Here is a 144,179-nt window from a genome sequence, read left to right on the forward strand (position 1 = left end):
CAGAAAAGAAGGGTTTAAACAGAGAACAGAAACGAGTTAGAAGAATGCTAGTGGAAAATTTACACTGTAACAAAATTAAATTCAACATTATTTACAATTATTACCATTAGATGCAAGTTAGCAATCTAAAACAAACAATATCTAATGATAAACGTACACATCTCATGTATGTTAACAAGTATTATGCTCTTGTAACACTCTGAACCATCGTTGTATGAATCACCACTTAACATTCAATTTCTATCATCAAGGTGATTGAACCAATCGCACAGCATCAGCATTGACCATCATTTAATTGCGCTAAACCTAAGCCCAATCTTCTGATATCACTTACCAAGAATTCTGGCAGCAAACGAACACAAATACCACAATTGGATTCATCATTAAAGCGTTGAGTTTAACTAGATACCCAACACCCAACCATCAAGGAAACCCGATACTTGGGACTAAAAACAATTCTCATCGACTGTATAGAGCTTAAGTAAAATACAACCCAATATTTATATAAATAGTATCTTACCACCAATACTAAACAAGTTTTAACCAATATGAATGAATGAAAATGAATATATTTATTATTTTTTTGCATTACGTTTATCTACATATGTACAAATATACATAGACACAAACACTTTTTATTTACAATCATCTGATTCTGGGTAATAAACTATTTCCAATTATACAGGGAAATACAGTGGGCCAGTAAATCAGAGAGTCTTATAATGGGGGATTTTAATTTCCCAGATATTGACTGGAATTTGTGGGTTGGTCACTCACACACTAGCAAGGCTTTTGTGGATTTATTGGATGATTGTTTTCTACATCAGCATGTTCGTGAGGCAACAAGAGGGAGCAATACTCTTGATCTGATTATCAGTAGTGATTCTTCATGCATTAAGAATCTGCAAATAAATGAACCACTAGGTGGCAGTGATCATAGTATGTTGAAGTGGAATTTACTCAAGGAGGTAACTACCATCAGAGGTAAAGGGAAGGGTTTTTGTTTTCGTAAAGGCGACTATGATGGTCTGAGACAGTATTTAAATTCTATACAGTGGGACCAACTGATGATGTTACCAACAGCAAACTCAAAATGGGAAGCATTCAAGGAACTAATCTTGGAGGCTACCAAGCTTTACATACCAACTAAGAAATATTGTTCAAGGTTTAGGCCTAAATGGTTGTCAGATGAACTAATGAGACATGTGGCAGAGAAGAAAAATGCATGGGATACATACAAATTAATGGGTGACATGGAAGCCTATGATAGATATAAGTTGGTCTGTAACCAAGTCACAAAGGAGATTAGGCAGGCAAAGGCAGACTACGAAAAATCCTTGGCAAAGGATGCAAAGAAAACAGAGAAAAGAGTTCTTTACCTATTTAAACTCAAGAAGGAAAGGAATGAATCAGATTGGTCCACTGGATATTGATGGTTCAACAGTTGAGGATCCTGCTCAGGTGGCTAACAATCTAAACCAGTATTTTGCATCTACATTCACGCATGAGGAGTTATTCTGGAAGGAGAATGATGTAGGTAAAGTAAACATTGGCAGTGAGCTGGATGATTTTGTAATAACTGAGAGGAAAGTGGAGGAGAGATTGTTGAGGATAAACATAAAAAAGGCACCTGGGGTGGATGGGATCTATCCAGTTATATTAAAGGAGGCAGCAAAGGAAGTAAGCAAACCCCTAGCCATAATTATGAGAGCTTCTTTGGACTCAGGGGAGGTACCCATAGACTGGAGATGTGCAAATGTAACCCCAATTCACAAAGGAGGATCAAAGGCTGACACAAGTAATTATAGACCTGTTAGTTTAACTTCTGTTCCAGGTAAATTAATGGAGGCACTGGTTAAAGAAGCACTGCAGGATCATCTAGACAAGAATTCAGTTATAGCTCAGACGCAGCATGGTTTTGTTAAGGGTAGGTCTTGCCTGACCAATTTGATTGGATACTATGATGTAGTCACAAAAGAACTGGATGCAGGGAATAACTTTGATATTATATATTTGGATCTTAGAAAGGCTTTTGATACTGTTGCACGAATTGGAGCAGTGTGGCATTGGAGGCAAATTGCTGCTATGGATAAGGGGATGGTTGAGTGGCAGAAGACAGAGAGTGGTAATCAATGGACACTGCTCAACGTGGACTAATGTTATTAGTGGAGTTCCTCAGGGTTCAGTGTTGGGTCCGTTGTTGTTTTCGGTGTTTATGAATGATATTGATGATGGGATATCAAGTTTAATGTCCAAGTTTGCAGATGATACAAAGGTCGGCAGGGTTGTTAAGGACACCACTGACGCTATGCTGCTGCAACAGGATCTGGAAAGGTTGAGCAGATGGGCTGAGAGGTGGCAAATGAAGTTTAACATTGACAAATGTAAAGTACTACATATGGGAAACAGTAACCCCAGAGCAACGTATCAACACTGCGGTACTACATTGACAGTGGTGGAGAATGAAAAGGACCTGGGGTAATTGTGCAGGCAGATATGAAGTTCTCTGAGCAGTGCAGACGAGCTGCAAGAGTAGCTCATGGTGTCTTGTCAATGGTATACAGGAATTTTTCTAGCAGGGATAAGGAGGTGATTATTCCCCTGTATAAGGCAATGGTTAGGCCACATCTTGAGTACTGTATACAGGTCTGGAGGCCTCATTTCAAGAAGGATGTAGAGCTGCTGGAACGGGTACAGAGAAGGGCAACAAGATTAGTGAATGGAACAAAGGGTTGCTCTTACGAAGAAAGGCTTAAGTTGTGCAAATTACAGAGTCTGGAGACTAGGCACCGGCGAGGTGATCTGATAGAGGTGTATAAGGCTTTGAATGGTTTGAGCATGCTCAATGCCAATGGGATTCTTCATCTTGCTCAGAATAATCAGCTCAGAGGGCATAAATTCAAATTGAGGAAGGACGGATGTCGGATAGATATGCGGAAATTTGCCTTTGGCCAGCGGGTGGTTGGTTGGTGGAACAGACTTCCATCACTTGTTGTTGAAGTTGATAGCCTAAACAAATTTAAGGCTCAACTGGACAGGTATTTCGAGCGAACGGAGGGGTAAAATGGGAGTGGTGTGTGTTTTTTTTTTTTTTTTTTTGGCTGATTCTGAATAAGCTTGCTTTCTTGCATCATATGCCTCTACTAATGCTAATGCTAATAAAGCTTCACTTACAAACTATGAAAAGCAATATGTATGAATATTGCTTTTCATAGGGTAAATATTTATAACATCTTTTTTGGGCGGCGTCTAGGCGTTAGCCAAATTCCACCTTTAAAAACTGTGCTGAAAAAAACATATGTCTATCTACAGGCCTTTTTGTTGCCCCGAAAGGAGGTTAAAAGCGACACCTGGTCATCTGTTGTCTGGTGCCCATACTTAGGCACACATATCCTGGCCAGGTACTACTATCTAGTGCTTTCTGCACAAGCAGGTTGTCCATTGGAGGGAGTGCAATGCCAATGGACAAAATTTCTAAGGCTGCCCAACTGTAGGGAAAAAAAAACAATTACATATATTGACTAAGCTTAAGCCACAAAATAAATCAAAATCTTACGCAACCTGAAGATCTAAACATAAATCTTAAGACCGCTATCACCACTCCTCACAAGAGGTGAAGAATAAGCATTGCAATTTACATATATACAATTAACAACTAAGCAACTTGAATTAGTTAAATATTAATATGGCCCCAAAAATATTGGGTCTTATTTTCGGTGTCACATATATACAATCACCTATTTACTATACTGAAGAAGGTGAGACTTCTCTTAAAAATATTGTCTGAGAATGTCTGAAATTTCGAAAAGTTTTTGGTATCCTGGATCGAAATACATAGATTGTCCTCCCTTATTGGTTGGATAGCATTAGCATCAGTAGAGGCATATGATGCAAGAAAACAAGATTATGTAGCATCAGCCAAAAAAAAAAACTTCCCATTTCACCTCTCTATTCTTTCCAAATGCCTGTCCAGCTCAGCCTTAAATGTATTTAAGCTATGAACTTCCACAACAAAAGATGGAAGTCTGTTCCACCAATCAACTACCCGCTGGCTAAAGGGAAATTTCCGCACGTCTATTCTACAACTGTCTTTCCTCAATTTGAATCTGTGCCCCCTCAGGTTCTTAATCTGAGCAAGAGGAAGAATCCCATCAGCATTCAGCTTGCTCAACCCATTCAAGGCCTTATACACCTCAATCAGATCACCTCGCAGGTCCCTACTCTCTCCAGGCGCTGCAATTTGCAGAACTTAAGCCTTTCTTCGTAAGAGCACACCTTTGTTCCCCTCACCAATTTTGTTGCCCTTCTTTGTACTCGTTCTAGCAACTCTACATCCTTCCTAAAATAAGGCCTCGACACCTGTACACAGTACTCTTGGTTTCCCAAGCTGTAGGGTGCTTTAACTGTTATACTTCTTTGTGAGAGATAGTCCTTGATGCAATAGTAGATGTCTTGTGGTTCCTAATCTTGGCAGTTGCAAGAGTCAATTCTTTTAGAGTGAAGGGGGGGGGGGGTTCGGCCTGTCGAATTGAGTATGCTTCATTTTAGTGGCAAAGCTGAACTTGAAGCTGGGTGACTGAGGTGACCATCTGCTTGAAAATAGAGTCGATGATATTATTTATTATGCTTTGCCAAGTTGTTGTCATTGTGCCATCCGGTAATGTAGTTGTTGAGATTACTTCACCCATGCGGAGTTTGTTGCCCGTCGTGAAAACGAGATCCTCACAAGATTTCATACTCTCTGATAAGCATTACCATACTTTCTTTACAAATAATGCTTGCAGTATAGCTTTATGACTGGTAAAAAGTCATAAAAGTGTAAAGCTAGACGTAGCCCTGTGCTCGTATCAGACTTAAATTTCTTCTATTTATCTGTTCGTCTTTTTTATTTATTTCAATCAGTCTGATTCTCTTCGGAAGATAAATATGGAAACAAGAATGAGTTTAGGTCACGTGATCCATAAGTGCCACTTTCTATGACTGATGACCACTGCAAACAGTACAGTTGATAGGTTTGCTGCTCTTTCAAACCGTTGGGAAGGTCTGGATCTCTTCTTCAACCCCGGAATAAGTTTATAAATAGGTCCCGATGGAATGAAAGGAACTTTTGATTTTTTTTTTATTATTATTATTTCATAAGGAATGGAATCAAATTAATCATCTTCAGATGTCTCTAAGTTTCCCTCTAAAAATTCCGGAGAAAAACTTTCTAAAACCCTTTTACTTTTGTAAGTTTTTCATCCCAAAAACTGACACCGCGACCACAGGATTGTACGTAATTTACGCACAACATACTGGCGCTCGTGATCTTAGTTATCTCTGCACAAATTTTAAACAACCCAAACGCACTGCTGAAATTTTCCCTGCTTACCGAATTAATTTCTAGTTAACTTTTAAGTTTTATCTTCGTTAGCTTGATTTTTGTGTAGTTTCAGAAAACGCTTTTGCAGATACTTCAATAATGAAAAAACTGTGTATCAAAACGTTCTTTTTCGTTGCATACTTGAATTTTAGCATATGATTCCGACTTGTAATGCACTCCTCTCACCACATCAAATTGATCTCAAAATTGTATGACCAGCTATGGATAGTCCATATTACTTTTATGTAGGGAGATGTGGACGTTAGTGGGCAAGTAGGTGTTCTGTCAGTAACTACGGTTGTTCAATGACTTGTGCCTATTTAAAATTATAAAATCAAAGAATTCGGAAGAAAGCTTAACACCAGCACTCAGAGATGACCGGGTACTTCGGCTTCCCCATCAAGAAAATCGTATTTATTTGAGAAAACACAATTTGTTTCATATCATATTTGCTACATTTTAGAACGGATAATAAGAAAGAGAGCAGAAGTTGTATTACTTAATCATCCCCACAAATACAGGAAACAAAATACTTCAATTTCGTGGTGTACATCATTTCAGCTATGAGGGAGAAGTTAAATGAACTATGCGGACTAGAAAGTATAAAAGTAATTCCTAAAAAGACATTGCGCAACGTTTGTCATTTGTCTATTTTTATCCTCTTTTTAATATTCACCAGTAACCCACGTCAGCTTCATCGTTGCAAAGTTGTGTAAGTGGGAGAAACTGGAAAAAATACGCAAAGAGCATTAGCATCTGTCTTCGTAACAGTTTCTCTCCCACTCACCCCTAGACAAGCTATTTGTTGAAACAAGGGACGAGAATATCTCAAACTTTCTTGAAGGTCTGCTAGTTTTACTTTGACAACACCCTCTTTCTGTTGTTTTTGTTTAGATAACTTATTGCCATGGTAAACAAACGGAAGGCAAAAAAACACTAAAACAGTAGCCACCACATGCAAGGGGATTACTGGTTAAACGAGATAAATGAGGTACTGTTGGAAGCTGGAAAGTAGAACGCCTGTAGTCGGAGAAAGGCCGTTAATATGACTGGTTCGCTTTGCTAGTAGAGACATTTGTTCCACTTGTCATAACATACACGAGAGTTGAAGTCAATGAATCACTGGTGCAGTATGAGAATGTCGTCGTGGGTGTATTTCGTCTAACTTCGGCAAACAAAATGACATCAGGGAATTAAGGACGATATTCCGGATTGAAGACTTGTTGTTGGGTTTTAGGAGCATCAGCAAATAAGGCCATATTGTTTCTTTTATATTGTCTGTAAATTGCATGAGTTCTGAGGTCGATTTTTTGTTTTCTGGACGACGAAAATTCGGGAGAAAAACGATACTGCCCTCGTCTGAGAACGACTAACTCAATTATGAACGAAGCTCATAAAAATTCCTGACATCATCGACGGGACTTGAACTCAGGTCTTTTTCACTTGGTGCGGGGAGAACGGCGATCCTACCAACTGTGCTACCCACGAGGGAATTGAAGACCTCCATAGCTCATATACTCCAATGATTAATATCGCGAAACAATTATTAATCTGTTCGGTAAATCCCATTAGATGGGATCTTGAATTAAAAATTTAAATAAATAAATTGATACTTTTTCACCATGTGTTTGTCGTAAGTTTAGTTTATTGAATGTTAGTAGGAAAAGGTTATAACCTTTTGAATATCTGGAGTAAACAACTGCTTAAACTTATTGGTATTATTATTATTTATTCGTGTTTGAATAGTGTGCGATTCGTGTACCTTGAAGCTATTTAAAAGCAGCACAAAGATACAGGATTTTCCTTTTTTAAAAGCATAGTATATTAGGGAGAGAAAGGAAAAAATAGACAATAAAATGCTCACATAATTTTTATGATAATGTCATAATTTATTTTGATGTGGCGAGCCTGTTGTAATCAGCATAGGTACGAGAGTTAGTTTGTAGATTCAGTTGCCGGATGAAGATTCCACAAGGCACCTGTAGCAAATGGAAGGCTTCTCCTATAGATTTATTTAATTGGCTCGACATATTTTCACTGATATGGGTTGGAGACTTCCAGGATATGGTTTGAGTTAGTATTGTTCTCAGTTGTTTGTTGAAAGATATCAGTTAAATAGGCCTTCATAAGGCATCATTTGTCATAATCAATTTGAAATTGGTTTAGGATTTCAATTGTATCTGACGGAAACATCCTGCTTTGACTTTTCTAAGAAGTCAGATTGAAACGTAGTGGCCCTATTTGTAGAACGCAGGGATGTCTCTGACTGTATTGTATATCTCTCTGATAATAGTTTCTATGGCAGCGTGAGTAAGTTTCCTCTAATGCAATACGTTAAACTCCAGAATAGTCATACACTACGTTTCTGGAACCCCTTTTAGGGTTCTATCAGCAGACTTGGATAAAAACATAATTAGTTCTTCGATCTTGCTCAAGAATAATTATTTTCTAGATTTAAAATACGAATCGAAGCAGACTGCTTCAGATTCATGGTATAATTGGCTGCCAGAGTCAAAAAGAGTAATTGCTTTGATGATAGCAGCAGTAAGGAAATTACAGTCCTCGTGGATCAAGTTCATAAATATAATAGTTATTATTATTATTATATTATGGTTACCAGTAATTGATCACATAAATTCGTATTTGTGTTTCTAAATTGCGTGTGTTCTCTGGTCGCTTTGCCTGTTTTTCTGGACGAAAACAAAACCCCAGTTTTTGGGGGAGGGGACCTTGCTATCTACGCCTCAGACTCACTAACTTAGCCACAGAATGAAAAAAGCTAATTAAAGTTCCTCGCGTCATCCGAACCCGAGCCTCGTTCCACCCGAACGGTGACGATACCACTGTGCTAAATGTGCAGACCATAAATAGCATATTCCATTACTCCTGCTGTATTCTATCACAAATATGGTTGTTTCAGTAAGAAAAGAACATGTTTCTTTCCAAAAGTAAAAAAAATTCGCCAAAAGTATGCATCCATGATAAAGGCGAAATGCATATATGAAAACCAGAAACCTCTCTGAAATGTATACAGAACAAACGACGTCTTCGGATGCGTGTCCTCGGGAACAAAATGGATAGCATTTTTCTTCTGAAGAAGACTTCCAGGTAACATATCGAATTGCAGGCTGAATAAACATTTACAGTTGAAGGCGTTCATTTACTTTTTCTAAATATAATGGAATGCATACGGCATTCCGTTTTGACATCGTAACCATTACTCTCCAGTCGAATTATCTCCAACAAATAGATTATTTCCTATAATGAATGCGATGTACCAGCAGAGAAGCACTCATCTAATAAGACCATCAATAATCCCTGTTGCAGTTAGACGCAGTAACTAGGGAGAAGGGACTTGTTTTTTCTCGTGATATGAGAACACGGTGACTCAGTAAGATGGCTTCTCTCCGTAATTCTCCGTCCAATTAATTTATCTCAAAATCAACAATATTCCGCTTGCAATGGATCTCTGTCTAGGGAGATTATCTTCCATTCTGGACCTGTTTGCCAGGAACGTAAAGGAAAGCATTTTCCGTATGTTTTACTGCCTGCCTCTTCATTCCTTTCTCGCTAATGAATAGCTAGGATATAAAAGGAAAAAATAACTAAGATTAAAAGACAATGTCTTCGGGATGCCGCTTTCATGTCGATACGATCCCGCTACACTGCTTATTCTGTCTCGATGGAAATCCATTCTCTTGTTCATTATCAACTTGTTATCCTCTCTGGAACAATAAGCAGACCCCTTTAATCCAGACCGCATGTGCTACTTACAAGTATGAAAATAAGAAAAGGAATTTCCTTGGCCGGCCGGCAAGTGACGTATAAGAAAATCTTCATTTATTGAAGTAAACGAAAGATACAATAAAACTCTGGTGAGAAAAAATGTGTAATAATAAGTCATGATTAACAGTTTATATACCGTTCTATCCCAGTAAAGCGCTTTGGCCGCTTATACACTTCCTCACCAAAAGTATGGGACATCAAGTGAAAGACGAAAACCATTTTACAGATCAGATTTTAGCATGGTGTAGAGCTCCCCTTCCGACAGTAATATTAAAAACCAAAGGAAATTTTGCATATAGAAAATATCCCTCCCCATCTACTCGGTTCCACCCAAAAAAAACAATCGGCCGAACACCACAACGAAAAGGAGACCGAAACAACTATCATCACTATACTTCGCAGCTGGGATGGTGCGGTCCTTTTCAAGACATTCTAGGGATGGCATCGCACTGGAATTCTTTCATATGATAAACACAGCATTCAGTGAGAGTCGTTGTTGCAGGGAACCATTTTCTCCTCTTCGAGAGGTGAGTTCCTCTGAACATGCCACCATTGCACCCGTCACAAGATGATAACTCGGTACTGCAATCTCTCTTGATGAACCGCCCTGCTCACTCACTGACAGTTGCTTCTGTGTTTCGAGCCTTCTCAGGTCAGGCAATTTAAGGTGTGATTTTTCTGGATAACACTGAAAACTGTAAAGATATCTCTTGTTGTCAAGCTATGTGGTCCTTCCTCCTCTCAGATCATCTGTACACATTCAAATTAGCTGAGGTCATTTCCACTTGGTATGTGAATTGCAGATGGGACCGTTTCTTTCTGTATCTTAATTTATATTTCTATGCTACGACAGTTAGCGCCATAGTATTTTTTATATAACCGATAAATTCCTGAAATATACTGTGTTAGTATTCCAATACTTTTGGTAACACAGTGCATTTGTCGTATCTGCTGACAACAGGTTAAACTTCGGTGAAACGTGAAGCATACTTAGTATCTGCTTCGTTCGTTTTAAATAGAAATATATGAATGTGAATCAAAGTAAAACGAAATCTATTTGTTTACAGATACAGACACATTACTTCTCGAATTAACACCGGTACTTATTTAGGAAACCATCCATTATTTTTATAATTTGGTTGTAAAAATCTTTTGGTTGCTGCATGCACTGGTATAGAACAGTCTCCTTCTTGTCCGTCTTGTATGCACTATCTGCCACATCACATTTCGAGCTCCGAAAAATACAAACATCAAAGCACCAAGCACGGATTATACAAATACAGATCGAAACTTCCCAATGGAATTGCTGAAAGACTGATATGATGCTCTTATTAACCCATAAAGAAATCTCAACTTCCATAAAACATTTTGGTCTGCTTTTTTATGGCATGTTGCGCATCACCACTTAAGGTGTGCTGGGTGTCGAACGAACGTGAATGTTTGTTTCATCTTCACGATGCACAGTAAATGAATCTTGAGTCAAGGGACCGCGTGAATATAGTGTTCCTGTAGCAGTCCAAAGCTTCAATTTCTTTTTTCGACAGAGATGGCAACAAATGTCTAATTGACAACCATTATGAGGTTTAAGAATACATTTTATTGAGTTGTAGAATGCGCCTCGTGCTGTAGATTCAATCGAAATTGCTGTTGTTTCTTCTAGATATTTGGATATCCGCTAGCAAAGATCTTCCTGCACTGAAATCAAGCCTATCCTGGATCATGGAAGATTTCTCCAGTAGAGCACGTTATGTTTCAAGAAACTGGATCACTCTGTGATGAGCTACACTGAATTCTGAAGCTCATTGTGAACACGCATCATAACACAACCTTCCTCATAACTGTAACCAATAATACTCCCCACCGCACTACACATGGCTGCTCGTAATTTATGGAAGATGCTTAGGAACAACCATCTGAATTTCAGAGATTTCTTAAAAATTCCTGAAATTCCAAGAACCAAAAATTTCGGGTTTTTTTTGGATTGACCTCATATTTAACTGCAAAAAATGAAATTGGAACGTTTTAAAAGGATTGAACTTCAGACTTTCCTAATTATTTAAAATAACAGCTGTTCATCACTTCTATAACCTAAACATTTTAGATAATTTCACAACTCATAATTATGGGAATAACTGGAATAATAATTGTTATAATTGGAAATGTTTTAGGCACATCAGCGACTTGGACCATATTACATAGTACATAATGTCTGTAAATTTTGTATGTATTTCTGTGACCGATTTTCATAATTGCTGGACTAAAAACTCGAGTTTCCAAGTCCATAAAAAGTTTGGTAAGATTCGAATCAGGACAGTGCTGCTAGCGAGGGCAACATGGGATAAGAAACAAGGAAACCTATAAAGAGAATGATAATGTATCTCCAACAGTTTGGTGTTTTCTCATAACGTGACAGAGTTAGTCGATATAAGGCGAAGTGAGCATGATTTTTCGCCCGGAAACTCGGGTTTTTCATCCAGAAAATAAGAAATCAACCACAGAACACATGCAATTTACAGGTACAGTATATTATATATGGCGCAATATGGCCTAAGTTGCTGAATCGCCTAAAAGCCTACATCAACCAACTAAACAACCAACAATTGACTTTTCACTCTTGATAGAATCCTTCCGACCACCATAACGATAGAGCGGATTCAATGCACACCATTCACTTGGTAAAAGTCTTAAAATCTATTTCCGTTACAGCCAGGAAGAACTGTCGATAAATGCTCGATATTGGAGTTAGTCGGCCTGAGGCGCAACCCTGCCTAGAATACATGCGATGTAGATGCAATATACTGAAGCCTCATGACTTTATTTGCCTCGCGATTACCTCGCACCATTCATTCCAACCTAGGATCTTCTGGGAATAATTGGTGTCCCCTTTTACCGCCACATGACACGAACGACTGGTATAACTACGTACTGGTCTACCTTGCTAACTGTAAAATGAGTAATGATGTTTGTATAATATAAACTTAAGGCACACACTGTCACATCAACGTACCTGACAAGAAAACGAATAAATGACGGACACGAGAAGTGCTGCACGTGCTGGGACATAATATTCCCATCACTCCGGGAATACATTTTGTTTTAACTGCTTCAATTTCCTGTACATTTATGTGTTCGTTGATGTCCGTATTACACGTTTATTCTCCACTTCCTAAGGCTAAACAAATGTGTAAACCTTTTGATAATTTCTATTAGTAGGTGATCCGCATTTTTCCTACCTTTTATCGTTGTGTTTTAATTCTGAAGTTGTCAGATGGGACTTGATTAGATGTCTAAATCAAAATGGGTGAAACGAGCTGTTACTAAAAGAGCAAAGCAAATCCGTGATATTTTAATAATGCGTGGCTGTGAAAACAAAATAAGCTATTGGATTAATAAACATGAGTGGTTCAAGATTTAAGCGAACTTCACTTTCTATAAAAAAAAACGTACAGCAGATGGGCCAATTTGTCACTGTGCCATTTCTAAGTTATTGTAGAAATGACACAGTGAAAAATTGCAACTTTTGTTTGTTGTTGGCTTCTTTTGACAATATTCCTGTATATGGCTTATCTTAAATCACCACGCATCAGGACGCCATCACAATGACTATTGAGAAAGTTAGAGCTGTTTAAACCAAGCATTGCCAGCTGGTTAATCTCGGCTCAATGGCATGCAGCTAGGTTAGAAAACTCCGGCGAGTTCAATGGTATTCACTCTTAGGCGTACAGTAAATATGGCATCTTTTAACTGTAGGTGTGGCTCAAATGACAAAAAGGTTGGGAACTGCTAGTTTAAACTATGTGGACCAGCAATGATTATCCACATAGTTTAAACTTCGATTAATTTGTCACTCTCTGCAAATTTCAGCTGGATTCGGTTCTTGTTTCAACAAATACTCGCTACATAGTTTTTTTTCAACACAGGAGACATTTCCTGACGCCATCTTGGATTTACCCACACTTCAATGTTCTACATCTGTACCCCTGTAAACGCTTCACTAGCAATGTCACAACTACTCCAACGCGAAGTCTGGAATTATGTACTTAACAACATTAACAAAAGAAATCAAAAGGATTTGTATCACGGGTCTAATATTTTATATTTTACATTTTAATGTTAGTCCAAGATATTATTTTTATATCTTTATCCTTCTTTTAACTCTCTCTCTCTTCATCTGTCTATTTATAGCCTCGTCTTCCATTCCCTTTCTATCGATCTTGGTGAAGATGTTAAGGATTCAGCAATACAGATTCTGAGCAGCTGTGAGTTCATGCCTTGTTGGTGGTGGAATGGTCCTGTTGATCAGTTTATCCCAGCGCATTCAGCCATTAAATAGAGACTGCCCATTCTCCCTCCTTCTCTATCGAAGACTGAAGAAACAGTGCTTCCTTAAAAAGCACTATCCTATGCGCATATGGAATTGCGTACCATTTATTTAACCATCTGTCTACGTCCTCTCTTTCTCTGTCTGTCTATCCGGTGTAATTATTTGTTGTCTGCCTCGCATTATTTTTTTTCTGTCTCCCGTTAACAGATAATGTTCCCTCCAATGATCAGCAGAAGGAACTCTTTTCGAAGTAGGAGGAGACAGTAGAGGAGTTCTTTGTTCTAATACTAGATGCAATAATAGGAGTTGTTAGTTGTGGCTAGGAGCGTTCCTGTTCGCTCACGGTCTCACAATGTGCTTATTGTCAGCAAGGTAACAGTTTTCTCTTATCTTTTCCGTTCTTCTTGGGTTGATTCTTTCTCTCTTTCATCGCTGAACGCCCTAGGAACTAACGACATTTTATTTTACTGAAGGAAGCCAAGCGATCGTGCTGCTGGAATAAAAGAATCCAGTTTTACGTAAACAATTGTGTTAAGCTGTCAGAAAACGAGAATTTTTGTTAACGTTCTACAGACACGTTGAAATAAAACATTTCTTGTTTAGTAAAATATAATTTGTAGTAATTAAAATGACAATCTTGATAATCAACATTAAACTGCTCAAACCCCACTGGTGTAAAGTAAACTTCTGTTTCGGGATTAAACTGGACTCAGTACTGATTGAATCAGTGAAAATCAGTACTGAGTCCAATATAGAATAACTGTAACAGGAAATTTAATTATTATTAGATTTCTTAGTGCAGTTATTCTTCTGGTTTTGTGCAAATATTTGAGAATCTGATTAAATGAAAAGACATTTATAAAGAAGCGGTCATTTGACTGGAAATGGATTAAATGATTTATTTTAAATCCAAAATTTACTTTTCTTTCGCATAATTCAATATGATTGGGGTTCAAGCCCGTGACTGCTGAATAAAATGGTGTTTGTTCTGTTTTCTTTGTCTTGTGAAGACCGTGTGGTCGTCCCGGAGTATAAACAGAAACTTTAATTTATTTATCTTGAAACCTAAACTTACAAAAGTTGGCACATGAATGACTAATGTTGGGTGTTTAATGGTTTTGATAAATGATAAATGTATTATTATTAAATAATAATAAATGATCTGCACTGTTTATCACTGAAACTGCCTCTCCTAGAAGAATGGACGGACTTACCTTAAAATTTCCGTGCATAACTGTGACGTACATGGACGTAAACGATTGGCATGTCAAGCTGATCGAAAGTTACTGTCCTAATGTAAACATTTGAAGGTGTTATAAAAACATGTATAGATGCTATCAGGCAGGCAAACAATACGATGAGCAAATGACGGCCTAAACATGTGCATTGCCTTTAACATTCGTAATATTGCGTAATGTACAGCTAACGGACTTTGAAAGAGGACGGATAATTGAATTTTCAGAAGCTAAACGATCAACACATCTAATCGGCGTTCGGGTCGTGATGCCCGAATGGTTGGATGCTATTGACAACGATGAGCATAAATAGGTCGGACAAGTCTGGAGGATCGACGGATCGATCTATCAACAAGAAACAGGAATAGATCCACCACAATCCACCTGATTTCCAACATTGTAATGCCAACCCTGTCTGCGCCTGTGTCAGGGAGCACGATTAGCAGACTATTACTAGAAGTGGAGCTCCACTCGCATTGTCGGTTGCCTCGTATGCCACTGAAGTCATTCCATCATTATCAAGTGGTCCAACGAAAGAATGGTATCGTCGTCTTTAGAGACGAATCACATCTCTGTTTGGGATCTAGTAAGGGCCGCCTGTGTGCCTCTGTAGAAACCCTGGAGACAGTGGTAATCCAATCTGCATCAGGCAGCGACATTCCGAGCCAACTCCCACATTCGCAGTAGGGGAACCATCAGTTGCAATGGCCGTTCACTTCAGCTCGTTACTTAGGGCACGCTGACGGCAAGACATTACGTTGAAATCATTCTAAGATCAGTGCTTCTACTGCCCTTTCTATACTCTCCCTCCCAAAGATTATTTTTCATAAAAGTGCCAGTCCATATATGGCTGTCATATCCATATATATATATATATATATATAGTTATATTAGTGATAAAAGGAAAGCAAGAAATAAAGCAAAGCAAGAAAGTTAAAAGACAATAACTAATATTTATGGGTTAATGCAGTTGCAAGCAATCATGCAATACACCCACAATGTCTACAGAATATCATTAGAAAAAGTAAATCAATCCAATAATAAGAATACCATCAAGGACTTAAGAAAACGCAAAAAAAAAAAAAAAAAAAAAAAAAAAATTATTATTATTATTATCGCTTTTTACCGACAATCTAGATGACTTCAACTGGGGCCAACCACCCAGAATGAAGGCAAAAAACGACAAGAAGTTCTCTGTTTCTGTGATGATCAATATATGCTAAGTAATTTAAATCTAACCAAATATAAACCAGTATAGGCCGGATGTAAATCGAATATAAATAAATCGAAAGAAGATAATAAAAGTTAAAAAAATTTAGAAATGTTAGAATCAAAGGTAAGAAATATAAGTAAAATATAAATGTAAGCATATATTAATCATCGTTGACCCGACAGAGAACGTAATTTAAGGATTAAAACAAGATTAAATATATAATACATACTACATTTGACCGTATCTAGGACATAATGTAATAGTCGTCAAAATAATATGTGGTGCCCCCTATGTGATGGATACGGTAAAAATAAATAATTAAATTAAATTAACGCAAAGAGAAACATGCAGATAGTAAGAAGAAAAACTAAAGGAGTAGGAAAAATAGAACCTGAACTCCATAAAGGCAAAAAATAGTGGTATAGATAAGAAATAGTTTCTCCTACGTCCTCGGATTGCCTTAATAATTTCGGAGAAATAAAAATAAAGAGTGTAGGACAGCTTAAAGGCATTACAAGATATAAGTTGTGGCTCGGGTATGCCCGGGATCGCAAACCCGTTCCTATAGTAGGACCCTGAGCTGAATTTGCATGTTATCTCAGCGTGAATTTAAGTAAATTAAATGAATTTAACTATATGTGTTAAAAAAAAAAAAAAAAAAAAAAAATGATACACTGTAATTTGCAAGCCGGTGGGTACAAGTTTTCTACGCCGTAAGACACCAAGAATGCAAAGTGTATCCTATTTACATATATACATGGCACTAAATATAACGATTTTATTGAAAATTATATTGAAACGATAGGTTCAGAAAACAAATTTTTGAAATTAATTATGCTAATTGCTTTCCTGAAGTGATATTTCAGGTAAGCGATAGGGAAATTATTATTGATCAACCTGCCGTACAAGCAAGAAATAAAGCAAATTATTATTTTTTTTTTTTTTTCTTCTTACTACCTGCATGTTTCTCTTTGCGTTAATTTAATTTAATTATTTATTTTTACCGTATCCATCACATAGGGGGCACCACATATTATTTTGACGACTATTACATTATGTCCTAGATACGGTCAAATGTAGTATGTATTATATATTTAATCTTGTTTTAATCCTTAAATTACGTTCTCTGTCGGGTCAACGATGATTAATATATGCTTACATTTATATTTTACTTATATTTCTTACCTTTGATTCTAATATTTCAAAATTTTTCTTAATTAATTATCTTCATTCGATTTATTTATATTCGATTTATGTTCGGCCTATACTGGTTTATATTTGGTTTAGATTTAAATTACTTAGCATATATTGATCATCACAGAAACAGAGAACTTCTTGTCGTTTTTTGCCTTCATTCTGGGTGGTTGGCCCCAGTTGAAGTCATCTAGATTGTCGGTAAAAAGCGATAATAATAATAATATTTTTTTTTTTTTTTTTGCGTTTTCTTAAGTCCTTGATGGTATTCTTATTATTGGATTGATTTACTTTTTCTAATGATATTCTATATATATATATATATATATATATATATATATATATATATTATTACAAAGCTGTTTGAAAAGTAAGGTAACAGATGTTTTTGTGAAAGAGATACATTTACAGATCAAAAATTTAAGGCACAATTAGTAGACCACTTTTCTGATATAGTCATCCATGATATTCGGGCACTTTTTTCCCAATGTGATACGAGTGCAGCCTCTGCAATAAAGTCCAAGAACATTTCTATTTTCACATTTCAACACATCATTTGGTTTCATCGACTTCACCAAATCGGTTCCCTGCCAGATGTCTTTTCAGTCTCCAAACATGATGAAAGTCAGAAGGGGCAAGGCAGAACTGTGTGATGGGTGGGCAAGCATTGCCTCCGCAGCACTGTAACCGTAGAGACAACAGCTTCAAAGGATAAGTGTCGCAATGTTTGAGTTGACTGCACAAAAACAGGTTGTTTATAGCACATGAATGTTAGACTGTATACAACTCGGCTGGACCATACCAAAGGAGCTATATGTATTCTTTCAAATAGAAAAATCGGACTACAGCGCTCACTAGTCACTAGTGTGAACGAAGACATGCACCATCCAGAAACAAGAAGATAAGAAACATTACTTTTCAGAGAGGCGCATGTTAATAAATACGCTTATTATTCCAAAGAATCATCCCATGCTCCAATGGCGAGAAGATGCGCTTCTGGTAAGTAAAGTAAAAGGTACATCCTGAAAGGGAGGAATTAAAATGAAAACGGTAGATCAGATAAATAAATGTGAGAATGGATGATACGGAACATTAATAATTTTAAATATTTCTCTTATATCAGGATTTGTCAGACGTTATATAAACCTACAATCATCATCATCATGGCTCCATTAGGCAATACGATTTAACACAAAATTTAACAAATTTTGCCCATAATTTGCCCACTCAAAATATGGTTAAACATTAAAATTTTATTTAACGAAATTAAAACGTCACAATAAAACTGTATTTTACGTGATAATAAAACGGCAAAGGATACAAAAACTAAAACACTATAAATGTACTGAGATAGACACGCACGACTAGCCAGATCTTTCAGGAACCAGTAATTTTATATAAAATCTGTTTCAGCTAAACGGATCTATCAAAGTTCCTACTAATTGGATATGTAAGCATCCAATTATGGCTAACTTAAATAATGAAGCATTTCTAGCTTTTACCTAAACTCCCCCACCCCCGGGCTATATAATCTCTGAGGCAGTGGAGACCCCATAAGTAGGCAGGAAGTGAACCTCATCCAAATACTGCACTTACGCTGATGGCTTCATTTTTTATACAAACAGGAAACCGCGCATAGTGAAAAGTTTTCCAACTCGACACCTCAGGTGCTATAAGAAAGAATGCAAAATTTTGTCATTCCAGTAGTTAATAAGTACGGCTGTTAGGATCCCAACATATAAACATGCAGATGAAGCAAAACGGGGATGTGTACTTTCTGCCTGCGTAACATTCTTGATCTGCTTAAACACCAGAGCTTTAAAACATTTCCATAAAGGTTCTAGTTGTCCTAATCAAGTCTCTGATGAGGGGGCGAGAATTAGAAATAATAATTTACAGGAGTTCTCCACAATTTGGCCCTTTTCCAAGCTGAACGAAAAGTGTTTTAAAGCGTAGTGCAAGACGTTTCATCACTGCCTGTGATGAGCAGAAAAAATTTAGCTGCTTGCATCTCGCAGTCATCTTCTGGATTTAATAATCCGAATTTATTCTAATACCCCTAAGAGAATGAGGCGCTGACAGAAACAGAATTACAGAGAAAGTAATAAGAGATATCGTTAAGATCATATAAATTCTTAAACGAAATCCATTCTGTATAATAATTCACATTAGACATAAAACTATCACCTAAATAGATATTGAAAAATGTTTCAAAACAGAGAACAAAAAAAGCTTTCTTATTATGGCCAGCCAAGACCGATATTATATCGAGGACTTAGTGTCAGACAACGTTAACTACAAAATTGCATTTTTGTTTTGAAACAACTTTAGTTTTACTTTTAATAAATAACAAATGCATATCGTGTCATAAAAATGTATTTCCCTAGTGGTTTACAAGTTAGCTTTGGCTGTAAGTACATTTTCGGTAAACCAAGAAAATGTCAAATGACTTTTTCTTAGTTAATTACGAACACATCAACTACAAAATTATTTTGTAGTTAACGTTGTCTGACAGTAAACCCTCGATATTCCATGGATATTAAGTCCCTAAATTCTGGTCGATTTTCTTATTTTACTGAATGAAAAGCCCAAATTTCAGGGGAAAATCCTTTCATTCTATGTCTGAGATCGACTACCTTTTATCTCAGCCAAGTGCAAAAGAGTCCATAAAAGTTCCTTGAGCCATTAAGGATTCAAACCAGGGGCTTTTCCACCGGGTGTGGAGCAGACGATGATTATAATCACTGTGCTACTGCGCAGACTCAAAGGAAGGAAGAGATTTGTTTCTAATCCGCTTACTTTTAATTCTCATGGGTACGCTACTTATTTGATTACTTATACCGTGTCCATTATTTTAGGTTTAGCTGCAGGATGGGTGACCTTTATTGGCATTTGCCAGGTTTCTCGTGAGAAGCTTTCTGCTAAAGCAGTCTTACAATCTGATGTCGATATCTGTCGACACTGTTCCGATGGCAAAATATCATTAGGTTAACAAGCATGGAACAGTTAGTCCACTTCAACTCTAATTCATCCAAAAGATTCTAAATTAAGGTCGCCATGATGATGGTGAGTGGTCAGATGATAAGAGTGATTGGACATCAATATCACGTAGGAAGTTAAATATACAGCCAAGCTAAGAAAAACGATTTATAAAATTTTAAATTTATTTTCGGTACTGATTCCACAAGAATAACAAAACAGCAGTAAATTTTGAATGTGTGTTTGAATTGATGTGAGTGAAAATAAATAAATGGCAGGCATTTATCACTATTTGTAATCATACCTTGTACAATCCGGACTACTGGACTATTAATGATTTTGTATGAACAGCGTACTTTAAAACTGATCAGGAACTAGATTAATAGTTTATTGCCTAAAATAAGGAAATTAGTTAACTTCCGGGATTTGCTTCTCCATTACAATGAACCCATGCACAAAGCTTGTGTTGCACAGGCTAAAATTCATGAAAAGTAAATTTGAAGTTAAACGCCCCTTGCAGTTCAGATATGACTTCTAGTTATTATCATTTATTAAAAACCTCAAGTCTCATCTTTGTGGAGCTCATTATAAAGATGATAAAGAGCTAAAAGCAACTGTGATGGCCTAGTTTGATGCCCACTTGAAGATCTTTTTTTTTTTTGAGTATTAAAAAAAACTCTTCGCAGATTAAATAGAATAGTATTGAATGCACTGAAAATAAAAAAAGAAAACAAAATTTTGTATCCACGTCCTTCATACTCGGTTCTCAGAACTTTTTGATCTCTCCTTGTATATGTTTAGTGCAATCAGCAGTAATATGTAATTACACCCGTGACTGATTCATAAGAACAGTAAATTATAGGGGATTAATATATGGAAACATATTATTATAAAGAATAGATATTTTAAAATAAATATTTAAAGTTAATTACAAAAAATAATAATAATAAAAATACATTAATCAGGAAAACAGGTTTTTCTTTCTCAGCAGCAGAATGGGGATCTACTTGGTACACCACCATGCTCGCTTGGCATCAACTGGATTGCTCAATCATTGCAGTTCCATTCGTCAATAAACTTCCTGTAATCAGCATCGAGCTTCTGTTTTTGGTGCATCATTTCCACTAGCAGGAACCTGTCCGCTTTTCTGAGTCCCCATGCCACAGACTGTAAAGTAGGGAGGGCTCTTAAAGAATGGGGGGATTCTCAATTGGTGCAGTTGCCAAAAACTGGGCATAGTTCCTTCGCCTACTGACACTTTTATTGCTAAGAGAAGTGGATGGTAAAGATTCGACTTGAAACTTTGCTGAAGTTCAGCATTTCCGTTATTTGTGAAGTGCGTGTGAAGGAAGGTTATATTTGTACAGAACTAATAAACTGTTAAGGAAGAAAGCCTCAATGTATTAAAAATTCAAACTATGACATTGTTAGTAAAGATACATTATCACTACCTAGTTGAATTTTAAGGTAAACCGAAGATTATACGTTAGGCATCAATTCTTATAACATCTCATTTGGTGAAATCTTTCACAACCAGTTGAATTCCACTTATACTTCGAGTAAGTAACACTTCCCCATTAGAGAAGTCTGCTGTTACTTGTTCTCCTTGAGTGCCATCGTCATTTCAAGTGAGGAAGTGTTACTTATTCGAAGTATAAGAGGAAGGCAGCTAATCGTGAAGGATTTCACAATATGAGATGTTATAGCAATGATGCCTGCCTAACGAACAAGCTTCAGTTTGTCTTAAAAATTCCAGAATGTAGTAATGATGCCATTGTACTAAACAAAGTCAAAATTTGCATAGGATCCATCGAAGTAGCCAGTTAAATATCAGATGTAATGGTTTTCAGCGTTGTTTTTGCTGCGGAAGCCCTGATTTTAGCTCGGAAGGTAATGACAAGCTGAACAAACCCATTAATATACTGTAGTGTGTTATGATATTCGGTGACATGTAAAAGGTGTAAGTGACAGGCCGCCTGCACCTATAGACCTTGTTGTGCACGTTGTGCAAAATTGTTGTGCAAAAATGACCCCAAGATCTCGGTGCTTGGCGACTGGTGGGATGACAGTTCATGGAATTCCATATTCAGCTGGGTTGAACATGATTTTATGGAGAATATAATTAATGCAGATTTTGCTGGATTTATTTTTAGGGAAAACTGCGAGAGGTAGGTTGTCAGATTCTGTACGCTGCTGATGATGGACACAGATGCGGTATTTGGGCTGTCAGTCTCGTGGATCTAATAGAGGGGTTTTTAGATCGTCAGTATAGCTAATGAAATCTGTTTGCTGGCATAAGAATGGATTTATTACGGCAGTAAAAAGGACCTCCGATAGAATCCCACCCCAACAGTACACCACCTTTAAATGTCCGTGTGAACGATTTTTTTTCATAGTCAAATGGAGAACCCTTATCGTTATATTATACGTATTACAATAACTTGATTATTATTACATGATTCGTTGGTAAAATAATTATTAACTTCCAATTACTGATATTTGGGTTGCGCCAATTTCGAGTAACCCTGTATTCCCTGAGTAGAAAATAAGATATAACTTATTGTGCTCTAACCTAACTGTAATGTTATTATCTAAACAAATTGATTACTGGAATTTCTAAACTGGGCTTTAAGAAATCAGAGAAATAAATCTTGTGAATATCCAAAAATTTAAAATAAGCGTGTATTAAGACATGCTTTGATGATAATTAATTAAATTTTGGCTAATTTTTATTTTAAGTTGAAATTAAGTTGAAATTATCTTTAAATTTAAATTCTTGACTTGGAAGTATATATTTGTTTTCATTCCATTTTGTATTATGTTACTTCTTTGGTTTCATGGTAGAATTAAATAATATTTTTATGGTATTTTTTCTATGTTTACAGTGGGACGATATTAACAGCTGTTGGAAGATTTTTAATATTAATAGCTGTGCTTAACAAGCTGTTTTATTGAAATACGTTGTACCAATCTGTTTAAATGCTAATAAAGTGCACAGCATTGTATTTTGTCAGTTTTAGCGTGGGGTAAGGATATTATTCACAATGAATTCATTCCTTGATGAAACAGTTAGTTCCTTATTATTACTAGAAACCAAAACTCGCCACGCAGGTATCAGTTTGAGAGAGAGAAAATCTTTATTGCGATATTTGATTGTAACTGGTTACAAGGTTAACTATTGCAACTTCCCCTTCACGGCCAGAAAGCCAGGAGTTTACAAATAAGAGGTGTTACAAAAACATTAAATACTATAAGACATTAAAGAAACAAAAACAAGATGACATTAAATTATACAGGGATAAAATAAAATTAAAAAATACATATAGAATTTACAGTAGTGACTGTTGTCCTCACAGTTCATGGGAGAGAGCAGCAAGAGCACTGCCAGGCTCATTTCCCGTTATGCTCACTAATTATTTCACAGGGGTCTCCAACCGGGGCAGTTTCACTTCCGTAGATGAGTTGCAATGCTTTGTCAAGAGATGGTGGCGCTACGTCCCCTGTGGTCGCAATTCCCTGTATTAGTTAAAGGGATTGGCAGATGCAGCTGACATTTCGCCATCTATGGAGTGTGTTGGGCCTAGTATCCCACGTCTATATCGTCAGTTGACGGCAAATTTCTTAAGGTCGGCGTCGATGTCCTGGATTCGTCAGAGCATCTGGTATGGTAAGAAACGATCTGATATGTGGCGGGATGCATGAAAAGGGCAAATAGTTGGGGTGGCTCTGAGCTGGGCAGGTGGATTCCTCCAGCCACAGAGATCCCAGAATGAAGGAGATGTGATCAGACCGATCAACGTCTTTACTGTGATTATCAGTCTTTTTCGTCAATGAGAAAGGGCAACCTGGGGATTTCCAGGGCCTGGGCCATTTCAGTTGTATGAACATGGAGTGGTAACCTGTGCTTGTCGGTTACCCATTTGAGGAGCCAATATTCCGCTGCCCAGATGGGTTTCCTGATCATGGGGCTGCTAACGCCCAGATTTCAGCTGCATAAATTAGTGGGGAGTATATAATGGTCCTGACATATTTTGTTACTGCAACTCTGTCTGAGACGTAATGCAGGTGTTGTTTCGCTCTCCATTTCAGGTGCGCCGCACGACTGATGAGTTTGTCAATGTGCTTGTTGAATGTGAGTTTTGTGTCATAGACAACCCCCAAATCTCAATGATAAGGAACAGTCGGGATGGAAACTCCACTGACGTTGGGCGAGATGATTGTTGTTTCTTTCTTCAGGGAGTAGAGCATGCACTTAGATTTCGCTGGGTTAATTTTAAGGCCAAATTGTTTAAGGTAGACCACTACTACGAAGAGGACACTGTTAATTTCCTCTGTGATCCTAGAGGGGTGTGTGTTTGCTTGGATGGTGGTCAATATTTTTAAATCATCCGTAGACAATACATCTGGTCTCTGGCTTATGAAAGGGGATATAATGGCAGTAAAGAGGAGACCAGAGAGGACTCACCCCTGTGGTACTCCTGTAGATATAGGTTTTTTTTTAATGATGGAGTATGATAGTATGGTTGAGAAGGAGTGATGAGAGGAAGTGCAATGCAACCCCGCCTATAGATTAGTGGTCTTCAAGCAGTTGTAGGAGGGCAGGTACCTGAACAGCATCAAAAGCTGCTTCGATGTCGAGGGTTTCCTCACTGAAAAATCTTTTCCAACACCTCATGAAATCCTTTGACTTTTTCTAATATATGCTCAATTAATTGTTCATTGTTTTGATGCGTATTTTCATTCGTTGAAGTTATAATTCCGTGACACGAGTCCATCCGTCTCTCCCATCTCCCACACAGCTGTTTGGGAAAATGCTTACGACTGGCCGCGGTTTCTTTGCCTGCTTAGCAGGTTGGATTTCTAGTTATTATTAAAACCAGTTTATTAATCAAATTCTCTATACAGCTCTTCACTAGTAAGGTGAATACATTATAGACTCCAAGGCTTTGGAAAACCAAATGAGACAACAAACGTATATAGTAAATAACATAGTACCTCAAGCATTTGCATAATAAGCAGTAATTTGCAAATAAAACGCAACAGCTACTAATTGAGGGCAAATTTAAATACCAATTTATAAACAGTATTTATTAATTAAAACTCGGATACAGCTATGGTTAGTAGGGTGAATATATTTGTACACGTATTTTACGTTTACAGAGCATTTAAATATCGAGCAGCTTCATAGATAGGCGAGGACATTTTGCGAAAAATCTACCCACTTCATCGCTCCATCAATACGTAACCTTTTAAATAAGGAGCACACCAAGATCACAGCTGAAACTTCCTCCGAAATTTTTCCAGTCTTGAATTTTTTGCCATTGTTTTTACCGTGATAAATCAACATTTCCACAAAATATCAGTTCACGATTAGTCAGTCATTTCCTCAATCCCGTCATTCGACATACAAGCTAAACATTTGCTCGATATTCGGTTGTTTATTCAATTTGACATCTTAGCCATAAAAATCTGAAATAAAATTAAATAAATCCAAATAACATTCTGGAAGAAGAAGAAGACCGAAGCAACACAGCTCCCAGTCATATAAAGATGCGTATAATCCAAAGTCTAAATACGGTAAGAGTTTTAAACCCGGTCATCAGTTCGAACCCGGAAATCAGTTCGAAATTATTACCAAGATTATGCATTCCACATACAACTTAAATCCGTTTATTCATCGCCCAATGAATCTCCGAAGGCCCCGAAGCCTGTGCTGCGTGGGGGCCTTCATTTCGCTTCTTAAAACCTTCCTGGTGCTCCACCTCACGGGACAACAGACCCGCAAGTAATTTCAAAAGCTCCTTATACACCTAAATGGCCTACCTACCCCGGCATAGTAGAAAGTTAACTTCATTTAGAAGGTCGTGCGGAGAGCTTTTACTTTAAACCACTCAGAGTCCGCTTGCACGTTCCTGTAAGCAGCACTTCTTCTCGCAGCCACTAATAAAAATGTGCTCGCTTGGTTTTATAAGTCCACACTTTCCGGCGTCAGAAGCAAGGAGTATTTGCTCGTCCGAGACATAAAAGCTTCTTTTAATCCTCTGTGTATCTACCTGCGCGATGAAACAGAATGTCAGCTTACTGCGTCACTTCACACGAAGGTCCCCGTGAATTGAGCGTCGCTTCATTAAGTAGTCAGACAACCGTATGGACATAAAAGGTAGCTGAGAATATAAGAAAGTAAAGAGACAAGGAGAGATAGAAGGGGACGTAATGGTATGGTTCGCTTGGTCTGTTTTCTTTCCCCCTTCTTTTTTAAACTTGGATATAAACCCCCCCCCCTTCTGTAGATGGCGTATACATAGGTAACAGACTGAATTAGAAGGTCTAGGGGTTTATCTTTGGCGTCCTGTATAAAAATAACGGATGAAAACATCCGTTTGTTCGAATTAAATCTTGCAAAATAAACCGATTTTCTTTTCCCAAAATAGAAAAAGAAAAAAGACTAACGAAATCATCGTGATTTTGACCGAAATAGAAGAAGAAATAAAGGAAGTGAACCGAACAACAGCAAAAAAAAAATCAAAAATTAAAACGACAGAAGTATTAAAACAAAGAAATGGCAAAAAAAGATATTATATATTTAAATATACAATTGAGAAATCAATAAAAACTGAGCGAATATTACAAAACGATGATTTATTGACATTAGACGTACCCTAAATAAAAATAAAATATGGGGATCATGAAATAAGAATGATATTAATGAAAGATATGAAAAATTAAACGAAAATATTTATATTTTGAGTAAACTGGCAAAATTCCAATTGGAGACTTTCAAAGTTTTTATTGTTAAGAATTTGTTGCAACACAACCTAATGTCAAAACAAAGATCGGTAATTTGCGTGGATATATTGACAACGTCATACGATGTTACTCTTCTTTCTACTCACCAAGACACTTTCAAAATGATTATTGACTTGACAGGACAGATGACTGAAGCAAAGTGACGCTTGGTGCACGCTCACGAGGTTAAACCATATTTACTGCAGGACGTTTCACCTTCTTCGATACTTAACGCTAATGGAAATGACAGAAATGGATACATCCCTCCGAACAGAGACTAAGAGAGGACAGAGAAAGTTAGTTGAGTTACCAGTAAGAGGATTCATAAAGCCTTAAATGCCATTATGGACTTTGATTTAAATGAGTTTGCTTCTCAGTTTAAATGCTTCCATATTACTCACTACGCTAGCGTGACATTTATCAACTGCAAAAAAAAAATCAAAAGAAATGATCGTGATATTAAAAAAAGGTTATACATATTCGATGTACTGTAATGCAATAACCAAGTGACATGATTGTGGTCCTCACTCCATTACTACCTTCAGCTGAATATCAGAACGGACGATTCTACACTACACTGCAGAAATATTAAAGAACACTGTTAATATTGAGTTAGTCCACTTTGAACAGCAATGACAGCAGCACGCTTGCTTAGCATCAATTCTACAAATTCTGCACGGGTATCTCTGGTAATGTCTGATCCTGAAGCCACTTTTCGTTTTTGATCCCAAAGGTTTTCGATTCTATTAACATTTGTTCCTCTCATATAGTCACTGAGGCTTGTCACAGAAGTCTTTTCAAGTATTACACGTAGGTCCTGAAAATCTAAGATGCTGACGGAACTGCGACTTTACTTAAAAAGTACAAGTCAATGTTGAAGAAAAATCGCGAGATACGATTAAATTTGAAAGTATCAGAAATCCTGCCCAGAAACGATAAGAGGAAGTATATGATGAGAGACTTAATCAATTCGTCCCTGTAGAGATTGTGCAAGGCTCTTCGGGTAGAATTTTTCTCAGCGTGGTCTGTGCTTGTTGACAGGAGAAACTGCTTCTAGAGGGATGGGATACACTTCAAAAGAAAGGGTGCAAGAATATTTGCTGATGCTCATTAGGTGGGTCGGAAAACTGCTAGCTTGGAGGGAGTCACAAAATAATAGATTAACAATAGCCACGGGAAGCGCTGGAAGTGATTCTTCCACTGCTTCCATTGGAATGAGCTACAGCCCGGAAAGAAAGTTGCTGGGGATTTCAGGAGTTGATGAAAGTCATGAAACAAGTAAATACATGGGCTGTGTTAGGATAACTAAGAATAAGAATAGGTGCATGTATACTTGCATTTACACCAATATTAGAAGTATAGTAAATAAATCTGATGAATTTGAGGTACTGGTCAAGACATCAAAGGCGCATATTGTTAGGATATCAGAGACGTGGTGTCAAGCACATACAATGCAGGATTGGAATTTGGGGAGTACAATGTGTACAGAAAGGATAGACAGATATTGACTGTCCCGAATATTGACTGGAACTTGTGGGTTGGTCTCACTAGCAAGGCTTTTGTGGATTTATTGGGTGATTGTTTTCTACAGCAGCATGTTAGAAAGGCAACCAGAGGGAGTAACACACTTGATCTGATAATCAGCAGTGTTTATTCATGCATTAAGAATTTACTGATAAAGGAACCACTAGGTAGCAGTGATCAAAGTGTTCTGATGTGGGATTTACTTAAATATGTAACTACCATCAGGGGTAAAGGGAAGGGTTTTTGCTTTCGTAAAGGCGACTACAGCGGTCTCAGAGATTTTTTAAATTCTATACAGTTGGACCAACGGATGATGTTACCAACAGCAAATTTTAAATGGAAAGCATTCAAGGAAGTAATTTTGGAAGTTACAAGTCTTTTTGTTTTGTTCCAACAAAGAAATATTGCTCTAGGTTTAGGTCCAAATAATGTCAGATGAACTAATGAGACTCGTGGCAGAGAAGAACAATGCATGGGATGCAAATAAATCGTCAGGCGACACAGAAGCCTATGGTAGATACAACCTAGTCTGTAATCAAGTCACAAAGGAGGTTAGGCAAGTGAAGGCAGATTATGAGACATCTTTGGCAAAGGATGCAAAGAAACACAGCAATGACTTCTTTATGTATATAAACTCTAAGAGGAAGCGGGTGAATCAGATTGGTCCACTTGATATCAATGGTTTGACTGTAGATGATCATTCTCAGATAGCTGCCGAACTAAATAAGTATTTTGCATCTACATTCACACATGATGAGTTATTCAAGGAAGAGAAAGCCAGATGTTTATCAAACTTTAACAGGGATTTAAATGATTTTGTAATAACTGAGAGTAAAGTGGAGAAGGATTTTTTTAAGTTACACATAAGAAAGGCACCTGAGGTGGAGGGGATCTATCCAGTTATATTAAAGGAGGCGGCAAAGGAAGTAAGCAAACCTTTATCCATGATTATGAGAGCATCCTTGGATTCATAGGAGGTCCCCATGGACTGAAGATGTGCAAATGTATCTCCAATTCACAAAGGGGATCAAAGGGTGACACGAATAATCACAGACCTGTTAGTTTGACTTCTGTTCTAGGGAAGATAATGGAGTCACTCGTTGAAGATGCATTGCAGGATCATCTAGACAAGACGGCAGTAATAATTCAGACACAGCATGGGTTTGTTAAGAGGAAGTCTTGTTGGACCAATTTGATTGGATACTATGACGTGGTCACAAAGGAACTAGATGCAAAAAATAATTTTGATGTTATATACTTGGTTTTCAGAAAAGCTTTTAATACTGTTGCACATGGAAGAATACTCTACAAATTGGAGCAGTATTGCATTAAGGGAAAGTTGCGACAATGGATAAAAGGATGGTTGAGTGGGAGAAAACAGAGAGTGGAAATCGATGGACGCTGCTCTTCGTGGACTAATGTTATTAGTGAGGTCGCACAGTGTTCGGTGTTGGGCCGATTGTTGTTTTGTATATTTATCAATGATATAGATCAGATAATATCAAAGTTTGGAGATGATACAAAGGTTGGCAGTGTTGGTATTAAAAAATAATAACGGTATTCTGCTGCAACAGGATCTGGAAAAGTTGGGCAGACGGGCTAAGAAGTGGCAACTGACGTTTAACATTGACAAATGCAAAGTACTGCATATGGGTAGCAGTAACCTCAGAGAAAGGAACGAACTGGGTGGTGTTACCCTCAGGATAGTGGAGAATGAAAGAGACCTGGTGGTAATTGTGCCATCAGTTATGAAGTTTTCTAGACAGTGCAGACAGGCTGCCAGAGTAGGTTAAGGGGTCTTATCAATGATATACAGGAATTTTTCTAGCAGGGACAAGAAGGTGATTATCCCTTTGTATAAGGAAATGACCAGGCCACACCTTGAGTACTAAATACAGGTCTGGAGGCCTCATTTTAGGAAGGATGTAGAGCTGTTGGAACGAGTACAGAGAAAGGCAACAAGACTGGTGAGGGGAACAATGGGTTGCTCTTACGAAGAAAGGCTTAAATTCTGCAAATTATAGCATCTGGAGACTAGACACCTGCAAGGTGATCTGATTGAGGTGTATAATGCCTTGAATGGATTGAGCAGGCTCAATGCTAATGGGATTCTTCCTCTTGCTCAGGTTACAAACCTGAGTGGACATAAACTGAAATTGAGGAAAGATGGTTGTCGAATAGATGTGCAGAAATTTGCCTTTAGCCAGCGGGTAACAAAATTCCTGTAACAAACAAACTTGCTGTAACAAACTTCCATCTGTCGTTGTGGAAGTTGATAGCTTAAATAAATTCAAGGAAGAAGTGGACAAATTTGGGGCGAATGGATGGGTGAAATGAGAAGGGGTTTTTTTTTGGCTGATGCTATATAAACTTGCTTTCTTGCATCATATGCCTCCACTGATGCTAATGCTGATTGATATTCAGATCCATTTGTGAAACAAATGCACCTGGCAAAGTCTGGTCGTCCGTGTGTTGGTTGGACTGTTAGTAGCACTAGGAGCGTGAGTGCAGTAGCACACGCTCTTTAAGTGGACTGGGGTTCAAGCCCGTGACTGCTAAATACGATTAATATTTGTATTAATTGATTTATTGTAAACTCCACTGACCTGGTGGTCGTTCCGGAGTATAAACAAGAACATATTCAAGGTCAGAAAAACTGCGCCTAGACCCTGGCAAGTAGAACAGTGGATGTAATCGCCGCCTTCAAACACCGAATGGAAAAGACATGAGTTCGAATTCTGGCAATGAAACGAAGAATTTTTATAAACCTTTTTCATATGGTGACTGGATTAATCGGCTCAGGCGACCGTGGTATGGTTTTTGTCTCCTGGAAACTCTGGTTTTCTTCCAACAAACCAATAAACTGACCGGAGAATATACACAATAAACTCACGCCTCATAGCCTTAGTTTCTTTGATACTTAACACACGCACAAAACTAACCTAACTGCTAGTGACCTCTGGTGACCTCCCAAGCGCGAACCAAATTAAGCAGGGGTTAAGGTGAAGCGTCCACATAAGACAGAGGAATGCGCCGTTCTGTGTCACCAGGCAATACTACGTAGTAGATGACTGTCATCAATAAGCAAACTGGTAATCAATAATATCACTTAACTTACTGGAGACTTGAAGTGGTAAAACCCTTGTTTAATAATCCGGCAATCTCCACCGCTTCCGCAGTATGAGTGATATCATTTGAGGTTATGATGAGTATCAGCGATATTCGGTATTCTCTGACCGTTCGCTGTTTGTGATGGTAGATGGCTGCCTATAGTCTAACCCTCCCCTCAACTAATGTTGCGTTCCCAAGGTTTAATTTTTTATCACAATTTTTTCCTCTTGTTTGTTAACGGCCTTCTTCTATTGACTGGAAATCCTATCCATAGTTTTGCTGACGATAGCATACTACACTCTATCTTCTGGTTTGAGAGACCTATCTTGTACAAATAACTTCAAATTTACGAATATTCACCACAAATTCCTTAAATGCTGCTCTCCAGGTAATTTTCCGAATGGCGCGAAGAAAACTTGTTAACTTCAGTCCTTGTAAAACTCAGTCCTGTCTTATTTCTCACAAAAAAGAGACTGCTCCTATGTTCATCTTTGATGCCAGTGAGATTTTTAGACAGGTAATATCTCTTACGGATTACCCCGACTTCTAATCGCTCTTGGAACACGCATATCACAGCTATTCCTCTGCATTCAAAAAGCCATACCTATTGGCTCTGTACAAATGGATTTTTTTCTCAAAAAGACTATCATATCAGCCCAAGAACTAACTTGTATACCTGTATGCATTACGTCCATAATTTGCGTGTGTTCTCTGGTCAGTGTGCCTGTTTAGCTGGACAATTATTTCATGATGACAAGTATCAAGAACTTGGCCTGCTTTGCCAGAAATATCCTAGAATCGAAAAAATGTCACTATAGCCTAGAGGAATTAGCAGAAACACACGCCGGCTTTTTGATTCCATGGAGTCCAGCAATATTCTTCTAACCTACCTTGTAACCTCTTCTGACCTAATGCAGCCATCCCGTGGCATAAACAGAATAATTTATAGGTTCATTGGGAAATCCATTATCAGTACATTCGACAATCTAGTAAAAAAGGTATGTAAAAGTAATGTCTGAACTCTAGGTAGGGCGAGCTCTTCTCTTTGTGATTACATTTCGAAGTCTGCATTAATATTTGCTTTGCCAGTGTACTAGATGACTCCGAACTTCTAGGAGGTTCTGAGCCATCAGATACACAATTTACTGCTCTTCAGAATTAAAGTGATCTTTAACATTGATGAGATATTGAATTTTTTTTAGATTTTGCTCGTAAAGTTTAGTATTTCATTTCGACTTCGTTTGTTTTTCATTTCTATGCGATGTTTGCGTTGGGTGATTGGAAAACTTACCAGTTGATATTTTTCTTGATAAAATATAAATGTACTCAGTTGCTGCAAACCACAATAATCAAGTTTCACCTAAAATGCCATACATATACGTTCCACATTTCTTTTCGTACAAAAGGGACCCATTTCGCTTTCGTATGAATACTTAATATACAGGTAAATTGAAATGTCATAGATAAGGAAATTAATTCGCTATCTGTGTTATAAATTATTAATAAACAAGAGATCAGCTGCAGGAAAGAATGTGCACGTCTGTAATACCCTGCTTTCAATATTCAAAGCTACTTGTTCATATTGGAAACATTACTGTCTACTAATATTTCGATAGTTATCTCTGAGAAATTATTAGGGATGGTTTCCTCGCGATGTTTATCAGATTCCAATCAGACATCTAAAGCATACAAGTCTAGTATGGTTTTCATATTTCAAGCATGCGCAGACTTGATATTTCTATGTTTCCGTGTTTGTGATCACATCAATAATTGCCAACGATCACAACTTCGCCTAATACTGTAGTTACTTCCACCAGTCCTTTCAGGGATAGCACTGATGACATCGCACTTGTAAGATAAGAAAAATATTAAGAGGAAAAAATTAATTCTTCTGCACTGAAGGCTTCGTATTTTCTCTAGAAACTATGATTTATGTCTGAGTACTTTATTCCCTTCTCTACCATATTTCAGAATCCGTCAAAACTCTCATAATCTCGGAACTAAGAGAACAAGAGATTTAGTTACGAAGGCATTGAAAGTTCACGAACAAAGTGGCCCCGCGTATCCCTCTGGAATATCTTCAGACAACAAAGTCAAGCGCATTTTTGCAGACCCAGTCGCGGAACTACCGTTTTCCCATATCTCATCGGCAGTCCACCAGGGGTATCAATCTTAGTGAGGACCATTTAGTGGTGACAAGTGTCTGACTTGCTTATACATCATAAAGATCTGGGTGTGTAAAACGCCTTGCGCTGTATTCGATCAATGCCTTTATATACGAACAGTGTTTTCGACTTAGAATCTCCCTTCTTTCCATTTTTTATGAGTTCGTTATATTCATTCCCTCCTTAACTTCTTGTAGCTGCAATCTCTATCGCTTGTCCGACATCTTCCACAATCGTCGGTGGATGTATCTTCCGTGTTTTTTTTTTTTTTATCTTCTTGAAATGGTTCTGTTTTCCCCCGAATTCTGTAAGCCTTGCATAATCTTGTAACGTACGTGTTTGGAGCAGCTGTACAGAAGAAACAAGATTTTTGTGCAGTAGCTAGATGTTTTCAATTGGGATTATTTATTTGAACGTAGCAGAATGCCTATGAACATTTTTTTCATAGCTGACAGGTATAACAGCAGAGCCGGTTTCACGATATCTGCAAATGTCGTGTTATTTTGTTTTAATAATGAGATGAACGATTAGAAGACCTGTGGTGGAACAAACTCTTATGTTTATTTCTTGGGTTGACAGACATTCAAGGATATCAACTCAAGGATATTTATGAGCTTTTTGCACCGAGTTAGTCGGTCTTTATAGTGTTGTATCGTGTTTACGTCAAGAAACTGAGGTTTTTCATCCAGTAAAACAGGCAAATTGATCACAGACAATTTATAAATAATAAATCTACGCCTTATAGTCCTTGGCGCTAATTCTACACAACAAAAAACAAGCGAATGCGCTATACGGATCCACTGTGTTAATAAATAATAATAAATTTGTCAAAGTAACTAAAATTTCCACCAATGTTCATTCAGATTGGTGGAAATTGGAGAAATGGTTGGAGAAAAATATATGACATGCACGTCATACACAAATAATAACTCAAAAGACTCGCTACCATTCCATTAAACAAAGTTTGTTCTATAAAATAATTACAAGAATGGCCTAGATGCGTTGTACCTACTCATAACATTTGTTAGGTGAATATGTTGGTACAATCTCCCTTCGAAAGAAGCATGCAGAAGGTCATTACGTTGGAAATCGCCATCATGGTCCCACAGAACGCATGTACTACCTTGAAGCATGGTTGTTGTCATCCTAATAATTTCTTCATAAATATTTGATGTTCAACCGATGTATATTTCATCAGGTGCTGCAAAACACATTAATCATTAGAACGCACTAAAATCAATCTTGCTCTGCATGAACTTCCAATGTTGTGCATGCGCCTGTTTAGAGTGATGCACGCACCTTCACGTTGGTGGCAGCTGTGATGCAACAAATAGGAAAAAGCTGTGATTAATGGCGCATCATAAAAAAGACACCTTCTTTTTTGCTCTTTGAATTCCCCTTTTCTCTGACGCTTGAACATATTTTGAAACTCAGGAATATTACCATTAGCATGCAACATGTCATCCGTGAGTCATCTATAATTTTATGACTGTTCCCTGCTACTCTCCCTCTCTTTCTCTGCGTTTTTTTTTATTATTATTATTTTTTTCCTAAACGAAACTAACGGACCAACTCGGCTACGATAAATTATCCTAAGGAACATTATGAAGACGCAGTCTCCTACTTAAAATGCGGGAAAAATGGATATTATTTTTAGAAGTAAATATATTTCCTTTCGTTTCCTGCAGGAAGCCATGATAGATAGAGGATGTTAAGAATTGTCGAACCCAAAACGTGGTATTAATGACAAAAAAACACAAATATATAAACCATCTGTTTTTCGTTTCCTTTTACCTTTTGCTGAAGGCTTCTTGTGTTATTCTCACAGAGCCTTTACAAAAGTCATTTGTATTTGTTCTACATTCAGGATGGAATTCGATTCATTTTTCCAAAGTGATTTATTTATTCAAAATAAAAAAAAATAATAATAATTTTGAGGTTAAATCTTTTTATCGTCGTTGCGGAACAACAATTTAATAAGAAATATAAAAGTTATCTAGTTAAGTAGTTAAATAAAAAATATTCTGTAGCAGGTACACAATGTGTCCTGTCGCTAGCATATTTAACGTGTTTTTCATTTAAGAGTCATTGGCAGGCGTTAAAAACGTTTTAATTTTCAGATATTAATAAAATTCATGGACAATAATATAGCAAATATAACAATGTTTTTATTTTATTAATAATAATTACATATCGGTTACTGAAAGTACTGGTCTGTGATGACTAAAGTAGGATGCATAATTTTTACATTGAAGAGATTTTAGTTCACGACTAAATACACCATCTATAGTTGTTCCATTACGTGCAGTATTTATCGAAAGATCCGATGACATGTCCAAGTTGAAGAAGGTTTTCATAAATGTGCAGAACTCTTTTCCAGCCTCAGAGTTTAATTGTAAAGAAAAAAATTACATTCAATCTGAAAACACCACGTGACTTTAAACCAGATGCGTTTTCGAATTAACACATTTCCCAGTTTCCCGATGTTTTTTTTGTATCTTAAAACCTTAATATTTCTGTTTCTAAATTCCTTAGCTTTCCAAAGATATGCAATTTTCAGAAGTTCGAAAGTTTTTCCTCTAGTGTAGAACTAAGATGAAGCTCCCTGCAAAATTTCATTAAATTAGGTGCAGTAGAAGATAAATTATCGCTGCCATCATGCAAGTATGATTGCAACAATACAAGTTACAATAATTCACCTCTGGCGGAAGCTAAAGATGACGTCACTTCCGAAACGCTTTTCGCATGACGGTTTTACGTTACAAAATTTTGGAATAACGCCAGTAACAACATTTTTAACATCAATAGTTAAAATTAAAAATAACAAATAGTTAACGTAATAAAAATTTAATAGTTCGATTAATATTTTAAAAAAGATTTTTTCTCATATTTTGCTGAATGTTATCCTGGATTACTGTTATCTTTGAAAATGTTAAAAATAAATGAAATGTTATGATTCGCAAAAGTTTCTTTAGATTATGGAAAATTCTGTGATAATTCTTATCTTATCTTATACAACTTAACGACGATTTTTATCTTATCCAACTTATCAACAATTTTTATCTCATCTTATCTAACTTATTAACAAATCTTATCTTAATTCTTACTTTATCAAAGTTATTAACAATCCCTTTCTTATCGTAAAAGGGGTACGTCTTATCGATAAAATAAAATAAGGATTTCTTATCGAAATCCTTATTTTATTTTATCTTATCCTAATCCTTATTTTATCTTATCTTACCTTAATCCTTACCTTATCTAACTTAAGAATCCAACAACAATTCTTATCTTATCCAAGTACCAGTCCGCCCCTATGGTCAGTTGGATCTCTCTAACAGAATGAGGGCGTCGCAAGCAAGACAAGCGATTCTTCTACTGCACCACTGAATGTGTTTAAGCAGTAGAAGCGTATGAGTTTCAAAAAATTGCTTTGTTGATTACAATCAGCTAAAGAAATGGCTTTGTTTCATCTCCTACGATATGCTACCCTATAAGACTAACGTTTGCATCTCTCAATTTGAAGCCACTGACCACAAAGGACAGCCAGTCAATGACTTTCGGCGCCTGTTACACTTGCACTCGGAATGGTTGAGTTTCAGTACAGGCATGATGTTTGTGATGCAGGCTGCATTTCATCCCAGAAAAGTTCCTACCAGACTCTTATTGATGAGAGTAGATTTTCAACTGGTTTGCTCTATACAAACGATTCGCGCTGTACATTCTAATATAATCAGCGCAGTGAGAAATGCTTCACTTCTTTGTACGTAATAATGGTCAGCACGTACACTGCGTACAACAACAGTCATTTGCCTCTGCTCTCTTATCAAACTGCTCATGTCGATGCACATTGTAATAAAATCAAATCGCTTTCTTTGTTCGTTTCTTCGAAGCGTGTAAATTGTAGTTGAGACAGATGAAAGCAGGAATAATGTCCTCGACACACTCCCCTCAGTACAAAGGTTGATGGCTGCTTGTTCCGTAACTAATGTCTATCGCTGTTTGCAGCGGAGTAGTTATTATTTTAACTGTGTCATCCGCAATGTAGTTTTTATTTGTGACTCGGCCTCCTCTTTATTAATGGACTTTCTTCCGTAGCTTGAAACAGGAATTATTTTTAGTTCCTTATTGATGCCTTTATAGAGAACAACCGACCTTTGTTCTTGGCAAGTACAAATGTTGAAAAACGATTTTATGACTGCAATATTTTACTCGTTTCAAAGAAGCTTACTACGTTCGCTTCTGGGACCATAAATTTCCCCAACAATGGAATCAACTCGGATCGCCTTTTTTCTCTTTCTTTTTCTATTCTCCACTCTAATAAAACTAAAAAAGACAGATTTTCATAAACATTTCACTTTCGTGAGTTCGTTCCCTAGAAGGTGACAGAATAAAACGCTCTTCACCTTTTCTGAGTGTGGTGACAAAAAGGCTTAGGAGGGATTTAAGGTACAAGAACTTATCTCGTGATTTTGCCGTGAGAGAACTTCTTTTCATTCTCTTATATGATATGTACGGCAACAAGGGCTACTTCGCGAACTCGTTTGTAGTGGAATAATCTTAATTCAAATTAAAAACACCCTTACAGGCTCTTCAACCCACTTTTAATTAAAAAACAATTAAACAGAAACCAAACAGTTTCAGAAGACTACTTGAATGCAAAATAATTTTAAAAAAATGAACAACTCGTTGTCCTGCGATAGTAAAGCGCTGATATAAGGCCGATGTTAGTCAGGGTCAAAGTATTAATTTTCACCGATCTGTTTTTTATACGTGGCCAAGGTACACTAACCGGTCATAAAATTAGAAAGCTTTATTCAACATCTAGTAGAATATCTATTCTACTACCTTTTATTCAATATCTAGTAGGGTAACTACTGAATTGAGATTAAACATGTCGATTTACACTTTTTTTGCACAACTGGTGCAAAACAGTTTAAATTGAGACTCGCCAGACCACATGACCTTTTGCTCAAATTAGAGCCCGCACACATTGTGTCAGAGATTCCACTGTGTGAGTGAATGACTCTATATATGACTTAATTCCTTGGGGATATTTTTCCGCTACTTTATTGTGGTCGGTCGAGAACTGCGAAGTCAACTGCCCTTTCTAACATATTCCAGACATTCTCAAGTGGATTAAAACCTGGAGAATTTGGCCGCCAATGGTAAATGCTGTAAACCTCAGGAATGTTCCTCGAACCATTCAGATACCATTTCTGCACGGTGGATAGATAATTGTCATCTTGAAAGGATCCGTCACAATCCGGATAAAAATTAAACGTTCCAGGGTGAAGTTGGTCTAATACGACAGAAAGATATTCACTGGTGGTAACACGATCTTCTAACTGTATGAGCAGACTTAGTCCGTACCAACAGAACATATCCCATACCAGGATATCAACTCCAACCGCTTGAGTGGTGGATGCGACACAGTCTGGATACATAGCTCCATAAGACTCACTCAACACTTGCACCCTACCGTTGGTGAAAAAAAGTGTAACCCGAGATTTGTCAAATCACATGATATTTTCCACTGTTCCACAGTCTAGTCTTGGTGTAGTCGACACTTCTTCAGTCGAATCTTTCGAATTTTTACAGAAAGAAGTATCTTCCATATAGGACAGGACTACCAAATCCTAGATTCTTCAACTTCCGTAGAATAGTTCAGTTGTAAATGGGCGAAATGATTAAAAAACCTCGAAATGGAAAACTTTCTGTCCTGCGATTGTAAAGCGCTGATGTAAGGCCGATATCAGTCATGGTCTTCGTTTAAATGCTTTTGTCTAAATTGAATTTTTCAGTAATTTACTATACACTGGACCTCCTGTTCTGACACAATTCGGTTTAAATTCCTGCTGTCTCGTTCTTGGAGCGCCCACTTCTGTCGCATTTCTTCCTTTTAAAACTATATTCTCCTTTTGAGAAGGGTGCTTTCGACACACCCGTGATTTCCTTTGTTATGCCAATTGTAGTTCCTGCTAAACGTGCTCCAAAAATAACATCTGCCTTCTCCATGACCGTATTGACTAAGGAGTCCCACGAAACTGTAGTATTTATCCGATACAAGGAACTTGTTATCATACCGTGTAACAACTTATATTTGCATACTGTATGTTTAAATAGCTGTTAACGCCGATTGCACCTATAATCACTGACTAATTTTTTGGCTAGTGGTTCTACGTTCACGATATGTTGCGCACTTATTAATTAATCATCTTTGAGTACATTATCACTCAACGTAGCCAAAATTTCCTCGGTCGAATACGATGCTCTGGTCTTTCAATAAGAAAACACAAATTATATGCAATTGACCTTTGAATTTATTCAAACTGTCAACGTCAACTAGCTGCGAGGGCAACTCGATCCAACAATCAACAACTCGCTGGCTAAAAGAAAACTTCGTACAATCAAATGTAAACCTCAACCCTTGTAATTCGAACTTACGACCCTTAGTTTTGGAATTCCTTAGGACAGTGAGAATTCCACCTTCATTCATTTTACTAATCTCTCTCAGAGCCTTATAAACCTCAATCAGGTCATCTCTGGGTGCTTGGTTGCCAAGCGCTATAGCCACATAATCGGAGTCTTTCCCCATACGGTCGTCCTTCTGCCGATCTCACCATTCTAGTTGCCCGTCTCTGAACCCTTTCAAGAAGCTCGGTGTCTTTTTTCAGATGAGGTCTCCATACTTGAACACAGTATTCCAAAGAGCCAAAAACGTAGAGCCAAATTATGCAGTGACGTCACAGAAAGTATATCCCAAACAGCGTACTGTATAAATTAATTCAGCTGCCCATAACTCTATGAAATCCCTATTTTAAAATTTTGCATTAGTCCAAAAAAATGTTTTACCCACATCGAAAATTTCATCATCGTCAGAATTTGATTTGGAAATTTTTATTGTGGTATAATTTTGGATTTAATCGGGTGAATGTTTAACATTTTCATCGCTTGAATTTTCCACATCAAATAAACCATCTGCTTTCCTCCTTTATCTTTCTGTTTAACCTTTTAATTCTGGTCTTTAAGTGTCATGTGGCAATGAATTATTTAAAAATATTAACCGCATCCGATTCCCGAATCCTAAAATTACCAGATACGCAACCAGCATGGCGAGCAACCACGAGGACCCGATACCATGCAGGATTCTAGTATAGAGTACATTGATGTACAGAGTGAACAATGTTTCGATTAAAATGTAAAATGGAAATTATCTAAATAAAATAACTTCCCTGTTGCATTTTAGCCGAAACATAGTTTACTCTAACCATATGCAATACTATGTGCTCCCCAAAAAAACAAAGAATTAAAAAATACACGCGAAATGCTAATTTAAATGGTAAAATGCATTGGCATGAAAACTTTAAAGAAATTCTCCCTAGGGAATGGCCTCGTGGTTTGGTATAATCACATTTCTCCCCACACAGAGTGGAAATGACCTGAGTTCGAATCCCATCAATGACGCCAGGAATTTTTATGGGTCTTTTTTCACAATGTGGCTGACTTAGTCGATCTTAGACAAAGTTAGAATGGTTTTTCTCTCAGATACGTGGGTTTTTCTTCCAGAAAACAGTAAATCAACTACAGAACACGCAATTTACAGACATTATACACGGCTCAATATGGCCGAAGTTGTTAATGCGCCTAAAAACAACCCTAGGATATGTCCATATTCTGTTTTAATGTATGGTTACAGGTACTCTCATTGGATACAGTTTTCGAACCAAAATGCCAAGGATAATGATAAATAAATAACAACTGGTGGTGCTGCGAGCTCTCAAGCTTGCCATTCCGAAAAGATAGCGAGCCCTCTATAGTTAAGTAATACGCGCCTATTCCAGTGACATTCGGGGATCTCTAACGGTTTCATTCCATGCTTTAAACAATGAATAAAGCATTTGATAAAAATGCTCCTTCCATAAAGCCCTTGTAAGACCTAGAATTCTTCAAGTGAATAAATAAATACCACCGTGACTGATTGTTCCTTAATTGATAACGAATCTGTCAGTGTTATGACAAATTTCGAGAATGGAAAAGTTGACAGGCATCAATTCCGTTTCTTTAGCTTTTCGATGAAAAAATAGTGCCTTGAGAATGGGAGAAAGAAATATAGAGGCTGATACTCATATCAAATTCCAAAAATTAACTCGGCAAAAAAAAAGAGATTGAAGAATTGAAACGCAATTAAAGCAATCAGGAGAGTATAAATAAAGGAAGAGAAGTAGAAAATACAAAGAAATAAATAAATCGACTCGAAGGTCTTAAAGATAAACTGCAACAATCTATCACTGTAGGAAAAAAGCAATGAAAAGTTGTTGCAAACTAAAACTATAATTGTAATAACAAGCCACATCTGAATATGAAAAGGTTTCATATAAGAAAGTAAGGTTTGACTAGGCCCATCATGTGTCAGTATATAGTGTCGTAAATTGAGTAGGTTTGGTAGGCCTGTTTAAAGGGACGAAAAAGACGAATTTTCGGAAGTGAAAATCAAGGGACAGAAACAGAAGAGAAGTAAAAGAAAATAAAACTTCAGAAGTCGCTCTCAAAAAATGAGTCTTACGCACTCAAATTCTAAAATTTACACGCTGAACTCCTTTGCATTTTAAGGACCCCATGTTAAATCAAATATAAATCTTTCGAATGTTCCTCTGCATGATTCGGGTCGTCGTTTAACAGACTAACCAAAGACAAGGAACAGATGAGCAGCGTTGATTCTAAGTATTACAAAGTAGTTAAATCAGTTAGAAATTTAAAATGTTATACAGTAAATTTAAATATTTACAACGTTTAAAAAAATGTCATAAATTTTCCACCCGGTGTGGGGAGGACGGCGATTCTACCAACTGTGCTACCCACGAGGGCTCGCTGATGTCAACGTAGCTATTTTGCATCCCTATTTCGCTTAATCAGCGGGTAATTAAAAAAATCTCATTTAAATTGTAGGGTTCATTCCCAGACCACTTTTCTATAATGTTGATTTAAGGTTCAAAGACTTAAGGTCAACTACAGGTGGCAGCAACTTAAAAGCGTATAATTTATACATTATCAGATTAAAATTATCTGCATTATATGCCCTATATTTAACCATAAATTAAGCCTTTATAATTCGTAACTGAAGCATAGTTTTGAACAGTAAATTTTCATTTCTCCTTGTACGCTATTTTTTCTGTTCTGTGTATTTTATAAGCACAGAAAACTACACGAGTAGCTCAGTTCTGTTTGCTTACCATTATCACTTAAATTGAAAAGAAAGGCATATTCGGTGTTTCTGCACTTATCCCTTGACAAAGCTTTCGACAGATGGCCTCAGGTTAATCTGTCTGAATTAATAAACCATATTTTAATAGCTAAAGAGTAAACGTCGTCTCTTAAGCAGCCGAGGTATTCGATTTATTCCGCATAAACACCAAAATTCCACCTGGTGTTCAGCAAGCGGCAATAATTTGATTACAAAATTAGAACTTGCAAAGTAGGGCGTTGTTTAAAACAAAGGCCACATTAGCAAATTTATCAATATTTATGATGCCACGTTCCTATACAATGTAAACAGCGACATGGTAAGAGGTGATCGCTGCTCATTCTCATTTTCCTTGAGGCTGAACTGGAGCTGGGAGTTTGCAAATTGCATCGGGAATGAGATTACTTTCTTAACTGCAGTAACTAACTTAGCAAGACATCTTTTCACTTTTTTTTACTGTTGACTTGCGTTAAGGACTGTAGACAAGGCTACGATGAGAAGGTAAACTCCGAATAACGGCAACGCAATTGTTGATCTATAGCAGTTTCGAAGCAAGCGAAATTTAAATTTGACCTCCTGGAATTATCAGAGCACATTCCTGCGAAACCTGTTTTTTTTAAACAAATATCGGGTTAATGTCTCGCCCCGACACGCCTTCATTCCAATAGTGCGTTTAAAGATCGGAGAGGAGGCTACAAAGGTTATAACCCCACCGTGTCCACCATATATTCAACACCACCGATATTATCTGTGCACGTCAAGGAAACCGTGCCGCAGTTAGCAAAGGCTCTTTCGTTTCTCTTCAATGACTGGCATTGAATAATGAATAACGTAATGGAGGTACATTATTCATAGATGAATAATGTAACTCCACTAGAAATCTAATTATGGCATTGTTGATAGCTTCCCAAGAAACTGAAATCGTTTACTTAGACAGTAAAATTTGTCTCGCTAATTAGCAGCCTAGTTGTTATGGACTTGGATTACGATTAGCAGTGAAAATCTTACTTGCACTGGTCTGCTGAAGCAGTGATAAGAACTTATCACTGCTTCAGCAGATAAGCTCTGCTGCATTGAAAGAAAGTTTTTATGGGTATTCTTAACTTCATGAGCGAGATTGCAGCTTGCGACTCCTACCTTCAGAAAATTTCAAAGCCAGAATCATATGGTGCGACATCGGGGATGTAAGGTGACAATGATAACGAAAGTTCCCAGCTAAGGAACCCTTTACTAAGTCTGGAAAATATGACGGAGCTCCACCTTGTATGAAACCGATATGTTCAATATTACTCCTTAGCTACTAACTCAGGACACCATGGTCCATATTCAGAAAAGTTAAGAACGTATATTCAATCTGTTCGGACCATAGTCTTCGAATAAAACTTGGACACCTCTTTTGACCGTTATCTTCAGTGAGTGGAGTTATCTTCAAAATCTGTTTCAATTTTTATCGTCTTCCTTGATATTCTAATCTGTTAGTAATCTTGTTCTTTTGAAATTCGATTTGCTGATAGTCTCATAACGTGGTACATGCAGTACTGTTGTTTATTAAAATAGTTTCTTAAAATAACGCTTGTTCTCAGAAGGTAATGGATGTTTAGATTAATCTCGCACCGTTCAGGCAGCAAATGGACTTTAATAAGGGAATTACAGTAACATGATAGCCATGGTCAGGAAAAATTTGCAACGCTGCTGATAAATAACATGGTGGTGGCACACAACTAATAAAAATAAATATTCAATTATTGCAAATACAGCAAACTCATCACAGCACTACGCTAGGATTTACTCTACTAATTTATAGAAACATTAAAAACAATACAAATTCTTTCTTTCAAAATACAAAAGTACTTTCTCCCACTGATCAAGGAACGTTGGCTCAATTGTACACGTAAATCAGCCAAACTTCACTTAATTAAAATATTGCATGTATTCGAAAATTTGGTGAACAAAAAATTTATTCCCACATGCACCACCTTGCAAAATATCCTGCTGGCCCCCATGATTCACAATATCACAAAAACGATGCCTTGTTCGATTGTCGATAACTTGTCCGATTAGTGAATTTTCCGTAGTCTGAAGCGTTCAGCACTAAAACCGTTTTAGCATAAACATTTCGATATTAAATGGAAGTGATATATTGCAGCTAAAACCGTTTTAGCATTTTGATATTAAATGGAAGTGATATATTGCAATTGTTTTCATCGATATCTATAATTGGATGGCTTCGACCATGTGAAGCACAGTGAAATATTTGCTATTAAGTTCTCATTTTTCTAAACAGTTTTGAATTACTTAGTGGATTGTTGCTCTGTCTTATTGTAATTGTAACTTACTTTTTAAGGTGTGTTGAAACTCCAAAGGAGGTCACCTCCGACTTGGTAATTATTATCAATTTATTTCTCTGTTGAGGAGACACCCCCGCACAGCCATTGGCTAGAAGGGTGTGAGTTACATTCTAAGGTATGAGTATTTGGTAATGAGTTTAATGAACAGAATATTAAGCAATTAGAAATCCTCAGTTTAAAAATGTTTCTCATAGGCAGAGTAAAATAATTATAAATTCTGAAATAGTACTTAAAAATGATCTTTAACTTATGTATCTTTTCATTTGTGTAGTTGTTATTTCATACTCTTAGGTCATTTTCTCTTCTAAGAAGTTTTCCAGCGTAAGAAGTTCTAAACTTCGAGTCCTTCGAAAAACTGCTTATCCAGGTTCTACTGTATACATTAACAATGAACAGGAATTATAATGATAAAAAAACATTGCAGAACATGACATTTGACTCTCAGGTGAATTTACTGGGTTGTAGGCAGGCTGCGGTTTTTATTTATCATAATTTGATTGGAAATGAGACTCCTGTAGGCTTCAGAGTTGAGCAACCTCTTGCAATCAACGTTGTGATAATTTATGAGGTGAACGGATTCATTGAGGAATATCCTGTCTATTTTTTTGAGTCTGGAGAGTTTGCATTTGAATTGTTGTTGGTTTCTTGAATTTTCTCTGTTGGTGGGAGCTATTATGTTGACTAAGTTTGGGGAATCGGTTGCAGAGGTAATTAACTTTGCAAGAAGCATGACTCCAGACTCGTTGATCATCTGTTGCAGAGGCTTTGTTTTTAAGTTTTTATAAAGCTGTTGCTTGGATATTGTATGGGGAAAACGAAATTTACTGTTCAGCCATCTAAGAACCCAATACTCTAGGGCAAGGAATTTCTTGACCGTAACTTGAGGAGCACCAGACCAGATTTCGGAGGCATAAGACAGAATGGGAAAAATGCATCTCTGAACATGGTTTATGACTTTTTCTATCTTGAATCGCTGCTGTTTCTTGCTTGATTAGCCATTTTGCTTTTTGAATTATTTTAGCAACATATACATAGTGAGAATTATTAAAGGAAAGATTTTTGTCAAAAACAACTACTAGGTCTTTGTGAGCATATACATTTGGAATTGAAAGATCTGCAATTTTAATTTCTATGCGGGTTGGTTGTTTTTGTACGGAATAAGTTATTTGAGCAGATTTGTTAGCATTTATAGTCAGATTGGGATTCTTCAGATACTTGTTGATTCCGCACATCTGTAAATTCGCATCGTGGCTAACCTTGCAAATGTCATCACAGGCTTTGGAAACAATAAATAACTTTAAATCATCGGCATCAGCCAGCAGATTTGGATTTTCATGCAGAAGTAGTTGTAGAGATACTTGATAAAAACACCTCCTTGAGGAATGCCTGTTGTGGTTGTGACGAGAATATTATCGATATTAGTGGGGAACAGGAGATGTCTGATGGAGATGGTTTTTTAGTATTTCAATGGCTTTTTTTGTGATCAATGTTATCGAAAGCACCTTTGATGTCTAAATAAAAGACATCGCACTGTGCTTTATCTTGAAACGCAGTTTCGATGTGCACAATGGCGTGCTTTCTTGGCCAATTATCTTCCAAGTTAGCTGCAATGTCAAAAATGCAAATATCACTGCGGAGCTCACCTTAAGAGACCAAAGCCATGCCATTAATCAGATAAATCTGTAACTGATGATACAAGGTCAAGATGAATAATTCTGAAAATAAAGTTTTACATAAATTTTACAAAAGTGGACATTAGATTCCCTCAAATATTTAGGTGGTTGGTTGGGAATATTTGGCAAATTCAGTTCTTCGATTATAATGTGCAACCAAACAGTTTTCTAAGTCGATTCAATATAAAATTTAGCCAACAAGAATTTCTAGTATTGTTGAAGAAAGTTCATTATCTGCTACTAACCCTTGGAAGTAGTAGGTCTCCTAAAATACTTTAAAATAATGTTCTTGTTTATACTCTGGCACTACCACCAGGTCAGTGGAGTTTACAATAAATCATCGATCCAAATGTTAATCGTATTTAACAGTCACGGACTTGAACCCCGGTCCACTCAAAAAGCGCATGCTACTGCACTCACGCTCCTGACCTCGGTTACGTCAGGCCTACTATTTTTAATCCTTTTTTCTCTCTTCTTTAAAAGAATACCTAAGCTGTTTTTTTTTTTATTCCATTTGTCTTTCTATTTATAGCTAAAACCAATTTCCGTTCCGTGTTTTTCCAACATTACCACTTCCAGTATCGAGGATTATCAAAAGGTAAGCCTCTCAGTGCTGCTAATCTGTATTAAAAATTCTTCCACCTTTCTTAGGTACTTACGGAAATTGCTGTTCTACTTAGCCAATGTGTGTCTACTCTATCTTTCGCTTTAGTGAAAAAAAAGCTGCCTATCATGACTGTTTTCGAAAATATATTGAAAGAAAGTACAATTTTGTTATTAAACGGCAAAATTTCATTTAGAAGCTAATTTCATATTCGGAGATTCATCACGCAGCCAAAAGCAACAGTCCAACAGTACTTGAAAGAAATTTCAGTTATTTCTTTGATCATCTTTTCACAGAAAAACAAAAAAAAAACTGTCACTTGTTCTATTCTATCCAAATTAAAACGATCCGTTTTAAATATATTATAGACATATTTAAAACGGATATAACGGTTATAGAAACATAACTGTTTTTCTCTTTATTATAAACTTTAAGTCGTCTCTACTGATATTAAAGATGTAAAGATTAAGTACATGCGTAAAATTCGGACAAATGGAGTTTTGATTGAGAGAGCAACATCTCAAGACTTGGAAAAGATTAAAAACTGTACTAGATTACAAGAATGTGGGCTTGAGCCTGAAATACCCATGAAATTCCGCCCAACTGTAGTGATATACGATATTCATAAAGATGTCAAGGTAGTAGTAGTAGTAGTGGCACATGATGCAAGAAAGCAAGTGTAGGAGCTTATGCAGCATCAGCCAAAAAAAAAAAAAAAATCACACCATTCCCTCCAAATGCCTGTCCAGTTCCTCCTTAAATTTATTTAACCTATCAACTTCCACAACAACAGATGGAAGTTTGTTCCAGCAATTAACCACCCGCTGGCTAAAGGCAAATTTCCGCACATCTATTCTACATCTGTCCTTTCTTAATTTGAACTTATGTCCCCGTAGGTTGGTAATCTGAACAAGTGGAAGGATCCCATCAGAATTCAGCGTGCTCAACCCATTCAAGGCCTTATAGACCTCAATCACATCACCGCGCAGGTGCCTAGTCTCCAGCCACTGCAATTTGCAGAACTTAAGCCTCTTTTGGTAAGAGAATCCCTTCATTCCCCTCACCAATCGTGTTGCTCTTCTCTGTACACGCTCAAGCAAATCTACATCCTTCCTAAAATGAGGCCTCCAGACCTGTACGCAGTACTCAAGGCGTGGCCTGACCATTGCCTTATACAGAGGGACAACCACCTCCTTTTCCCTGCTAGCAAAATTTCTATATAACATTGACAAAACCCCATGACCTGCCCTGGCAGCCTGTCTGCACTGCTCAGAAAACTTCATATCTGACTGCACAATTACTCCCAGGTCTTTTTCATTTTCTACCACCTTAAGTGTAGTACCACACAGTTGGTACGTTTCTCTGGGGTTACTTCTACCCATATGCAGTACTTTGCATTTGTCAAGGTTGAACTTCAGTTGCCACTTCTTAGCCCATCTGCCCAAATTATCTAGATCCTGTTGCAGTAGCACACTGCCATTACTGTCATTAACAACCCTGCCAACCTTTGTGTCATCTGCAAACTTCGACATTAAGCCTGATATACCTTCATCAATATCATTGATAAATACACAAAACAACAGTGGACCCAACACCGAACCCTGTGGGACTCCACTAATAACATTAGTCCACGAAGAGCAGCACCCATTGATTACCACCCTCTGTCTTCTCCCACTTAACCATCCTTTTATCCATTGTAGCAACTTACCCTTAATACCATTCTGCTCCAATTTGTACAGTAGTCTTCCATGCGCAACAGTGTCAAAAGCTTTCCTGAAATCCAAGTATATGATATCAAAATTATTTTTTGCATCCAGTTCCTTTGTGACCACATCATAATAACCAATCAAATTTGTCAGACAAGACTTTCCCTTAACAAACCCATGCTGTGTTTGAATTATTGCTGCAGTCTTGTCTAGATGATCCTGCAATGCATCTTTAACCAGCGACTCCATTATTTTACCCGGAACAGAAGTTAAACTAACTGGTCTGTAATTACTCGTGTCACCCTTCGATCCACCTTTGTGAATTGGGGACACATTTGCACATCTCCAGTCCGTGGGAACCTCCCCTGAGTCCAAGGATGCTCTCATAATTATGGCTAAGGGTTTGCTTAGTTGCTTTGCCGCCTCCTTTAAAATAACTGGATAGATCCCATCCACCCCAGGTGCCTTTCTTATGTTTAACTTCAACAATTTCTCCTCCACTTTGCTCTCAGTTATTACAAAATCATTAAGCACACTGCTACAATTTGATAACCTTCTTCCATTTTCAAATTGTAATAATTCCTCACGTGTGAATGTAGATGCAAAATACTCATTCAGTTTGTTTACTATCTGAGCAGGATCATCAACAGTCGAACCATCGATGTCAAGTGGACCAATCATATTCATCCCCTTCCTTTTAGAGTTTATATAAGTAAAGAAATCCTTGCTGTTTTTCTTAGCATCTTTTGCCAAAGATTTCTCGTAATCCGCCCTCGCCTGCCGAACCTCCTTTGTGACCTGATTACAGACTAGCTTATATCTGCCACAGGCTTCTGCGTCACCTGATAATTTATATGCATCCCATGCATTTTTCTTCTCTGTCACGAGTCTCATTAGTTCATTTGATAACCATTTAGGCCTAAACCTTGAACGATATTTCTTAATCGGTATATAAAGTCTAGTAGCTTCCACGATTAATTCTTTGAATGCTTCCCACTTAGAATTTACTGTTTGTAACATCGTCAGTTGATCCCACTGTACAGAATTTAAAAACTGTCTGAGACCACTGTACTCCCCTTTACGGAAGCAAAAACCCTTTCCTTTACCCCTGACGGTAGTTACCTCTTTGAGTAAATCCCACTTCAGCACACTGTGATCACTGCCACCTAGTGGTTCCTTTATCTGCAAATTCTTAATACACGAATGATCACTGCTGATAACCAGATCAAGAGTGTTACTTTCTCTGGTTGCCTCTCGAACATGCTGCTGCAGAAAACAATCATCCAATAAATCCACAAAAGTCTGACTAGTGTGTGAGTGACCAACCCACAAGTTCCAGTTAATATCTGGGAAGTTAAAATCCCCCATTATAAGACATCCTGATTTACTGGCCCACTCTATTTCTCTGTACACTTGTTCATTGTACTCATTCAAGTCATTAGGCCTATAACACACTCCTACTCTTATTTTTCCTTTCGCAGTGCTTATCTCACACCAAACTGACTCAACAGAGCACTGTTCATCTATATTAACTGGGTGCACTTCCTTTGATTTTATGTTTTTTTTTAATTAACAGCATAACACCCCCTCCCTTTCTGTCCTGTCTATCCTTTCTGTACACATTGTACTCCCCAAATTCCAGTTCTGCATTCCTTATATCTTTGTGACACCACGTCTCTGCTATCCCAACAATATCCGCCTTTGATGTCTTGACCAACACTTCAAATTCATCAAATTTATTTACTATACTTCTAGCATTGGTATACATGCAAGCATACATGCTCCTATGCCTATTCCTTGTTACCCTAACACATCCCATATACCCAACTATTCCATGATGACTGCCATCCGTCCCTGAAACCACCAACACCCCTCGCTCCAAGTCGCTTCTTATTCTAATAGAAGTTGTGCAAGAATCACCTTCACCTCTGCCTGCGGTTACTGTTAAACTATTAGTCTTTGTATCCCCCCAAACTAGCAGTTTTCCGACCCACCTAACACTGCCTCGATAGCATCGGCAAATATTCTTGCACCCTTTCTATTTAAGTGTATCCCATCCCTGTAGAAGCAATCTCTCCTGTTAACAAGGTTGATGAATTTGAAGGACTGTGTTTTACACTCGAGGATATTAGTGATCAGGTTAAACCACGATTCTCAACGAAGCCTAAACCTAATAAATCCAGCGTGAACTGGATTCTTGAAGTTACAGGTACAATCCGTAAGATTTTTGTAACAGAACGTAGGATTTATTTTGTTTGGACATCTCATACAGTTAACGACTACACAATTGTTTCCAGGTGTTTTGAATGCCTGGAATATGGTCATTCGGCTAAAGTAGCTACTCAAGAATCACAAACATGTGGGCATTGTGGAAATACAGGGCAATCTTGCTGATTGCTCGAACAAAGATAAATCGTTCTAGTGTCCAAATTGTAGGAAAAGAAAAAGAAACTGTGCACATTCTTTTAAGGACCCAAAATGACAAGAATATCTAAACGCCATTGAAACGATTCGTTCCAAGACCTTTTATGGATAAAAGAACATCTACAAGTAATAATTTAGGAAGTATACAAAATTTAAATCTTAAATTTTTACAATTAAATTTTCAGCGGTGTAAAGCAGTAACAAATGATCTGACTAAGATCCCCCAGGAGCACTCAATCCAATTCCTTGTTCTACAGGAGCCTTATTCTTATAAGGGGCTTCCCATCCGTTATCACATTATCCAGTCTAATCCCACTACAGTTCGAACTGGCAGAAATGCTCAATGTAGAATCTGGGCTGCAATTGACATTTTGGACCCAACTTTAACTGTTACAAAAATTTCTAGTCTTTGTACTACACATGCTGTGTGTGTTTGTTTGGAGGGTTGGTTCGGCCATATATATATATATATATATAGTTTCCCTGCACTGCCAGTGTTCTCAATATGGGATTCTATACAGCCTTTTTCAGATTATCTTGATACAACTTTGCGATCACTTAAAGACAAACGCGTTATCATAATGATGGATGCTAATGCTGAATCTGCACTCTGGAACAGTGCTCATACAAATGAAAAAGGTGAATTGCTGGAAGATATTATTCTGTCTCATTGATTAACTATCTTGAACACATCAGGTCATCCTCCAACTTGTGTGACGCCATTAGGTCACTCGTATATTGATGTCACTCTGACAACTGCAAGTGTTGCTCCCAGACTCAGCAATTGGAATTTGCATACAAACCGGTCGACTTGTGACCACAATGTTATAAAATTTCATTTGGTAGGTGATGTCATGCGATCAAGATTAGATTCTACAGATGTCCATAGATTTTATACGAAAAATGCAAAATGGCAGATCTTTGATGGCTACCGTAGAGAGCTTTTTACACAGGAATAGCTGCTAAACTCTATGAAATCATCGGCAGGGAACTCTATGAAATCAGAGATTTCATAGAGTTCCCTGCCGATGATCAGGTAGATTTTGAACAAACAAAAATCCTAACTGCCTGTAAAATGTCAATGCATTATAGAAAAAGAAAACCTTATCATATACCTTGGTGGTTCCCTGTTCTATCTCAGTTGAAATCGTCGACCAGACAATCAAGGCGAGAGTATCAAAGAGCGAAAAGAGATAGATCGCGTTACCCTAGAAATAACTAGAGATTGAGTTACCCTAGAGATAACTGTGTTACAGAATAGGTATAAACAGGCAAGAAGTAAATATAATCAGGAGATTTCTAAACAGAAGAAAGCCTCTTGGGAAAACTTAATGAGTACTTAGGGAAATGCTGATCCCTGGGGACTTATTTATAAGCTGTTGAACGATAAGATTCCACCTGGAGAGGTATTTGCTTCGGTCAGACCGGCACAGGATCAGGATACTTTGTCTTGGGCACCCACTATTAAAAAGATTCTTTATGTAATTATCCATCAGGATAATGACGATTGTATTCATCCCAAGCAGAAATCAAAATGAAAAACTCTGCCTATGCTGGTTCTCCTGATGATTTCAAGTCCAGGTTAAGGCATCCAAGGCCCTGCAAAGATGGAACTGCCAGTACAAGGAGCTTGAACTCTGTAGAATCCCGAACTGCACAAAGAGCTGGAGTTGCATTGGATACAGCAGACTCCACTTAAGTAAAGCCTTTCAGAATGATCACAGAATTTTAGGTAAAAAAAAAGGTAAAGTGCAGCCATTATCAACCCACTGCCTCCTCAACAATTGATGCTGAGGGAAATTGACCATAATCTGCCACGCTTGTCCATTGCGGGTTGGCAGATCGACTGTATTCAGCAGCCAGGGGCTTGAACTCCGGTCTACTCAAAGAGCGTGTGCTACTGCAGTCCCGCTCCTGACCACTCGGCTACGGATGGCACTACGCCATACCACATTACCAATCCAAGGCTTCTAGATGCAGAAGAGTCTTTTACTTAACTAATATAGCAGTTGCGAAGGCCTAGAAAGCCAAGAAGTTTTACTGTTTATCAAGTATATATATATAATCTTTATTGTATACAAACGTGGTATATACAATAGACCCTTCACAGCAGTAATGCCAGGGGTTTTACATTGGCTGGTGGACAATAGCCTTGGGGAGACGGGGCCCACATCGAAGTTCGGGCTCATCTCCCAGAGCCAACAATAGAATCAGTGTCAGATTATTTACAGGATATTATGCTTTTGACAGTATTTACAATGAATTAATAAAGATATTCATATTTACAATTATATTACGTATATTTATATTAATATTTATATTCATAAAGATATTCTTGACTTTATTTACAACACATTCATAAAGACATCGTGCTTTGAACATTATTTACAGTATATTGAGCATTATTATGCTGCCCTTATTAATGTGCACTTTGCCTGGCCAGGGTCAGGTTGTTAAGGATCTGTCTTCGGTACCTCCGATCCTTCGCAAACCTACAGAGGTCGCCGTCAATTGAATGAATTGTGGGGAGCATCTCCCCACAGTAGAAATGTCTCACAGCCTTTTGCCATGAGATTGAGATTACTCGAGATACCAATTCAACTTTTAGATCGCTATACTCTTCACAGTTGTACATAATATGTTCCCACGATTCCCTTTTGCCACAATGGCAACTAGATCTTTCAGTGATTCCTAAATCGTGCAACTTTTCATTAATCGAACCATGGCCAATCAATAGGAACATAGTTTGTAAGTTTGGTATGTATGTATGTGGCCTGTTTGTAGCGGCTCCAGGACCTGGGTCCATCTCCGAAAATTGTCTCTATCTTGACTGCAGAATCTGTGTAATCAGGGCCTGAAATGTGAGCAGCCAACACCTGAGCAACTGCTGCCTGATGCCCGTTCCATGGCACGTGGAGCCGGACATAATCTACTATCTGCGCTTCGGTAGTGAACTAAAATCCTGCATCCACTGGAGGTAGTGCAATACCAGTGGATGCCAGCAATCCCGTACTCAGGATGCCCGATACCCAGTCCTGAGTACCAGCAGGGAAAAAATGAAATAAAAATAAATAATAAGTAAAATAAAATAAAATAATAATAAAAAAAATAATAAATAATAAAAATAAAATAATAATAAAAAAATAATAAATAATAAAAATAAAATAATATATAAATTAATAATAATAAATAAATATAATAAAATAAAAAAAATCACCAGTGGTTGACATCTCTGAGCAACCTCAGAGATCAAAAGAATTCAAGTCCAGGATAACTGGTAGGTGACACAGGGAACAGCCCAGCAAGAATTCACCACACAGGATAATTCAAAGAAGCTCTTTGAATTATCCAGTGTGGTGAAGCAACTGCATTCTTCTGCTGAAGACGTCGTTGGTGAAGATTTTAAGGGCTTGAAAGTTAGTCTCATTTTCAATTAAGTCTTTAAGATTGACTTCTGAGATGTTCTGAACCTTATGTTTAAGTGTTGTCCGTTGTTCTTCGTAGTTGGGGCAGGACAATAGGATGTGGTTCCAGGATTCCTCTTCCCACAGGAGCAATGAGTATTTGTCGCCAGTTCGAATTGGGAACAGTTTCGCTTTAAGAGCGTCATATCCTGTTAGGAGGTACTCATGGATGGGTAGAACCAATTACAATGTAGCTCATTCATGGTAAAGGTGACATCCGGGATAAAAAGTCTGGTGACCTCTCCAGTGGGACTTTCATCCCATCTAACCTGCCAAAGGGAGAGGAGTTTATTCCAGAGGTTTATTTTTTTCTGTCTATTTCAAGGAGTGAGGTTGGTAGGCCTTTTTATGTTTGTAGATGAAATCTCTATAAGCTATATATAGGTCCAGGGAAAGGGCCCCCAGATAGAACCTGCAGTGCATTAGTTGTTGCTCTTGGTACTCAGTGTGTCGCAAGCAGCATAGTTCTTTGCATGGAAAGGAGTTTGGCCCGGATTTTACTGTTAGTGACTCTATGGAACCAGACCCCAGCAGCATATGAATCAATTGGCAAGAACACAGCTTTATAGTAGAGAGATAGGGTTCTTTTGGTGAGTCCCCAGTCCGAACGGGAGATCCTGATGACGGCTGCAGTGAAGGTTTTGGTTTTGCTTGCTAAACTGTTCACGTGTGGTTGGAAACTGAGACTGTCGTCCAATATTATGCGAAGGCGTTTAGTTTGTGCCACATATGAAATTTGCTTCCCGTGAATAAGGACTTTGGGGAGTCTGCGGTTATCCAACATGTTTTTGAAGATCATTAGCTTTGTTTTTGTGTTTGATATTTTTAATTTATTTGTGAGGGTCCAGTTTACTAGGCCATCCAGGACAATCTTTGCTCGATCCTCAAGGGTTCTCCTGGATCTTCCTGCAATGCAAATAACTAAGTCGTCTGCATAAGCGAAATTTACGAAGTTGTCAAAGCTTCTGGTGAGCCACTGGTCAAGTACGGAGTTCCAAAGGAGTGGTCCTAGCACTGACCCCTGTGGACAACCTCTGTTTATAAATTTTGAATATGTCAGGTGTTGGGCAGTGACCTGAATTGATATGTTACTGAAGTAGGATCTTATGACTTTGTAAAGATATTGATTGCAGTTTACCAGTCTAAGGGACCTGAGGGAACTCTCCCACCAAAGGGTATCAAAGGCACACCCCCAAAACCACAAAGATGGCCATCTCGTAGACTGCTGTGGAATGTGTACAGTGTTTTACAAGGGCTGCAATGGCATCTTCCGCAGAGGATCCTTTCTTGAAGCCATACTGCGAGCTGGATGAAAGGTTTTGTGAGTTTAGGATAGTTTGGATTCTGGGACCAATCATAGATATAATATGCTGACGCCTCATAGCCTTAGCTGCTTTGTCACTTAACACACACATGAACACGAATACTAACATACCCCCCCCCCAAATGATGGGAATAGGGCACAGCAGATTTTCCACTCCGTAGAACCGACTTTCACGGATCTATGAATCAATTACAGCTTTCATTGCACCATGCAAGGCGAAATCGCTGATTGCGGTTAATGATATTTTCCTTTCGCGTCGCCGCTCTCCTAACAAAACATCCCTCTTGAAATCAATGAGTTCGCCTCTACGTGCCATGATGGGAACAACTAACTTGTGTGGTTCACATGCCTTTTATAGACTGATCTGAGTCACTTGTTTATCAGGAAAGATTCACTGGGCTATGAAAACAGGCGTGTCCGGACAGTTTTTGGAAGGTAGCTTTTAAAAAGACTGACTTACGAAACTCATGAACATTGCCACAGACGCACTTCTATTCGGTCCCGCAGGCTAACCCCTCATCCTCTATTTTGTCATTCATAAGTTCCGCCAATAATTTTTTCACTTAGCCCAGCAAAGTTTCAATTTGTCACCAATTCCATGCACAGAAATCTACTCTGAAATCGTTTATCTTGTAAATTTAGTTACATCTACAGTGAAGATCATTTTTAAGACTCTGAACTTGAAGCAGCCTGTGCCAGTTTTATTACCTGATATCCTTGGATAATATTTAAGATGTGCTTATACGTTAAATAACTAATTTAATTTAGAACCAAGTTCTTTTTTAGTATTTTTATGTAAAGCTATGGAACTATTTTTTAAGTTTTTTTGTCGTGAGCAAAAAAAATTTTAAATTTCGAAATTTCGTTCAAAACGTTTATATATTTTAAAACACCAAAGATTTTCGAAGGTGTTTTTCATATTTGATTGCTCCAATCATATGCACAGCCTGTATCCGCAATATCATTAATTGCTACTCGGACCTAACTAATATCAGGGGGATAAATATATTAACACATCCTGATATCGAACTATTGCTCTAATTTATTAGCGTAATTTACAGTCCTTTATAAAGTATTTATCACTCTGTTTCCATTGAACACTGGGAATATGCCAATATTTCTGCATGAAATCGATAAGCAATTAATTCAAGTACTTGCTATTACTCTGGTTCTTCCAATAACTGCCAGGATTTCCACATTTCCACCATAATTCAGCACCGTGTTACCCTCGCGGGTAACACGGTGGTAATGATCGATGTTCTGCAGAAAAGGACTGGGTTGGAACCCTATAAAGATGGGAAAATTGTTATGGCTGCGTTAGTAGGTTTAGGGCTGGAAGTTTTCCCCGACGCCTCATAACCTTAGTTACTTTGCCTCAAAAAGCAACAAACAAACTTGCTGGAAGAATAGGGCACTTATTAATTTGAAAAATGCAAATCTCCTGACGTCATAAATGACTTAACATTTTGTGAATATTCTGAAAACAGAACAGAAAGAGCTTATAGAAAGTACAAGCTGTCTAATTAGACAGAACGGAAAGAAATGCTGTGGGAGAAAAGCAAAGTCATGCTATTTACTTTTCAAGTGATAAGATTTGGAAATGTTGATAAAGAAATTAAAGTTTCAAATAAAGTACTTTCTTCCTTTCAAATCGAGGGATGGGGGAAGGAAAGGAAAGTCTTATTGCCCTGTTGAAACTAGAAACGCGGGAAAGCCAGAAGAGGGAGAGAGAGAGAGAGAGAGAGAATGGGGAGCTAATGCTCACGCAAGCAATATTTTAAATTTTGCTGAGGAAGTTTCCCAGTTGTTATTACTAGTGATTTATTTGCCAACGGTTACCGAAAACCTTTAATGACAGGGGAGGAGGTGAAGAAGGATCAATGCTTCATTTCATACTGCACTACGAAATGTTAGCTTGAACATTACCAAACTTGGACCGAGGAAAAATTGGAAAGTAGAAAGCGCTGAAACATGGGAAATTGAAGTATGAAGGTGGAGCTCAGAAGTCATATTGAAGGGCAAAAGGGGAAACATCAAAACGAAGAATTAATGATCGCTAATGACACTCGCACTTCTCAACATGGCAAAAACTTAGAATCGAGCAGTAAGCATTAAATAACACAAATTAAGAGGTAGAACGTGCAGATGAGGGAGGGATGAAAGCAGTGAACCTAACACGATACGTTAAGAATTTCGATACTCTCAATATCGTAAGGAGAGCTCGCCTTGCAAGCGAAAGAAATTGAGTTGCGTATCGAAGAGTGTTAGCTAAGTGGTTGGAGGGAAATTTCGTAGCGGGATAAGGAGAATTTCCTGCAGGATTAAACTTGAAAGGTCAGTACTGTGAAAGTATTAAAGGGTACGTTTAAGAGGTGATGGTAACCACCCCTTAAAAGTACCAGCAGAAGCCTAACGTTTGGATACGCAGCACATTAATTGCTTATCATCAAAACTGTAACTTTCTGTTCCTACAATAAAATACTTTACAGACATCGCCGCATATGACGTATGTAAAATAACTGCATTTAATTGGATAAAAATGTACACGTGAAAGTGTTAGTCCAAATTACTCAATAGAAACGAAAATTCAACTCGATGTATAAATTTTATTACCGCTCTCGATTATCAAATTTCAGAGTAAAATTTGATCAATCAGACGGCTTATGTTACATGCGTACAGACAGACAGATAAGACAACGCGATGTTGATTTGCTGCTTCTGCTTTGTTCTGATATTCACTAAAAAGGATTTTTTTGAATCTTTACTTTTCTAAGTACTTTGTGTGAGCTCTTTGAGACATTTCAATGAATAATATTCTGTAGTCTCAACAGTTATGAAATTCTCAAGGCAACGAGCAGAAGGTCTTGGCATCCAATTTTCAAGCTCTCGTCCAACTAAAGAAAGTTTGGAATGAACTTTTCACTACCTTATTAGAACTTTTTTAACAACCGGTATTCAGTTCACGGGTTTTCATGATTGTAGTTGAATTCCTTTATCCTGACATTTTGCATTAGTTCTTTTATAGAAACTTCGGTTTCAGAACACGGCAGAGTTGACGTAGTAATGAAAATATAAGAAATAAAGCATTAAGCAGCTTCCTCCCGCACTATCTGACCTTTAGAGAAGCTGAAAACGCTATATACAGGGTGTCTCAAAAATATTGGTACAAACGTTTAGGGGGAGGTAGGTAACGTCTAAAGGAATGTGAATCGCATAGGAACGCATAGCCGGAAACGTCACCGTAAGTCGGTACACTTTACAAACCGAATTTAGCTTTGAAGAGGGAATTTATTTCAACGTTTACTCTCACTAGAGGCGTGCCTCGAGAAACGGATGGGGATCCTCTCCTCCCTCTGCTGCTGTACTCCAGCCATTTTCTTAATGTTATACAGATAGTTTAAAAATAATTTTCCTTATGTCTGGGGACTCCAGACTCAATGGCGCTATTGCAGAAGTCACTCCACAAATGATGTCGTTATTGAAAACTTTTTTTCTATCTATTTGGAAATTAATCAAGAAAAATCGTTACAGATTATCTTTACTAAGATAAGGTTTAAAAACAGCTTACAAGTTTCGTTCAATAGTAGTGACACCGCGAAAGCCAGTGTTCATAAAGATATCAGCCTTTTCTGGAATGGAATCTTACCTTTTCACAGCGCTTTAAAACCACGAAAGATAAAATATACGCAGCCATGTGTGGTCTTCAAGAGCTGATTGGGATTTCCAATACTAATTTTATCATTAATTATGTGCAGTGAAATGCCTATTGCTAGATGCCTGACGCTCCTGTCATTTGGTTCTCTGCTCTTCCTCTTAACTACCTCAAGTATTGGAGTCAGATGGTGAGAAAGATCTCCCACCATCTCAAAGGTAAAAGCTGTACACCACCTTGGATTCTACACCCTGGATACAGCTCATTATATCCTCAAACATCTGCATTATATTGACCCTAAGAATGGACTGACCCAACGTGTTACAAGGTGTTGGTCGCCAGCATCAAAGAACAGCGAATTGCAACTCCCACCCCATCCAATTGAGGAGAAACAAGCTCAAGAACTTGACTTCTATCAATGATCTGACTTCTAGTGCTCGTTTCCGACAAACACTATTAGCCTCTTCAACACTTTCTCTCTATAAACATTGGCAAGTTTGGCAAATATAAGAGCTATAGGACATCGATCCCTTGCCGATATAGGCAAAAATCTGGATAGGCCTAGTAATGGCTCTGAGCTCTTCATATGATTTATAAAAATTTCTTCAATGTAATTTTGTAATTGCTTCTAATCAACAGAAACCTGATGTCCTTCATTTGTTAAATATTAAAATATATTTGTCGTTTTTTCTTAGTTCATCTATTAAATTGTTGCTGTTTATATTCATCTAAATAACAGTCTACCTACTGTCCTTATTACGCTCCTAGTCCTTTAACTGTTTCGGGGGTTGTGTACTAAACTGATTAAATAATAATAAATAAACTACATTGGCGTTTCATGAATGAATTTTGATCCCTTTCTTCAGAGCAAAAAATAAATTTTCTCAATATGAAATTTACCCCCATGTAAGATACAGTCAGACCAATACTGTGGCGCAAAGTATTTTGTATATTCTTTATTATACCTGCTACGTAATTCTGTCTTGGTGTGGTAAAACATAAGTTTCTTTCGGTGAGACGTGATTCGAACCTTTTGCGCATAATGTGAAATAATAGTAGCTGTAGCCGCTGTACTAGCCCTGAGGGCTACAGATTGAGAATACATTCGCATCAATCAATAGGTATGTGTTAGTAGATAGAAGGAAGGTGGGGATTTTAACACACTTACAATCCCTTACTATCGAAGCAAGGAGTTAGTTTCTCGATGTACAGTATTTGCATTAAGCGAATCTAAACCAGCACTTTTCGAATTTAGAATACAGAAACACACAGTCTACTGCCTTTCAGAGAATTATTAAAATTCCGTGGCAGAACGAAACTTGATTTCCCTGGTTGCTTGCCAGATACTCAGAGAACTATGGTAAAAATTGGACTTCTCAATCTATATGTATTTGAAACGTTGCGCTTATGAGTTAAGGCAGCAATTAAAATGCAATTAACGTGCATTTGATTCCTACCCAATTAAAAATAACGAGGGATGCATAAATATAGTTTGGTTTGTAAATATGCGTGTGGCGATCTCTGGAGACACCGAAAAGACCTGGCTAGGTGTGATGCAAAGAATTTGCACGCAATAATGGTAAAAATGGTTTACAAAATGTTAAACGTTCCCCCTCGGGTAAATCAGGTGGTGCAAAATTAAAAGAGAGGAAGGAAAGCAACAGAAATGCTAGAAGGAGCAGCCAACACTCACTTTTCTTTAAAAGGTACTGGGAACAAGTTCTGATAAGAAACGTTTAACTGATATGCAATATTACCTCTTTAAAATGAATACAAATCCCTCATGGGGTTGACTTCATCTTAGGCTCGTTCCTGAGGTGAACTCTGATATATCTGCACTGCGGAACAGCCCCATTAATGACACTAGCTCATGCTAAACATTCTGAGGAGTGAATCCAACTTATATTGAATATTCCAGTGAATGGCTTCAGCTTGTACAGCACTGGTCAAAAAAATATGAACCTTTGTATTTAGAAAATCACTGATAGAATAAATGCAAAGAAAACTCTGACGTGAGGTGATGGCGTGTTGCCTCGTTGATTATAAAGACTGCACAGGCTGTTTGACTGCAGTAATCTGAAGTCAGAATGGGGAAAACGCGTGATCTATCAGACTTTGAAAAAGCAGGCGTAGATAGCAAGATTTCTCCCCCCCCCGGAAACTGGATTTTTCTCCCAGCAAAATAGACAAATCGACCATAGAACACACGCAAATTTTTCTCTGAAATAAATTCATGAAGGGAAGAGAACATTTGGGAATTATTAAGATTGGAATATTAAATTTGAACATGAGAAACATTAAGGTTTGAATATTAAGTTTGAATATAAGAATTATTAAGGATTGAATATTAAGTCTGAATATGGTTTGAATATTAAGAATAGAGGTTTCAAGATTAAGCTGAAATATGGTAAATATTAAGGTTGGAAAAATACTGGATTTAGAAATAGGGAGGTTATAAATGTGTGAATTAAAACAGCAGTGAAATGGAGACCAGAAGTAACAAGTACTGTAAATGCAGATGTGTGGAAAGAGGGTGAACTAAGAGTGAACAAAAACAGTGGCCCGTACTAGATAAAGAGTAGTGATTTGCAAACAAGCGATACTAGAAGCGGAATAATCGGACCGTCAGATCAGGTAATTAAACAATTAATAAGTGTTTCATCTAAGCCGTAACTCGAAAACAGGAAGAGAATGAGTGCATAGGCTAGTCTGGCGTTCGCTTCGAAAAAGACTGCCCCAGTGTGGCGGATTTTAGGTAAGTTGGCAACATCTTAGCAAACTGTGAAAACACGAAAATAGGAATTTTTGGAGGCGCTCGGCACACATTAAAAGAGTTGTAATGCGGAAATGCTAAATAAACAGGAAAGCAAGGAAATTATAAGAGAGGTTTAGTTTGTGGCACAAGGGAGAGGAGAGAGCTGTGGAAGTTTTTTTTAACATATAGGAAAGGGTAAGAAATTAGTAGAATATTGGAATTGGTCTAGAGTCCTGTAGAACGAGGTACAAACTGCTGAGGGAAAAGGGTTCGGATGTGATTCGGATAGAAAAAGAGAGTTCAGTTCAGTTGTTAGAGTTGTGAGAGTTGCAATTTGGAGAGAGATTTCGGAATTCGTGGAAGTGGGATGAAGAAGAAAAAAAAAAGGGTTTGGCAGAGAGGAGGTTAGGGCATGGAGAGTTTCTAAATTTGCAGTTTTAGAGTTTAAGTTTGGGGTATGGAAATAGTGAGATATGAGAGAAAATAAAAAAAAAAAAAATAACGAGAGAGAGAGTTATGGAAAGAACACGGAGAGTTGTCTTTTTTGGGAAGTGCGAACGAGTGGGAAACATACATTCTGAAATATAAAGTAATCACATGCTGTATTTCCGAAGAAATTTCATGCAGGAATCTACAGATTTGTCTAGATCCGGCTCGTCAGGAATGGCCGCGTATGCAGGTCTGTGGAAAGATAGAGTCCGGTCGTCGGGTGGTCGACATGCCTAGAAACGTAATTTAATGCTGTATTTCTGAAGTAAAAAATGTGTAGAAAGCTACAGATGCGTCTAGGGTCCGATCCCGTCGAGAGTGAGCCAGATATGCAAGTACTTGAGTCGAGAAATTTACGTGATAAGAATTATCCAGTCCACCAGCCCCCAAAAAAGAGACAGACCGCCAGAAGGATTAGAAACCGATGTGAGATGCCTGTCTCCAGCGGCGGAAACCAGAGTACCAAAGAACTGAAAGTAGCGGGGCCATTTCGGAACGTAAGTGTGTTCCACTTTTATTGAACCCCGAACTCACAGACTCATAAGCTAAACTCGGTGAGAAATTGTTTGATAGGTTCTTTCAAAAGAAATCTTTTTTTTTTTTTTTTTTTCGTAATGTACATTTAAGTTATTAAGTTGGGTTAGACTGTAAATAAGTTAATGACCATGAAATGATGTAAGGATGCTAAAGTGGTAAAGAAGAAATAAGAAAATTATAAGGAAATTATTAATAGAATAAAACATTGGCGTAGTAGGATGAGAATGTGGTAACGTATATTATTATTCTAAACAATATGTTAACGGTTGATAATAAAACAGATAAGGATGTAGGTAATGTGTTAATGATTGAAAGGAAGAAAATTATTTTATTGAGAAACGTTGAGAGAAAGGGGGGCCTGCCCTGTATCAGAACAGGGAAGTAACAAAGATGCTTGGGTGAGTTGTAGTAAACACTACTGATGTAATGTAGTGATTGATTTGATAGATAGACATTGGTGATTTGTAGTAAGAGACAACTGATGGGAAGTGATATATGTTAACCTGTAAACCTTTTTCTAAGCAATAATTGGAATTGATTAATTGTGCGAGAGAGATTACCAATAAGGAAAAAGGAAAGGAAGGGTTGTGATACCAACGTAAACTATTCATACATATGAGCAATATTTGAGAATAGTTGATGATGTGTGTGAGATGGTGAATTTTCCTGTATCATAGTTCCTATATACGTAAATTTAAATTTTAAATTTGTATATACACTGGCGTTCACAAAAAGTGCATCACCTAGGAATTTCACATTTCTAACCCTTTTCCTCGATGGTACATTACATTACATTAATGACTAGCGTCACAAATAGAAATATAAACAAAAGATATTTATTAATAGTTAAAGCAAAGCTAAGTAATATTTGACAAGTGCTCTCGAAATATTCCAAAATGAGCATTCGCAACCTTTATACAAAAATTTTGCTAAACACGACAATTATGGCTGAAATGTTATCAGAATTTGTTTATCAGTTTTATCATTTTAAATTGAAAACAAAATGAAAAGTTCACCAGGTGCAAACTAATATTTAGTTGAACGGCCGCCTCTGGCCCTGATGACAGCAGCACACCGTCGAGCCATTGACAAGATCAATTTCTGAAGATAATCAACTGATTGTTCGTGGTTTCAAACACCAATTATGAAGTTCACGAAGGGGCTTTGGTTTCTTTCTGGCAAATACAATTTCTACACGATGCCAACAGTTCTCTATAGGATTCAGGTCCAGCCGGGCTGTTTCCTGGTCAGCTAAGTTGTAATGGACCGTTCTTCCAACCATTTTTTTCACCTGTACTAAATGTAAACACATTAGTGTCGAATCTCTAATGCAGAAATGAAACTAAAGTAACTACAGAAGTGCCTACTTGCACTTTTCGCCCTACGACAAGGAACAGAGTCGTCCTGAAAAATGCAGTTACTTGGCAGCAATTTGCCTTCCAATATAGCCAGGTATCCACTGGCATTTATGGAACCTTTTATAAACTGCAGGTGACACGAAATGCACTCATATCATTTGGCTGGTAGGGAATTTCACTGTAGACGCCATACAGTCTGGATGGTATTCTTCACCACGTCTACGGCGAATCGTTTGTCTCCCATCAGAGCCATGCAGGTTGAATTCTTCACATCCGAGAAAATAACTGACTTCCACTGCTCGGGGCTCCATTTGACATGCTCCTTACACCAAATTAACCGGGCCTTTTTTCAATTTTTGCGAGGAGGGGCTTCTTCTTAGGACGACGGGCTACAAGTCCATTTTTGAAGCAGCGTCTTCTGACTGTTACTGCACTTGCTACCACTCCTGTATGTTCTTCCCATTCTCTTTTCAGCTCAGACGAAGAAGCTATACAGTTTTTTAAGGCATAAGCGTTTCAAGAACGCGGTCCTGTTTTGACGTAGAGACTCGTTTGCTTCCGGTTCCTTTTGTCCTATCAGCAAAACCAGTATTCTTGAGTTTGGAAAGAAATCTATTCACTGTCGACTGATTACAAAACACTCTATAAGAAATATGATGGGAAGAACATCCTTCCTTCCTCACTTAAAGCAACGATAGCACTCTTTTTTCGTGGTGTCAACTGCACGTAACTCGCCATCCTGACACTTGCCATATACTTACGTTATTAGGACGACAATTACAATTTTAAGGGGTGATGCACTTTCTTTGAAAGCCAGTGTGTATATATATATATATGCAAATTTTGTTTATATGAGGCTCATTAAAAATTTGTCATTTGTGTAAATTTTGTGTCGTCTTCATGCTCTGCTATCTCGCCGCTTTACACACCCTAAAATTTGGAATTCCGCCAGTGACTTCAGTAGGGTGGAAGTTAACATTATTTTAAAGAAAAAAAATGTATAAATATATGGGTGACCAGTTTCTCAAAAGCATCCATCTCAAAGATTTTTAATGACTGGAAAGCAAGCGGTTCTTCCTCATCTCAAACCGTAAATGTGGTAGAAAAAGAATACTTCAAGAGAAAAACCGTCATACTCTAAGGAAGGCTGTACCGAAAAATAGGACATCCAGTGTGCAGTGAATAACATCTGAATTCAACGAAATCCAGTATTGTCCTATTTCAACCAGTACCATGCGCAGATAATTGAAGAAATTGGGTATTGGCAGTGGCCTGTCTATTCATTTGTTTCAGAAAAACACAGAAAAATCCTCTTGCAGTGGTGCTGAGAACGTCGTAATTGAACACTGCAACAATAGAAGAAAGTCATAGGGTCAGACGAATCACGGTGCACTTTGTTTTGCACACTGATGGTAGTTAGAGAGCGTGGATAGAACCTCACGAAGCGATGGACCCTGCTTGCCTTGTTAAGATAACCCAAGCATCTATCACGGTATTGGGAATGTTTTGTTGGCACAGACTGGGTCCGTTGATATGGCAGAAGGTCGAATGTTATCCAGGGTGTACCTGAATTTTGTATCAGATCTACTGCACCCTGCAATGTTGCACTTTTATCGCGAAGGTGATGGCCACTTTAAGGATAACACCGCAACAGCGCATAGTGCGGAATCGTGGAGGAATGGTTCGGAGAACGACACAGATTTCTACCATCTTTCCTGGTCCCCACATTCACCTGATCTCAGTCCTATCGATAATGCGTGGAATACGCTGGAGAGAGCTATTCAGGAACGAAGTGCTCCTCTTTCAACCTTGTCGCAGTTGCGCGATATTTTGCTGTAAGAATGGTTACAATTACACTGCAGACTAAAACACCTTTAGAGAATCAATGCTGCGCTGCACACTTGCTGTTATTAGACAAAGGCGGCCCGATTAGATACCGAATAAAGGTTCGTATTTTTTAGCCAGTGTGTGTGTGTTTTTAGTATATAGTCAATAAATTGCTTCTCCTAAAAGAGTATTCTAATAACATAAATGTGATACTTACTAACCAACAACATGTGTCAGAAATCAATAATTTTTCATACTTTCCATTCGCCAATCAGACGGCTTTCATTTCATTTCACGTAATTTACAGACAGTATATGCGGAGCAATATGGCCTTAATCGCTAATACTCCTAAAAAATCCAATAACAACAAGAAACGTCAGCCGTCGTGGATAGCCCAGTTGACATAATCGCCTTTTTCGCAACGTGGCTGAGTAAATCGGTCTCAGGGGTGGGTAGCATGCGTTCTTTTTCCGAAAACTTGAGCTTTTCGTCCAGCAAAATAGCAAATCGACTACAGAACACAAGCAATTTACACCCATTATATACGGCGCTATACCTTATCACAATATCCATACACTTTTAAATCTCTGGCCTTTACAGTGTATTATATCTCACGACAATGTATACTATGCGGAGATGGGGAAACCCCTGGTACCGTTTAAACCGAAAACGGGTGTGAGTGTGGAGGGTGCATGGATAATGTTTGCAGCTGAAGTGCATTGTGCAAAAACGGAATTTTGGAGGGGTGGGATTGTGTGGGCTGTTTCTAATGCCATGGCGTGGTTGTGCGAGAAACCATGAACGCCAACATCTTCCTTAACATTGCTGACAATTCCAAGCTTCCTACACGATGTGGCAATTTTTTGGTACAGACCGCCTATTATTTCGACAGGATGATGTTTTATGACATACCGCCAGCCACCTTCGAAAATGATTCACGGACATAAATGTACAAAAATTGGAATGGCCAGCGCAGTCTTGATTTGAACCCTGAGTAGCACCTATAAGACAAAGTGGAACGTCTGTGAGAGCCAGATCAACGTCTTGTACAATGGTGGATCAATTTGGTCACTTTTCTGCAGGAGGAATGGAGAGTTACACTTGCTGCAGTACTTCGTTCGCTGGTCGAAAGGTTACTCTGGAGGGAGGAGGATGTCATAGAAAACAGAGACCAATTTGGCTACCGATATAGAACATCAAAAACAGTATGAGGACACATGTCAGTTTCATATGACGTCACTGGCACTGATGCATTATTAAAGTCAGTGACAGTGACGTCAATGTAAAACCGACATGCGTCCATATACCTCTGTGGAGGGGATGGGTACTAGGTTCATCTATTTTGCTGGATGAAAATCTCGAGCTTCTGGAGTGGGGAAGAGGCACATACAACCTTCCCTTGTCCAAAATCCACTAACGGCCAAATTGTGTAAAAAAGCTCATAAATCATGTCTTCGCGAAATCGAATCCAGGCCGTTTCCTCCCGATGTAAAATAGCGGCCAAAAAAAAAAAAACAACAAGAGACAACTGCTACGAATTTTTGCGGATTGAATGATGCACTTTCACCCATCATGTTCGACCCTGTTTATACAAAATAGTTTTCAAATACATTTTTCACTCTGCTAGTTGCGTATCACCAATGTTTTGACACGGAAGTTTAAATTGCAAGAGGGCGTTGAAAGAATCAAGCGAAAACAAATCTCGCAGAGGTCGCATATTTCCACCGTGACCTACCACTTGACGGATTCAGAGATGTCATTCCGTTGTAACGAAAACCATCAGTGCAAATACGAATCAGGACGGTGCGTTCTCTTATATCAAATTTCAACGTTTAGTTTTCAAGCGTATTCGCTGTTCATTTTCTCTCCCGAGTGCCCAAACTCCCTCTTGTCTCTCTGGGGGTTAAAGTTTCGTCGTTAGTTCCATTAGTTCCTTGCGCGTTACATTCCTGCTCGTGATTCACCGTCAACCCGACTGTGACTGACGGTTATGATGGCCGGAATGCAGCCGGAGCCAAAGAGTTTGTTTAGGTCGCTGAGATCCCTAGAGTTCGGGGGGGGGGTGAAGGTGCTCAGCTGTAAACTAAATGAAACCCACACACCGCCCATTAAACAGAAATGTAGTTAGTTTGTAAGTTTTCGCAAAGTTAGCGGGAGACATTGAGCGATGAATTTGAACCACAACGTTTGCCAGCACTGCGAGACCATGGCCTCTCTAAATAAAATTAAAAAGCAAATAACCGTAATGAGACAATTATGACAAATGGAGAATTGCATACACACAGCAGTATGAATCTAATCGCCCTAGCGGAACAACTAGCAGGGATGATTCGCACCATTTAAAAAGAGATAAATGTCAATTACTCCCTTTTTATGACTGCTGAAGAACATTTTTATTTAGAGAGAGCGCTAATTTTTAATGGAAGTACAGCGGAGGAACACCCTCCCATTTGGATGGACGCACATTTCTTGGCTTTACTTTTTCTTTTCGTCTTCTTATGACAAGCTACCCTTGGCCAAATTTGTCAGTTTGGAACGCGTACAAGACAAATAATAATTTTAGAAGAGATAGAAAGAAAGATAGAGAAAGAGGTAGAAGATGAGGAATGCAAAGGAGAGAGGAGAAATAGGAAGAAAAGAAAACTACAGAAAAGAAGAAAGAATATGAGACAGAAAGAAGGACAGAAGAAGAGAGAGAAAGAGAAAAGGAGAAAAAACAAAGAAAAAAGAAAGAAAGAAAGAGAGAGATAATTAAATAATAAAAAGAGAGAAGAGCGGGAGCCAAGAAAGAGAAAAGTAAGGAGTGAAAGACAGAGAAAAACGAGGAGAAAATAAAGAAAGGAAGAGAACACGAAGAGCAAAGAAAGAAAAAGAAAAAGAAAACGAGGGAGAAGGCCAGAGAGAGAGAGAGAGAGAGATATCTAAGTTTAACTACCCAGTGCGATGTCCATTGCGTTATTCATTACATTCATTACTGAGATATTTATGTCATCATCTGGGAAATAAATGGAACGTATTAAATAAGGGAGCCTCAGAACAAAGCTGTGTCATTATGACATATGTGCTTGAATGGCTTAATTTTAAAACAAAGATCATGACGTCTTACTACGCACCCCCCTTCCTTTCAGCTATAGGATAAACATACCTTTTCCCTTCTGTTTCTAAGCATAAATCACAGCTTAGCAGTTAAGACATCCACTGTAAATAATGTTCACGTTAAAAGAATTTTATGAATATGAATAACTGCACGCTAAACTTTTCTTGGACGCTTTCTGTGAATATAAAATTAAGGCCTACATTTATAGTAATTTAATGCGCTTAAAGTACTAAGTATTTATGGCCCTTCAGGTTCTCATTTGATTACGTGTTCGTTAAGGGACTATAAATTACTCTATATTTTATGAAACATAAATAAAGATGTGTAACTCGACCAACACTCTTTCACTCGATCCAAATTTCGATTTAAATAAATAAACGTTCCCTCGATTATTCCCCAACATAAAAATAAGCCGTCACTAAAATTCTCGTTAACTGTCTTCGTTAATGTGATTGAAACCGTTAATATTATTGAACTGATGGTTTTGCAAACCCCGAATGATATTTTCGTGGAAAACTGCGCCAGTCACTCGGCAAAGTCATTTACTCAAGCTGATGCAAGTTGTGTGTACTTGACTTCCCATTTTTAATTGGACGTAATTCATCACTGCTCCCTAGACTTCTTTGACGCACTCATTATTTCCAGAATTTTAATAATGACGTAGTGCATATTTACCGAATCTTAACTTGTCAAGAAAAGAATGAGTAATTACGTCTAGAGAACATAATAATAAAATCTAACTGCAAATTTTGTACGCGCACGTGAATGCAATTACAGTCATGACGCTACAAAATAATGAAGTCATGGCGGGTGAGCAACAACGAAACCCGCAAATACAGTGGTCATAAAATCCTGCACGGGTTTGAAAATTTAATAACTAAAGTTATACAAATGATAGAACCATTTAGTAAAAATTAGATGAAAGTTCAAGTCTTAAAAGTTTTTTATTTAATAATTTCATCCACGTAAATCTGAATTTTCTTCTGTTGTATTTATATTTTATCAATTTCTCTTTTATTTGCAGACCTCAAATGGCGACAATTGAAGGAAAAGTTAACTGCGGGCTTTAGTTTGCAGAGTTTAAACCAATAATAGCTGTGAGAAGAAAGTCCTACTCATTATAAAAAAGATGCACCGCATAAAAAGTCAATAAGTAGTTGGATGAAAAATTTTAAAGACATTGGATCAGTTCATGACAAACCACGATCTGAGAGACCCAGAATCAATCAACAATGATGGCGGCCATGTTGAAATGTGATAATTAAAAAGTGCATTAAGAATAAAACTTTATAAGACTTGAACTTTCATATAATTTTTACTAAATAGTTCCATTATTTGTATGTCTTTGAGTTATTAAAATTTAAAACCAGCGCAAGACTTTATGACCATCTTCTATTGCTGAAGATTAGTTCGAATCAGTTTTAATCTGAGAGCATGCGCATAGCCTTGCGGATATGTGCGTAATTCATTTATTATAATTGACTTCTTTTAAAATGAAAATTATAAGCAGCATTCTATTAAAAACGTATACTTTTTTTCAGAATAGCACTTGAAAATAATCTTTCGTACATTCTTCCCTAAGGAAAATTCTTTCTTCTTGCTTTAAAAACTGTATATCTTATTTACATATATTAGGTCTCTCTCTCTCTCTCTCTCTCTCTCTCTCTCTCTCTCTCTCTCTCTCTCTCTCTCTCTCTCTCTCTGTGCATCTTTCCGTTGTTACTATCATTTGTTTCATTATCGTAAAAAAGTCTACGTTGCACAAAAACTTCCAGTAGCATAAAAAGCAAGCTAATGAATTCTAATTACTTGTGACAGGTATAAAAAAAAGCAAAAACAAACTCTTTGGGTATAAACATCATTTTGTTGGTAAAGAAACACTGTCGCTTTTAGAAAGTAACGAGGCTTGAAACCTCAGTACGCCTTTAAAAGAACTTTCTGAATTTAACTAAATTATTCAGCGGGCAATGCAGGCTATCTTTATCGAAAAAAATGCAGGAAAAACATTCTCTACACATTTCAATGTAACAAGTGTAATCGTGGTTTAAAAAATAACGACTTAATTTTAGACAAGGGCTCTTAGATAAAGCTAACAGGCCTCGCATTCTAATAAGGTGCGAAAAGTTTTTTTTTTTTGTTCCTGCACTCGGGATTTTCTACATGCTTTTAGTAGTACTGATGTCTCTTGTACTTTGTGTTTTGTTGTCTTTTTTTAAGAAGTCTTCCTGGTGCTTTCGGATATAAATGAGAAGCTTAAAGTAGGATTGGAAAAACACTGCTGAGTTATGTTTTCTTTTTCTTTATGATTGTTCGGTGGTATTTCTGCCTATCATATTCGGTGGTGTATTGATCGCGATGAATCTGATTATCATAAAAGTAATGGGGTATGCAATTACATTCCTACAGAGGATGAATTAATTTTCGTTTATTCTTTAGACGTTCCAGACTAGAAGTGATTGCATATTTATCGTGACAGAATTTTCAGCGCCACAGTTCACAATTGGGCAGCTTAGGCGCAGTAACCCCCTACCTTCTTTTAGCCGAGCATGCTAACAACCGGACCAAGGCCGGCCTAGGAAGGAAGAAATAAGAAAATGGAATGTAAATTTGCCATTAAGAAAAAGAGGAGCAGTACTTTAGAAAAGTCAATAAATCCCTGGAAGCAAAAATGCGCAGCCATTATTGAAAAGATGGAATGGTAATTGTTATATTGATACTCTGAGTGAGCAATTTGGGTTTACAATAATATTTCTTATAATGTTCATTGTGACATCTAATGATGGTGAAGATAATCGAGACAATCAGTCCACATGGCGCTTTCGATTTCTCTTGTTTTTTCAGTAGCCTCAGAAAAAACAGCTTCTCTCTCTCTCTCCATAAACGTTGTCTGTAAGGATGGATATAATAAATTATATTCTCCAACAACTGCAGAACAATTGTCTACCAACGCTCTTATTAATCACTTTCAAATCTTTATGACCCACTGGAGTACGATTACTGTCAATCAACATTCGTATTAAATGTTTTACTATCTTTCTGCTTTACAGTCAGACTACCATGAATAACCATAATGGATTTCAATGTCTTAGCCGATGTTTTCAGTCTAATCTGTATATAATGTATTCTTAATATTCTATTGCCAAAAGCACTATTTGAATTACATCCGTTGTTTATATTTTTTTGTACACATTGAGTTTCCACCATTTATGTATAATTCAAGTTAATATATGATATCTTGGTCAATTTTGGACGGCCTCCGTAGCCGAGTGGTCAGGAGCGGGAGTGCAGTAGCACACGCTCTTTGAGTAGACCGGGGTTCAAGCCCCTGCCTGCTGAATACCCGCACTAGACCAGCCCGCACTAATCTGCCAACCCGCACTAGACCAGCGTGGCAGATTATGGTCCATTTCCCTCAGCATGAATTGTTGAGGAGGCTTCCACCCTGCAGTGGGTTGATAATGGCTGCACTTTACTTTTTTTTTTTTTTTTATTTTGGTCAATTTATACCGGCGTTTTTCACTACGCCTACAGACTGCTTTGGTTGCTCAACAAGGAGCCTCTATGGTAATAACATTTAATTGTTAAAAGCTACTCACAAAGACGTCCAATATAATTAAATATACAATTTCAGGAGTGGCCAACCTTTTTCTGCGGCGTGACACATGTTACGTTGGAAATGCGTCGCCGGCCACCTAGAGGCAGATGATCCAGAAGCTACTGGATTGAGTAACTCTTCAGCCATTCACGCCTGGCGCCACAAAATTGTTTTGCTAAATATGTGAAGGGATTATATGCTAAGCGTTTCTAATAAATAAATTAAATCAATTTTAGGTTTATAAAATAAATTTAATATAGTTTAACGCAGATGTCTGAAACTTTGCTATATCGCGATCCTCTAAAATGATAAATTTGTGCAACACCCGAAAAAATTAGGTCAGAGTTTGTCAAGAAATAAATATAACACACTTATTTTTATTAATAAATTTTAATCTATATATTAAATGAAACAATTATAGTCTTACCACTTTATAAAAATAAAACTGTTACATTGGAAATAAACAATCACATTTAAAACCTCAGGAAAATTTTTTTAAAAAGTTGCGATTGGAGTGGGGGTCGGTTACGACCCATACTTTGACAATACCCTGGGTTAACGAATAAATGTTCCGCCTTACAGAACCGAAGGTCACCGGTTCTGTAAATGTTCCGCCTTATATGAACCGGAGGTCACCGTCATCTTGAAACGCGCATTGGCTACCCTTGGTTTTTGTACATCCAAAGTCCATGATCAGGGAAAGAAACAATGAAAAGTATAAACAAAATTTGATTGATGACCAGGCGCATCGATGACAGCAGAATCGAATCGACAATATCCAGGACTCCCAGGATAGCAGGATGCTATCAGGCTGACTCCCCCCTCCCGGCTTCCTCTTCAAGTGGAAGACAATCTACTTCGCCTAAGTAACATGTTTCCGGAAACATAATCCAGCTTATCAAAAAACAAGCGATTGACCCAGACAAGTTCTGCGAATCAAAAATATACAGATCAGAAAAGCTGCAGGAAAGCATGTTGATGGAGCTATGAGATCTACAACCTGGTGAAAAAGCCCAAGAAACCCAAATACTGAAGAGTGTTAAGGTTCGCTCCCTCCTGCATGGACTATTAAAGCTTAGACAACGTAAATTTGTAAATATTTCTTATCTATGTCAGTTAATTACGCTAGTTGACCTTGTTAAATTTACTGTTTGTAAAAAATTGATTTATATGTTTTAGGAGAGTGTATGTAATGTAAATAATTAATTATATGACGGATCACCCTGCTGACTGAAAGGACGTGTAAGGATGCAGGCCATATTTATTGGTTCAATAAGCTGATTTATTTTAATGATAATAACAAAATGGGTTAATAATTTGCTCGACATATGCGGTTCTCATAATGTTTAACTCTTATAGAATAAGTATAAAATTTTATTTGAACTGCTTTGCGAATCATTTGTCCTCCCTGGTTGTTCTTCCCGTGCTGGCTAGAGTACATTAGAAACCAAATTTTAATAAAGTATTGGAGAATCACTTTGAGAGCATTAGTCTACATTCATACTGAAACTTCGGACTAGTTCGTGGCTTTCTTTGACCAGACAAGAATTCAAATTTATTGCTTCTGGATCACAGCTGTCTGCAATCCTCCATGGAACTTTTCTTACACTGATCCGCGCGGAATTTTTATCCGGAGAATGCTTTGTATTGAACGTTAGAAGAAGGTGAATACCAGTAAAGAAGCTTTGGTTGACTTGGAAGATTTTGCACATCGGACATTTTTCTAGCTTAAAGAACTGAAGTGGATGGGAGCTGAATGTCAATTTCTACTCTGTACACTTCATCACATTGGTGTCCATAGGTTGTGTTAAACCCATAAAATCTGAGATATCAAGAAAACTATGTACTTCAGAGAAGTCTATCAAATCTTTTATAGAAGAGTGTTAAATATGACTCGATTATATGAAATATAAAAGAGATAGATATTCATCTATTTTCATAAATTATAATCATTTAAAGGTCATTCAAAAACTTTTTGATTTCTGATTTCCAAAACTTCTCAGAATCTTGAAAGATGATTTGTGAAATGCAAGGATCCGCGGAAACCAAAAGGGGAGCCACTAGTGCAGCACAAAACAAATACGAATGATGAAATATCACTATTTTCCATCGAAACGTACATGTGTGAGCGAGCAAACACACACACACACACACTGTGTTGCCAAGACTAGAAACTGGTATTCTTTGTTGAACTCAGTTAATAAGAAACAATGTTGATCTTCGCAGTACTTTAATTTAATTTAAGCCATCTTTAAGTTATTTGAATATTTCTAACTCAAACTCAAGCGATTTCCTTTTATATTCGTATTCAAATGTGGTGAATGGGAGCTGTCGTAAGAGCTGTTTCGGGCGATATTTCCATTTGAAAAACAAACTAGGATTCAACAGCATACGACTGACGACAAACAGACCTTCGATCAACCAAACGCTGGCGCAGAACATAAAATTGCAAATATTCCACAAGCACCGATTTACGAAACCGAATTTAACATGGACAGAACGCGCTATCTCTGTTTTTACACGATTTCTATTTGTTGCTCTTTCAGACACACAAAATTAAACCACTCGATTCCGCTATGCGGTGACATCCACTCCCTGTAGGGAGTTTACTCTCCGTCCTTTTTTTCCTTCTTTCAACAAACACTAAGATTCTGTTTACCTTTATTACAACACTTTCTTTTTTTGCGAGAAGTGTTGATATTTGGAAGGAAGGAACGAAGGCCAAATAATCCCACTGATGCCTTTAGGTGGATCGTATTTCCGTTTGCCAAGTCGCTAATGCTCTCTTGGGAGGAAAGAGTGGGTAATTCCGTAGAATGTGAACTTCTTTCCGCTACAGTGTGAAGTTCTTTTGGAAGCTAATTGCGTCTTTAAAGGGAGTTTCTAATTAATACTGACGGTTCCTAATAAGATGTGGAGAAGTTTCCCTTTAATCAGGCATTGTTTTTAGAGGCAAAACATAAGCCTGCTGCCTAGAAGCTCCCATCACGCGTCCTTATTTGCAAGAGAATGAGTCTTGTACAGAGGACTCGCTGATTCTAGACGATGTTCTTTAATTGGTGCAATTAACTGCTAGCAGTTTTTACCTACCAACAGCTATGCTTTACATGGTACACTAAATTCACCGATCCAAACATTGAAAGCTAGTTAACTGTCCAAAAAAGCAGGAAGTTTGAGAGGGGAACTGATCAAGTTTTTTTTATATAATTATCAGAACTGGTAGTTTATCACATTTCATATCAAAATTCAGCAAACTGTAGGAAACCCCGTTTAGAAGAACACAACGTCGTCTTTATTTTCTCTCTTGAGGTCACCTCTGACTTGAAGTTTTGGTAAACTCGTATACAGTTCATCAAAGAATCTCAACTCTACATACACGCAATAAACATTCCATTGGTTTTAAATTTCTTAGTGAATTCACTCCCCATCCCACACGTAACATTTCTTCTTTTCTTTTCCTTCAACATGTAGGATAACTTAAATCTGACTGAGCAGACAGACGTTGGTCAATATGTCACCCAAGGAAAATCGAAGTCCAACACAAATAAAGTAAGATAACAATAGACAGTTACAAATTATCATATTTAAGAAAACTTCAACCACCAAAAATTTAGAAAAAAACCAACTATAAGTTGTCTTCAAACTTTCTGGTAGAAGCAACTCTTTTAAACAAAGACAGAAAATATAAGCGATCAAGCCTTAGAAAGGTGATGGTGGCGGGGGTGTGACATAAGCGCCAAAGTTACTAAGGCTATGAGTAGTTAGTAAGAGCTCGTACTAGTTCGCATATTACAAGAATTCTGTAATTATGTGTATCCTGTGATCATTTTGCTGTTTTCCGAACTCAAAAACAAAGTTTCGGGAAGGAAAAAATGTAACTCTCGACTGAGACCAACTCACTCAGCCACATAGTAAAAACATTCCTCATAAATTTTTCTCGCATCATTCATGGGAATCAAACTCAGGTCTTTTCCACCCGCTGTGGGAAGAAGGTGATCATCACCACTGTCCTACTTCCAAGGGCTTCTAAGAAACAGTCCTGCATGTTCTTATTTAGTGGAAACTGACACCAAGTTGTTTTGTTTATAAAATATAAATAATAACATTCAAAAAATTTAGGCTAATACATAAACAATATTCGTTTGAAATAGCACAAAAATAAAAAGGGAAAATCCTTGGATCCGCTCCATATTGGAGAAATCTTCCGAACTGGTTATTCTTTGGACACATTTCTTTGTCTCTTCGTCAGCCTTTTCTCCAACTTTCCGTCCGTCTGAAGGTTTATCGAAAAACCCCTATTATCAGGATACACCTCGAAATTTTAAAGACTGCATAGTATGTGATGTGTCCTCTTGGGGTAGCACAGTCAGTAGGATCGCCGTCCTCCCCACACCGAGCAGAAAAGACCCGAGTTCGAATCGATAGCGTCAGGAGTTTTTATGGGCCTTTTCACAACGTGGCTGAATTAGTCTGTCTCAGGCGAAGGCAGCATGGTTTTTTCTCCCGGAAACACAGGTTTTTCGTCCAGCAAACATAAAATCGACCTCAGAACACAAGCAATTTACAGACAATATACACAGAGCAATATGGCCTTAGTCGCCGATGCTCCTAAGGCCATAGTACAACAAAAAACAGTATATGGTGCGTAAAGTTCTTTTTTATTATTATTATTATCCGTTTATTTCCATAAGGAAACCACCCCGGGACGGCAAAGTGCCAGGAGGGTGCTATGTACATATCAGGGTACGAGATACTACGTGCAGTGGGTTACATATACTGAACACGTAGTCTCGTCCCGAAATATTATATACACATTTTATGTTTAATATATATAGTATTTACACATTGATGATTCTGTACATACATTATACAACTGATATATTTACAATTCACTAATAATTCAATCTATAAATTACATATTAACATAACTGTTACAGAAGGTATATTTTTACAGTCAACAAATTATTATTGTTCTTAAAGCAGAAAGTTTCTCTTTTACTCTAAATTCTTTGGTACTTTGCAGCCGATTCATATTTTGGTAAGTCTATACGAATCCTGGAAGATCTCTTTCCGGTATGTTGCATCCTCACACAGTTTTTCGGCATCTATGTGTAGTGAGTTAAATATTTTCGCTGCATTTGATGGGAAGAATCTTTGCAGGCTACTAAGATTGTTCAGGACTGAACGCAGTGGATTATTTACTTCTCCGCAACGTCTAGCAGTGGCACGCGGTTTGACTAGAATATTATCCAGGACTGGAGCATCCACTCTGCCTGTGAGCATTTGTGCGAGAGTGTGTATGTTCCTGTTAATTGTCCGCTGCATCCAGGGTACGATGTTAAGGTTTGAGTAGAGAATGGCCCTTGAGATAGTAAAAGGGTGGCCAGCAACTCTGTTAAGCCATCGCAAGAACCAGTACTCGATCCCAAGGACGGACTTATAATGTGAATCTGGAGCTGAAGACCAGATTTGCGAGGCATACATTGCAATTGGCAGGACACACATTAAAATGTACTTGGTCGCTAGCTGAGGATCCCTAAGATCATCTTCTAGAGTTTACAGATGATATGTAAATGTTTGTAAAAATTCTCTACAGGCTATTCGACAGATTTTGCAGAATTGCGATCTATTACATCTACAACGTGAGAAATTTTAGAAGTTCAAGAGATGGTTCTCTACATTAGTTGATAAAAAGACTCTAAGCGGGTGATTCGCAACTAATTTCATCTCACCAGAAACAAACATTTACCCTGAATGGTTGGTCCACAATGGCAAACATAAATTGTGCTGGTTATTTTGCTCCAAATTAATTTATCTATTATCATTCAAAATATTTTTTTCTTTCATTTAATTTTGTTTCCTTTGTTCTGTTAAATAGTTTCTTCAACCCCTCTTTCGCTAGACAATTTGACGGGCAATCTTCGCTTCGCTCCATACTCCAAATGAATTGTCTGTGGGCGCCTATCAGAAACACGATGACCTTTATCTACCTCCGCCTCTTTCAACTAAAATTATTGGATTGTTTCCATTAATTACTGAAACACATCATTCTCTTGCCACCTTTCGACGTTTTTCTCAAAGAAAAAAAGGATATTTCAAAAAGCAGTTGCTGTCGCTCGCCAGAAACAGGATATTGGATTCTAACTCGTGTAATAGTTGACTTCAGAAACTGCGGTAGCGTTCTAGCAGGAGACTTTTTTCTGTCTTTCTTTTTATTACATTGGAATTAATTTAACTTTCCAGCAAGTGTCAAAAAACACACAATTAACAGAGGAGTGATGCATTTTAATATTTGTTCACACGTAATTTTCAAAGTTACAAAATATTTGGTATATTGATCGTTCCTGAACACTTGTAATCATCTGATTCATTAATTTTTCCCATAAATTCTTTCCTGGCTTTCATGAATTCAACACGCTTTACAAATGGAGAAAACAATGATGTGCGCAATGATTTTTTCTTCGGGGATAGTAGCTATAATACTGTTAAATTATCAGTATTGCTCAGAGACATTGGACATTGATTACAGAGTAGGACTGTTATTTTAAGGTGTTTTTGTACATAAACCGGATGTTGCAAGTCGTTTTCGTGGAATCCATCAGTTCTCGAAATTTGAACTTTTGACACGAATTAAACTGACATGAGTACGCTACCGTAAAAATGTAGAGGACCATTACGTTTGGAAAACCAATAGTCTCCATTAACAAATTAATAAAGTGTAGGCCTTTTGGCTTCGATGGCAGTGTCGGTCCATTTTGAAACACTTCAGACCACTTTTTTTTTTTGTAGTATACAGCAGAAATTTGTTCAATTCCGTTTCTCCCTTCAGCACAGTCAGTAGTTCAACTGTAGAAAAAGCAAACATTTACCGCGTCCAGTTTTTTAGGTACTGTTCGTTGTACTGGATGGAGCATTATCGTGCTGGAACATGGAAAGCCCATTTCCACAGAACTGCTGGAATGCGACACCACAGAATTGTCTGAGATGGCGGTGTGCAATCCGGCATTGACGGTTTATAGTACAGCAATCAACAATTTGAATCTGAAACATCGAGAGGCAGCCTAACGTCATGACCCTACGCCTCCGAAATTCGTTTTGAACAAAACACACTGAGGTAGAAGACGTTCTTTAGGTATTCTCCATACCCACACTCGACTGTCTGATCTGAGGGCTCTGTCGGACTCGTCACTCCATAGGACCTGTTTCCGCTCTACAGAACGATGTGTAGGCATCATTGTAAACGATGTCTGGCATTCGTTGATGTGACGTGAGACTTGCGAACGGGTCCATGGCAGTTATGCCATGAAACCCTAGGCGTGCAGCTTCCTGCAGACCGCGGACGTATTTACGGAGACTCCTGGGCACAAGTGAAGCTCAACGTAAGATTTTCCAGAGAAACGGCTCGCTTCGCTTTTACCACTCTTTCTTCACTCTCAGCTATGCTATCCATCAGTTGCCTTTTTTTTTTTTTTTTTTTTTAGTGCGCTTCACCCTTTTTGCACACCTACATCAATCAGCCTTCCTCTTCAATCTTTTCACTTCATCAGTCGACTGCGGTTGACTTTGTGAGTTCAAAGATGTAGCTATCCCACGCAAGGACAAATTGCTGGCATGATAACTGAAGATTATACCTCTTCGAAATTGATAAGCATTCCTTACCGTAACTCGTTCTGCTTGTTTGTGATACCTCTGCTGTTGTCTGTATACATGTACTTTTAAACCAGTTCCCGCTTTACATGCAACTCTTTCGCACCATTCGAACGAGTTTCAAGTTCTACATTGGAAGGGCTGTACATACAATTTTGGCAGGGTGGTATATATGAATGGAATAAATAAATTTATAGAAACATAATATACTAGTAGCAGTTTCTTATTAATAATATAGTTTACATATGGATATCTGAAATTCCTTACACAAGGAGATGTTTTATATATCCCTAGGCAGTATTTAATAAAAATTGTAAGATGAATCAAACTCGGGCTATTTACACTTGTTGTGAGAAGGTAGCGACACTATCCACTGTACTACTTGTAAGGGTAATAAACTGCAGGAAGCAATAGTAGAAGAAGCGCGAAAGCACACAACACGCGCTTTGAGTGAATGTGGTTCAAGCTCGCGTTGACTGCTAAATACGATTATGTTCTTGTATTTTCTTTATCTTGCGAACTCCTTTGAGCTTATGTGGTCATCCCGGAGAGTATAAATAGAAAACTTTTATATCCGGAAAAACAGCAAATCGACCACAGAACAGACATATTATATACGACGCAATAAGGCCTAAGTTGGTGATGCACCTAAAACCTTACAACAACCAACCAGCTTTTTCTCGGTTCCTGTAGCCTGTTGAAGTTGAAAAGTAAAAGATTAAAAGAGCGGATAAATGTTCCTCCGATGGGAGGAACATTTATCCGCTCTTTTGTCCACACCGTGGATGTGTCAGTCCATCTCGTCAGGGCAGTGTTGAATCCAGAGCGTTTGCGCCGAGGGGAATGTAAACTTCGGGGGCACATGTACTTTTTTTTTTATTATTATTTAATATTTACAACATATGTATGTTACAAACAAATCTGTATATTTATATTTATGCACAATATAAATATACAGATTATGCATATTTATGAATGTTATAATAAGAGAATATGAGAAAACAAAAATAGGAAACAAAAGGAAATATTTATTATTTAACATCTAAATACTAATAGTCAATTCACAAAAACCACATTACTGACAATAATCACAGTTTAATGATATGAAAATCATCGATTAAAATTTGTAAAAAAAAAAATTATAATCAAACATGCAAGTACTGTATTGTAATAATATTATTCTTCTTTGCATGTTTTTATCAATCATTTATTAATTTTTACGATAACTCATTGGAACCTTCAGCTTATTTTCACGCATTCTTGCAATATTACAGTACAGATGCATATATAATAAAAAGGTTATAAAATGTATTGTTTATAGGCTGTGACCAAACAGTCTTGTTTGCGATATACAAAGGAAGAATTAGCAACAAGTAGACTCTTGCTGTGAAAAAGACAAAAAAAGGAATGTGAAACCATATAACGAAACTGTTGACGATTGAATTGGTGGCTGTAGACTCCCCTGAAAGCAGTGGGACACTTTGTAATTACAATTATAATAGCATCTGTCATGAACCAATTCAGGCGAACCTATTCGCGGCCTGCAATCTTGTTTGCGATATACAAACAAAGAATTAGTCACAAGTATACCGTTTGTGTGAAACACTATCAAGAGACGGTTCGTGTAAAAATAAAGGGAACCTGAAAACCATAAAACGAAAATGCAGACACTTGAAATAGTGGCTTTTAGTTACAATTTGTGCATCTAGAAATATTTCCCATTTAATTATTTTGAAAATTTCGTTCGTGTCTTGAATTTTAGTGATTTATTTTCGCCGTCTTCTACCTAACAAGTACCACATTAGTTGATGTGATTTTAGCTGATTGTGTTGTTTATTTGACATAAATTTATTGAATTCGTGTTTTATAAAATACAAATTACTATTTTTTACCAGGAGGGAATTTTATTCCACCGGGGGTGAAACTCATCCCCTGTATTCAACACTGCGTCAATGCCTTACCCCTCTCCCAGGAACTGGAGAAATCATCCCAAAATGGGGCAAATCAACCATCCATGCAGGGTTGAGTTCATCAACATTTATACCCAGGAAACTAATGACATGAAACCAGTGTATCCAGTGTTTTCTGTTGTATGTTTTTCTGGATAAAAACGGTTTTGAAGTGTTTATGAATGAAAGAAAAAAAGTCAATCCTCCGCCAAACTTGAACCTTCGAAATCCGGCAATCTATTATCCAGCACCAACCATGCGATGTTTAGGAAAATAGCGGAATCCAAAAGACAAACCATCTGAAAATCCTCACATTTAGTTGTCGGATTGGCCTGTCAGTATTAGAGCTGATTGTGTGGTGTAAAGTTCACCCCAGAGCAATAAGTTTTTAGCGCGCTCCAATAACATCGAGAATTTGTTAGGTTATAGAGCGGTTTAATTGCTACTCATGAACAACATTGGTAACTCATTGACAACAACAGGGTTGTTCAGTCTCTCAGTTTCATGATTCGTGCTTGAAGCATTAGACTGAAATATCGATCCACTAAGTATATTTATTGTTTAGTGAATGTTTTAGAACTCTTAGATCGTTATATGTAATAAACGTGAACGCAGTAACGTTCATCCGCTTTCATATGCCACCGAAAAGCTGCCACAGTAGCCAGAGGTCTGTAGCTTTTCAATGGTCAATAGGGAGACCATTATGTATTGTGGCAATGGTTGTTTCGTCAAAGACGCTCGACATTGGAACTCGGTGAAACGATTGTGTGAAACTTTTCTCTTCGAAAATAAATCGTACACAGAATTTTATATTTTGGAATTGGAAATAATTTTATTTTACTACTGTGCAAAACTCACTGTGCGTTATTCTGTTTTTTCATGAACTGTGCATTACTTTTTTATGAATATAACACGACCACCCAAAATTCTGAAAATTCCATGATCCAGCAAGGATCAAGTCCCGAAGTTAGCGGAGTTGGGAGCCACTGACACCTCACTGGCTTCATTGTCTCTGTGTTTATTCTGTAAGAGTACATTCTTACAAATTAAATGAAAATATTTATTTATGTGAAATAAATTCAAGTAGGGCAGTGAAAAGTGAGAATAATTATTAAGGTTGCAATATCAGGGTTTGAATATGGTAAATATTGAGGTTGAAAAATACTGGATTTAGAATTGGGAGGTTATAAATATGTGAATTAAAATAGCAGTTAAATGGAGACAAGAAGTAGCAAAAAGAGGGTGAACTGGGAGTAAACAAAACAGCGGCCCGAACTACAGATGGAGTGATCATTTGCAAAAGGGTGAGAAAGGGTTACTAAGAGCAGAAACAATAGGACCAAATAATTAAGGAACTCTTTGATCTAAGCCGCAACTGGACATACTTGTGGACAGTCTGGTGGTCACGTCAAGAAAACAGCGCCAGCGTGGTGGCGATTTAGATAAGGGGCGACATTGTAATGGAAAGTGTAAACACGAAAATGGCCACTTTTGAGAGGCGATCGGCATAGATGATAGAGTTGTAATTCTAGGGTGTTAAATAAACAGGAAAAAACAAGTAAATTACAAGAGAAGGGTTTGGTTTGTTCACGAGGGAGAGATTGTGTTAATTTTTTTTTAGCAAATAGGAAAGAGTGAGAAATTAGTAGAGTATTGGGATTGGTTGAGAGTCCTGGGGAAGGTGTTTCAAACTGCTGAAAAAAAAAGGTTCGGATGTGAGTTTGGGAGAGTGGTGAGTTGCGGATTGAAGTTGAAACAAATTTTTTTGGAATTCGGTGTTCGGAATTCGTGGAAGCGAGATTAAGAAGAAGAAAAAGGGGTGAGATGGAGAGAAGATGAAGACATGAAGGGTTTCTAGATTTGCAGTTGAGTTGAAATTCTGGGTGTGGAAATAGTTAGATATGAGAGAAAGAAAGAAAAAAGAACGAGAGAGTTATGGAAATAACGTGGAGAGTTGTTTATGTTTTCTGAGTGGAAGTGTGGACGAGTAGGAAACGAATATTCTGAAGTATAAAGGTACGGGAAGGAGAGAGCCCAGTCTTCGGTGAATCGGCGTGTCTAGCAACGAAATCGTATGCTGCATTTCTGGAGTTAAAAATGTGTAGGAAGCTATAAGTGCGTCTAGATAGGATCCCGTCGAGAGTGAGCCAGGTATGCAGATATGTGAGTCGAGAAATCTACGTGAGAAGGAGTGTCCAGTCCACGAGCCCCCGAAGAAGAGACAGACCGCCAGAAAGATTTGAAACAGATGTGAGAAGCCTGTCTGCCACGGAGGAAAACCAGAGTAGAAGAGAATTGAAAGTAGCAGCTCATTGGGAACGTAAGTGTGTTCTAGTTTTATTGAACCCCGAACTTATAGACTCGTAAGCTGAACTCTGTGAGAAATTGTTGGATAATTGTCTTTCAGAGGAAATTTTTTTGTAATTTACAATTAAGTTATTAAGTTGGGTTAGAGAATGTTCCCCTGTAAGAACAAAATTCTTACACTTATCCTAGCGAATGTTATGTTATAAATATTATAACATAACAAGAAAAAATATGTATATATTAAATAATATTATTTACATAGGATGATTTTCAGCTTAGATTGCGATCGCTCTGTACCATACAGTCAAGTAGGGGAGGATTAACGTAACAACGGGGGGGGGGTAGCAGGACGGTACACAAGACAATGGGAGCACTGGAACGAACACTAGTACAAAGGGAGCACCGTAAGGCCAGTTCATGGTCGCATAAACAGAAAGTGAGCAGCTCTTTGGAAGAAAAGAACAAGGGAACTGACTCCCCCTTGTGGAGAGGAAGATTTTAAGAACTAAGAGGGTGAAGGAAACCCTGGATGCGATATACACTATGTGGAAATGGCTAGCCGCTAGATGAAACAGACCGACTCCTTGAGCACTTATTAATTTCAAGGAGCGGTAGAGAAAAACAGAGTGGACTAATAGCGGTAAGTGAATCGGGAATGATCACAAGGAAATATCTAGAAATTTCTAGACGCCCAGTAGTTCATTGAAGTTGCTGGAAATTTCGTAAACAGGAAGTTACCCCAGGAGAGGGAAGGGCCAAGAAAAACGGAAGAAGTGGGAGAGAGCGAATGAGAATAATGAGATGATGAAGAACGAACGACGATTGGATCAAAATAGAATGAGCGGCTGAAACAAAAAGGAGATGCAAGACAGGGAAGGAGAGGTTTTTTATGGGAGAGTTGTGAGTTTTGGCAGTGTGGAAGTTTTGAGAGTTCCCGTGGAGATGCCTGAGTGATGTGCGGCTGGAAAGAAATCCCGAGAAGTGCCGGGAGAATCGCCAGAAGGTAGCGGACAGAGTAATGAGTTGTGGGAGTTGCTGTTTAAGAGTTGTTGGAATAGGAAGGAGATAACCGTTGAAAGATGGAAACACCTATGCTGGAGCTGAGTAAAAAGGATCGAAAAGCCTCGGTATAGAAAGATAAGGAAGAGCTACATAGCCAGGCTTCTTAATAAAGTAGTAAGAAGAGTCCTGATAATTCTATTATGTTTCCCAGTTTCGTCGAACTGATCAGACGCCAAAAAGCAGGCCGGAGCAACTTATTTAATAGACGTATGGGAAGAAGAGCGAGTTCCTGAACGTAGGAGAATCCCTGTAGATGAGCAGCAGTTACTTTGCCGATGAATAATTCCAGTTGGAGCCTGATGATGCCCTATGCTGTTGATGATGGTCGCCCCTGAACTGAGAAAAGGTTGTGTAAAGGGTGATTCCCTAAGTTATTATGTAAGTACGAGATAATAATTTTAAGCTAGATTTGAGGGGAAGGACTTTAGAAAAATGTTTATTTAGTTGATAGTAGATTTGGTATTGATTAGTATTAAAGGAAGAAAAGGGTTCATAGATGTATGTACTTCATCTCAAGGATAAGTTAAAGCAAGGAAGATTTAGATACATGTACTCGAGACTGGTATGTTCTAAGTTAAGATGTTGTTGTTATTTGGTTTTTAGGAGCATTAGCAACTAAGGCCATATTGCTCCGGTGCGGTGGTCATTCCCTGACCTTTCCGCATACTCCGTATTTGGTGGTGACGGGCTCGAACCCCGGTCTAATCAAGAAGCGTGTGCTACGCACTGGTGCTCCTTCCCACCTGGCTACGGAGGCGCCGAGTTAGTTAAGATGTAAAGGTGGTCTATGTACATGAAACGTTACAAGATATTAAGATTGAATTATTTTGGAAGGGATAAATTAAAGAAAGATTATAGCGGGGATTTATAAATCTAGGACAATATCCATAGAGGTGTTAAGCTCACTGCTGTAATTCCAGTTGGGAAGTTTAACTGTTAGAAAGTAAAGTAATGTTATGAGATGTAACCTAAACCAGAAGGAGAAAAGGCAGAAAGACACGAAGAGACATAATATATCAGTTGCGATTGATTTTACATCTTAACACACATATAATGCCAGTAATTAACATTATACCAATTGATGTTGTATGATACAATTCTTTAATGTATATACTGTGAAATAAACAAATTTGTATATGTTTATCATGTGTAGTATTGAGTCATTCTGAATACTCAGCCAGTCCAGAGGAGACATACACGAACTATTATTCCCCCAGAATCTGTGATTTTCTGTACAGTATACAAGTCAGGTGTTAACGTGGAGGGGGGTAAATTTAATTGAGAAATACAAAGTTAAAAGAGGTGGGTCTGGAAGGTTAACGTGATTTATTATTAAAGAAATAAATAATAATAATAATAATAAAAAGTATTAACATCCACTAACCACCCCCCCACACCCCAATGCATCCCTTCACCTCATAAATCATCACAACATTGATTGCAGCAGGTTAATCAACTCTGAAGCCTACAGGAGTCAGATCTCCGATAAAATGAAGAAAAATAATCCAACCTAGTAATTACAACTGAAAGCCTGTTCTGCAAATTCTTTTTTAACTCATAACTATAATTCCAAGTCATTGTTAATGTCTGTATGAAATCTGCTATGCACATATATTCGATTATTTTATGTCATTCCCTTTGTATTATTACCTGTCCCTAGCCATGTGCTGTGATGGGCTTGCTGTATTTGCAATAAATGAATATTTATTTATTTATTTATTTATTTATTATTATAGATAAGTTAATGACCATGAAATGATGTAAGAATACTAAAATGGTAAAGAAAAAAAAAACATAAAGGAATTAATAATAGAATAGATCATAGGTGTATTAGAATGAGAATGTGGTAACTTATTTCATTCTAGACAATGTATTAACATGTGATAATATAACAGATACGATTCCAGGTAATCTGCTAATGTGAAAACGGAAGAAAAACTTATTTTATTGAGAAGTCTTGAGAGAAAGGGGGGAAACCAGACCTGTATTAGAAAAGGGAGTAACTAAGATAGAAATAAATGATTTGTAGTAAGTAGTACTGATTTCAGGTGATGAAAATATCAACTGATTTTATGGGTGATTTGATAAACATTGGTGATTTGTAGTAAGAGACAACTGATGTAAAGTGATATGTGTAAACCTGTAAAGGAAAAGAAGCACCCAGCAATAGTAGGGTTTATAAAAGGTGTGTGAGAGATTAGAAAAAAAGGGAAAGGAAGGGTTGTGTTACCGACGTAAATTATGCATACGTACGAGGAATATTTGAGAATAGTTGATGATGTGTGTGAGATGGTGAATTGTCTTGTATCACAGTTCCTATATATGGAAATTCAATTTTGGAATTTGTATGTATATATGCAAATTTTGTTATATAAAGCTTATTAAAAGTTTGTTATTTTTCAAAAATTTTGTGTCGTCTTCATGCTCTGTTAATTCACCGCTTTACACACCCTAGAATTTGGAATTTTCTGAAAATTACAGTCAGAGTTGCGGTTTGTGTCCGCCCAGGACTTCAGTAGAGTGGAAGTCAACAACCAACAACAATTATTTTAAAATAATAAATAAATAAAATAGAAAATAGACTGGCGCCTACAATTCCCTACAACCAAACAACCATTTTAACTTTTGTTGTGCATGCTTGAATAAGTACAAAAATCATGCACAATTTACACAACAATTATACATGTCCAGTCTGCAGATATTTCCATGGTCACCATCCTTCTGACTTGGCCTCTTTAGGTCCTCTTATTCTTTCGAAAGTAGCCTGACTACGCGCATCAACTATGCAATCTATGTAAAGTTTAACTCCAACTCAGCAAAATAAATTTCCGTCTTCATTTATTGTCTCTACGTTTGTTCTCTGGAACAAAATATAACCTCCTATATTACATCTCATATAAACCTTCTATCATACCTGCAGTGGATTCAAAAGGTATTGAGACTGTTATTGTGAAAACAAAATGTTTTATCCATATCGTTTTGACTTAAATTTCTTATAAGTGCATTCTTTTTAAGTGTAAACAATTTTCCCAATGCGTCAGCCATTGTTTAAAGTACTTCTGAAAAGCAGTTGTTGGAATCTCCAAAAGGCTACTGCACCTCATTTTGTTTTGCAGTTTACTTATCATCAATTGTTTCTTCTTTCAAGGCTTGTTTTAAACGAGGAAAGAAACAAAAAATGTCATTGAAGCTAAATCACTTATGAAGTATGATGTTTGTCAACCGTATCCAGCAGCTAGGCTCACTGAGTAATCCTGCAACTCAACAAAATTTGTGCAGCAACATATGTCAAAAACATATTTTACTACTAAAATTTTTAGTAGTAAATTTTTACTCACAGCTCTGAGTAATATTTGTTTTTCCCGTAGCATCATAGCGAGGTATGAATCCAACGTGAACAAGCTTCTTCCAACCAATCCTGTCCATCCATTGTACTAGAGTACAATACATTTCAATTATGCGAGAATGAAACAACCATAAGGTGAATCTCGAAGTTTAATTGCTGAAATGATAAACCAGCAGTAATTAAGCCGTTCTTATATACTACAAAAATCATATGATATTTCATATGACCTTCACCTGCCGTGACTAGAACTTTTAATGAATATAAAAATTTATAAATATGCAAAAACGAAATAACGTAACTCTTTCAAATAAAAAATATAAACCAAATAAAAGTGGAGTCTGGGGTGTGTACGCCCGCGAACATACAACACAGTTTTCACTGTATCAGCAAAAGACTCTTGTGGGTGGTCAAACAACACCGGCGCACGCTAGAAATATGACCACCGACAGTGGCTTTCTTTTTTCAGGTCTTGAACCGGACAACCATCCTGTCAATCACCTTCTTCAGAGTGGACAGGAAACATGGACTGTAGACAGTGGACAGAGGATTTAGTTTCCTAGATATTTTTGCTCCGTAAGCCTTCACACTGCCCTACGCCTTCCTCCCCCTCAAATCGATCTTTTCTTTGGTACACGTTCGAGGGTACGACCGCTTAGTTTACTGATAGTAAGCCAGAGCCAAAGCTGTATTTGTAAACGTCAAAAGAATCTGAACATTATGCGACAGGGGATGAAAATAAAAGACACTCCGGGAATCGCCTACAGTGAAAGTTCATTTACATTCTGGTGGATTATTTTTAGGGATTAAAAATTTCTGTTTCGCTTTTTGCTTATAAAATATTTTTTCTTCTGTTTATTCGCTTTTTTTTTTATTTGCACACCTACAATCCATATAATTTAGTGTTCTTTCTCTTTCCTCAAAATATCAGTAAAACCTTTCGAAGTGGCAACAGAGATTATACCAGTAAGGGAGGCTATACACGCTAAGTGAAAATGCGCAGTTTAACTGTAAAAAAACTGAATGAAAAATTGAACTGAAAGTTCTCCTATACACGCACAAGTTTCACATCAGTTTTGTCATTTCGTTCAGTGTTTTGTGAGTTAGGGGTTGCCATGAGTAGAAGAAGAGGGATCATTTGTTTGCTTGCTGCATCGGCTTTATTAATATCAGAAAAGAAGAATATGGAGTAAGCTGTGGTATTTGAAAAGGAATATATAAACCTTCTCAACGAATGGACGAAAGGAAGATTTTAATTTTTTGTTGAGTAAAATTTCATCGTTCATTTCCAAAAAGAGGATATGAATGAGGGAGCCAATCTCACCAAAGTGAAGGCTCTATAACTCTTAATTTGTCTGAGTGTATCATACGCCAGTCCTTTTTTCGCTCGGTTACTGTAAAAAACATTTTCCACGTCCTAGAGTACAGGCAAACCTCTGTAGCACTCAATGAATTCAGATTTTCCTCCTTTATCTTTGTAGTCTACATGATGAACGCTGGGTGCAAACTAAGCAAACTTTGTATTTCCCTGATATAACTGCGCATTTAACTGCGTGAATCATGACTTATTTGCTCAGTTCTACGAACTGTGCTATTTCCTTCGTAAAATGCACAAGTTACTCAGTTTTTCCTTCACTTATGATGTCACACAGTTAAACTGCGCATTTTAACCGAGCGTAGATCGGGGCCTTAACACGTAAGCAGGATTTTTAAAGTCCGTTTTAACACGACAAAATTTTAGGCTTTAAATCTTAATCAAGGTATCCACATACAGTGGCAAACAAAAAAAACTGCATCACTTGTGAATTTTGCAAATAATGTGTTCTGCGCTGCATTGTGGGTTGCAAAAATGTTCGAAATGCATTTGTCAGACGGGATGTACAGGGTTGTTAAAATTAAAGTTTCCCTATATAGAGGGCACGTACTGAAGAGAAATTTCGACAACAGGTACAATAAAGAATGCGTTCGCCATTTATTGAAAAAAAAATTGTCACAAAATTTGTCACTGTATGGCGCGTAACTATCTTAGTTACGATTATGCAAATAATTTACGTTACGTCATTTGCACAATCGTAAATTATTGCCACGGCGCCACTACTCAGCAGCTGTACTGTACTGTATAAAAGCAAAGCAGTCTTTTCGAAATCATACAGCAGATGTTTCCCGCACTACAGAAGCAATGCCAACAACGTTACAGGAAAGGCGCTATCAGTGAAGCTGTACTATCAGAACAGAAACAATGTAGCTGCGGCTATCAGAGAATTCCAACTTCAGAAGCGCATAAGGCCCACGTGAACCTATGACTGTTTGTGCTGTCCACAAAATGATTGCGAAATTTGAAGCGACAGGACATCTTGGTGTTCAACCAGGTAGAGGTCGAAAGCGAGTGGACTCACGTTATAGATATGGCTATGGCGGTCGTGGATTTATCAAATCAATCTCCATGTGGTAGCGCAAGTGTGCCAGCTGTTTCTCGTGAAGTGGACATGGTGTATTCCACTGTAAGGCTAGTAATGCGTCAAGTGTTGCCGTACTATCCTTACAAGATGCACATGCTACAGCACCTAAAGCATGGTGATACAGATATTCGTTTCACATACGCACTTCAGTTTCTGGTGCGAAATACAGTGGATATCACTTGGCCATGGAACATCCTTTGAAGTGATGAAGCCCACTTCTGCTTAAATGGACAAGTGAATACGCACAACTATCGCATTTGGGCAACAGAAAACCCTTTAGTTATCCAAGAGATCCCGTTGCATTCTCCAAAAGTGACAGTGTGGTGTGGATTTAGGGCCACATTCATGATTGGGCCATATTTTTTGAACAGGTAACACCTACTGGACCCCGCACCTGCTCCGTCACTGGACACCAATACTGTATTATGAAATTTCGCAATACCAGAGTTGCAACAACGTGGGTGCTGTAAGGATACCATATTCATGCAAAATGGTGCGCCACCCTACATCCACCGTTGTATCCAAAGATTGCAATTACAGCCTTGCAACGATCTGGCATAGAGTTAATCAACATCTGGATATATTGTTGCCCAATTTCGTGGTACCACACCCTTTCAGGATACCATATTCATGCAAGATGGTGCGCCACCCCACATCCACCTTGTGTGCAAAGATTGCTAAGGCAACACTTTACAGACGAACGGGTCATCAGCCGTTGTTTCCAGACATTTTGGCCACCCCGATCACCGGACCTCACCCCATGCGACTTCTAGTTGTGGGGTTTATTGAAGAGCCAGGTGTATCGGGAAGGATGTCAAACTCTGGCAGATCTGAAAGACGGCATTAGACGTCATGTGCTGGCTATTCCAGTTGACATGTTACGTTCTGTTGTAGAATACTGTTCTTCGAATGGAAACTATTGTTGATCAAAATGGAGGACACATTGAACAATTGTAGCGCTGTTCAAGTGATTTGTATTGCCACAGCGACATATAGTTACAAATTTTGTAACTATGTTTTTTTCCAATAAATGGCGAGCGCATTTGTAGCTGTTGTCCAAATTTCTCTTCAGTATGAGCCTTAGAACTCGCTCCAGAGCCATATAGTATGAATTATTAAAATTAAAGTATCCCACATAGGGATACTTTAATTTTAACAACCCTGTATATCTCTGTGAATGAAATCCAATAAAAAGACTCCACCTGATATACCTAATTGCCATAAATAACTTCCCAAGGGGTAAAATATGTAATTAATGGAAATATGAGAAATCGTGCAAATGGAAATGATGACGACCAAACATACATTTTATTGCATTTACGTGTACAAACTAAAATGGCCAGTTAACGTAATAGTATTATGTACTGTAAATTAGCAAAATAAGTCCTCAATATTTTGTTGTTACTCCTCCAGCTGCAATTACAGCCTTGCAACGATCTGGCATAGAATTAATCAACTTCTAGATATACGGTTGCCCAATTTCGTGGTACCACACCCTCACAATGCTCTCCTGCAGCTGAATCTTACTTGTTGGCTTCTTCTGAGCAATTTTAGACGACATTATGAGAAAAATCTACACTGTTGCCGGGCCAACAATAATGCCAGCATTTCTGAGATGAGACTGCATCTTAAGGGAGAAAATCGAGGGAAAACATGCATATAAGTATGTTTTAAGCCTTGTAAGATAATAAGACAAACTCGTCATTAAATCTAAATACCATAAAGCTTACCAATTTTTCAGTGCGGAAAAGTGCTGAGTCCTGTTGAAAAATGCAGTTTTGGACGTCTGTGTGGTGATCCCTAAATCGGGTTTTAGGCACTCCTGCAAGCAGTGTAGTTCCGTTAATAAACGTAATTCATCCCACCCATTTGTTTGTTATGTATTCCCAAACCATCTGACGGGCGGGGAACTTCACAGTCGGTGTTAGGCAGTCATGATGGTATGCATCCGATTTTCGTCTTCTGACGTATCGCTTCCCATCCGAACTATACAGGTTGAATTTCGATTCGTCAGAAAAGATGATGGCGTCCCATTGCTCTTTGTCCATGAAACATGCATTTCAGCCCAAGAAAGTCGCTTCTTCCTCATTTGTTGGGTCAACAAAGGCTTCTTCTTGGGCCGATAAGCATGCACCACATTCCGAAAGCCGTCTTTGGACAGTTCGTGCACTTGTTTCAACACCAGAAGCCCTCTCAAAGTCCAATTTTAGATCAGGAGCACTAGCATGGCGATTACGAAGGCATAGTCGTTTCAAAAAGCGATCTTGGGAAGGCGTAGTCACTCTCTTACGGCCTGACCCAGGTCTTCTCTTCACATCACCGGTTTTTTCTCCCTTTAATTTTAGCACCCGGGATACTGTTGACTGGTGGCAGCCTATTTTATCAGCGACAGCACGCATAGAAATCCCTTCCTGGGACCGAGCAACAGCTACACTTTTTTTCTTGGTGTCAACTGAACATATGGAGCCATGCTTATACCTCTGCCAAACAGGATACTAAAGAGAGTGCATACCCTTCCAACGCCTTACTCATAAAAACGGCTGATGCAATAAAAGCGTTATCTGACGTAATACCTTTGCTTTGAGACAAACAAAATGATTGTAATCACACAATATCTTATACATTGCACTACAAATGTTACTTTTTTTAAGGTTATGCAGTTTTTTACCCGCCACTGTACATTTCCAGAACGTCGCAAATATTATGTAATCTGGAAATAAACAAAAACATCAATATTCGGGGTATTTTAGAGTGTTTGTTTAATGTAGCACAGTAATTTTTGTTACAGGGAATAAATTATAAAAACAACAGGAGTTACAGGATGAATAAGGTGCTAATTATTATAATTAACAATAATAATAGCGGGTTAAAATATTAACACTGTTGGGAGCATTACAATTTTGCTACGGAATTAGTATTATTACATTTAGTGGTTAAAATAACATAATGTACAGTATTTTTCAGAATATGGCACAATTGAGAACATAATAATAGTGATTATTAATTTATGGCTAAATACGTATTTAAACTTATATTATGTACAAAATTAAGAAAATTCGTCACAAAGCAAAATTTTAGTAGGCAAATAGATCAGATGAGTTCACCAGAATTTTTTTATTTCGTTACTGTTTATTACGGACCGTGTTAATTCAAATATAGCCCTCTTGGGTAGCACCGTTGGTATCATCACCGTCCTCCCTACACCGGGGGGGGGGGAAACTTGAGTTCGAATCCTGTCTATGACACGAGGAATTTTTATGGGTCTATTTCACATTGTGGCTGAGTTAAACGGTCTCAGGGAAGAACAGCATGGTTTTTTCTCCTGGAAACAGGCTTTTTGACCTACTAGCAAACATCAAATGATCACAGAGCCCTCGCAATTTACAGACATATTATATACGGCGCAATATGGCCTAAGTTGCTGATGCCTCCGAAACCCAACAACAACAATTCAAATATAGCTCTACAGCATATCTTCCCACTCCAATAACATCTGCAGGTAGGCAAAGGCAATTTCCTTGTAAATGTTTGTAATAATATTAGTTTGCACACGGTTGTAGTATTATTCGAAGCGTTTAATTTGGAATTTACATTGGAGATCCTCGTCTGAGACCGATTAACCGAGCCAAGTTTAGAAAAATGTCCATAAAAATTCCTAGCGTCATGCGGGGACTCGAACTCGGGTCTTTTCCACCCGGTGTGGGGAGAACGGTGATTCTACCAACTGTGCAACCCACGAGGGCTCAGCAATTTGTGTAAGTTTATTTTAATGCGCCAGAGAGGTATTATTTGAAGTACCTGAGCTGTTAAGAACTGATCGCGCTGGTGCAGGTGGTTATATTTTACTATAAGGGTGAGACTTGATCTCGAAGAATGAGGAGAATATGCCCCTCATATCGGGGTATGGTGAGGGTCTAACTGCTCCTGGGATTTCTCTCATCTCCTCTTATGTTCTCTGTATCGAGTGACAGTGCCCTACCAATGCCAGAGGTTTTACAGTGTGTGGGTCATGTAGAATGTTGCCCCTCATATATGAGGTTTGGTAGTTTCTGTATGGTTTAACTATTGGGCCATATCTGTTGTGAAAGGGGAGATAGCTCTTGTAAGTCGCCCATTTTAAGGTCCAGTATTTGTACCCGAATATTGGTTTCTGTGGTCTGGGAAAAGTCGAGGCCCAGATTTATCTAGTATACGGGATTGTGGGTTACACTGAGGTTTACTAATTGTTTACTAATTGATGTAGTGTAGATGCTTCGCTGTCCATCGTAGGGAATTGAACCGCTCGAAGAAGTATTCAATGTGAATGCTGAATATGGGCTTTAGGTCAAAATATATCCAGAGGTCAATATGACTTGTAGCTAAGAGTATCGGTGACCTTTCAGTTGTTGGTTGAATCACATTGTTGTTTTTCAGAGAGAATACCAGAATGGTTGATTTTATGGGTGTTAAGGCGAAGTCGAAATTGTTAATTAACGTAATGAAAACATCGGTACTTGCCAGAACTGTCAAATTAATAAAAATCTCCGAACACTTGCTAGAAAACTTGCAAGTTTCCTCAAGTCAAGTTTTTATTAATTCTTGACGTAGTAGGTATCTTCCGAGTGAAAGTCCTGTTTTGAATGGTGAGCTAGACAATCCATATTATTAGTAGTGCAGTAAGGAAAACCAGCAAGTCTCGATTTATTCTGAAGAAAAATTGCAGAAAATGCAAAAGAGCTGAAGTTTTCATGCTGTCGAAGCCGGCTTAAATGTCGCATATGTGACTGCCACCTCGGATTTGGCCCCAAAGGCGCCTAACATAGCAATTTGAGTTAATAGAAGGTTGGTTGCCTTGAATATATTGGGCACTGCAAAATAAAACTTCTATGAGTCAGAAAGTAAAGATAGGAATTTCATCGATGCCATTTTCAACACTTCTGTCTGGAACATATCATCCTGGACTGATTTAACTGCAAACATATGTTGTCTGTTTCCATTAGCCAACTGTCATACTCATGTGTTTCCAGAAAGTCAGTATGGCGTTAACAGCTAGCACTGATAAAAATGGCAGCTTTGTATGTACAGTTGGCATATCTCTTCCCACAGTATAATCAGGTTGTAGTACAGTTTTAAGATGTTGTTGTTATGTTGTTGCTATTTGGTTTTTAGGAGCATTAGCAACTCAGCCCATATTGCTCCGTGTATATTGCCTGTAAATTGCGTGTGTTCTGTGGTCGATTTTCTGCTTGCTAGAAGCAAAACCCGAGTGTCTAGGAAAAATCATGCAATCACCCTCGCCTGAGACCGACTAACTCAGCTACGTTGTGTAAAAGGCCCATAAAAATTCCTCTTGTCATCGACGGGACTCGAACTGAAGTCTTTTCCACCCGGCATGGAGAAGACGGCGATTCTACCAACTGTGCTATCCACAAGGGCAGTATAATCTGAGTTTGTCCCAAAGATTGACCATGTTTGTTGGAAACATTCTTCGGATGTTTAGTCTGTCGAGTTTAAAGCAGATGCGACCCTGCTGAGATCCTCGCGATTCGAATCTGCAACGCGCGCGTGATTATGGTATGATTCCGGGGAAGCGATCCTAGATTGACAAGTTCTATCAATGTTAAGGTGCTTGTTTTTAGAATGAGTAAACATTAGTTTTGCGATCAGTTAATTTTGAATTTTGTTATAAATAAAGCTTGCCATCAGAGTACATTTGTAACAGCTCTGCTTTTATCGCAATGGAAGCCGACACTTAAAATATATTTAATCTGGGAAGATATACATCTCGTAATTTAATGTACTGAAGCATCCCTTTAGACTGTCAAACGCAGTGTAAATAAATGGTATTGGTATTGGTATTATGCGTGTCAATTTGGATCAATCATGCGATATTTGATCATTTTAGACATGCATCAGAAGTAAAACCTGACAATCTGAGTGGAAAATAAAATCGATTCTTCATCCCTAGTTAGCCATTTTTATACAAAACCCGGTTAGATTATTTCGTGTATTTTATACGGTAATCCTAATCAAATTCGCTGCATTACTTCAGTGGCATTAGTTTAAAGTATTCATTATTCGTTTAAAGAAAAAATCACGGGGGCCGTTAAATATTTCTCTTTCGCCGGTTACTTTCCACATTCTTATACACATTGTTCGCCACTGAGATTGTCCCACATAAAAGAAGTTATACAAATGTTTAGCTCACATCGTGCACAAGAGCAATGTCCACCTTAAGAAGATAGTACTCCTTTTGCTGCACAATGCGGGTCTTGTAATACGGGCGTTGTCTTGTTGAAAGCGTCCAGTTCCATCTGGATACATGGTCACCATGTAGGGTAAAACTTGGTCCGAAACAATGCCAAGGTGGACATTGAATATGTGTTGTATTTTACATAAGGCGACTCCTAAAAGTTAGTTCAACTCCACCGTGGTACACTGTGATGCAACGTAACTCTGTAAATTGTCCAAAAATGTGTGTGATGCCATGTTTGTGCAGCGTGAGTTGTTGTGCTGTTTGGTTGTTTCTGGTCGCTTTGCTACCAGCAAGGCGATCACCCCTGACGCCCTACCAGTATTCGTCCATGCTACAAGGAGGCCAACAACAACTATGGGCCTACTGACCTACCAAATGAATAGGACAATGAAAAGAAAATATTTTAAGCACCCACAGGGACAAAAAGTCAAAACCTCTGAGTGCCAGAAAAAAAAAACAGTAAAACACAAATACACTAAATAAATAAAAAAAAGAAATATATATCATTGCACACTGGCCAAAGAACAGTGACAGTAGTGTCAGTAGGTCTCATCTGGGAAGGCAAGGAGGTATCATGTAAATGAGAAAGAAAGAAAGCAAGCAAGCATCTCCGGTAAATACAGGTTTGACGAGAAAATATTTGCAGAAATTGAAATTTTCTCTAGTACTCAAGAAGTCCGGTTCATTTCCAGGGACGGTGAAGCCAGCAGAGAGAAGGTTCTATCGATGATCAAGGTATTAATGGCAACAGTATAAAATTTGTTTTTCTCAGTCTTCTGGGGTACCACATGAACAGAGTAATGATCCAACAAAGTTGAAATTTGCAAGATTAGCATTAAGAGAGCCATGACTAGAGAGTAAGTAAAGAGGGTACAGACCAGGTGGAATCATTTTTGAGTGGACTCTAACGTGGCAAAGGTGACATTAGGGATGAACTGTAAAATAACAACCGTTAGGAGTAGTGAACCATCTGTCTTACCAACGCAGCACCAAAAGAATCCAACAGCACGTTTTTCCCACCTTATGATCCGAAGTGACATCGATGGTAACATCAAAGATAGTCATAGGGACCGCACGCCTGATGTAATTGCACAAGCCTTGGTACAAAAGGAACAGATAAAGGGGCAGACAGCCGTTAAGAACTACAAGGCAGGACTAAACACATTTCTGTGGACATTGCACATTTCCAAAAGCATGCAGAAGTAGGATCAGGAGGAGAGGTTGTTTTCAATGCGGATGAGGGGAGCCAGCAATATCCATGAAAATATAACCAAACCATGATACTACTGCTGCCAGCCAGTTATCGTCCAACCGTGCAGTCGGTTGCAGCTGTTCACCAGCTCGTCGTCGAATACGCACCTGTCCAACCGCATGAAGGAGCTGAAACCTTGATTCATCAGATCACTCGACTCTATCCAGCCATTCAATGTCCAGGAACGGTACACCCGCGCACACGGCAGGAGGCGTTTCCGATGACGTTTGGTCAACATGGGCATATGAACAGGTCGCCTACTCCTCAAGCCTATACACAAGAGCGTTGGTTGGATGGTGTGCTGAGAAATGTTTCTCTGTGCACCCTGGTTGTAGTCTGCCGTTAATTCACACATGTGGAACTCTTCAGTTGGAAGAGGATGCTAGAAGTTTATCAAATCTAATTCTAACGACGCTAAATGATTTTGTGATAACTGAAAGGAAAGTGGAAGAGAAATTGTTGAAGATAAACATAAAAAGGCGCCTGGAGTGAATGGGATCTATTCAATTATATTAAGGGAAGCAGCAAGGCAAAGGAAGTAAGCAAACCCTTATTCATAATTATGCGAGGGCAACCTTGGATTCAGGGGAGGTCCCCACGGACTGGAAATGTGCAAATGTATCCCCAATCCATAAAGGAGGATCAAAAGGTGACGTGAGTAATTACAGACCTGTTAGCTTAACGTGTGTTCCAGGAAAAATAATGAAATCGCTGGTTAAAGAAGTAAAGCAGGACCACTCGGACAGGAATGCAAATATACTGCAATCACAGCATAGATTTGTCAAGGGGCGATCCAGCCCATGTGAATATGAACTATGCGCTGGGAATTCTTTTATTCAAAAAGTATACACTACAGAGAAAACTCCAATAACAAAGTGTATGTACAATATTATAAAAGACAAATTAAATAACAGCGCATTTATAAGCACTGCTATTTAATAACAAGAATAACATACATGTTTACATACATACAGAACATACATATATACGTATATCTGCATTTAAACATACAGAAATAATCAATTATTTAAAGCATATAGACAATGATTAAACATGACAGAAAATGTGATTATTTTATTTATACCAGAATTAAGAATTAAAGATAAATTTGAGTTGCTAAGTTGACATTTTACAGTGTGAATAAAGTTTGGTTAATTTATGAAAGGATCCAGTCTTAAGTTGAGGGGCAAAATCAAAACACTCCTGTATTTGACTGAAAAGAGGGAGTGTGATCGAGGTTAAGTGAAAGGAACAGAGTAAGTAATATTTTCTACACAACCAGTATCTAAGATTTCGTGATTTAAAAGCTTATAAACAAATTTAATTTTGAGGAGAGTTGCCTGTTGAATTAATAAGATGGGAAAAATCTTTGGAGGAAATGTAGTAACATTTCCTGCTGAAAAGTTTAGCGCCATCTAATTTATAAGTAGTCTGGTGGACTTTTTTGAATATTCTCCAACTCTTTCGCAAATGTTTTGCTGTTCTGGACCCATATAGGGGCCGCATTCAAGAATCGGCAAGACTGTTACGACAAATAAATATCTTGTAAACACATCATTTTGAACGTATAAGCAAATCTCTTGATGAATCCAAGTACCTTCCTTTTTAAAAGGTTTCCAAAATACGAGGAATAAAATAGGGCTTGGAAGAAAACAACACCCCTAAGTCTTTGTGATGGAATTCGGTGTAATAAATGATTATTTATATTGAAAGCATGAAATATCTTTTTCTTTCTAGGGTTAGCACAGCTTACCACAGTACATTTTTGAAACGTTGAGTGTCAGGTTACTGTCACATACCCATTGTGAGAATTTGTTGAGTGCCTGGTTGAGTAAAAGTGTAAAGTGTTCATTATCTGACGGGTCCAGGGTCTCCCCATCTCCTTGTTGTGTACTCTGTTTGTGAAACACAGAACACTGTGAAGGCCAGAGATTTTAAAAAGTGTAAGGTATATGTTTATGTTGTGTAATATCATGTTGTGTTGTTCCTCTGACCTTTTAGCCGTTGGGTCCCTAGTGGGACCCCCCCGTTGCCCCCACTTTACACCGAGGAGGCAGGTCAGGCATAAAGGGGTTGTATTAGAAGTAAGTACTCTGGCAAGCCCTGCCAATTAATTTCCTAAGATTTCAGTGGCAAGGGCCTTTAAAAAAAAAAAAAAAAAAAAAAAAGCGTATATTCAGTAACGGTAGAGGTGAAGACTGAAGAAGGGGGGAAACAGATAGAAGTATGGGGATCATAGGGAAGGCAACCTCAGAAAGGTCAGTGGGGACTGGCCCCATCAGGAGAAAAGGGGAGTGGCAGGGAGGGGGAGACAAAACCATCCCCTCCCTTTCCCTACCAGGGGAGGGGAGTTTAAAGTGAACCGAGTTAGGACACCCGGTTCAGAATGCCAGGTGGCCAAGAATGGCAGTTGACATCTAGTGGTACGCCGGTGGCGTTGTCAGTCTTCATCTAGGAGATTGTGTTATTGGTGACATCCGTGAGAGTTAAGTCCAGTACTATACGAACTTTTGTCTTTCGTAGGTTGTCTTAATGCGTGGGTTGTCTCTATTCATAGGTTTTGGAACATTTCGATGGTGGTTCCTCGGAATGTTGTTCTTCACTTGGTAGTTGTCTTTGGTGGGTGATATCTTTGGAGCATGGATGGTAGTTCACACCAATGATGGTAAAGTTGGTCAAGTAAGCTTATCTGCGAAAATATCTAAACCTCCCAAACACTTCCTAGTTCATTTCACAAATATACATGGTCTCATTTCTAATCTCAACGATGCCCATTTCCACTTGCAGTGCATATAGTGTGCATAGTGTTAGGGTCGGGCGCCACCTGTGGTTTCCCACATCTGCGCCATATGTACACTGTGAAGAAATACAGAACACTGTAAATGCCAGAAAAAGTGTAGTGTGTTGAATGTGTAGTATTGTGTTGGGTTCTGTTGTGTGTCCTGGCATTTGGCCGCAGGGCCCCTGGTGGAACCCCACGTTGCCCGCACACACCACTAGGAGGTAGCCAGGCTGCCCATAGTTCTCTGGCTAGTCTCCGTCAGGGTCGCCTCAGCTTCCTGAGCGGAGACCAAGTAAAAAAAAAAAATAAAATAAATAAAATAAAATAATAATAAAAAATATATATAAATAAATAAATAAAATAAAATAATAATAAAAAATATATATAAATAAATAAATAAAATAAAATAATAATAAAAAATATATATAAATAAATAAATAAAATAAAATAATAATAAAAAATAATAATAATAATAATAATAAAATAAAATAAAATAAAAATAAATAAATAAAAAAAAAAAAAAAAAAAACAGCGATTAGATAGAGTGAGGTAGTACAGGGTGTACAGAAGAAGAGGGGGAATGAAAGTAAGAGTAAGGGGATATAGGCGAAGGCATCCCCAACCAGTCAATGTACACTCAGTCAATCAGGTGAAGGCAAAGAAAGGGGAAGGAATCTGCCAAACCCCATATACTTTTTCTGACAGAATCTCAGTTATCGGTTGATTCAACTACTGCTCATCTCAGATGCCCAAATTATTCGCTGTATGATTCCTTTCGCCTCAAAGGTGGTACTTGTGCATATGTCCGTTCTGATATTCCCTGTCAGAGACTTGGCAATTTGGAATCTCCTCTCTTTGATCTTCTCTGGCTTAAAATCTCTCTACCTCATTGTGTAAAATCTATCTGTTGTCTCTACCGTTCCCCCAACTCCACTAATCACTTGGAGCTTTTTGACTTCCTCTCTTTGCAACTTGACTTTCTCCAGTCCAACTTTCCTAACAGTGAGGTAATTTTCCATGGTGATTTTAATGTTCACAACTCCAGCTGGCTTCCGTTTTCTAGTCACACCGACTCAACTGGTCGAGATGCTGAGGCTTTTGCAATTACTAATGACCTTGCACAGATTATTCATTTATCTACAAGAATACCGGACAATCCTAACCGTATAGCCAACACGCTTGATCTTTTTCTCAAAAACAATCCTTCTAAGTACATGGTCGAAGTGAGTGGTCATTTAGGCACCTCAGATCACAACTTGGTGATTGTCTCTTCTCCAATGGAGCCTTTATCTCACGGCTATTCTCAACCTGGTGTTGTTTAGCATTACAAGAATTCAAAAAGGAATGACCTGCAAGGTTTCTTTTCTTCTTTTCCTTGGTCGGATAACTGTTTCAAAACTTCTGATGTCAATGTTTGCTCATATCGTGTCGGTGAAATTATTCTTGTATGAATGGAATCCTTTATCCCACACTCCACTTTAAAATCTCGTCCTTTATCAAAACCTTGGTTTTCCAATAAATGTGCTAAGGCTGTTCAAGAGAAGAATGTTGCATATCGTAATTGGCTTGTTTCCAATTCTTCAGTTTCATTTTCTGCCTACACCAAAGCTCGCAACAATTGTAAAGAAGTTATTAACCAGTCCAAACTAGATTTTGAACAGGCTAAGAGTAGAAAACTTGCTTCTTGCCCTAATGGTAGTCGAGCATTCTGGTCTCTTACCAGAATGGCCGCGAGTTTTACCCATCTCTGCTCCCACCTCTGTCTAAACCAGATGGTTCTGTTGTCACTTCAGCCAAAGATAAAGCTGACCTGCCAGCACCTCGTTTTTCTTCCAACTCTTATATTAATGATCTTGGTAAAACACCTCCCACCATTCCCAACAAGCTCCATTCAATGCCTCCTGTGGTCTTCCGTCAAAAGCATGTAAGAAGGATTTTAACAAATCTTGATGCTAAGAAAGCTCCAGATCCTGATGGTATTTCTCCCCTTGTTCTCAAAACCTGTAGGTGGAGAAATCATCAGTGAAACGTATAGCTTGACTCTATCAGTAATGAATACATTAAAAACTTTACTCATGAAGTGCTTTCATTTCAAGTACAGTAATTTGGTCAAGATAACATGCACAGCGTCCTTTTCAAATCTTATATAATGAAAGTAATGTAGAGAAAATATTCAATCTCACATAGCACAACATCAGAGTTCTCCTTTTCCAGCCTTCTCCTTTGCCAGGCTAAATATCGCAAAACAAAGCAGACTTCGATATCTAACTCATGAACCCATTATTACCTGTCGTTCTTCAGTACCATGTAAAAGTTTTGGGTTCCATTCCTTCTGACCGAAAAGGGCTTTTATTAGGTTTGTTTTACATCTACACAATACGAAAACAAAGTAAACTCTGAGACTAGGTTATTCTGTCTCGAAAATGAGTCCCAGGATTGTTTGTCTCTGAAACTCTTTGTTCATCTTCAAGAACATATGAAACCGGCCATGAAATAAATGTAGTTTATACACAATATAGTGAAATTCGTTGGTTGTTGTATGGTTTTAGGCGCATAAGCAACTTAGGTCATTATGCCCAATATTGAACAAAACTACCCAACCTCACCCAACTGGTTCTCCCCAGGTCTACAAGCAACGTACCTCTTAACTGGACACGGAGCTATTAATGCCAAACTGTCTCTACTTGGGATTCAGGTTGATCCAACTTGCACTTGCGGGGGGCTGGAGAGCTGGCAGCACCTAATGTATGACTGCAGGCTCTATGAAGACCTACGTGGTGTTTTACTCACCAGAATCCACTACTTGCCACAGGGACAAGAACACCACCTCCTAGACACGAAGGAGGAGTATCAAGCCTTCTCGGATTATGCACAGGCACTGTTCACGAGGAGGAGGACGAGGAGAAACCAAATGGCCGCAGCCCACAACCCACTACCATTATAACCAAAGAACATCTGTTCTTCAGCTCACCGGGCTCCCTTGCCTGGTGCCTTTCCACCCCCTCCCCTGCGCCGGTGGTGGGACGGTCCCCCCGGCGCCCCCTGCTTTCTCCTGGTGAGGCATGGGCATGCCTCACTGACTTCTGGGGTTGCCTACTCTATCATCCCCATATTTCTGCCTTAACCCCCCCAGCCTTCAGTCTCCCACCCACTCTATCTTTATGCTAGCGAATGTCCTACACACAAAAACTTAATTATGTCAAAATTCCCGTTCGGCCATTCTTTCGGCCGTTATTATGCAAGCATTATCCCCCTCACCTAACGATCATCAAACCGACGATGATGGATATATGTCTCAGTCTGTACGTACGTGCATATAAAAGAGCGCGCGCGTTTTTTTTTTTTTTTTTTTTTTTTAGGTCCTAGCCTCTGAAATCTCAGGAAATTAGGTGGCAGGACCTGCCAGAGTGAAACTAAAACTACTGGGTTCCTGGTCTGCCTCCACGGGGCGAAGGTGGGGCAACGTTGGGCCTCAGCAGGGGTCCAGCGGCTAAACGACCAGATGAACAACGGTACACGACATCACACAGATACAAAGCCCACACACTTTTAAATCTCTGGCATTTCCCAGTGAACTGGTACACCCACAATGAAAGCAACACGGAGATGGGGGAAACCCCTGGTGCCGTCTGACACTAAATACACCTTACACCTTATGCCATATAAAATGTTTGTAAAAGCTGGAAATGGTCTTCTAAAGGGATGATTCTCCACAGTCGTGGGACGAAAGTGAGCTAATATGTGAAATTGCGTGTGTTCTATGGTCGATTTACTGTTTGTTTAATGAAAAACTTGAGATTCCTGGAGAAAAAACTACGCTACCTTCTCCTGAGACTGACTATAACTAGAACTCAGCTACGGTGTGATAAAGACAATATACAAGGGGCAATACGGCCTTAGTCACTGATGCTCCTACAACCAAACAACAACAGCCAAAACCCCATACATATATGTTTCTAATTCGACAAGAGCTTCTGCCATCTAATTTGCATCTATTAACCAGCAGTATATCTGCTTTTCCGTGGTCAGGTAGACAGGTGTTGCTTGCAGCTATAAGATTTATGCATAATATTAATATCAGTTACTCCATTATGAACGGTTTCCATAATTAGCACCTTATCAGCATACCCAGTGCATTGCGATGATTTGGACTGTTGATTCAGCGAGTGTATTGTTACCTGCAATGCAGATAATTTTACTAATATAGGTGGCAAAGATGTTAGAATTTCCTTTGCTGTGTACTAAGGCTATGAAACTATTTCCGGTGTTCTAGCAACATGAATATGGCGGCCTATTTATTAATGATCTACACAGATTTTAGAGAACACCCTCGTTCTTCCATCTTCTTTCGTCTTTTAAAACTTTTAAAATCTTCTTTCCTCTTTTCGTCCTGCAATAGCAAACCAAACAAAGGACACACACAATTACGATACAATATGCCAACCCTTCACAATCTTAGTTGCTTTGGCAACTCCAATTGCTGGACGAAAAACTAGTTTTTCTATTATTCAGCTGTTATTATATATTAAAATCCAGGAGGAAATAAGTAAAGTGCATTGCAGAAATGTTGACTACATACTGCGATCATTGGTACTTGTTGTAATTTGTTTATTTCATTTACTCACGAAGAATCCACAAAATACGTGTTGCATTTCAGTTTCTATTCAAAATCCAGAAGTAAATAAAATACAACGAATATACAAATACAAAGCATTCAACGAATATTACGTTGTAAGATATGTGCAGTGAAGTGAACTCATATATTATTAGTTGATCATTTACAAATTAATTAGTAACAAGATAATTAGTTATTTACTTTTCACTTCTATTAATCACGGAAAAAGGAATAAAATTTTCAATTTAATTGAAGAAATAAAAATTAAAATCTCCTGAAATGCCACCTACTGCGTACATTAACTAACCTATTACAATTATAATAAGTGTAATTACTGGGTAATGCGATTAATAATAATACGTAGCTTTTGCCCCCAAAAAAAGGTACAGGACCATTTTAATCGATACCAATTTAAGTAATTTTTTATGTTTGTTTTAAGTAGACTCAATTCTACACTTGCATACAAATTCATACCTTTCTGGGCACGAGCAGCACGCTGTCCCGTTGATTCTTTCCCACCTTCGCTGTTAGCAGAGTTACGATCTCCATCCTTCCTGTGTGGAAAAGTCCTGAGTTCATGTCCCATCTTGATGGGAAGAACTTTTATCGGCTTTTTCAGAACGTGGCCGGTCTCGAACAGGGGCTATACGTTTTAACTTGCAAAAACTCGTTTTTCATCCAGCAAACAGGCAAATCGACCGAAGAATACACGCTATTCCATGAAATATAAAAGATATTACGTTAACGGCTAACGATTGAAAAACAAGTATCAGTCCAGAAAATTTTGGGACCTACCTTGTATTATTTAAACTTGAACAGCGACCTACTTTTAGATTTTTAGTTGTTCTGCAACACGAAAAAGTCTTCCCAACCCCTACTTTAAAAGAACTCAAAGAAAAATTATAGACAATAAAATTCCAACCGATTCCTTCAACTATTACGAGTGATTATCATATTCAAACAGAAAGCACTCCACCGGTTCTCTTCCTGGCGCATATTGGTTCTGTTCCCAGTCGTGAAAGTCAAAGGTGACCTGGCACACGACTGACACGTGGGTCGATTTTTACAAATTTCCTTTTCCGTTCCGTCTCTATCTATCTATGTTTTCAGAGCAAACACTTCCTAATAAACTTTAGTTTGTTTTTTTTTTTAAAGAAAGAGATAGAGAAATGGGCAGAGAGAGAGAGAGACGTATGAACTTTTTCTATATTTAATTTAAAAAAAAGGGGAGAGGGACAAACTTTTAAGACCACAAAGTCACATTTCCTCCATGCACAAGCAGATTCGTTGTTTTCACTCGTATCTGTCATCGCAAGAATTTTTATTTCGTTTCTTATTTTCCTTCTGCTGATTTATTTTCCGTTGCAGACATGAACAAAAGACTTCCTTGTCTCCAGACAATTGGACATAATTTAATTCTGTTCCAGGAGAGTTTGCGGAATATTGGCAGTATAGACTACCTCAGCGGTATCAGTTTTGCTATCTTGGTTATTTCTTTAATAGAATAAATGCTTGAAAGTACCCTGCGCTTTATCATTTTGGATTCATTACGAACGACAGATATATATCCCAACAACAAGGACAAAAAACAGACTTCTAAGTGAACAGTCCGATGTGCTTTAAAAAAATATGTTAACAAAAATATTTAATTTCCCAAGTGTTCCTTGTTTTATCTTCGTTTGGAAACAATGTGGCTTAATATGAAAACGGAACACAATGCAGGTTATTCGCTATCGAATGTTTCTAACGGATGTTGCGTTACGTATTCAATAAGCTTTGCAGAAATAAATATTTCTACGAATAAAAATAAATAAACATTTTCGAGTTCTCATCCATCTATTGTGCTTTCTATCTTCCGAATAATTTCGATGGATAAAAAGGTATAGAAGCGGAAGTGTTTATTTATGCGAGTGAATTCCAAGAAAATTAGTTTCACTTTCTGGTCGTTTGTTCTTCTTTTGGTAAAGGACTTTATCGTTAAGTAAAGTGCTTATATGGAACGTGGAAAGAAATAAATAAGGTCTTCAAAAGGAATATGGGTCTTCTTTGTTTAGTGGGTAAGCTTTAATCTGCTGGGATTAAAGGCATGGTCCATTTGATGACTGGAATAACTACTTTATGTATTTTCAACTCTTCAGTTAGCCAATCCTAGCTATGAATACAATCAGTAATCATAGAAGAGGGAAAGTTAGTAAGTCAAAAATTCAAGAGAAACAGGAAGTAAGCTGGAAATTGGTTATTTATTTTAGCACTTATTTTTCACTAAAACCTTCTAAACTCTCTTATCGCTTTATCAAATTATAAACATTCACTGCGTATAAAGACGTCCGTTACTGTCGGAACGAGTGACTTATGTCATCTTCAACCTCAACATCGTCAGAAATGGGTTTGTAGGGTCAATCTGGATCCAGACGTGCATCAGTGCAGTAGAAACATCGTGGTTCACTCCTAACAAAGAGGTTTGATACTGTGCTGTCAGTAGGAAGGCAATGACGACTGTTTTTAAAAGTGTTATGGCGTTCTTCGTATGCACTTTCAAAGCCTGGAGATACATCGTATTGTACACTTCTCAAAGAACTTAAGGACTTAATTCAAAGCAAAATGCCCGGGTTACTGAAATGTGGCATGACAACACAAGGCCACATTACAATGCATGCAACCCCATAAAATCATTAATTATCTCTTAGGTTGTGCGTGATATGTATGCGGCTTTGAGTTATCGTGTAACAGCAGTAATATCAGACCAATTTCCGGGTTAAGACTTGTAGAGGGTCCATAGTGAAACTGCCCCTCCTGAATCCAGCCTGTTCTCTCGGTCGCTGACTATTCAATCTCTTATAGTAGTGTTGTGATAGTTTTATTGACAACTGTATCCACTTTGGGGAGTATTCTGATTTGTCGGTAGTTGCTGATTTCTGACTTTTTAACTCTTCTTTTCTACGTGGTAGAACACATAGCATTTTCCCCTCTAATAGAAATTGAAGCTGTTTCTGTGCATGTTTTGAATAATCTCACAGAGATTGCTATTCCTTCTATTTGAGATCTTTAATACCGCCTTCGGTAGGTGCTTTGACCTTATTGGTTTTCACAGTTTTTTCTCTTTCTATGCAGTAACCAGTGCGATTTCATTCACTTCTGAGTTATCTGTATTTTGAGTCCAACAGTTCTGAATGAGATTGTGTACAAATTATAGAAAGTGCCTACTCTGATTACTGCTCTACTTATTTCCGAAATAATAATCTACAAGTTTACATACGGATATTAAATCCTTTTGTAGGTTAACGTAGATGAATAATGTGAATTTGTAAAGTGTGTTCGAATCTGTCTGGTCGTAGGAAGTTACATAGAATTTCTTTGAAATAGTTAGACAAGGACTGCATCGTTCTTTCCACAGACATACGGTTTACCATCACGAAAAACATGCATACAAACCACATGATACACACAATTTATAGGTACAATCCACCGATGCTTCATGACCTTAATTGCCTTGTTGAAAATTGAAAACAATTCAGTTGAACACGGCTAACTAAGATTGAAAACTTTTCATAAATCTAATATGAGAAAAAACTGAGAGGGTAATAAAATCAGTGTCTTCTTACATATGTCATCCGATCTGGAATGCAAAACTAATATTTATTAGTAATAATGAAATTAAGCTGTAATAGCCCGTTTTTAGAAGTCGGAAATATGAACAGTATTCTTGTGGATACAGGAAACGTGACTAAAATTTTAAAGTAGTAAAATAAATTGCACCTATAAAAAAAGAATAATGGAAAAAAAGAAGAATATGCTAAAAACTAGTGATACAATGTCTCTTTGCAGGTTTAGAATTTACACAAATAAAAAATGAGAATGAATGGAAGAAAATATTTCAGAAATTAAAACTCCAGGGAGTGAGACATGTCTCTTTCACTGGCTAAAACTGTCGAAAGCTTCGATGAAAACATTGAGAAAATAAAATGAAAGTTGCCTAATGAAGAATAAATTGGAAATACCTGGGAAATAATAGAAGGAATTCGGCTGCCAATGACCTATCTTTTCAAGAGGAAGCTGCAAAGCACTCCAGCAGGCGAAGGACGAACATGGTATTTCGATATGCTGAGAAGCTGTAGCCCGGACACTACGGCAACAATAATGAAGTTGATCTGCATATTCTAAGTGGAATTTAAAATATTTACTAAATCAGTAGCACTGCGAAATTCGAAATTTATTTAATAATAAAGGTATGAGTCATAATATAACGTGTACTTATATAAAATAACTGTGTATAAATTCAAATCAAATTTTAATGATCGTAATAATGTTCAGTTTTCAACTTAATTTCGGGGAACCAAATATCAGTGTACTGTACAGAAGAAATAATTGATACGAAGTTTAAATTGAATAAAAAGATATAAGGCAGCCGTATACCGAGTGGTTAGGCCAAAAGATGGACAACAGTTGGAGTAAACGTAATACCCAAAGATCATATTAATCCATTAATGTCAGACATGGTCGAAGTTGTTTTCAAACTATACAAATAACACGCTTGCTGACATAATGCTACGGTATTAATAATTGAACGGAATAGAGGCATTCAGATCAAATTCCGTCAGAAAAGGAGTTCCACAAGTCGCGAGTTATTCACAATTTTGTACACCATTTCGATACTCATTTTCTTCAAATACCCACCTCGACGCTCTTTTAAAGCAATACTCCTGTAATGAGAAGCTAGCAGAGACGGTAACTAATCCCTTTGTTAACCTTCCTTAGAATCCTACTCCAAGGGAAGTGTCTTTTTACGTTGCTCGTCTACAAATTGAAGCACCTAAAAGAAACATCACAATCTGGACAACTCTCCTTATCATTTCTCCTTTATTGCCGCGTCTCAGCGTCCAAACAGTCCCCAGATAACCCCGCAGAAAGCTATTACGTCTCTTCCAAAGTTCTAACTGTTGTTGCCATTCAACCTAGCAACATCCTCGGGTAATTCAGCTGTAACAGCCAGCGTTCAGCAATGACTCTCCTCACTTTAGCGACTGCTCATAGCTACGGCGCAAGCAAACAAATTGCCACTTCTCTCACTCTTATGGTTTGAGAAACGTCACAAGAATCAGGATTCGGAGACAATCGTTTGTTGTTTTCTCGTACCTATGGGACTGTGGGATTTCTTTTTTGCTGCCAAGCTCTCGACAGTAATTTTAATTTCCATTAATCAGCAGAGTAGATTACTCCTTTGCCGGATGTAATAATGATGTGACGCTTAATTCTAGTAATGGCCTTATTCAAGCTGATGTCACTGCTGTGCCTCTCTGTGATCGAAAATATTCTCAGCGGGATAATATTTTAACTCCCTTCCATACTTCAGGAAATCTTTTCAGTTTCCACTTTGAAAGAATAAAGTAGGCTTTACGTAACTCAGTTACTTTCGGGTTGTTGCTTTTCTTAAAATCGTATTTGGTGCACAACGTGTTCACTGAATGTCTTTTAACCTTTAGACGAGTTAAGTACAACGAACAACCAAATAGAAGTTTTCTTTTTCTTTTTTTTTAATCTCTGCCCATGAAGAGATCTCGTGTATTTTTTTTTTATTTTCTCCGCTGCTTTTGCAATGAACAAACTAAAGGAGCTTCCATCGATCAAAGTTCGCTGGAATTTCTTTATAAATTACCAGATTCAGTTTTAATCTGGTATTTCTCAGTTTTAGGAATAGTTTACACTTGTTTGAGAAGCATGACAGAGTATTTATGAATAACAAATTAATAGGAATTCATTATATGTATATATATTTTATCCATATTGCAGATCTGCTGCCTGCGCTCCAGTGAATAAATTCTCAATATCATCAAAATAGTTATAGGTTTATGGCACATATATACAAATAAACATCAACGTTATTTCTCAGTGTTGTTGATTTGTAGTGAGATATCGAAGCAACTTGTGAATTGCATATCCATGTGAAGTGTACGAGGGAGGTTTGAAAAGGTTAGACCTGAAAAGGCCTGAGTACGAAAGGTAGTGGCACAGTGTTAAAAATTTCTGTACTTAATGTATAGTACTTCAAATAGTAACCCACCAAATTTCATGCAGTTTCAATAAACTCATTTTTTTTTATTTGCAGCTACTGAAATCAACCAAGTTGTGTGAATGAGGAAAGATGGACAAAATCAGTCACCCAATATTTATGAAAAAAGGGACTTACGCCAAAAGAAATCCATGAGGATATAGTAACACCATTGGGGAGGATACCCCTTCCTATTTCATGATTAAGGACTGGGCAACACAATTAAAACAGATAGGGAGATTCTGAAAGATAACTCTCGCTGTGGAAGACCTGCAACGTCCATAACTCCAGAAGTCGTGGAGAGTGTGCATGATCTGGTGATGAGTGATCGGCAAGTAACGGTTCGGTATATTTGCAGCGCCTTGGGCATTTCATCTGATCATGTGTACAAGATAACAATAGAGGTTCTTGCTTTGAAAAAGTTGTCAGCATGATAAGTCCCAAAGTTTTTAACAGCCCAAAAACGAAAAACAATTGTCAAGTCAAGTGAACATTTCCATAGTTTTCAAACAGATTCAGCAAATTTCCTTGCAAAGTTAAGTTTGTGACCATGGATAAAACGTAAGTCGATCACTTTCAGACAGAGACAAAGGAGCAGTCCAAAGAGTGGAAACAAAGTTCTCCCCTCCAAAGAAAGTCAAGTCGATTCCCTCTGCTCGCAGGTGATGACATCGGTTTCTTTGGATGCTGATGGAGTACTCCTAGTGAATTACCTTCAGAAAGGCCAGACAGTCACAGGGGCATATTATGCAGACCTTGTGAGGCGCTTGAGTAAAAACATCAAAGACAGACGCCGAGGAAAACTCGGCAAAGGAGTCTTATTCCACCAGAACAATGCACCTGCTCACAAGTCTGTCACTGCCATGGCCGAACTGCATGCATGAGCGCGGCTTTCAAATCTTGGACGATCTCCATATTCACCAGGTCAACCATCATCGGACTTTCGCTCATCTCCTAATTTGAAAAAATACCTGGCAGGCATCCACTTTTCCACCGACAGTGACGTCATTGCTGCAGCGGATGCATTCCTGGAAGTCCAACAGAAAACTTGCTTCGCAACTGGAATCAAAGCAGTGCAGCATCAGTGGCAAAAAGGTATTACTCCAAAAGGGATTATGTTGAAAAGTAACATGCTCCCAGACTCCTCAAATTAACCTTTGATACTCAGGCCACGAACTTTTCAAACGCCTCTCGTATGTTATTCTGCAAATAGCATGGCAATACGAATTAATAATCAATATTCATAGTTTTTCGTATTGTCACGCAATTTCATAATCCACCATCAATCTATATATCGTCATATAGACAGATTGATTTTTGCGGATTACATGGGCTGTGTGTAGAAGAATTACTATGCTTCTTGGAGGAATATAATTTCATATTCTGATAAAAGATGCAGTTATGTATAATATTTAAAAGGGAAATAAAGTATTTTGCACGAATATTAATGTTTCTGTTACAAATCGTATGTAGGGTGAAATAAGAAAATTCGCTGAAGCACTGTTTGTTTAACCTGCACTCAGCTACACCTTTCCAATGAGTTTCTTCTGGAACTGCTCTACGAATAAGCGAGATTTTCTTTCGGAAATCGTTATTGCCGTTTAAACAAAAAATAAGCCTTAAAAACCTTCTTTCGCTCGTGAGAAAAAGTAATTTTAACATTGCATTGTAATGAGGCGCCCATTGGCAAACGTTCTTCCGAAATTAATCGGACTACAAGGTAATTATCGTTTAAAAATAAAACAAAATGCAACATGGCGAGCGATATCATTAACGAAAACACATAAAAATTACTTTAAAAGAAAAGAGAACTTACCCCTAATTAAGCTTGCTTTTGGTCGAAGCCGAAGTCATAATCGTAGAAAAAGATAATAGATTTGTTTATTTCGTCTTTATGGAGGTCATCAGATTTAAAGAAAAAAATTTTCTAATTGTGTGTAAGAAGGCACAAACAGCTAAAATCTTTTCTTTCATATACATTAATTAAATATCGGCAAAGGATTACTTAAATAGTAAAATGCAAAAAAAAAAAAGCATAAAAGATAAAAAGTAAAACTAAATGGAACCGGGTATGTAATTGCTGGTTTACATAGGAAATTGTGTGCCATTGGCATCGATCTTTGCTTTTAGGTTATCAGAAAAGTAAAAGAAAGAAAATACAGTAAGTATTATCTACTCAGATTCAAAACTAATGTAAAACTTCAGATTTATAAAATTAATATTAAAGATGGCATGCCCATTAAGTTCTATTTCAAACATCCCCTTCCTGAATTCACAAATAAGCTCTTAATCTGCAAAGACCTTTATGGACTTTTTTCTATAAATAAATCGTAACAGAAATAATCCTGTCGCATACGTCAATCAACACAATGGTTCCCACTAATATCTTTAAAAAAAACCCTACTACATTAATACGATTCCTGCCCCCACTTCGGGTGGAAAAGACATGGTTCGAATCTTGTTAACAGGAGTATTAATTATGTTGTTATCATATCCTTCCTTTTGCTTTAAATGCAGTTCAATATACTGGAATATGTCCTTAATGTGTTTTCGACAATACTACAGTACACAATATAGCCTTCAGTTATAATCCATAATTCAACTTACGTTATTTGTAATGGTGTTAAGTTAAAGAGAAAAAAATAAAATAAAATAGAAAAGAATAAAACAAAACGCACGAAGTATAAATGCATTCAACTTTATCTGAATTTATATTCTTGAAGGAAAACTGTCTTTCTGAATGATTTAAGAAGCTTTAGAATGGAACGTACATTGACAATACAAATCAAAATTTTCTCTCCCTAACTAAAGGAAGCTCCTCATTGTTATCAATAAGGCTAATTAATAATAAATTAATTAATTAAAGCGGCCTCGAAGAGCTAAGCGCCTATATAAACAAATTAAGTGAAATGTGTTCGTCTTTCACGACTTCATAACAGATATTTCCTGTATTTAAAACTATGCAACCAATTCGTACTGATTAATTTTGATTTACACAATTAATTAATTTATTATTACAGATTTTCAAAGATTTCATCATGTAAATAAATTAATATTAACGCAACAAATGAAAAATCTTTTAAGATTTCATTTTAGTAAGCCGGTTCCTAGTCATGTATATGAACTATTTTTAACGGTAAAACTTCAACTTCAGAGTAAACTCAATTTTAATGAATTCCATCAAGTTTTGACTAATTAATTCAACTGCTGGGGATGGACAGGCTGTGTCTTTGTGGAGAACGCTAGAGAATGAAGGCGCAAAGAATAAAATTTTAAAATTTTCATTAAAATTAAAATAAAATTTTAATTTTACTTTAAGATAGTCAAAAGGGAAATAGGGGCCCACACTCTCCCTCGTCAAACTTACAGTTAATCACGTTCACGCAGATTTGAATGGTAAATCATTTTCGTAGGAGAAGGAACATATTTCATTTAATTTTATCCCCCATTTTAAGCCAAACAAATATTACTGTTGTCCGAGAAATAGCACATACTCACTCAAAACTTTAAAAATATATCCTATTCCTACTATCTTTGGATTTGCGCGCTAAAATCAGTAACATTTTACCTCCTCAGTTTCAAAAGATGGCCAAATTAACCCTGCTTCATACGGGCATTTAAAATTCAGTAAATTCTCACTCAATAAAGTTGCTGCCCTACCACAGGAAGGCAGGCCTGTTTTCAGTCTGTATTTATAAAACATTAAAGAACACAGGTACAGTGTATTACAAAATAAATGTGTATTTGATGTTTTGCTTTAGTGCTAAACTAACCGAGATTATGGAGAGTCAACATGTATATGGATTGTGCATATGAATTACGTTTATACAGTTGTCTTTATCCGTTTTTCTGCATGAAAACCCGAAATGTATTACTGCAACAACCTGAAAATCTTGGGCAAAACCAGCTAAATCGGTCACAGAAAGGGGCAAAAAAAACTAAAAATTCTTCCTGTCTTGACAGGATTCAAACCTAAACTTTTTCCACATGGTGTGAAAGGCCAGATCGTAATCACTGTATTACTCGCTTTGACAGTTTGTCAGCCTTGCACTTCTCACAATCCTTCCCCACCATAACTGACCGAAACCATCTTAAATCTAGTCAACCTCAAATACGTATTTCATAATAGATCCCGTTACCAAACCTGTATTTTACAAATTGCATCTTCAGTAAAAACTTTTATGGGAAGTGACATTGCATTAATGATGATAACCATTGATATACATATGCAAGCAATAAATTGAGCAGATAATAAACTTTCATGTATTTTTCCTCATATATCGGGGCTATAAGCACGATACGACGCTAGACACTGTCCTTTTTCAGGAGTTTGAGTAAAATTTTGAGTGAGACTTCCTTTGATAAACAGGAGAAGTAAGCTTTACTCCAATAAGCATTGTATTAGGAAAGTAATATTTCTGGCCTTAACTTAAATGATCTCTTAATAACAAAAACTTCAAAAAAATTAACTCCTGGAACTTTACCACTTTTAGAAAGGTTTATAGCAGTATTAACTCTAAGGAGTTAAATCCCTTTTCCAAGTCATTTGTGCGATATTGCATTGTCATTGTTGCATTGTCACTATGAATCTTTCTTTTGAGATTTACTTTCATCGCTAAGATTACAGATAAAAGTTTCTCAGTATGGTCATAATAACCCATTGATTCTGACGATGCAGCTTTGTCAATTATATATATAAAAAAAATAAATCGATTTTGACTTTATCAGGAGCAATTTTATACACAAAAAAAAACAATCCATGGATCGTTGTTCCTCTGGACTTCCACTGATGCCTTCGAGGATTCTTGTTTTTTGTTTGTTGTCAGTGTGCAGCTGTTTGTTAACTCACTCTATTTTTAAATACGTCTACCTACCAATCTCGTCTAGATCGCCTATATGGTTAGAAAAATCTCATTTCTCTAATAATTGCTCATCTCGCACCTGTCAGTTCTCTATAAAATTTGTTCTTTATCTAATCATAAACGCTGAGAGGCCTTTTTGGAGAACATTTTGCATGACAGCTTTTTCGAGTAACTACACTGTTATTCTAGAAATATTCTGTAGCAGAAAAAAGCCCTTCTTAAACAGTCATATCAAACATATTCCAGTCAGTTATGGACCTTATGGAAAATTTAAATGAACAGTATAACCGAGATTGTGGAGCCACTGGTCTCATACATTAAACGTGATGCGTCGATGATAACTCGTTGCCATGAACAGAAATGATACAGTTGAAGAAGATAACAATTCAGACTATCCTTCCTCATCACTCAGCAGGGAAAATTCTGATTGGGGAAGTAAAATTTTGCCAGACAGCTATCTCACTACTCTCCAAGTTAGCTGATGAGCTGTGAGACTTCTTGGCCCACAAGTATTATATTTTTCATATAGGAGAGAAATGAAAGATATATTATTACCTATATTATATATAAACATACAGGTGTATCGAATTATGCTGGAAGCATTTAGATTTCCGTATACACACACACATAGAACACAAACAGCGAGTTTGAACTTTAAGGAAAACAACACACGCCACCTATTTAATCTAACTCGGAAATTCCAAACCTTTTCACCATCAAGGACCTCTTTTATTATTTTTTTTTCCCCAAAGAACCGATGTTTCTTTAAAGATTCCGTCAGCCCATTAAAACCATTTTTAATAACTAATAAAATTCCTTTCCTTTTTAAATTAACCGAGGCTGGCGTAACACAAGGTGGAAACCTCATGGGGCTACATCCAAGGCAATTCGGTAGAATCCAGAAATTAACAGCAAGAGACAGGCGATGAGAAGAGTGGTATGTAGATCCCATCAGTACTCATAGAGTATTGTCATTCAAGAGTTTGGGAAGGCCACAGGAACTGATATTAGTACAAGCATGATATATACATAGGTAGCAACACAGCATCGGATTTTACCAAAAATCTGCACCACAAAAACCAAACATTAGTACACAATGCACAGCGTTGAACGTAATTTGGAACTTTGGAAAGCTGTATTATGGTGTGACCAATCACAGCACATAGTTAGTCGATATGTTTGGATTTTGTGGATGGCCGGAGAACGTTATTTATCAGGGTGTGTTGTCCCAACAGTGAAGTTTTTGGCAGAGGTACTGTCACTGTCTGGAGGTTGTTTCGTGTGGTTTGGGATCGGACCATTGGTCATTTCCTGGAACAATGAATACCACGCAATAAATGGACTTTGCTGGGCACAATATCTTCAAAAACAAACTGCGAGGGTTGGCATAGTCTGGCTCGCGACCTCTCTTACACACGGGAAAAAAAGGCTGTACCTGTATGATATTGTTTGCATGTTATTTTACCTCATTCCGTACATTTTCTATATGATATTTAAAATTTTAACCTCTGTGATATTGTCTGTGTGATCATTTATGGTGAGGTTAACAAATGTTGGCAGGAACTGCCCAAATGAACTACAATAAACAAAAAAATGTAATATCGGCATTCCGGACAATTTCGCTCTTTCTATATTGTGGCGGATGCAGACGGCCCTTTTCTGCTTTAGTATAACAGTCCACCCTGTCATAGTGTAGCGACTTAATGTGAAGACCTAGGCGAGATAAGTCTTCTGTTGCTTGCCCAGAGCTCTGACATTAACGCTACTGAATCTCGCCCCCCCCCTCCCGGGATGAACTAAAACGTCGGCTTAGGACCAGACCAACACACTGGCAATCAGTAGATAGATTGACGGCGGTGTTGAAGGAGAAATTGGCCAAAAAGGCACCTACCTATTATTAAAAATTGATTTGGAGTCTACCGAAGAGGATATAGTTTGTATAAAGCCAAGGATGGACCGGCACGTCATTAAATAGTGCATCATTAAATGGTTCTTTGAAACATAGCAGGTGTACAGTTACTTTTGTAAATGTAGATGTTGGGGCTCCATGGCCAATCTGTTTTAACTTATTGTTCCCTCATAGTATGGTCAGTGAATGTGGTAGATTTTTCGTTCCCTTTGTAGCGATGTTTCATTTAATTTGGCAATGGTTCCATCAAGGGAACGCCGCTAAATTTAGGTTAACAGGCTTTTCTTTTAAATTATTTTAAGAACGTATTGCTTCTGCATCGCCCTTATTCGTGATTTACTTCTCCCCTTTCTCTTTGTATTCGCTTTTCCCGGCTTGCTATTTTACTATATTATTCTCAATTTACATATTTCGATTTGTGTTATAAACCATTACAAACAGCAACTTTTCAAGAATCCATAGCATAGCAATGGCTTAGGAAGCAAAGTACTGACTATCATCCAATTCAGTTGCACTGAAAATATTGAATATTTGTCAAAATAGAAAAATAGGTTAACTAACTAAAAATAAAATCACTACGAATAGGTTAACTAACTAAAAATAAAATCACTACGTGACCATCTCTTTATTTATTTACTCAATTTCAAGTGTACAACTTCGCCCTAGTAGGTTAGTACATGCTAGTGGGGTAGCTAAGACAAGAAATAAGATGATAATAAAATGTAAATGGAAGAGTGAAATATATACAATATAAATAGACATTTTCGGGGGCGGTTGCACCTGAGATGTCGCTAGGCTCTCTAGGACTACAGGCTAGAGCCCATCAGCTGGTAAGTTTGCTGAAAAATGGCAATTCTATAGGTCCGATTGGCATACAGTTGCTTGATATCATGCTGAACCGGTTCACGAAATTTATCCTACTGGACGGGAACGCCTTTTTAAGGCGTCTGAACTAGTCACAACTAGTGCGTACGGCCTCTCATCGGTCCCGTGCGCTGTCTTTTGGCTGCGAGGAAAAAAAACAATTTTGTGAAGGTTGGTGCGTCTATTCTTGATGTATTGTTATTGATGTTTTGGCAACTAGGGCCAAAATGTGCCTGTTCCTATGACATGTTTTTATATAAAATTTCGGTCCAGTTTGTAATCATAGAAAATCATATATTCGTATCTGCTTAAGAAAGGTAAATAGTTCATTTAAATTCGCATTGTTTCCAATAATATGGGCAAGTGATAGAGGCTCTTTCAGTCCTGACAGTGAAAGGAAACTATTTTTTCGGAAATAGGAATAGTGCTTACAATCTAAGAGTATATGCTTGACGGTAATGCTTGACCGAATTTTTGGCATTTGAAACATCTTAAGGGATTCGGAATGTATACACGGACTCGGCAGTGGAGATAGCCTGCTTTCACTGAGTTTGGTAAATTTGGTGTACTGAATGTCAATATGATATTTCGTGTTGGAACTAGTTTATCGTCCTTCCGGATCATGATTCGCCTTGCTTGTGTTACTTTTTGTTCTTGTAATTCAGTAACTATTTCCTCTTCGGTGACGTGTAGTAGATCCCACTCACTTATTACTCCTTTAGAGGAGTTCAGTGTATTATGCGGCGTGATTTTGATTGGGATTCCGCTTATAGTTGACAGTTTCAATAACAGTTCAGAGTGTCTTGCTTGCGTGGTTTCAATTAATAGATCTCCTGACTGAAGTCGTTTTACCATTTTTGGTGTTCCTGCTGAATTTTCAAGACATCTTTGAATGACAAAGCGAGACAATTTGCATACTGGTTGATTCGATAATGAGTGCAATTTCAGAAAAGCTGGTGGTTCTGGTTTGCTAGGATCTGTTCTCATTCTTTTCGAGAGACTAGGATCATGTTCCCTTCTACGGGTGTCAATATGTTGAGAGCCTGTTGGCTCTAGTGGTGGATATTCGTCGCAATCCATTGTTGCTCCTTTTAGCCCCGGGAGAGGGGCTTTCTTCTCCCAGGTTACCGACCCCGCCACGTGGAGGCAGGAGCGGTTCCAATCAGTGACCAAGCGATCAGAAGAATAGGAGAGCAGTACGCTGCTAGCGATAGCAGTAACGTTGCAAGCGGGGTTAGCGGTAACGTTGCTAGCGTTGAAGCAGTGACGTTGCTCAGCGAGGGAAGCAGTGACGTTGCGAGCGGTGGAGGGTTTATGAAAGCACTAGTACTCGCCCTAGGAAAAACGCGAGAAAACCGCACTAGAAAGATCGCTTAGCACTCGAGGCCTATTCTTGATGTGAGTAATTTTTCTAGGGTGATCATGTTAGTCCTAATTATGATTAATTCCGAAGGAGTCGAGTAAAAGGTGGTATGGAGGATATTTTTTGACACTGTAAAAGGTTTTCCGAGTGTCCTGTTTAGCCACCGCAGGATCCAATATTCTATACTGAGGAAGCTCTTGAGTCGAATAGACGATAACCAAGTCGTTGTTCGATTTTAGGCGCATCAGCAAATTAGGCCATATTGCTCACCGTATATAATATCACTGTAAATCGCGTGTGTTCTGTAGTCGACTTACTGTTTCCTGGACGGAAAACTTTAGTTTTCGGAAGATAAAACCATGCCACCCTCACCTGAGACAGACTAATTCGGCCACATTTTGAAAAAAGCCCATAAATATTCCTCCCATCAAAGACGGAATTCGAACTTTGTCCTTTCCACCCGGTGTGGGGGAGACAGTGATTATACCAACTGTGCTGCCACGAGTCCTCGATGCAAAAAACCAAACAAGGAATGCATAGTGTGCATCCGGGAAGAGAGATCTTCGGGCATATTGCATTATGAGGCTTGGATGATAAACACAGGTAAGTTTTTTCTTTGCTCTCCAGAGGGTTGCAAGGGTCTTTTTCTTAATGTTTACAAAATAGCGCGAGAAGGTGAATTTATCATCTCCGATGACTCATAAATCGGTGCGACGTGTGACTCTGATAGGAACGCCATCTAGTAAGACTGTGATGCTATTTTTCTTCTTTTTGTTTGTAAAAGCGATCTGGGCGGACTTGCTAGGATTTAACTCTAAGCCAATAGCTTTGAGGTAAGCTGCAAGTTTTGATATCTGGCGAGTAGAAGTCTGTGAGATGCGTGCCGCATCTTGGCTCTCTTTTTCAGGGGACAAACACCTTGGAATTATCTGCATAGGAAATAAAGTTGTTATGCAGCGACATGAAAAGATCGAGGGCTGCTGCAAAACATTGATTCTGACAGAACATCTCCTTGGGGAACACCTCTCTTTATGTTGAACTTAAAGCAATTATTCTTATGCATCACGAAGATTTATCATCCAGTCAGTAGCTGTCTAAAAAGCTTCAGTAGGGGAGTTGTAATCCTGAAGTAGTTTTCGACGATTGTAAGTAGGAAATTGATGGAGAGTAAGTTGTATGTTGCTTTGATATCCAGAAGAAACATTTATTTGTCCGCTATTGTTTAGGGAATGTTGAAGATTCTACAGAAGATCCCAAGAAGGTTTCAGATTGTTGACCTCATTTACATAGCGGACTGCAGGTAGTTGGGTCTGTGGCCAAACAGTGCCCATTTATGTGTTTCAGGATGGCGCTTTCAAAAATTTTTAGCATATCGCATCCTGTAGAGATTTGTCTATATTCCATCCTGTAATTTTGTCTGTTGTTCTTTGCTTTGTTCTGAGCTTTGCGATAGATATACTGTTTCCAGATTAAAGGTATAACTGCAGACGCGAGAATCCTGTTGAAGATGGTTTGTGACTCGGTAAGCATGAATAAAGGAAATACATCTGGTCCGACAATGCATTTGCTTGGTAGGATGTTCATTATGCAGGCAAGATCTTCTTCAGTCAGAACATGGAGGAAAACAGAAATTTATAAGTTAACGAGATGAATTTACCATCTGCCACTTACATTTACCGTTTACGACATGAATTTCCGTCATAAGGAAGTTCTGGAATGAATGAAGCCTCACCAAAAAAGTGTGTCGATGAGCTTGCCTCTTAGCACGCATTAAAACTGCTATGGGTTTTTGTATTTGATGGCGTTATCAACGGTCGGAAACTTCTGAGAGATCCTGAATGCTCGTTGCTTGGCTGTGAAAAAAGGTTTAAGGTTTCTTGTGAACCAAGATTTAGTCCATTGAGAGATTCTGACCATTTTCCAAGCTCCCACAAATGCAATTGACCTGAGATGTTGTGAGATGCTTTTAATCTTTCGTTAGCAGAGCCTTGGGAGAACGTCTTCCAGTCCACTGATTTTAGCATTCCTATTATCATATCAGGCTTTAATAATTTTGTGGGGAAGGCAATCTTCGAGGAAATTTAGTTAGTTTGTTTCTCCGTGTGTTTGATGGAGTTTCCGAGAATATATAGGGTGATTGGGAGAGAGAGGTCTGAAGCGAACTGACAAAAATTAATGTTTTGAAGATTTTATCCAAATTATGGAAAATTAAATCAATGTTTTGAGTTCCTTTTGTGGGTGGGGCGTGGAGCATGGGAAATCTGAGGGATAACAGGAATCGCTCAAACCCCTCCCTGGCTTCCTTGTAGTGTGGCATTGAACTGTTTAAATTCCCTGCTATTATGGTTGGGAACAGATGCTTCATATGCAGTGGAATCCAGCAGGAAAGCTTTATTCTCTTGTGGTGTGTGGTCAGGCAGGAGATAGATGAACACAGTTTCAGTTTGTTGATATTTACAGAACACACGATATTTAAAGCTTCGAAGTTCTCGGATTCGCTTTTAGTGGCTCGATGTATTTTTATGCTTTTGTAAGAATAAAAAAGAACGCCTCCACCTCTCTTATGGGTTCATTTGAGGTAATATAAGCTACACGCCCATTAAGATGTGTTAGTTTCTCTTTGGAAGTGAGCCGCGTTTCAGCGAGAAATAAAAAGGTAAAATCTTTCAGCATAAGGAAATTCTGAAACGAATGAAACGTCTTTCCAATATTTAGAACATTCTGGAAGAAAACTGTTAGAGGCTCTGCTGAATTTGTACAAGACTCCATGTTTTCCCCTTGCTACCTTTTTAGGGTCCGTAGTCTAACGAAGGACCCTTATAATGTCACTCGGTTGTCTGTGTGTCCGTCCGTCCGTCTGTCACAGTATTGTATCTCTGGAACAACTCAATCTATTGACTTGAAATTTTGCATGGGTTTGTACATCATGTGGATCAAGATAACGCCATATTGATCGCTATTGACAAAAATTTGTCTGAGAAATGGGAGAGGATAAACGACAACCTATAGCTCATTATATACCGTTGGAAAGAGTTCAATGAGTTGGTTTAAAATATAATTTTAAAATATTTTTAAAATTAAAAATGGCAGCGCCAGACAGGAAAATGTAAGTTTCGTTTCCAACACTCTATTTCCGTCGCTAATGGAGCTAAAAATTTAAAAATCACATTAGATAAGCGTTATTCGATGCTTATCAAGGGAAAGCTATTCCGATTGAAATCTATCATTTACATTTTGTGTTAAAATTAAAAAAAACAAATTTTTATTGCACTTTGATAGCGCGCTTCTTTGTACTAAGTAACTCTCCTTTTGGTGACAGAAAGATTGCTAAATAGTTAGTTAATAATTCTATAAAGGTCATTTATAAATTTTGCGATGAGAAGTATTCTTTAACAATTTTCAAAGCTGGAGTTGTCCCGGCAAGGAGGTATTTAGAGAGCCAGTGTTGAGGCGGCGGTGGTGGGGAAGCGCCTGCACGGAGTCTTGCATGGCCCTTAACTGCCCGTCGCTTCTCCCCCAAGACTTTAATCGTTTCTCCAGAAAGAAGTCTGATTCGCTTTTCCCACCCTTCTCATTCACAACAACTGGAAAGGCTGAAATAGACAACGTTTTCGTTAGTTCCTCAGTTTTAGACCAAGCCGGGGTACTGGAAACTTTTTCAGTTACCATAAAGCTCTCTATTTGAGATATTACACTACCGACCATTCGTGACTACGGACCTTTCATTTTGAGTGCCCGGCAATCAGTAGTTGACCGATTTATTTATTTATTTATTTATTATTATTTTTTTTTTTTTTTTTTGGGATTGTCATGAGCATCTATGTCTTGGTATATTTTTAATCTTGATCCGAAAAGCCATATTTGCAGATTTAATATGGTCTACAATGTCGTGGGTTCCTTCCATAAATATAACATTACTGTAGCTTCTTGAAAATGTAGTGTGTGATGGCTTATATTCATTTTATTTGAGTTAATTACATTTTATTTTAGTACATGTATATACAGGGTGATTCACTACCAGTGCGACAAACTTGCAGGAGGTGTAGGGAGCACAAAGACGAATCGGAATCACATAGCATTGCAGGGTCCGAAATGCCTTCGTCATGCGGTAGAGGACGTTGAACGGAAGGTCGCGTGAACAGCGATCCCGCTGGAAGTCAGCATTTGCGAACCATTTCTGTTGAAGAAACCAAGTAACAAAAGTCCTCCGGAGTGGATAATCCGCAGGCTCCAATGATTGGACGCGTTTCAGATGGTATGAACTCATTTGGTTTGTTGACAGTATCCTCCATACAGTGGATTGGGAAATACCCAATCGTTGGCCTATCGCTCGAGCACTCGTACTCGGATTGCTTTCTGCAAGACGTAGGACATTCTCCTCATTGTCTGGCATCCTCGTCGTTCGCTCTCGATTAATGGTACCTCTCGTGAAACAACCAGTCTTCGTAAAATCGTATGATGAGGAGAACGCCTGTGCGGAAAACGTTCCTGGTACAAGCGCAGAGCGGCGCGCCCGTTATAGTCCGCAGCTCCATACGCGAGGTGCAATGTCGGCCAGTTCAACGTTTGAATACTCGTCCATCCTACTGCCTCGGGAACCGGTTCGCAAATGCTGACTTCCAGCGGGATCGCTGTTCACGCGACCTCCCGTTCAACGTTCTCTACCGCATGACGAAGGCATTTCGGACCCTGCAATGCTATGTGATTCCGATTCGTCTTTGTGTCCCCTACACCTCCTGCAAGTTTGTCGCACTGGTAGTGAATCACCCTGTATATGAACGAGGAGGGTTCAAACAAAATTTGTATTAATCCGGAAGTAGTTGTGACAGAAGGTTGAAACAAACGTGTACTAACACTTTTTGAACATAGCCACCAGACAAAATGCACATTTTGCCACCTCTCAATATACTTCCGCAGGTCAGTTTTGTAGAGGTCCTCTGACTGTCTTTCAGACCAGGACTAGGCAGAAGAAATCACCTCATCATCAGCAGCAAAGTGTTTTCTACAGAGGAACACTTCAGGGCAGGAAATAGATAAAAAAAAATCTGAGGGTGCAAGCTCAGGGAAATAAGTGCACACCTTTTTACTGCTTTCCCCCTCTTTTTTTCTTTTATAGCAGCACTTAGCTTCATGAGAAGGTTATGAGAACCTTGCCAACACTTGGTTGTACCTTTTCCTTTTTTTTTTTTTAGGGGGGGGTGATGATTCCGTATGCTTTCATTGTTTTCACATTTGTTCAGTTTCAGGATCATAGTGATGGACCACGTTTCATTCATAGTAACTAGCTTAAAAAAAAAAAAACCCTCTTACTTTTCTTAGCACAACGACAACATTTCATGCGCACGTTGTGCCTTTTCCTTCTTCTGGTAAAGAGTAAGAAGTCTAGCATATGCAACTCTTGATGGTGTTCTCCACAGACCCTACACCAATTTGGAGCTCTGCAGCTAGTTCTTGGATGCTAATACGGCGATCTTCCAGGATTAATGCCTCAATCTCTTCTGTTACATCAATTGCTTGAGGTCTTGGGATTGCATCATCACACACACACTGAGGTTCTTCTATATTTGAATTGTTTATACCAATGTGCAACAACACTGTAATCTGGGCAGTCTTCTCCATAAACAGCAACCATTTCTTCGTGGATTGTTTTGGATGTTTTCTCTTACACAAAGAGGAACCGAATCGCTGATCTGCATTCAACTTTATCCATTGTGACACTTCACTTCATTCAGCGCTGCAAACAAAAAACCTGAATTGTCAGATCGAAACCAAAATTTGCGGTTGCTATAAAGATTTCAAGGTATCAAACAAAAAAAAATTCATTTATCACAACTACTTCCTTGTGTGAATACAAAGAAGTATTTTATATAATCCTAAATTCTATTATTTGTTATATAACCTTAAAATTGATTTTGCCATAGTGCATATTGATTAGTACAGAAACAGAGAAGCCCTTATCGTTGTTCTTCCCTCTCAATTTTGGTGGCTGATCCAGGAAGAAGTCACCTAAATTGTAGATATACAGCGATAAGTTTTTATGTGATGTGTCTGTACCATACTTTACTTACGCGTTCTCCATATCTAGGTATATCTTTTGCAATATTCTTCCTCATAAACTAATACATATAGTTAACACATAATATTTTCTATATATATACCTATTTAATGACCAGTTAGAACAAACATAATTATAAATGCATTGAAATGTACTAATCATATCTTTACTGCTTAAAGTAATTACACGATTCTGATGCAGTTGTAAAGCAAAAGTACTATCACCACTAATATTACACTTCAAACTAAACTTGTCTGGTTATCCATCTCTAGAAGAAAAAAATCTGCCTGCAAGTTCTTCTTTCTGTTTAAAGCTTCTTTCAGGGCTGCATCTCGCAGTCTATGATTTCTCTAACACGCACAGCATTCTAAAGAAGCTCATGGATTTCTTCTTTTCTTTTTACATATAAAAGCATAAAAAGACTGCTCACTCCTCTGACGTGTGTATGACTACAAGATTCTGATAAAAGAGTGAAGACATTTGATTGCCATCGAACGTAAAATCAATAGTAAGATCTCAAACAGGGGAAAACGCATAAAGCATTTCACGCTGAAGTGAAGATACGCTGAAACTTGCTTATTCAGAAGAAATGTGTAACAAAAGTTCATTTTTAGTTTACAAATTCAATAATTATTTAGTTTATTTGCAATTAAGGAAAAGATTTCAGTTTATTATTAACATCAGCAGGACGGAAAAATCACACAAAAATTACCGAAAGAAGAACAAAAAATTACCAATTAACTAAATAATGTATAATTACTGTTTTGCCTGCGTCTTAAGAAATAAATTAATTAAAAACTAATTCTAATGGTTTACAAACGTATTTTTAAAGTAAATGTTTTATAATGTAATATTAATATTAGTGGCAAATGATACAAGTAGGCAAGCTTATAAAGCATCAGCCAAATAAAAAATAAAATAAAATAACTTCCCACATCGCCTGTCCATTCACTCCGATAGTTGGTCACGTTCTTCCTTGGATTTATTCAAACTACCCACTTCCACAACAGATAGAAATTTGTTTCCATAATCAACCAACCACCCGCTGGCTGAAGGAAAACCTCCGCACATCTATCCTGCAACTATTCTTTCTCAACTTGAATTTATGCCCGTTCATGTTCACAGTCTGAGCAAAAGGAAGAATCCGATTAGCACCGAGCATGCTCAAGCCATTTAGCCGTGGACCGCGGTTCAAATCCGTGACTGCTGAATGCGATTAACGTTTGTATTGATGATTTATTGTAAACTCTACTGACCTTGTGGTCGTGCCGGAGTATAAAAAAAATCTAATTATTATTTTATGGTTTTCCGTGAATGACTACATAAACCCGTATTTGTGTCTGTAAATCGCGTGTGTTCTCTGGTCGATTTGCCTGTTTTGTTGGACGAAAAAAACAGAGTTTCTGGAGAAAAAACCTTGTTATCTACGCCTGAGACTGACTAACTCAGCCACGGAGTGAAAAAGCCACTAAAGTTCCTCGCCGAGATTCGAACCCGAGCCTTTTCCACCCGGTGTGGGGAGGACGGTGACGATACCACTGCGCTACACGCACAGACCATACCGGAGAACAAATAATAGAAATTGTCTATCTAGTTTGTCTAGCGTGTAATCCAGTTCTGAATAGTGGAGGTTGAAATGTTCCCTACGCTGACCTTTAGATAACGCGGGCCTTAAGAAGAGGAAGTTACTGACAAATAACATCTTATTTCATTTTTTTTTTAGCTACAAAAGTAAAAAATTGCACTATACTGCAAAAATAACCGTCCACCTGCATGCTTCAAATTACCATTTAATAATACACTATTTAATAACGTATCGGCGTATTTTTGTCCTTAATTACACACTATATCCTCATCGGCAGACACAAAACCAATTTTTGATAACAGGAAGGTAGTCCATTTCTCCTTCAACAGCAGTCAATTCCGATACTAATTTTGGGTGTATATATGCTTGGTCCAAAACCAATGTTCCAGATCATCATAAAGTGTTGTACACTGGACTTAATTAGGAGCATTGGTCAGACCCGTGTCTTGAAACGAAGTCACTACAGGCTGTGCAATATGACATGGCGTACTCGTGCTAAAACAGAATCGGGTCCTTCCCTACTGCTGCTACAGTGTAGGAAGAGCGGAACTCTAGTCTGTCAATACGCTGGATGGCAATCATTATTCCAAGAACGACAGCCAATAGTCCGAGTCCGACCAACAATCCTAAACCACGAGAAACAACCCCCAGATGGTTAAAGCAACTCCGCAAAACTTCACAATTGGGACGACGCATTCTAGTAAATAACGCTCTCCGGGCATCGCCAATTCCAAACATATAGGGTTTATGTACTGAACTGTGATTCGTTACTCCATAACACAGCTTCTCAACGTTTCACGAAACAAGCATGATTGGTTGCGCACCAGGTAAACTCACTTCGTGCACTGTTTGGTGTGTTGTTTCGTTCATTCTTCTGTAAAATCCGTAGTTCTGCTCCTCTTTACATAGTCTTTGTACGAATATCAGATCCTTTCGCCTGCTTGAACTCTTGGTTTGCAGTATTGAATGAAGACTGATGGGATCTAACCACCACTCTTCTGAGAGCCCTCCAATCCCTTTCCGTCAGTTTCCGTAATATATCTGATCTTTACTGCCCTCGCGGTAGCACAATGCAAATAAGCACTGTCTTTCCTCACCAAGTGGAAAAGACCCGCATTCGAATCCTGTTAATAACTTAAGGAATTTTTATGGGCTTTTCCACAACACAGCTGAGCTAGTCAGTCTCAGGCGAGGGATGCATTGTTTTTCTCCTGGAAACTCAGGTTTTTCGTCCAGAAAAGAGACATATCGACCATAGAACACAGGAAATTTACAGACATAATATATACGGCGGAATACGGTTTAAGTCGCCTAAAGCCCAAAGAAAATACTACTCTTTCTCTTTTGTTTCGGGAATTGTAACAAAATAAAATTATAGAATTACTTATTAGAGTCCTTTCTAGCAGCATGTTTATAACCACCATATTCCCCACACTGGGTGGAAAGACCCGGGTTCGAATCTCGTCAATGATGCAAGAAACTTTTAGGGGTTTTTCCCATAGTAGCTGAGTCAGTTGGTCTCGGGCGTAGACAGTCAGGTGTTTCCTCCAAGAAAGTTGGGTTTTACGTCCACAAAACAGGAAAATCCACCACAGAATACACGCAATTTAAGACTATATTACACATGGGCCATAAGTTCGGTCATGAGTGGTCCTGATATATCAAGTTTTTTTTTTTGTTTTTTTTATTAGACCCTCTTTAGATTTCGATCGATGTACATTTAGAAAACGATAAATAATCCCAAGATTTACATCATGATTACTTTATCTGCTCATTTATTTAATAAGGTCACTTTCTAGGTAGTAGTCAACGAATATGATATTCCCTGTATATCTTTGAGCATGAATTTTATAAAATGACATTTTTGAGTGGTGTTGATTGATTTCTCATCATAAATATTTCATACTATTACAACTGAGATATTTATAAGGTAGTGTATTTTCCAAAGGATAACACAATCTCTGTTCAAATTTAAAAATTGAACGCATAGCTCAATTCAGAATATCTCAAATCGAAAATATTCAAATAAAAAAAAAAAAAGAGAGAGAGACAAGATTTTACCCTTGAGGAACATATATGAATATACATGTTTAACACTGTGAACCTGTAAAAGAAGACGATATTTAGGCAGCACAAAATACTCTTGAGGCGCACACAGTACAGGTTGCCAGCTAAATATCCACTGTCCTAGATAGAGCGTTCAACAATAGAGATGCGCATGTAATTATAGATCCCATCAGGGTCGTCCATCTTCATGCACACGATATTTTTGGCTGAAGACCTTTCGGAAATAAGTATAAGCTTAGATATTAGTAAACTGGATATTAAGAGGAGGAAGACGAGGCTCAAGGAGGACCGCAACAGAACTCAACGAGGACAAGAGGGATACCAAGTTGAGAACTTTGCGTTTAACTAGTGAAAAATCTTGATAATATCATCAAGTGTTATGGCCAAGGAATTTAACAAATCCTTAGAGATAACAGACCTAGATTATTAAGCAAAGCATTCAAAAATAATAATAATCAATAAATAAAACAGGCAGAATTAAACATGGCAAACAATTCTAAACAAGATTAGAAAAAAAAGCCAGAACCTTAAAACGTTGCGAACTCCCTGATTTCTAATCCCAAGGTGCGAACTACATCAGCAAGTCCTAGTACATATCGACATCTCGAACTTTGATGTGTGTGTGTGTTCCTCTATGATTACAAAAAATTTCGTAGACATTTACATTATTTAGTTGGTGGGTTTATTTTAAAAGAAAAGCAGAAGCATACCAGAAGGAAACTTCCATCAACTCGCGTCACAGAACCGATTTTTCTTCCAAAATTTGCTGAGATCATTGAATCGGAGTGGAGAATAGTTGAGGGGTGAAGGTGATTTATATTTGACCTAGAATCTTCAATGTTTCTCGTATATAGTGATATGAATCGCTTCCCTTCACTTTCGCAGTTATATTTCCTTCCACCATACATTAGTGTTAGTATTAAGATGCCATAATGATGCAAGGAAGCAAATTATCCTGCATCTGCCAAAATAAAAAAATATATATCCCTGTCATCAAAAACACTTATCCAATTCCTTCATGAATTTTGCCAAAACTCTTCGCTTCGACCACCTTATTCCGATGGCCAGCTTATTCTAACATGCTACAAAATGCTGCCCAAAGGTAATCTTCATAAGATTTAGTCCTTTGGTTCTTATCTCGCTCACCAGTGAGAATGTTCCTTCCTCGTTCCCTTACTGTTCCCTTCAGGCTTTATACAATTCAATCAATCCCCCCCCCCATGCCTTAAGGTGCCTAGTTGCTGAGCTCTGCAACTATCATAGACAAAATGCCATGCTGCCCTCGTGTCTCTTGCTTACACTACACGTTGAACTTCATGTCTTTCTGTATTGCAATCCCAAAGCCATTCTCATCCCGAAACATCCTTTGATTCCTTCTCGCCTAATCTGTAAACTACCTCTGTATTTCCATTCCCAAGCCATGATTTGTCATGCACGATCTTTCCTTCACAAAACCATATAAATGTCATTCTTCTCGAGATGGTCCTGTATTGTGTTTTTAATCATAGATTCCATAACCTTATCAACCACAAAAAACCAATTCTTTAGCTTTTCTCTTATGGACTGGGGAGTGGTTGAGAGCCCAGGGAAATAAGCCCTGAATCTAATGATAACCGCATTAGCATTACGAATAGTTGGATGCACTCATTAACGGTATTTGCAAGCATGCGCTTAATCATACCATAAGTGGCATCCATAGGAGTTAGTAAGAAGGTGGAGCAGCAATATAGCAAGGCTCAAAACTGCCTGATATTTACCGAAGTCATGTAGTACAATTGGCGAATGGTGATGATGTTAATCATGATCTTCATATGTTCTCTGCCACATGGCAGGTCCATGATATCCAGAATTCAGTCTCATCCTTTCCTATTTCTAGCTCTCTCCCGTTCAGCCCGATGCCATCAGTCTCTATGCAATCATCCAAAATTAATTCTTCTTCTTTCTCCCGATCTCTTCCCAATACATTCCCTTCGATTACAACCCTTAATACACTCTTCAAATCCCCTCAATACACATCCAATCCAATTTTTCTTTCATTTCCTTATAGTCTTTATCACACTTTTATTTTTGCCTATCCTCCTCCTCAGTACGTCCTCGTTAATAACCTTATCTGTAAATTTTGCCCTAAAATTTTACCTAACCCTCACTTTAAACTTGTTATCCACTATGAATATTAGACGATACATTGCTGAAAACAGAAATGTATTAGCGGTGCAGTACATTCAAAGACAGCCGTAGGACTGTAAGTAATCACACACCCATGCTGCTCACTGCAAGCAGCACCGATCATGTGAACATGAACAAAGTTGAAAAGCTTATTCCGGACAAACGTTGAATCTCTGCGTGAAACCTCACAATAAGTGAATATCTGAGTTAGTAGAGTAGAGATAGTATTTATCATTCACGAGTACCTTCGCTTCCGAAAAGAATCAACCTTCTTCATTACAATGCTAGGACCGCATACTGCCAATACGACCATTGCAAACATCCAACTGTAGGTTAGGAGATCCTGGACTTCCCACTCTTTCAAAGTAGGCATTTCGCCTTTAGATTTCACCTCTTTACACCATTAAAAGAATTTTTAGGAGGACAGAAATTTGGCACCAACGCGCCAGTGCATGCGCGTTCTCCAGGCCACGAAGCCGTTCTAAAGAATTCCACACTTCAGGAATGCAAACACTCCATCGTCGATGGATAGATGCGTAGAGAGAAAGGGAAGACGTCGAGAAGACTACTTAACATGAAACAGGCAAGGAATTTTACTGACAAGCTATAATCAAAATTCAAAGTCAAATTTAAATCCTCTTAAACAAAAAAAAAAAAAAAAAAAAAACAGCTTAAAATAGTTTCATTTTTGGCCTATTGCAAAACAACACTTTTGTATACATATAAATTCCAACCCGCCAACAAAAGATTATGGCCAGCACTTCAAAGCTTTCATTTTCGTGAAGCTTACCACAGAAAAAAGAAAGATTTCACTTATTCTCACATGACTGAATTTACTAGAAAGGGCATCACAATTGTCTTGCCTTTTTGCAGGTAGAAGTTCATCAAAGCGACAACTATGGAATACCGCAATGCACCACGGGAGAAAGCGCTGTTTTTTATGACAATAAAAGGAGTGACGGTAAGAAAGAAAAGAGCCGAAGAAAAAGTTAATTAATCCCTAGTGTGCCTTTTGTGACAAAAGAGACTTGAGAAATCGGTGAACTATGATGGAATTATGATTTCACCCAACGCCGTATTAAAAGTATAATTAAAAACCGTTATTAGCCAACAATAAAAACACTATTAAAGTATAATTAAACTTTTTCTTCCTCCGAAAATAGATTAAAGAGTGTAATAGATGGTTTTCAAGAGCCGCTACAACAAAAGGCACTCTAAAGACCCCACTAAATTTACTGGGTTACTGAGAACGACTTTCATCGTACTATACCATTATTAATGGATTTCAGCTTAAAGTCTATCAATAATTCGTTTAGGCTTAAAACGTTCCTTGTAACAAAGTTGCTCGCCTCTTTCTATACATTTTTGTTTAGGCTCGTTAATGTTTTTAATCGTATTAAACTGCCTAATGAGAATTAAGGTAAAATGTAGGTTTGCACGAGAGTTGTAACCTTGTCTACATGTATTATTACTTCTACCGATAAGAAAGACACGACTGAATAGCTTCTGGGATTGCAGCGCCATCTAAGAGCAAGCGCAAGTAATAACAGTTGTACGAACCAATTTTTTTAATAAACAGTATTGTATAGTTTGCATAGAATGCAGATATTACATTAAAATTATACGAATTGAATTATCACAAAGCAACAAATATTTTTCATGATAAATATTTCCAACTTTTGTAGAAAATCGATCCTGGTGCAATTATTTGGCACCATCTAAGAAATAAAATAAGAAATTTGGCTATTGGAGCATTGAAACCCAAATAATAAAATGTCGCTCACTTTTGTCAATAAGTTAAGATGCTGATCGTATTTTAAAGTAGATTAAATGTTATGTTGCTCACCTCTTCTTGTAAGAATCCTTTAGTAAATTTGGTATCCTCCAAATTACTTTATCATCACTTTTACTGAGGGCTAATAGAAGAGTCACGAACTTTTACAGTTATAACTATTGTTAAAAAAATAATAAAAATATTTTTGGTCATGCTCCGGAACGTTTATATGGCAAGAGAAAAGAGCAGCAACATACGCACTCAGTTAATTAGCGGTGGATATTGACGAATACAGAATTCGAATGCTCAAAACCCTGAACAAGTACTCTACCGCAAGGTCCCAGCCAACTAATACGACATTTATAATGGTATTTTCATAAACCCGCAGAAACTAGTTTTTTAATCATAAATTTCATGTCATCGGCTGATTTACTGTTTTGATGGTATTCATTTTATTCTGGTAGGGAACTGAAGAAAAGGAATCTGAAATTCTCTCTCTTTTTTTTATCACATGCTAGAATCTCTTTGGACGTTCTCTTTGGACGTAGGTGTAAGTGATGAATTTGAGATACCCCAAGAAGTGTAAAATTACGCGCTCGTATATGCTGTATTGCGATTTCCCCTTCACAACTTTCCCGGTGGTTCACTTCAGACCAGCATTATTTGAGTGGGCGAATGATGGATGTGAAACCATATAATTGTTCCACGCACCAAGCAGCAAGACGTGCGATGTTGTCCAAACATACCATGGCAGAGATGGAATGTCACATTCAATATGAAACATCGTTTGGTTGCGCTTTTCAAAACCTCACTCCAGTTTTGTGACGTTTAATGCTAGCTTCAAAATGTTTTGAAAAAAAATAAATAATAAATAAATCTAAAGTCGGTACAGGGAGAAATAACAAGCTTCTTCCTCCTTTCTCATCCTGGTTAACAACCTTCATTTGTGTGTATGTGTGCACAAAGTAAATTTTAACTTTACTTCGCATATAAACAGACATTTATATTTTATATATTCTTATAACCACGAAACTATGGGCGGAGATTAAAAGTATCGCAGAGGTGTAGGTAATACCAACTCTTCCCAAAGGCTACCTTTTCAACCTGTCCTCTTTCAGGGATGGACAAAAATGATTTACTATATCTATCGTAGATAAATTCTTCAAAAAGAGAGTAATTTGTTTTGTCGTCTCTATCTTTATGTATTATTTATCGTATAAATGGTTCTCTGAGCAGTGTGTTCACAAACATGTACTGCAGATTTGGTATGAAATGTGTAGTGCAAGTTTTCTGAAACATCAAATTTGGCAGAGTTCGTGATTTGTGGTATAATGTGCAGTGTGGAGATATACTAAATTTCATAAACTTTTTCGAAGGATTCCAAATAACCAAGCGAGACAAAAACGATTGGGGTATTTAATTATCTTGGATCGGATACCTAAATTATAAATCACGTCACTTCATACAGAATGCGTTTAGTAAAGTTAAATTATAATTAACAAATATACAAAATCTCGATATAGTCACCACCTTAATGTTGGATTAGTCAACATACTCTAACAACAGCTTTGCAAAAAGTTGTTGCTAGATTATGTTGACTATGAAATATCTCTTCTAGTTGCAGATTGGATTTTCAAAGGAAATGATGACAGTGACAAGATTTTAGAGTATTGTAAAAAAAAAATCATTTCCCGATGAACTTTTTTTTATCCTCACTCACCAGATGTCGCTTCTCCACAGATGCAATAAATAATCTTTACAGATACCACCAAGAGTTTCTTGTGTCACGCATCGTCTGCTCTATATGTCGCATTCTTTCAATCTATTCTCTCACCTTCGCGTACAACATGACACACATTTGGCTTTCTATCTTGTCTCTCCGCCCAGTCTAGTGTAGCCGAAAACAAACACTCCCAAAAAAAAAAAAAGAGAAACTTAGCACATACAAACCTCACTCCTACTTCTCGCTATGTGGCTGTGTTCTTTATATGTCCGCTTGCTCACCACCCTATTTACCCAATGCAGTGTATTGTCATTTCTTTCCATCATAACCACAGAGCTAATGATCCGTGATAGCGTGTTTTTCTTACTTCTTCTTTATGGGGGTCATGAAAAAAAAAAAGAAAGAAAGAAAAGAGCGAAATGACTTCCCGCAAGAGCTTGCTCCAGTTGTCTTTTTCATAGGTGTGTACGCGTAGGAGATGGTTTTGTATTTTAGGAAGGACTGCGAGTGGATTCAAATGCTCTAAATAGACTTATTCGCTGAAAGTTTCGTTTCAACTCCAATATTTTATCCCCTGAAATATGCCCGTAGGGGTTCAGAATGAATTCCTAATACACTTGTTTAATAATATTAACCTATGAGAAGCACTTCGATATTTGAATACACTTTAAGAAATTCTCAATTGTTTCTACTTCAATGTCTTCTTGCTTGTTATTTGTTGGATTCGTCTACATTCAACGTACAAGAATCCTGTTTCTAATAAGAAACACATCGCTGTCACTTTCGTTTATGTCATGATTTCTATAATAAAAAATTGTATTCTTAATTGTGATTAATGACACGTAGATTTATAAATTTCCAAATTTATTCCGACACCGTTTTTTTTTTTTTACAAAAATGGTTCGTATAACTAATTATAAGATCATTATTGTTAGGACATTATGGATGATACAGATTTATTCACTGAATTAAATTTTTCTAAGCTAGTTCAAAACATCGTATCGTTTTCGTCACGTAAAGTACTTGTGTTAATACAGATTATTGATGACCATATATTTCTTATAGAATATCATTGTGAAATGTAAAGGTATTAGCGAATTACTGTATTTATATTTCTTTCTTTGTTTTTTTATTTATCTAGGTAAACTGAGATTTTTAAAGCATATTTTTCAGAATCATATCAATTATAATATTACGTTTTAAATGAATTTTTAGTCTCTTCATTTCTACATGCACCGTTAGTGTTTCAACCCATGCCTGATAAAGTGATTGTACCCAGGAGACGCAGAGACCTTGGAGTGATCTTTTATTGAAAACTGAGATTCCATTATCATTATGTAATCATTACCATGCGGAATTCAGCTCGAAACTCAACCGGAAGAACTGGATTGTGAAGCAGCACTTGCTGCACTTCTGAAACAAATACTGGAACGACTAAATGTACAGCTGGACGATGATCTCTGAAGGCATTCTGAACTCCAGAATTGGGAAATTTATTAAAAAGTCACTACTTCGTTCCACTCTGAAACTTAGCCAAACAGGTTTCAGTTTCACTTATCGGATTGCAATGGTGCAATCTTTAGATTCTGATTTGAATAAATTTTCAGCTAACAAAAATTACAGATGCCACAGCCTTGATTTCAAATAAATCTCGTGCCGATACTAGTCCACTCAACACCCTCTTTACTTATTGTTCCCATGTTTGGATTGAAATAACACCGAAATTCTTCTTACTCAATGAAAAGTGAAGCTGTTTTTCTGGAACCTTTCTTTTAACATCTCTTTACCTATGGGCCCTCTTCAGTTGTATTGGGATATCAATGACCTCTCCCCTGATTAATGATGTAACTCTTCAGTTTACAGCATGAAATTTTAGGGAAAAAGTTTCAGGCGGTGTAAAATTAAAACCATAACAATGGTTATTACAGTTACATCATTACTGAATAGCTGAATTTCAAGGCAAACGGAAGTTTGTACGTTATAACAATTATAACATCTCATATTGCGAGACCCTTCACAACGAGTGTACCTACAGGCGGTACCTAACAGCCCACGGATGAGAGTCCAAATAGCTTCGAAAAGGTGGCATCCGTGTTGTGGTACAAGTGAGAATAAGTAACAGCAAACTCCTGTAATGGGGAGGCGTTACTTCTTCGAAGTATAAGAGGAAGGAACTCGCTGTGAAGTATTCCACAACAGGAAATGCTATAATGATGCCTAATGTACAAACTTTGGTATATCTTAAAAAAATTTGTCTTAAACAATGTCATAATATGAGATCGTTTAACGTTAATAATTTTATTTTTCTAGTTCCCCCTTGTTAACAACTATTTATTTAACCTTTTACTTTTGTTTCTTTTGGAAAACGTTTAGTTCTTTTTTTATAAATTTTGGAATGTGATCACGTTCATTTGTTTACATGATACAGTGTTATATTCTTTTTATATGATATTATATACCCATGAAAATTGTAATAAAATATAATTTAGATTAACTGTGTTTTTCAATTATCCGTGTTCTAGCTTCTCCCAATTCCATCAATAACCAGCACCTACTGTACTTCTTTTTACACTTCAAATTACTGCAAACTTATTAAAAGGCATCGATTGTTTTATTATGCCGAAATTATTTATATCGGCTGGCTGCAGTGGGGAAAGGACAGATTGCAGTACTGATTGACGGTGGTCACTTCTGATGTAATGTAAACAGTAAATACACAATTTTTCAACTTCCTAAATTTTTGTCAAGTTAATTTTAATATAAATTGTTGCTTTGCTATATATTGCTGTTTTTATATAATGCATTTTTAGGATGTTTAATTGAATTCGGCCTCTTTGCTACTGTCCTTCTGTTTAATATGTGCCGGTTGCATGAACTTTTCGGATGGATGGATGCCGGGTAGTTCGAATTTTATTATACTAAGTAATAACCTGTTGTTTTTAAAAGGCGGGGTTAAGTGCTATTCATTCAATATTACGTAGTAGTAGTAGTAGTAGTAGTGGCACATGATGCAAGAAAGCAAGTGTAGGAGCTTATGCAGCATCAGCCAAAAAAAAAAAAAAAAAAAAATCACACCATTCCCTCCAAATGCCTGTCCAGTTCCTCCTTAAATTTATTTAACCTATCAACTTCTACAACGACAGATGGAAGTTTGTTCCAGCAATTAACCACCCGCTGGCTAAAGGCAAATTTCCGCACATCTATTCTACATCTGTCCTTTCTTAATTTGAACTTATGTCCCCGTAGGTTGGTAATCTGAACAAGTGGAAGGATCCCATCAGAATTCAGCGTGCTCAACCCATTCAAGGCCTTATAGACCTCAATCAGATCACCGCGCAGGTGCCTAGTCTCCAGCCACTGCAATTTGCAGAACTTAAGCCTCTCTTGGTAAGAGAATCCCTTCATTCCCCTCACCAATCGTGTTGCTCTTCTCTGTACACGCTCAAGCAAATCTACATCCTTCCTAAAATGAGGCCTCCAGACATGTACGCAGTACTCAAGGCGTGGTCTGACCATTGCCTTATACAGAGGGACAATCAGCTCCTTTTCCCTGCTAGCAAAATTCCTATATATCATTGACAAAACCCCATGACCCGCCCTAGCAGCCTGTCTGCACTGCTCAGAAAACTTCATATCTGACTGCACAATTACTCCCAGGTCTTTTTCATTTTCTACCACCTTAAGTGTAGTACCACACAGTTGGTACGTTTCTCTGGGGTTACTTCTACCCATATGCAGTACTTTGCATTTGTCAAGGTTGAACTTCAGTTGCCACTTCTTAGCCCATCTGCCCAAATTATCTAGATCCTGTTGCAGTAGCACACTGTCATTACTGTCATTAACAACCCTGCCAACCTTTGTGTCATCTGCAAACTTCGACATTAAGCTTGATATACCTTCATCAATATCATTGATAAATACACAAAACAACAGTGGACCCAACACCGAACCCTGTGGGACTCCACTAATAACATTAGTCCACGAAGAGCAGCACCCATTGATTACCACCCTCTGTCTTCTCCCACTTAACCATCCTTTTATCCATTGTAGCAACTTACCCTTAATACCATTCTGCTCCAATTTGTACAGTAGTCTTCCATGCGCAACAGTGTCAAAAGCTTTCCTGAAATCCAAGTATATGATATCAAAATTATTTTTTGCATCCAGTTCCTTTGTGACCACATCATAATAACCAATCAAATTTGTCAGACAAGACTTTCCTTTAACAAACCCATGCTGTGTTTGAATTATTGATGCAGTCTTGTCTAGATGATCCTGCAATGCATCTTTAACCAGCGACTCCATTATTTTACCCGGAACAGAAGTTAAACTAACTGGTCTGTAATTACTCGTGTCACCCTTCGATCCCCCTTTGTGAATTGGGGACACATTTGCACATCTCCAGTCCGTGGGAACCTCCCCTGAGTCCAAGGATGCTCTCATAATTATGGCTAAGGGTTTGCTTAGTTGCTTTGCCGCCTCCTTTAAAATAACTGGATAGATCCCATCCACCCCAGGTGCCTTTCTTATGTTTAACTTCAACAATTTCTCCTCCACTTTGCTCTCAGTTATTACAAAATCATTAAGCACACTGCTACAATTGATAACCTTCTTCCATTTTCAAATTGTAATAATTCCTCACGTGTGAATGTAGATGCAAAATACTGATTCAGTTTGTTTGCTATCTGAGCAGGATCATCAACAGTCGAACCATCGATGTCAAGTAGACCAATCATATTCATCCCCTTCCTTTTAGAGTTTATATACGTAAAGAAATCCTTGCTGTTATTCTTAGCATCTTTTGTCAAAGATTTCTCGTAATCCGCCTTCGCCTGCCGAACCTCCTTTGTGACTTGATTACAGACTAGCTTATATCTGCCACAGGCTTCTGCGTCACCTGATAATTTATATGCATCCCAAGCATTTTTCTTCTCTGTCACGAGTCTCATTAGTTCATTTGATAACCATTTAGGCCTAAACCTTGAACGATATTTCTTATCGGTATATAAAGTCTAGTCGCTTCCACGATTAATTCTTTGAATGCTTCCCACTTAGAATTTACTGTTTGTAACATCGTCAGTTGATCCCACTGTACAGAATTTAAAAACTGTCTGAGACCACTGTACTCCCCTTTACGGAAGCAAAAACCCTTTCCTTTACCCCTGACGGTAGTTACCTCTTTGAGTAAATCCCACTTCAGCACACTGTGATCACTGCCACCTAGTGGTTCCTTTATCTGCAAATTCTTAATACACGAATGATCACTGCTGATAACCAGATCAAGAGTATTACTTTCTCTGGTTGCCTCTCGAACATGCTGCTGCAGAAACCAATCATCCAATAAATCCACAAAAGTCTGACTAGTGTGTGAGTGACCAACCCACAAGTTCCAGTCAATATCTGGGAAGTTAAAATCCCCCATTATAAGAGATTCTGATTTACTGGCCCACTCTATTTCTCTGTACAATTGTTCATTGTACTCATTCAAGTCATTAGGCCTATAACACACTCCTACTCTTATTTTTCCTTTCGCAGTGCTTATCTCACACCAAACTGACTCAACAGAGCACTGTTCATCTATATTAACTGGGTGCACTTCCTTTGATTTTATGTTTTTCTTAATTAACAGCATAACACCCCCTCCCTTTCTGTCCTGTCAATCCTTTCTGTACACATTGTACTCCCCAAATTCCAGTTCTGCATTCCTTATATCTTTGTGACACCACGTCTCTGCTATCCCAACGTGTTGGTCATTCAATTTAACCTAATTTTAATCAAATCCCACGTCGTGCCTTTCACCCAATATATACAAATTTTCTTAAATGATTCATCATCCTGAACTTTTTTTTTCTTCTTTTTTAACAGAAATTATTCAAATTCATATTTCATTTATTCATAAATTTTGTTTGTCTCTTAATTTTGGCTAACTTGGCGAGGTGACGCTGCAGCAGCACTTTCACACACCATTATGTCATAACTTCCTTGGGCCTGGGCGAATTTCGATCCATATTCCCCAATTCTATACGAATCACACTAAATTTTCGATATAATCGTTTTACTTATTTATTTAGTATGATATCATTATTATTTGTGTTAAATTTTACTACGTAGTACAAAAAAAATGAATGAATTAATTAAAAACGGTTGTACCAATGGCATAATACAATAATAGGCGTCCATGAAATTTTCATCCTCCATTTCGGTCTTTTAAACTAGTATAAAGCAATCTTTTTTAATAAACATAAAATAGTAATATACCTTACCTTCGTGCAAATTTCAAACCTGGCAAAGTAGAACAATTTAATATCTGTGAACATTAGTAACGGGCATAATCGAATGAT

Source organism: Mastigoproctus giganteus, chromosome 7 (genome assembly GCF_048544385.1).
Source record: "Mastigoproctus giganteus isolate SK-2022 chromosome 7, ASM4854438v1, whole genome shotgun sequence".
NCBI classification, from domain to species: Eukaryota; Metazoa; Arthropoda; class Arachnida; order Uropygi; family Thelyphonidae; genus Mastigoproctus; species Mastigoproctus giganteus.